At 51.2% G+C, this 140,312-nt stretch overlaps 3 protein-coding genes and 1 long non-coding RNA gene across 24 annotated transcripts in view; 1 reads left to right on the top strand and 3 right to left on the bottom strand.

The window, feature by feature from the left end:
* RGS9BP (regulator of G protein signaling 9 binding protein) overlaps positions 1-3,210 on the bottom strand; it is a 3,319-nt gene extending 109 nt beyond the window's left edge. Inside the window, exon 1 of the mRNA XM_017350636.3 lies at positions 1-3,210. This exon is cut by the window's left edge and continues 109 nt beyond it. Within this exon, the coding sequence (XP_017206125.1) occupies positions 2,162-2,875 (714 nt within the window). The 5' untranslated portion in view covers positions 2,876-3,210 and the 3' untranslated portion in view covers positions 1-2,161.
* A 597-nt stretch (positions 3,211-3,807) lies between these two features.
* ANKRD27 (ankyrin repeat domain 27) lies at positions 3,808-57,994 on the top strand. Of its 20 annotated transcripts, XM_070063554.1 has the most exons (30): positions 3,850-3,964; positions 11,082-11,154; positions 16,326-16,457; positions 23,352-23,462; positions 25,000-25,156; positions 26,138-26,292; positions 27,093-27,152; positions 27,241-27,294; positions 27,387-27,452; positions 27,543-27,619; positions 28,221-28,342; positions 29,221-29,299; positions 29,807-29,939; positions 33,244-33,336; positions 35,780-35,907; positions 36,020-36,102; positions 37,277-37,392; positions 38,078-38,170; positions 40,524-40,721; positions 42,427-42,486; positions 42,587-42,706; positions 43,623-43,667; positions 45,300-45,422; positions 48,434-48,631; positions 49,305-49,424; positions 51,034-51,195; positions 52,947-53,058; positions 55,330-55,399; positions 55,566-55,638; positions 56,754-57,994. In XM_070063554.1, exons 2-30 carry the CDS (start codon positions 11,146-11,148, stop codon positions 56,976-56,978), a joined length of 3,174 nt encoding a protein of 1,057 aa, XP_069919655.1. In that variant the 5' UTR covers positions 3,850-3,964; positions 11,082-11,145; the 3' UTR covers positions 56,979-57,994. The 20 variants fall into 20 exon arrangements, 19 of the variants coding, with proteins under 19 accessions (XP_069919671.1, XP_069919658.1, XP_069919670.1 ...); XM_070063570.1 differs by lacking the exon at positions 11,082-11,154 and having other exon boundaries at positions 3,808-3,964; positions 56,587-57,994; XM_070063557.1 differs by lacking the exon at positions 11,082-11,154 and having other exon boundaries at positions 3,808-3,964.
* A 1,493-nt stretch (positions 57,995-59,487) lies between these two features.
* PDCD5 (programmed cell death 5) lies at positions 59,488-64,886 on the bottom strand. Its single transcript, XM_002721138.5, has 6 exons — positions 64,602-64,886; positions 63,780-63,817; positions 61,537-61,598; positions 60,681-60,772; positions 59,943-60,014; positions 59,488-59,644 (listed from the first exon to the last, which is right to left on the bottom strand). The coding sequence occupies exons 1-6, from the start codon at positions 64,665-64,667 to the stop codon at positions 59,597-59,599; spliced, it is 378 nt and encodes a 125-aa protein (XP_002721184.1). The 5' UTR covers positions 64,668-64,886; the 3' UTR covers positions 59,488-59,596.
* A 43,335-nt stretch (positions 64,887-108,221) lies between these two features.
* LOC138846665 (uncharacterized) lies at positions 108,222-110,195 on the bottom strand. 2 transcript variants are annotated; one of them, XR_011384201.1, is made up of 3 exons: positions 110,058-110,195; positions 109,735-109,919; positions 108,222-109,417 (listed from the first exon to the last, which is right to left on the bottom strand). It is a non-coding gene; the product is annotated as an uncharacterized lncRNA (long non-coding RNA). The 2 variants fall into 2 exon arrangements; XR_011384200.1 differs by having other exon boundaries at positions 110,029-110,195.
* Between the last annotated feature and the right edge of the window lie 30,117 nt (positions 110,196-140,312).

Consider the following 140,312-nt stretch of genomic DNA (forward strand, 5'->3'; position numbering starts at 1 on the left):
CAGATCTGCCAAGGGGGTGCCAAGAGCGACAGGAGAGAAACCCGTCTGTCCCAGGTGGATTATGCAACACTGATGGACTGAGTCCTTAATAAATTCTGTGGGACAATTTTTCTTCATGAACCAAAACACCTGACAAGAACGGGTTACAGTCTTAGGAACAACAGAACACCTTTCGGGCTATGCCTTTGGGCCTATTTCCCAATACTGGGTCACAGAATATCCCAACCTGTTACCTAAGAGAGACCCTGGGGAAGGATGAACAGACTGCTGGTTGTGTTGTGCGTGGGAACAGGAGTTCAGGAGGTTTCTGTGTCTCTCCAAAGGCATTCGGGGCTTGCAGGTGCCTAGGACCTGGCAGTGTGGCCCCTGTTCAGATCCCCCACCCTCAAACTGGGCGAGGCAGGAAGAGCTTCTTATTTTAGTTATTGCTATAAAATATTTAGTCTGCTTAAGACCTCATGAGTCTTTTAAAAGCCTGATCAGAGATGCATGAAAACAACCCGAGCTTTTCTTGTTTGAAGTCCTGGAGTCTGTAAGCTGAGCAGGCGTGGGGTGGGATGGGGTGGCGGTGGGGAGAGGTGCTCAGGCTGGGGCACCCAGACAGCACCCCTGCTGCCACTGGCCTTGGCCCTGCCACCCTTGTGAAAAACTGCCAGTTCCCCCTTTTAATCCCTTTCCTCACACCTGGGTTAAATAATAAAATAATAATAATCCTTATCAGTTTTCAGCCAAACCAAAGTCTCTGGGTTTTATTCCAAATCACGGGCATCCGTGTTCTCTGTCCCACTTCCCCCCAGCTGTAAAATGGCAGTGCTGCTCTGGCTACTCCCCACCTGAGGCTTTCCACGTTGCCTCATTCATTAATCCAAAGAAGTAGGGACACTTAACTATTCTGTCGTCTGTGCCTGTGGTCCCAGTGTATGCTCTCACTTCTGACTTCCAGAAGGTAGATTGTAAACAGGGCATTCATATATTTAATAACACGAGTACACTGGTATTTGTAAAGGTGCTGTGTTTGACTCATTGGCACGATTAATGCGTGGCCCAATGTCTTTTATTAAAAACACCTTTGACAGTAAGTGAGATGGCTCTGCCCTTGTCTTGATATGACTATTCATAAAAAGCTTCTTAAATTCCCAGTAAAGCTGCTACATTCTCAGTCCCAGAGCTGAGTGGCTCAAAACCTCTGTGGGCCAGTAATGCCACATGACCCCCTGCGGGGGTGGGGGGTGGGCAGGGAGCTGAGCAGCTCCCTGCAAAGCTGGCTCTCCTGCTGGCCAGCAAGCAAATTCCGGGAGATAGACAGGATTAAGTGCTTCAAAGAGGATTCCCCAGGGCCCCTCCGAAGGAGGATCAAACACACGGGGCGAGCCGTGGAACAAAAAAAACCAAGCCCCTGCGAAGGAGAAAGTGCGTTTTAAACACGCGTGGGCTTTGCCAAAGCCTCTGATCCCGGGCTGGCTGGTGGGGGGGGGGGGGCGAGCTCGCTCCTGCACGCACGTGTAACGCAGTGGGTCTTGGGCTGCTTGGTTTCCAGGAACAAACATCTTCCACCTGCTTTGAGTGCATAACGGATAAGCTCTTGCCAAGAAGCGCAATAGCGCGCGGTTAGAGGAAGCACTTTGCGCAAACTCCTACTGCTTGCACTCTCCGAAGTTTAGGCCCCAAAGGATTAAGGTAATAATAACAACAACAAAATCTCATGGCGATTTGTTTCTTGTCCGGGCAACACAGCCACCACTCTCACGGAGCAAAACAGCTCCCTCCCCCGCCAAGCTTCCCTCCATCTCAGCGCCTTCCCCAAACTGTCCCTCGCGGAGCGTGGGACACGCTGGCAGGGCGGGGGGCACCGAACCTGGGCACCGCGTAAAGACGCCCAGCGGCACTCGTATTAACCCATTAACTCGGAAGGATCTGGGACGGCGACTGGCGACCGTTTCTATTAATAGGGTCTAAATCTCCCGCAGACTTTAATGCTCTGGCGGCCCGCGCCAAGTTAACTCCTCCCAGGCCATGTCGCACCCAGGCAGACGCGTGCTTGAAACGCGCGTGTACACACGCACACTCGGGTCTCACAACCTCTCCCCTTGATCAGGCGGGACCCCCGGCCCTTCCGTAGTCGTGTCTCCAGGGAGAACGCGGGGCAGCAGACTGGTGTGGGTCAGCTCAGCTTCGCCACGCACACGGCCAGGGCGACGGCTGCTAGCAGCACTGCGCTGAATAGGGTGGCAGCCAGGGCCTTGCTCGGGTCGCAGGGTCCGGAGCGCTCCTCCACTGACATGCCGCCGGCCGAAGAAGCGCCGGCGCTGGCGCCGGACAGGAGCTCAGCGCCCGCCGCCTGCCGGGCCTGCACTGTCCAGCGGGGCACGTTGACTTTCATCTCCATGTCTTGGATCATCTCGCCCACCTGAAGGACCTCGCGCTCCAGCTCCTGCAGGTCGGCGACGTCGAAGTCGTGCTCCGCCTCGTGCCGCAGGCTGCGGGCGCTCAGGGCGCGCGCCGCCACAGCCGACGCGGCGCCCGCCACCCCGGTGCGCACCAGCGGTCGTCGCGGCGCGTTCAGCGGGAAGGCGGAGCCCAGCGCCAGCGCGCGCTGCATGTCGGCTTCCAGCAGGTCCAGGCAGCCGGAGAAGGCCACCCAGAGGCGCTCGAACTCGGCGCGCTCCTCGGCGGCCAGGCTCTTGTCGCGCAGCGCGCCCGTCAGCCGCGCGCCGGTGGCCACGGCCAGCTCGTGCGCCTTCTGCCGCGTCTTCTGCAATTCCTCGCGCAGGTTCTGCGAGTCCGCCGAGCCGCCGACGGTCAGTACCAGGTGGTGGTAGCACGCGGTCGTCCTGTTGAGCGCATCCAGCAGCGCCTTGCACTCCTCCCGCGCCATGGCGCCGCGCACGCCCCTCGCTGCCTCACACCCTCAGCGCCGCAGGACGCCGCCAGCCCCGATGCCAGCCTTGGGCCGGGCGGCCAGAGCGCTCCTCATGGCCCGTTCCCCGCGCGCTATTGTCGTCACCCACTCGGACCCGCGACGTGCGCCCCGTCAGCTGCCGCGCGCCGTCTCGGGCATCCTCTCCAGACGCGCACAGGGTCACGCGCGGGGTCTCCGCAGGGCTTTCGCCTGCACCGTGGCCGCCCGCGACGCCAGGGCTGCAGCCCCCATGTTCGTCGGCCCCAGCCCCGAGGCTAGCGGGCCGCTGAGCCGCGCGCCTCTCCGGAGCCGTGGCCAAGGACCCGCCCACCCCGCCGGGCACCTCCACCCTCGAACCCAGGGCGGGCGGGGCCTCGCGGGGGCGGTCACGTGGGGCCGCCCATCTGTCTCTCCGCCGCATGCATTGGAGTCCTGCCAAGGGAACGATCGGCACATCCGACCTGGCCCCATTCTAGGGATGAGGAAGCCGAGGCCCTCGCGCGCAGTCCCAGCCAACGAGGGTATCCGAACACGGGAACACTGACTCCTGGACCCCGCGGGCAACTGGGAGAAGTGTGCTCAGTAGGACTGGGCTCCTCCGTTGTCCAGGGGGGAGCAGAGAGGGGCGCCCTGCAGTCCCGCCCCTTCCCAGCCGGGCTCCCCTGTCGGTAGCCGTCCAACTCCCTTTAGGCGACCGAGCTCGGACCCCATCTCTAGGGCCAACCTGGCTCTCGGCCCCGCCCCTCCGGGTCTGGACACGCGCAGTTGGTGGCGCTGGGAGGGGCCAGCCGGAGTAGGAAGCGCGGCGAACGGCTTGAGCCCCGCCCCCGGGGGGCCGGGCTCAGTGATTGCTCTGCGCTCACGTCACTCTGGACAGAGTCGGCCGCTCATTGGGCTGGCCTGGGCCCCTGGGGGCGAGGCTCCGCCCGACGGTGGAGTAAGGGGGTGGGCTGTGGAGCTGAGCGGCCGCGCCAGGGTGGTGGGCGCAGAGGTGCGGGCCGGGTACCCAGGAGCTGCCGCCCGCAGTCCCGAGATGGGCTGGCAGTGAAACTATGTAGCTTTTAAGTAAGTGTCCTCCCCGTGCCTCCCTTCTCTTGGGACTGCCGCGCTCGGGGCCTGGAGGCCGGGCGGGGCCCCGGAGCGCGGAGGGGGAGGGGTTCTCGCCTTTCCGCGCGGCCGGCGCCCCAGGCCCCTCGCAGTGTGGGCCGCCCCACCCGCCCTGTGTTCCCCTCTGCCGGTCCCGGCCGCCGTGGAGCGCGCTCTGCTCACCCTGCCCCTCGTGTGCAGCAGGATGGGGGCCGGCGTCGTGAATGCGCCCTCTGACCCCCGCGGCTCTGGGACTGGCTGGCGGAGGAGCGGGTGCGGAGCCCCGGTGCTCCGGCGTGGGGTCTGTGGGCGTGGCTCGCGCTCGAAGCCGCCGGGGTTTCCTGGGGTGCGTTGCGGACCCTGGCGCGGGGCTGTGGTGGTCGCTGAGGTGAGGAAGGTGCCGGCGGGGGGGGGGGGGGCTCTCTGCTTGCCTGCGGCGGCGGCGGCGGGTGGGGATGGTCCCCCCGGTGCCCAGCGGCAGAGAGTAATGCAGGGATGCTCCTATGCACCCAGAGGTGCCCTGGACTCGGTCTGTTCGGTTTTCTCGTTGACAAGGAACTCTCAAGCCAGGCAGCGCCCCTCTGGGCTGCCCTCAGATGGCACTGGGCGAGGCCCCTGGTGGTCCGACCCCAGTGAGGGTTCAGGACGCCTGGGGAGCGGGGAGTGGCAGCCCTGGGAGGGGGCTGCGCTGTGAGGATGCACGCAGACTGGGACTTTATAAGTTTATGGGTTTTACAGGGGAGAGGACCCTAGGGCTCGCTCTCCCTTAGTGGTTTGTGCCTTAACCAGTTTATCCGGTGGTGTGAGGCCATTCTTTGGGAGGGAGGGTCTCAGCCACGCCCAGGTTGCCCACAGGGCACTTTGAAGGGGAGCTTTGGGGTTTGGGGGGCAGCGGGAGGTAAGGCTGTGGAGTGGATGGAGGCGAGACGTGAGAGCCACAATGCCAAAGGGTTTGGCCGTGGGGGAGTGCGGGGTTGGGGAACCCTTTGGAGACATCAGTGTTGGGAAGATCACTTTGTTGTGTGGCTGGCTGGGCAGGTGCCATCTGAGCGAGAGGACACAGAGCCCTACAGCCTTGGAGGAGGAGAAGGAGGGGAGAGCAGGAGCAGGTGCTTCTGAGTGGCGCTAGTGGCAGGGAAGCATTTGGGGCTCGGAAGTTGCGTAGATGTATATCCCCAAGGGACACTTGCTATGCACTTGCAGCCCTGACTTGTCACCCTAAATAGTCCTGTCTGGCAGCATTCCTGGGAGAGCAGGCAGCCCTGTCTGCCTGGGCCCTGTGTTCAAGGTCTCAGTTGGACTGCACTGCCCCAGCGAAGGCAGCTGCTGGGTCTTGTTCTTGATGTTTCTGTGACCTCTGCTCTGTTGGAGCTGTCCCTGTTTTATCGGTCGCCAGCATTAGGCTGGTGTCCAGCAGCTCTGGCCTCTCACAGAGAAGCAAAGGAATGTGACCACGTAATGACACATACCAGACCTAACAAGGATGCAATCCAGAAGAATCCAGACCGGATTTGTCCTGGGGCTGATTCTAAATCCAAGAGATGGCTGAGAACTGAGCTTGGAGCTCCTGCCTTGTGTGTGAGATACATGTCGGAGGGATGGGTGATGGGATGGCATTCTGTGGGAGAGTTGTGTTCCTCCACACTGCCCTGTTCCATCTGTGGCCACACTGCTTCCCATACTGGGGCTCCCTCGACCCTGCATATTCCAGCTTTCACTGTGTTGGGCCAGATCTGAACACCCTATTTGTTTTGTGCTTTTTGGGTTTGTGCCTGCTTGGCTACCGTCTTGGGCTAGTCTCTTAATTATGCTAGACACGAGCAGCAGTGGATTTCCTGCCTCGGCGAGATAGCATCTCTGTCTAGGAGACTGAGCTTCCTCTTAACACCCCACTGTCATTTTGTACAAGTGGGTGAGCAGCTACTGTGGGCCCAAATCCAAATGTAGGGCTGGGTTTTTTGAGAAAAATATGGCCAAGATCCACAGATGTGACAGGCTAGAAGGACTAACAGCATATGTTACATCGCCAAGTGCTTCCCCACTGGCATCGAAGAGAAGTGAACGTAAAGTTTTCCTTATTTTTCCCCCCTCCCCTTCTGAATCACAAATTAAACCATTTGGAGAATATTGCCCATCCTTGGGCGGGGCCTAAAAGGGTGGGAGCAGCCGCAGCGGTGAGAATTGAGCAGGGAGTGCGTCTCTGGTGGGCTCAGTCCCCCATGATGGATTCTGCTGAGGCAGGCCATGCACTATGACCACATAGTTCCTGATACTCAGGCCTCCGTGGGCCCCCAGGACAGTTGGAGACCGCAAAGCCACAAGTGTGCACACCATCTCCTGAAATGCCCAGTAGTAACTTGAGGGCTCGTGGCTCCCCGTTCACAGAGTTACTCGCGTTCAGGGGCGACTGGGGTCTCTGCGTGTACAGGGTTTTCTTTATTACCCTGTCATCTGAGCCCAGGCAGGGATGGGATTTTCTTTTTCCAGGAGTTTTTTTTTTTTTTTTTGACAGGCAGAGTGGACAGTGAGAGAGAGAGAGAGACAGACAGACAGACAGACAGACAGAGAGAAAGGTCTTCCTTTGCCGTTGGTTCACCCTCCAATGGCCACCGCAGCCAGCGCGCTGCAGCCGGTGCACCGCGCTGATCTGAAGGCAGGAGCCAGGTGCTTCTCCTGGTCTCCCATGGGGTGCAGGGCCCAAGCATTTGGGCCATCCTCCACTGCACTCCCTGGCCACAGCAGAGAGCTGGCCTGGAAGAGGGGCAACCTGGACAGAATCCGGCGCCCCGACCTGGATTAGAACCCGGTGTGCTGGCGCCGCAAGGCGGAGGATTAGCCTAGTGAGCCGCGGCACTGGCTTTCCAGGAGTTTTGTAAGCATATTCACTTATCTCTTGGGTTTTATAACCCAAGGATTTTGACAAGGAAACTTATCAGGGAATTAAGTTATTTTTAAGTATTACCCCCCTGTAAGAATTCAGCTCTGGTGCTGTGCACCAGAGCATGTGTGACTGTTACATTCTGTTAACACTAGACAGGAAGGATTGACAACTGTCCTGGACAGAGCTCATTGAATCCCTCCTCCTGGACAAGGGTTCAGTCGTTGGCAACCAAGAGGCCCTGCTATCCACGAGCAAGCGGGTGGCTCGGGACTAGACCCAGCAGGCTATGTGCTTGCTGAGAGCCTTGGGTGTTTGCATGGTTGGAGAATGTGGCTGTTGGAAGTGGCGTTCAGGGCCCTTCATGTCTGGTTCGACACCTGCGTGCCCACCCTGCTTGGATTCTTAGTACATCCCTGGGGGGCCGATGCTGTGGCCCAGTGGGTTAAGCCACTGTCTGCAATGCCAGCATTCCATATGGGCACTGGTTCAAGTCCTGGCTGCTCCAGACTGAAGAACTAGCTCCCTGCTGATGCACACGGGAAAGCAATGGAGGATGGCCCAGGTCTTTGGACCCCTGCACCCACGTGGGAGACCTGGGTGAAGCTCCTGGCTTCAGCCTAGCCCAGCCCAGCCCCAATTGTGGCCATCTGGGGAATGAACCAGTGGATGGAAGATATTCTCTCACCCTCCCTCCCTCCCTCTCTCTCTCTCTCTCTCTCTCTGTAGTTCAAATAAAAGGAAAAAAAAAAAAAAAGTGTATCCCTGGACTCATCTTCTCCTGTAGTCAGGGAGTTTGCCCTGGGGCCTTTGTGCCCACATGGAAGGGGCTCCTGCCTCCTGAGCCGTGAGCTGTGCCCCTTCCCTGCCGGACATGCCTCCCCCAGCCCCCCCTCCCCCCCGTGCCGCCACCCTCTGTCTCTGATCTTCACCTCCAGATGAGCTCGTGAGTTGCTCGGTGAAAGCCTGCCCTTGGCCCCTCGTCTGGGAGGTGGTGGTGTCGGCGCTCTGCCAGCCGCCTGTCTGCGGGGCAGCGGTGCCCTTTCCCAGCTACAGCCTCACCACACCGCACATCCTGTTTCTCCTGTGGTTTTTGACCAAAGCATCTGTGCTTCTGTGTTGTGCCACAAAGAAACGACTGTGTCGGGAACCGAGAAGAACTTTGTTTTCTTGCGGCTCTGAGCAAAGTTGCATTGTCCAGTTGTTCTGTTGGGGACTCATAAAAAGAGCTTCTGCTTTCTGGTAACAACTGAATTCAGATACCTGAACCATTGCAGAGCTGACCTTGGCGCCCGCAGAGGGAGGGATTTTATGCAGCATTTTTCACGCTCAGTCCTTCCTCCCAAGAGGATTTGTAGGAAGCTTGGGGGTCTCTTGCGTGTGTTCTACAGGACGGGCGGGCATAGTGGGTAAAGGGATGAGTTTAAGAATGAATTGTGGTGTCTGTGTAACCTGAGGCAGACAGCGGGCCCTCAGTGTCTTCGTCTGCAACAAGGGGCTGAGTTACTGTGAGTAGGATGAGGGTGTATAGCACTTGTCAGGAGCTCGGAACAAGGGTTCTCCTCGATGGTGGCTGTTTTTGTCATTGTTCCTGAGGGTTAGAATTTGTAATGCAGTTACTTACACTGCATATGTCCTGGTGTTTTCTCAAGGAGACATTATGGGACTTATTACGTATGAGACGGTCACTCAGGTTTTCATCCATTTTTATTCCAATTTACTGTATTGGGGATCAATTTGCTTGGTGTTCTTTAATGCTAATTTTCTTTTATTAGAGAGAGAAACAGACAAAGAGAGATCCTCTATCCCCTGGTTTCCTATCCAAGTGCCCATAATAGCCAGGGTTGGGCCAGGCTGAAGGAGCCCAGAGCTTTATCCAGGTCTCCCGTGTGGGTGGCAGGGGTCCCCATACTAGAGCCATCACCTGCTGCCTCCCAGGACACACCTTCATGGGAAACTGGATCAGAAGTGGGAGAGCTGGGACCCTAATCAGGCACTCCCACGTGGGATATGGACTTCCCAAGCTGTGACCCAAGTTGCTGTGCCAAACGCCTTCTAATTTCTCTTTTTTAATGAAGAAAGAAGGCCTCAGGCTCAAGTTCAAAACCTTTGGAAGGGAATAGTATCTCACTAGGGTTTAAGTAGCATCAATTGTTTCTATAATTTTATTCATTTAAAAAATGTTTATTTTCCTCTACTTAAAAGGCACAGCAATGAGGGTGGGGGTGTGGATAGGGGAGATATCTCCCACCTGCTGGCTCACTTCCTGTCTGTGATAGGCAGAGCTGGGCCAGGCTGAAGCCTGTAGGCTGGAACTCCATCTGGGCCCCGCATGGGTGGCAGGGGCCCGTGTACTAGAACCATCATCTGCAGTCTCCCAGGAGGCTTTAGCAGGAAGTTGGATTAGCAGCAGACTGGCTGGGACTCAGACTGGCACTGTGATGTGGGTTATGGGCATCCCACGCAGTGGCCGAACCTGCTGCACCACAACACCCGCCCGTTTTTACAATTTTAAATGTTAAGATTTTCCTCTCTTTATCAGAAGTCATACTGTTACCCTGTTTAAAGTAGTCATAAGGTTTCTTTGTTAACATTAAAAAAAAAAAAAGACAGTGGCTATTTAAAGGAAAAGATCAGAGACTAACAACAGAACCTCTGTGTATAAGTGCGCAGGTCGGCCGGCGCTGTGGCTCATTAGGCTAATCCTCCGCCTTGCGGCGCCGGCACACCGGGTTCTAGTCCTGGTCAGGGTGCCGGATTCTGTCCCGGTGGCCCCTCTTCCAGGCCAGCTCTTTGCTGTGGCCTGGGAGTGCAGTGGAGGATGGCCCAAGTGCTTGGGCCCTGCACCCCATGGGAGACCAGGAGAAGCACCTGGCTCCTGCCATCAGATCAGCATGGTGCGCCAGCCACGGCAGCCATAGGAGGGTGAACCAATGGCAAAGGAAGACCTTTCTCTCTGTCTCTCTCTCTCTGACTGTCCATTCTGCCTGTCAAAAAAAAAAAAAAAAAAAGTGCACAGGTCATTCATTGCTCAGAGGTGCCTGGCCAGCAGGGCTGGCAGGCAGGGCCAATACAGAGCCTATGGACTGCTTACCAAGCTCTATGCCCTGGCACGGGACTGCATCCGCGGGGAAGATGGGTTTCCTTTTTCTGATTCTCATGAAGGCACCATGTGGGTAGCAGTAATTGGTGGTGCATTGCTATGCAGTATGGCAGAAGCAGTGACTCTCAAGGGAATCCTGATAACTGGGACTGGTGTTCTCCATTGCACAGGCTGAGATGGAGGCCCAGAGGGGTGCAGTGCCATGGTTAGGGCTGTCATCGTTGTCTTCTTTCTTTTATAAAGATTTATTTTATTGAAAGAGTTTACAGAGAGAGAGAGAGAGAGAGGTGTCAGTCTTCTGCTGGTTCACTCCCCTAATGGCCACAACAGCCGGAGCTGAGCCAGACTGAAGCTAGGATCCAGGAGCTTCTTCCAGGTCTCCCACGTGGATGCAGGGGCCCAATCACTTGGGTCATCTTCCACTGCTTTCCCAGGCACATTAGCAGGGAGTTGGATAGGAAGGGGAGCAGCCAGGAATTGACCCAGTGCCCATATGGAATGCTGGCCCTGCAGGCAGCGGTTTAACCTGCTGTGCCACAGCAGCAGCCCCTGTCATCTTTTCTCTGCCTGTTTTGGAGACTTTCTGATAGACTGGTAAAACCACACTGCTCTGTGGTCAGGAGAGCAGACCAGGGGCCGTGGATGATCAGTTGTGGAATGTTTTTACAGTGTACAAAACACCTGTTCACATTAATTAGCTACAGGTAATAATTTGCAGAGAGCAACTTTTTTTTAAAAGATGTATTTATTTGAAAGGCAGCATAACAGAAAGAGATATGTATCTTCCGTCCACTGGTTCACTCCCCAAACGGCCACAGTGGCTGGGGCTGGGGCTGGGCCAGGCTGAAGCCAGGGGGTTGGGACTCCACCTGGGTCTCCCATGTGAGTAGCCAGGGCCCAAGGACTTGAGCCGTCTTCCACTGCCTTCCCAGGCTTGTTAGCCGGGAGCTGGATCAGAAATGGAGCAACCAGGACTCAGACAGGCACTCCCATATGAGATGCTGGTGTTGTGAGCAGGGTCCTCACCTGCTGCCCACAATGTTGGCCCCAGCAGCATCCTGAAAACCGCGTGTTTCCTCAGGTGCGGTGAACTCTGACTTGTGGTCCTCTCGCAGGTATTCACAGACCTTTCAATTGCAGACAACATCGAGGCAAACTCTGGCTTCAGAAGGCATTCTGATGGTGGTGGTAGGTGCCTTCCACACTGATTACTTTATTTGTAAAGTGCAGCTCTGATATAACTCCATTTTGCTTTTGCTTTCAAAGCAATACCCACAGAAACTGATTCCATTTTTAAAACCTCATACACGGGGCCAGCACCGTGGCATAGTAGGTTAATCCTCCACCTGTGGCGCTGGCATCCCATATGGGCATGAGTTCTACTGGCTGCTCCACTTCCAATCCAGCTCTCTGCTATGGTCTGGGAAAGCAGTAGAAGATGGCCCAAGTACTTGGGCCCCTGCCTCTGTGTGGGAGACCTGGAAGAAGCTCCTGGCTCTGGCTTCGGATCGGCGCAGCTCCAGCCATTGTGGCCATTTGGGGAGTGAACCAGAGGATGGAAGACTTTTCTCTCTCTCTCTCTCTCTTTTTTTTTTTTTTTTTTTTTTTTTTTTGACAGGCAGAGTGGACAGTGAGAGAGAGAGAGAGAGAGAAAGGTCTTCCTTTGCCGTTGGTTCACCCTCCAATGCGGCCGGCGCACTGCGCTGATCCGATGGCAGGAGCCAGGTACTTCTCCTGGTCTCCCATGGGGTGCAGGGCCCAAGCACTTGGGCCATCCTCCACTGCACTCCCTGGCCACAGCAGAGAGCTGGCCTGGAAGAGGGGCAACCAGGACAGAATCCGGCGCCCCGACCGGGACTAGAACCCGGTGTGCCGGCGCCACAAGGCGGAGGATTAGCCTATTGATCCACGGTGCCGGCCGACTTTTCTCTCTCTGTCTCTCCCTCTCACCATCTGTAACTCTACCTCGCAAATAAATAAGTAAATAAATAAATCTTTTTAAAAAAACCTCATACACAACAGAAGCAAAATTAATACAGAATACATAAATAAAAGATGGGATTGATCTGTATGGGAAACTTGAATTGCAGGACCTGGAAGAAGACATACCTGAAGAAACATATCATGTTTATGGATAATAAGATTTCTTGTTACAGATATATTGACACTCCAGTCCATAAATTCAGTGCAATTCCAGTGAAAATCCCAACAAGATATTTTCTGGAGTTGACAATCTGATTCTAATTCATTGTAAAGAACTAGGAATAATCTGACAATTTTTTTAAAAGATTAAAATGAATTGAGGAGTGCTTTGGAGCCGAGTTTAGCCTAATGGTTAGGATGTCTGTGTCTCATATCCCAGTACCTGGATTCAGTTCCTGGCCCTGGCTCCCAACTCCACCTTCCTGGACGCAGCCATGGGAGGCAGTGGTGACAGCTCTAGTGATTGCGTCCACCCACACGGGAGATCTGGATTAAATTCCTGGCTTCCAGCTTCAAGAACTGGCTGTTGTGGGCATCCAAGTGAACCATGGATGGAAGTTCTGTGTTTGTCTCTCTGTCTCTCTCTGCCTTACAAATAAGTAAAAAAGAAAAAAGAAGTGCTGTGAATGTAAAATACCAACCTTGGAGACTTGGTAGGAATAAACAAGAATGTAAACTGTAATTTAGAAGTGGTGATCACAGGCTGAAATATAACTTGGATATATTAATAGAAATTATTAAAATCAATGTCATCTTTTTAAAGTCATTAGAAAATTTAAAACCATATATATATATATAGTTGTATGCAAGGTGTGTATAATTATGTTCTCACATACTCTCATGGGACAGGGCTGACCTAGACCACCGAAACAGCAGAGCCCCAAACAGGCCAAACATACATGGGAACTTGGAGTGTGACAAAGGTAGCACTGCATGAGCAACCAGTGTGAAAGGGGTAGAATGTTCAGAACACGAGGATGGGACAGCATTACTGATAATGTGGCAAAATATATATATATATATAGATGCTCCATTTACTGAATATGCAAAAATGAATTCCAGATGGGCTGGAGATCCAAACGTGAAAAGCTTTAAGATTTTTAGCAGTTAGAGTCTGTTGCTGGCTTTGGAGTTGGAAAGGATGTGGCTTCAGGTTGCTGTTACTACATAAACAGCCCCAAACTCAGAGGTGTAAAACTGCCACAATTTATCATTTCTCCTGGTATGTGGATTGCCCTGGTGGCTCTGCAGGCCTCACCTGGCCTTACTAATGTGGCTGGTGGTCTGCTGACAATCTGGCTGTGCTCCTGGGCTACCTCCAGCCTCTTGTGTCATGTGGACTTTGTCCAGCATGGTGGTGTCCGGTGCTGACACACCGGGAGTGGAGTCTGCAAGGCCTCGTGAGGCTGACAGTATCAGTTCTCTCTCTCTCTTTTTTTTTTTTTTTTTTTTTAAAGATTTATTTATTTATTTGAAAGAGTTACACAGAGAGAGGAGAGGCAGAGAGAGAGAGGTCTTCCATCCACTGGTTCACTCCCCATTTGGCCACAACGGCTGGAGCTGTGCTAATCCGAAACCAGGAGCCAGGAGCCAGGAGCCAGGAGCTTCTTCTGGATCTCCCATGCGGGTGCAGGGTCCCAAGGACTTGGGCCATCTTCTACTGCTTTTCCAGGCCATAGCAGAGAGCTGGATGGGAAGTGAAGCAGCCGGGTCTCGAACCGGCACCCATATGGGATGCCAGCACTTCACGCCAAGGTGTTAACCTGCTGCACCACAGCGCCGGCCCCAGTATCAGTTCTCTTGGTTGAAGCAGCTCTCTTGCCTCAGATTCAGGGGGCTGGGGAAGAGACCCCACTTTCTGATGGGATTGGTGAAGTCACTTTGCAAAGAGGTAAGGGAGCTGAGGCGGAGAGGAGAGGGGAAGGCTCGGTTTTCCAAGATCCAAAAAGCAAAGATTGACAAATCTAACTACGCTAAATCCTAAAGCATCTATTTCTGAAAGCACCCGTTTGGAAAAATGAAACAAATGATAGACTGGGAGAGGATATTTGCAACGTGTTTCAGTATCCAGAAGTATGAAACCATCAATCATAGGGGAAGGGCCAACCACCCAGAAGAAAAGCAGGCAAAAGACATAATTAGGCAATTTGTAAAAGATAAAGAAATGATGTTCAGCTTCATTTAATTTTCATTCCTCTGACTTCGTTATCAGAGAAAAGGAATTCAACACAGCGAGACAGTACTTGGTTGCTTGCAGACGGCCTTAGTCCATCCAGGCTGCTACAGCAAGTGCCGTAGACTGGGCGGCTTGTAAGCCACAGAGGTGACGCCCTGGCTGTTCTGGAGGCTGGGGAGGCCAGGGTGAGGCTGCTGCAGACCTGGTGTCTGGTTCAGAGACCTGGCGTCTTCCGTGCAGCCTCACAGGTGGAAGGAGCTCTCTCGGGGTCTCATGTCTTTCTTATTTTTTAACTTCCATTTTATTTGAAAAGTTGAGAAAGACAGAGATCTTCTGTCTGCTGGTTCACTCCCTGAATGCCTGCACTAGCTAAGACTGGACCCAGCTGAAGCCAGGAGCCCTGACTCGTATCTGAGTCTCCCCCATGGAGGGCAGTGGGGCAAGACTGGAGCCCCCACCTGGTGCCTTTCAGGATGCGTATTAACAGAAGGCTGAACGCCAGAGCAGCGGAGCAGGCACTCCCGTGTGGGATGCCAGCAAGCAGCCGTCAAGCACCGTTCCTCCCGGGGTGCTCATCCCATTCACGAGAGCTCTGCCATCATAACCCGCCACCCCCTGGAGGCCGTTACCTAGGAGGGACGCTTTCAGCACGTGCGTTCAGACCACAGCTTAGACCTATGGGAGTAAAACAGTCTGATGACACCAAGAAGTTCTGGTTAAGTGTGATGTGAAGAAAGCCGCATGCTCAGACACTCAGGCATAGAAAGGAGTCCAGCGTTGCCGGCATCTGCCATGGTTAGGAGCGAGCGCGCCCCTCGGCACTCTCCCGGGAGCGTGCTGCAGTACGTGTGCAGGGCTGTTCTTGCACCACTCCTCGTCTTACTGAAGAGGTGGGTGCGACTTAAACGTAGGATATGAGAGGAACTGTGACAGGTTCACTTATTAGATCGCAGTGCAGCAGGGACCAGCGAGTGAGTGAGAGCCGGGTGGCTCAGCAGCGGTGGAATTTGAAAAGGTGACGTCGACTGAGAAGGATGTGTTCCGGAATAATTAGTATGTGGTCGTAGTGTTTAGAGCTGAATTTTTATCCGGTTAAGGAGGAAATTTGCCACTATGGGAGTGCAGTGGGGTGGGTGGGTGGGTAGAAGGCAGCTGGCAGAGGAGTAGGGGGCTCTTAGAAGCCTCTGGGGACTTTTATCTGTTTCATAGCTGCCCTGTGCAGCTCATCTGTTTTGCCAGTTGCTTTGCGAGGAGTCTGGAGGGGTCTGTTCTAGCACCAAGGGTCTCAACAAAAGGGAGGAAATGGGGTGGTGATGGGGAAGAAGAGGAAAGGGGCGGGGGAGCAAGATGCCAGGTGCCCTTTAGATGCCTTCAGGTTAGTGGCTGCCTTTGAAAGGGGAGGGGGGAGAGCATGGGACCAGGGAGGGACACAGCTGGTGTGTGTGTGTGTGTGTGTGTCTGTTGATATGCTCTACTTTCTTTCTTTAGGGCCCAGTGTTAGAGACAGTGAGTTACACTGCCAGCTGAGACGTCTGCATCCCATGTCACCATGTCAGAGTGCCTGGGATGGAGCCCAGACTCTGCTCCAGTGAAGATTCCTGTTCTTTTATACCCTGGGCAGCAGTGGGTGATGGCTCAAGTACTTGGGCCCTTGCCACCCACTTGGGAGACCTGGATAGAGCTCTTGGCTTTGGCCTGGCCCAGCCCTGGCCGTTCTAGGCACTTGGGGAGTGAGCCCACAGATCAGTGAGCTCTGTCTCTCTATTGCTCTGCCTTTAAAATAAATAAATAAACTTTAAAAACAGAACTAATAAAATGCTGTGATTTGGTAATTCTGCATGGTAGGTTTGCATTAGTACTCAGTACTTTTTCATGCACTTCAAATACTTCATGAAACATACACGTGTGTCTTTAGCACGTCACGGGTTTGGTCATGGAGGATGTTGTGAATATGGCTGTGTATGCTTCAGCCATGAGTTGGAGCTTAACAAGAATTTCTGAACTTAATGTACACATCACTGAACCAATAAGTAGGTCATCCTGGCATTGGGGGGTTATGTCTGGTGATCCCTGGCGGCACGTTAGGTCTGGGGCAGAATAAGAGGTGTGAGAGATGTTGCTTGGAAGTTGCCAGGTGGAGACTTTCAAGTCTGAAGGTGGCTCATTTACTGCCTTTCCCCCCCCCCCCCCCCCGTCCCAGGAGACTCACTTTGCCCCACCTGCAGTCCATATGGCTCTGTATGATGAAGATCTCCTGAAAAATCCTTTCTACCTGGCTCTTCAGAAGTGGCGGCCCGACCTGTGCAGCAAGGTGGCCCAGGCCCACGGCATTGTAAGTACCCCGGTCCCAGGGGTGGTCCTCAGGTGTGGGTGATGCCAGAGATCTGGAGGACTGAGGGGAGGTTTGCAGGAAGCCCCCAGCCCATGTGTCGGTGAATGAGTGGCAAGGGGCCGCGGGAACTCCTCCAGGAGGCCTGCTGGGCCTACAGCCCAGGCGTCATCCGTTGCCAGGCCCTGTTGTGGGGTGCCCCGCAGGGCACTGCATTTCCCTGTCTCTCTTGTTTGTTGGCCCTGAGGGCCCCTGCAGAGCAGAGGCCATTTACCTCCTCTGAGTCCCTCAGGAGAAGGGAGCATGTGGACACATGGGTCCATAGTTTTGGAGGGTGGCGTTTCTCAAAGGGAAAGAACTTAGGCGAGAGAGGCCGCAGCCACAGAAGCCTCAGGGGGCAGCCAGGCTGCAGGCACGGGGGGAGCAGGGAGGAGGCACCAGCCTGTCTCTGGGCACCTGCTGCGTGTAGGGAGGGCAGGCCCCGTGTTGTGGGTCTTCCCGGCTCTCAGGTCGGCAGAGTTGGCGGGCGCCTTGTTTAGCCAGCACCTTGGGACACGGAGTCCTGGACGCATTTTGTCTCCTGCAGTGTCTGCTTGAGAAGTCTCCCGCCTTCTCTCTGGTTGTTGTTCACCTCTCGCGCTGTGGTGTGACTGCCCAGGGGCGTCAGGTGTCAAGGCCGTGTTCTGTGCAAGCAGAAGTCAGGTCAGCACAGGTTGCTGCAGGGTTTGGCTGCCCCTCTGGGAAACCAGAACTAGGTTTACTCGTAGCCTCTGCTCCCAGAAGCCTGGCGTGAAGTCCCCTCCAGTTTTCACGATTAAGTTTTGTGATTCATATCTTTGTGCCAAAATTGTGTTACTTTGGATTTTAGAAGTCATAGTGTTCATTGTAAATAACAATTGAGTATATACCTATTTCCAAAGAAGAAGACCTTGTCAAACCCACCAAAGACATTCATTGTCATCTGTTCATTGCACAGCAGTTATGAAACACTACGCCAGTTACACACTGTATGTGGGGCCACGAGATGACATCATCTGGTGGTATCACAGCCAGCTTAGTTTGTGCCTGTATGCTCTGCGATGTCCACACAGCGTGATATTGCCCAGCACGTCATTCCCGAGAGCGCACCCCTGCCACGGGGCAGTCATGGCTGTGTGTGAAGTCCTTCTCTCTGGCGCTGAGGGTTCAGCAAAGCTTGGGAAGAAGCAGCACAGCCTTCACCCTCACAGAGCTTAATTCTCGTGCGGGAGGTGGTCACCCGCTGGGGGGAGTCACACCATCCGCGGTGGTAGCCACGTCACAGAGAACGCGTACGGGCTGCGGGATCTTCCCACGCTTCCCGTCTTTGTTCTCTGGCATCTGTAGAAGTGCCATCTAGATACAAGCGTGTGTGCCTGCGCCGTGTGGCATCTTCCCAGAATGTCACTTCTCAGCAAGCTCTGTGTGTCTGGCACACCGGAGTCCTGCTGCTGGCGGTAGTACAGTTCCTGTCGCCCAGAGGATCCTTCCTTAGCTGCAAATCACGGGCCCCACTTGAGCTCAGTTTCAGTAAGGGCTTTGCAGTCTTGGTCGGCCTCCTTTGGGTACACTTTTTTTTTTTTTAAGATTTATTTATTTTACTTGAAAGGCAGAGTTCAGAGCGAGAGAGAGAGAGAATATCTTTGTCCACTGGTTCACTCCCCAAACGGCTGCAATGGCCAGAGCTTGCCCAGGCCGAAGCCAGGAACTTCTTCTGGGTCTCCCACGTGGGTGCAGGGACCCAAGCACTTGGGCCATCTTCTACCGCTTTTCCAGGCCATTAGCAGAGAGCTGAATCGGAAGTGGAGCAGCCAGGACTCAAACTTTTGCCACTATAGGATGCCGGTGCTGCAGGATGGGGCTTTAACTTGCTATGCCACGGTGCCGGCCCTGGGAGATTCTTAAGTTATGCCATCTTGTGTTGTGAACAGTACCCCAGGCTCTTACTCCAGTCTCCTGAGATCATGGGGGTCCACATTCAGTGATCCCAAATTCCTGGCCTTCCTCAGCCTTGTTCAGCGGCCTTGGGAGTCGGCGCGTCTACCCTCTCAGCAGCAGCTGGTAGTGGGAGGAGCTGCTCTGTTGTCACCTTCTGAGTGATGGGGCACTGGGCTGCCCCTGTCCAACCTGCAGTGGTACCCTAGCCACGTTTGTATTCCAGGGATCTCTAGAAGGGTGCTCGCCCTTTCTGACACTTCCAAGTGATTCACGTGGCCTCAGCAGGTGAATGCCATATTTCTCTCCTTGGCTATTGGGCCCTTTTCATCTTTTAGAAAGTTCTTTCTTTTTTTATTTTTTAATTAATTAATTTATTTGAAAGTCAGAGTTACACAGAGAGAGAAGGAGAGGGAGAGAGAGAGACAGAGAGAGAGAGAGAGAGAGAGAGAGAGAAAGGTCTTCATCTGCTGGTTCACTCCCCAGTTGGCCTCAACGGCCAGAGCTATGCCGATTTGAAGCCAGGAGCCAGGAGCTTCCTCCGGATCTCCCACATGGGTGCAGGGACCCAAGGACTTGGGCCATCTTCCACTGCTTCCCCAGGCCATTAGCAGAGAGCTGGATCAGAAGCAAAGCAGCTGGGACTTGAACTGGTCCCCATGTGGGATGCCGGCACTGCAGGTGGTGGCTTAACTTGCTATGCCACAGCGCCAGCCCCCTTTCTTTTTCTTCAAATGTTTATTTTTTTGGTAGAGAGAGGGGCAGCACTGCCATCCACTGTTTCATTCCTCAAATGCTCACAGCAGCTGGGTCTGTGCCAGGCCAAAGCTGGTCTCCCACATGGAGGTGGAGACCCAACCACTTGAGCCAGCACCGCTGCCTCCCCGGGTGTGCGTTGGCAGGAATCTGCAAAGGTGCTGGAACTGGAGCTCGAACCCAGGCCCTCTGACAAGGGATGGAGGAGTCCCAACGGCAGTGTAATCACTAGGCCAAGTGCCTACCACAGGCCATGTTTTTATTACCCTGGAATCTTCCTTGGGGTCCTTTTCTGAGCTCTAAAAAATGTGAAGCCAGGCGTGTGTAGTTGACCTCGCTGTAGTATGCTGTGTCCCCAAACAGAGTACCTGGATTTGAGTCCCAGCTCCAGTTTCCTGTTCACGTGCACCCTGGGAGGCGGAAGTGATGGCTCAGGTTGTTGGGTTCCTGCCACTCATGTGGGAGATCTTGATTGAGTTTCTGACTTCTCTCTTTGGCCTGGCCCAGTCCTGGTCAGTGCGGCCATTTGGGGGGCCACAACCAACCAGCAGATGGGAGCTGGCTCTGTATCTCAAATAATTAAAAATTAGAAAAAATTAAAAATGTGAAAGCACTACTTTTTTTTTTTTCTTTTTAGAGACTTATAGAGTAGAATTGCAGAGAGAGAGAGAGAGAGAGGCATTGGCTCACTCCCCAGATAGCCACAGCTGGGGCAGGGCCAGGCTGAGGCCAGGAGCCAGGAGCTTTTTCAAGGTCTCCCATGTGGCTGCCTTCCCAGGCAGATTAGCAGGGAGCTCGGTTGGAAGTGGAGCCGCTGGGACTTGAACCGGTGCCCCATGGGATGCCAGCGTCGTGGGTGATGGTTTAACCCCTTGTACCACAACACCGGTCCTGAAATCACCACTTTTAACAAGTGTCTGTCCTGCAGGAGTAACTGCCCCTCACTTTCTCCTGTGGCCACGCTGATGGCCCCTCATCCTCTTTCCATCTGCAATAGCTGCGGATGGCAGCTGAGGCTGCAGCTTGACTGCTGCTGGGACCTTGCACTGACTTCTCCCTAGCCCCCTTCCCCAGGGACGGCCTCGCTTTCCTGCAACTACCTGCTCTCTCTGCTTACACAGGGGGAGCTCCTATTCCGGGTCCCAGTCACAAAGGCTTGTGGCACCTTACACTGTAATAATAGTCACCCTGTTCTATTTTAAAGGATCTATTTATTTATTTGAAAATCAGAGCTACAGGGAGAGAGAGAGAGAGAGAGAGAGAGAGATCAGTTGATCGATCTTCCATCTACTTGTTCACTCCCCAGATGGCTATGCTGAGGCAGGCTGAAACCAGGAGCCAGAAGCTTCTTCCGAGTCTGCTCTGTAGGTGGCAGGGGCCCAAGTACTTGGGCCATCTGCATTGCCTTTCCCAGGCTGTTAGTGGGGAGCTGGATTGGAAGTGGAGCAGCCAGAACATGAACCGGCACCCATATGAGATGCCAGTGTTGCAGGGGGTGGCTTAACCCACTATGCCACAGCACCAGCCCCAGTCACCCTATTCTTATAACCAGCCTGCTAGTTATGCACGTGTGGCTTCCTCAGACTGGGCTAGGCAGGTGTGTATCCCTGGGGCTCTTGTCCATGGGCTGCAAGGGGAAAATCCTCCATGTTTCTGAGGTGTATACTGGGTGTGGGTCCATTTGGCTGTAAGAAAAGCAAATATTGAAAAAGGAGGTAAAGCTTAGTTCTTTTATTAATGTCTTTTAATTATCGGTTGAATAGGCTTTTGGAGGCTCCCTTGGAATCCAGCAGCATGTCTTCCAGGTTCCCAAAAGCTGACTTCCAAGCAGAGTATCTGTGTAGCCTGGCTGCCTGTCCCAGTTCTCACCATTTGTTTAGTGTAGATTCACCCAACAAACTTTCACTGAGCACCTGCTGCATGCTAGGTGGCTTGCTAGATTCCAAGGGGAACTTCTTCAGGGAACTCCAGAAACTGCAGTTAGGACAGACGTCCGTATCCTTTGTTTTGCTTTCCCACTTGGCTGAACATTTGGGAGGACAAGGTCCCGACTGCCCACCCTGGCTCCAGCCAGTCCCTCCTGGAGTGTGGGCTGCTGTCCTTGCAGCTGGACAAGGCAGATGGTGGGAGGAAGAGGGCCGGCCGCAGCCTCTCCCTCCATCAGGTGCACCTCTGCTTGCTGTGTGGTGTGGTCACATTGCAGAACTCCAGCGATGTCTATTGTGATGGCTTTTCTTATTTTTTTTCTTTCTTTTTATTTATTTATTTTTAGATGTATTTATTTTATTCAAAAGGTAGAGTTAGAGAGAGAGAAGGAGAGACAGAGATCTTCCATTTGCTGGTTCACTCCCCATATGGTTGCAACAGCCAGAGCTGGGCCGATCTGAAGCCAGGAGCCAGCAGCTTCTGGGTTTCTCACATGGCTGCAGGGGCCCAAGACTTGGACCATCTCCCATTGCTTTCCCAGGCCATAGCAGAGCTGGATTGGAAGAGGAGCAGCTGGGACTTGAACTGGTGCCCATGTGGGATGCTGGTGCTGCAGGCCGAGGCTTAACCTACTAGGCTACAATGCCAACCCTGTGACAGTTTTTCAAGCATAGGGATTGCATTGGAGGGCCTGACCCTTGGAACTTCCTACTCCATCATTTTCTCTGGTGTTCCTGTAAACTGAAAGATTTTTAATATTAACTCTTTGGATCATTAAGTCTTGGCTCCGGGAGGGGACTTACATTTCTTGCCTCCTGCTGGGGTCAGCTGCTTCACTGGTAGCCAGTGAATTTTGGCAAGCCAGGTTATTCCTCTTCCGTGACAGCCTGAGGAGCACTGGTTTAATCCTGGTGATTGTGTTCTGCTTTGGGAGCTCCATGGGACATAGGAAAAGACTACCTGTGATGCCGTGGGGTTGTGTGCCGGGCGCTGCACTGAGTGTGTCTCTGATCCTGCCTCACACTCCTCTCAGTACTCCTATGTGCAGCCACTGTCCCTGCGTCACACAAATGGGAACCAAGGGACAGTGACCGGCCACGGCTGAGAAGTGTGCAACCAGGAGAGGCGCCCAGGCCATCTGCTCCCAGCACTTCACTCTGGCTGCCTTAGGCGGTGGACCTCTGGGGGGTGTTCCTGCGGGGGCATCCATTGAGGCACACACATTCTGAGAGAATCCTTGTAAGATGAGCCCTGGGTGGGCACGTGACCTGGCAGTTAAACCACTGGTTAGGATGCCTGTGTCCCACATCAGAGTACCTGGGTCAGGTCCCAGCTCTGTCCTGATCCCAGCTTTCTGCTAAAGCAGATCCTGGGAGGCAGTGGCGACGGCTCCAGTGTTTGGATTCCTGCCACTCGTATGAGAAGCCTGCACTGAGTTCGCAGCTCCTGGCTTCGGCCTCCTGGCCATTGCAGGCATTTGGGGAGTGAACCCCAAATGAGAGTGCTCTGGCATGTGCCTGTGCTCTCTGTGTCTGTCTCCCTCTGTCTCTTAAATAAAGAAAAAGTCCCTGAGCCAGAGCTCTGTGCATGGCTGGTGGTTGGCCAGGGCAGAGTGCATCCCTGGCGGCCAGACCCCATTCTGTGGCTGTGCTGTGCTGAGGAGCTGTGTGCTCTGAGCAGTGTTTGGTTTTGCACATTTTGGATGGAACCTGCCGCACAGCCCAAGTCTGGTACCTTGAGGGTCTCTGGTGGAGGCGGCAGCCTGCGCTAGGGGCCCTGGTCTCTGGCCTCTGTTACGTCCTTGTGAACTGTGATCATGGCAAGGCTGAAAACAGAAAAAACGTAGAGAGATCAGAAAGAAGCTGTCTCAGTGTGAAGTGTTTCTGGTTCGGGTAGTGGGATTATGTGTGACTGCTCCATTTCCCTCTTCTGGACTCCCCAACTCCTCTCTTCTTCTGGTCCTGGGAACCGCACTGTTTTCCAAAGGGGGGTCCTGGGGTCTGGGAGGAACCCAGCGTGCCCCAGGTCTGAAGATGGGACAGGGTTATGCCCGTCCTTGCCTTGTGTGGGGAGTGTCTGCTTCCCGCACAGCGACTCAGGAGCTTAGCCTCGGCAGCTGTGGGCATTTGGCAAGAGATGCCGGGTGGCTCTGGGCCTGCGTGTCCCCCGGGCGCCCCGGCTGGAGTGTCGTTGGCACAGCCGGTTCTGCAGAAGCTATGAGTGGCCCCCATGTCTAGCGCTCACTCCGTTGATTTCTTCCAGGTGCTGGTACCCTGCAAAGGAAGCCTGACGAGCAGTGTTCAGTCCACTTGTCAGTTTGAGTCCTACGTGTTGATTCCGGTGGATGAGCGTTTTCAGACCTTAAATGGAAAGGTATTCATGCCTGGAGGGGCCAGCCCATGTCGCTCCCCCAGTGTATGGGTGGGCGGTTAGGAAGGAGGGGCGGGAACCATGTTCCCCAGCCTTTCATGTCTGCTCCATTACATGTGACTTGTGATGCACACATACACACGTACATGCACACACACACACACACACACAGAGCAGCCTGCGGAGTGGCTGGAGGGACTCCTGCCTTTGAAGAAAGAAACAGGGGTCCAGCCTCTGCCCTGGCCTGGGGAGGGCCGGCGTCTCCCCCAGCCCAGGGACCTCTCCCCCGCACACCTGTGGCAGGGTGAGCTCTTGCCATGCCTGGGAGAGCTTGTTGGCCTTTTTGTTTTCTTACACAACATGAGCCTCAGGAATGATCATCTTCGTTTTGACAAACTCTGTTTCCACATAATTTTTAGTCTGCGGAAAGTGGCAATAGAGTGCCGAGGGGCCGGAGCCTGGTTGGCGCTGGCTGTTTCGCTGCCTTGGTCCCCTCCTCTCCACATACACCCACGCGCTTCTCTCCCCCTCATTGTTTCCCGAGTGGGGTGCAGTCATCCCGTCCCTGTTGTGTGAATTGAGTGCGGCCGTCAGGCACAGAGAACCGGCCCACCTTCTAAGGGTCTGTCTCTCACAACACTGGCGTTCTGGCCTGTTCTACACCCCTTCCCCCACTGGGTGGGGGTTTGTCTGATGAGAGTCGGTCGTGCACTTTGGGGGGTGCCACGGAAGGGGTGTGGTGTCTCTCTCAGTGTCACTGTTAACAGGGATGGTGAGTTGTCTTGGTCATTGTTAACTTTGGGGTATCCATTTAAACTTTTTTTTTTCTTTAATGGAGTCACGTAGGTTCTGAGAGAGGGATGTTTTGTTTGCAATCAGGCTTGGCCTTGTTCCCCCACAACCCTCACACTATTGAGGGAGCCGGGCTGCACTGCCCTCCTCGCTGGGGCTGGTGCTGTGGTTTGGGCCCTTGGGCCCGTGGCTCAGCAGCTGAGGCCATTTGACTTGGTGGTGAGGACCAGGAGGGTGGGGTTCCCAAGAGGTCTGCTGGTGGCAGGCGGGGTCAGCAGCCCTGTGGCTCCCCAGGCGTGATATTGTTCTGCTAAGGATCTGCTTACCACCAGCCATTGGTCGCTGGTGAGTTAGTTCTCTCTGGATACCCAGTCTACAGAGTGTGTCTGGGCTGCCGCAGCCAGGGCACCCGAGCCATGGCCAGAGTGAGCTGGGCGTGGGCAGCAGGGGTGTGGGGAGGCTGGCCACAGGGCACAGGCATCACCTTGATGCCTCATTCAGACAGGAGAGCCTTCTTGGATTTTTCCCCCAAGGGCACAGGATTTTTTCTAGTCCAGAAATAGCCTAGTGCTTTTTCCATTGCAACATTTGAGTCTCCCAGAGAACAAAGTGGGAGAGTGTTTGTGCCCCAAGCAAAGCCAAATTGGGACGAAGGCAGGCAGGCTCTAGCTAAGGTGGTGGCCTGGGAGACGCTCAGTGGTCCCCCCCCCCCCCAGCTGCTGGTGCACTGACAGCTTTCTTGTTGCAGGATGTCTTCATACAAGGGAACAGGATCAAATTAGGGGCGGGCTTTGCCTCTCTGCTCTCGGTGCCCATTCTCTTTGAAGAAACTTTCTACAACGAGAAGGAAGAGAGTTTCAGCATCTTGTGTATAGCCCATCCTTTGGAAAAGAGAGCGAGCTCAGGTAGGAGACCTGTGTTGGCTGAACTGTTTCCTGACACAAGAGGTTAAAAGTTACAAGTCGCAGAGAACCCTCAGGAGCCTGCTAGAAACCTGCCTACTGCTTCCAGTGCTCAGTCATCCTGAGCTGAGGGGGCCTGGGCGGGGGCTGCCGAGGTTGGATATTGCCCAGTTCCAAGGGGCACCATTCACGTATGCCTCAGTACACCTGTGGTACCTGTGATGTGACGGCGCAAAGGGACAGCCTTGGCTTTGTCTCTGGGTCTCAGCTGTCACAGTGTGATCACCCACCCCACCCCACAGCTGTGCCTCTTTTGGGGTCCATTATTATTTTTTATTTATTTATTTATTTTTTGACAGGCAGAGTGGATAGTGAGAGAGAGAGACAGAGAGAAAGGTCTTCCTTTTTGCTGTTGGTTCACCCTCCAATGGCCGCCATGGCCGGCGCACCGCGCTGATCTGATGGCAGGAGCCAGGTGCTTCTCCTGGTCTCCCATGGGGTGCAGGGCCCAAGGACTTGGGCCATCCTCCACTGCACTCCCTGGCCACAGCACAGAGCTGGCCTAGAAGAGGGGCAACCGGGACAGAATCCAGCGCCCCGACCAGGACTAGAACCCGGTGTGCCGGCGCCGCTAGGTGGAGGATTAGCCTGTTGAGCTGCGGCGCTGGTCAGGGGGTCCATGATTTTTACAGAGTAGTAATTCTCCAGGTCACACCTGGTGTGCGCAGTGCACTCAAATTCTTACCTGAGCCTTGCCTGTCACACACTCAGGCCCAGATGCACGGCGCCTGTCCCAGGGAGAGGCCTGGAGCAGACCTTGCCCCCTGAGTCCCAGGCTGTCCTGCAACCAAACTGTTTTCTGACAGTACCCCACAATCAGGATGCTGCCCTCTCCACCCTCGCGCCCTGGCCCCCGTGGGAGCGGGACGAGGCTGGGGCGCTCCCCTCCTCCCGGCCCGGCCTGACCGTCCGTCTCTCTTTCAGAGGAGCCTCCAGTGCCCTCAGATCCCTTCTCCCTGAAGACCATTGAGGACGTCAGAGAGTTCTTGGGAAGACACTCTGAGAAGTTTGACAGGAACATCGCCTCTTTCCACCGGGCGTGCCGGGAGTGCGAGAGGAAGAGCCTCCGTCACCACATAGTCAGTAGCCGGGTCGTGCTGTGCCGGGTGGGCCTGCCACAGGCCGCGGCAGGTCCCGGCACCCTCTCTGCTTACTCTGAGCCTGCCCTGGGTGCTGCCCCCACTGCTGGGAGTTTTGCTTTAAATGTTTTTCTCTGATGGCAACCATAGCCTAAGGCACTGCAGAGCACTTGAAAACCGTGGAGAAGTATAAAAATGCGTAGTGTTACCATCTGTGTGTTCATCCCCGAGGGGAGTTTCTGCCAGCTTCTAATGCTTAATATACCGGCCGGCGCCGCGGCTCACTAGGCTAATCCTCCGCCTAGCGGCGCCGGCACACCGGGTTCTAGTCCCGGTCGGGGCGCCGGATTCTGTCCCGGTTGCTCCTCTTCCAGGCCAGCCCTCTGCTGTGGCCAGGGAGTGCAGTGGAGGATGGCCCAGGTGCTTGGGCCCTGCACCCCATGGGAGACCAGGAAAAGCACCTGGCTCCTGGCTCCTGCCATCGGATCAGCGCGGTGCGCCGGCCGCAGCGCGCCGGCCGCGGCGGCCATTGGAGGGTGAACCAACGGCAAAGGAAGACCTTTCTCTCTGTCTCTCTCTCTCACTGTCCACTCTGCCTGTCAAAAAATAAAAATAAAAAAAAAAAAATATACCTTAAAAAAAAAAAAAAAAGTGGAGAAGTCCTCTCGTATCTGACTTGATAAAGCTTGCCTTAGCCCCGGAAGCTGGTCACGCGGGAAGCGCAGTGTGGGTGACGCTGAGGTTTGTGTGCCGTGGCCTCGGACGGTAAGGGCGGTGCCCTCCTCTGCTTTGTTGCACAGGACTCGGTGAACGCGCTCTACACCAAATGCCTACAGCAGCTCCTGCGGGACTCCCACCTGGTGAGCGAGCGGAGGACCTCCTTCCCAGAGCCGGTGGCACTTGCCCACGCCAGGCCCCGACCTCTAACTGTGCTTCTCTTGTCTCTAGAAAATGCTTGCCAAGCAGGAGGCCCAGATGAACCTGATGAAGCAGGCAGTGGAGGTGAGGAGGGGGAGGGCGGCAGCAACCGGGGGCCCCCTGATCCCCTCCCCCTGCGCCTGACGCCCCTGACCCGGGCTCTGCTGTTTTCCCAGATGTACGTCCACCATGAGATTTATGATCTGATCTTTAAGTACGTGGGGACCGTGGAGGCGAGCGAGGTAGGTGCCGAGTCACCTTCGTGCAGGGTGGAAGCTCCCTCCCCTGCTTACCGATAAGAAAGTTGAAGCCACATTGAAATCTGTTGTTAGGATGCTGCCTTTAACAAAATCACAAGAAGCCTTCAAGATCTTCAGCAGAAAGACATAGGTGTGAAGCCCGAGTTCAGGTAAGGGTGTGCTTGGGGCCCGGGGCACTGTCTGTGTCCTCATGGCACACCAGTGGGAGCCGGCCGGTGCTGTGGAGCAGTGTGGTCACTCACGACCAAAGAAGGCAGCCCACAGTGAGGGGCCCAGCAACTGCCCCTGCACCCGTGGGCCAGCGTGCCAGCCGCGAGGGAGCTAAAGGGCAGGGAGTTTTGAGCAGCCGGTCTGCATGTGGCAGGATGTGGCTCCTCACCTGCCCGTCAGAGGGAACCCCGCCACGCGGGCACATTTAAGTTTCCTTGGGGCACACAAATTTCTAAAGTACCCGAGTCCCTCTGGAGCTAAGGATTTTTTTTCCACCCCACAATTCTGCCACCTAAGCAGCCTGAATGGGTTTTAAAGCTGTCTTGTCGTGCCTTGGGTCACATTACTTCTCGGTACCTGTTTTTGTTCTTCATTACCACGTCTGTTGTGAGAAGTACATGAACCCGAGGTCTGTTGTTGGGTCAGGGAGGGAGGGCCCTCCCCCTCCCCTCCCCCTCCCCCTCCCCTCCCCCTCCCCCTTCCCTCCCCCTCCCCCTCCCGCCGCCCTCTGACGTTGTCACTTTCCAAATGATCTTACAGCTTCAACATCCCTCGTGCCAAGAGAGAGCTGGCCCAGCTGAACAGATGCACCTCCCCTCACCAGAAGCTGCTCTGCTTGCGCAGGGTGGTGCAGCTCATCACAAAGTCTCCCAGCCAGAGAGGTTGGTGCTGGGGCGGGGGTCTCGCAGGGGACGAGTGCCTGTGTGCAAGTCAGCACTTAGGGCTCCTGCAGACGGGGCCGTGTTGAGTGCATTGCGGTGCGGGTATCCCAGCGTCTGTTCTGAAGAGCAGGTGCTTCGTGACGGGTGGGGGAGCCAGGCCAGGCGTGATCAGGGCAAGGAGAAGGCTCAGAAAGGAGCCACGCCGGTGACACATACAGGGGGAAGGTCGTCAGGTTGTCCCCTCCAGTCTTTCTAGTATAACAAGTAAAGCAAAACAAGCTGAGAAGAAATTCATGAGGAGAAGGCAGGTCTGTGGTGTGGATGGAGGATAATGCTCATGATGTGAGGGAAGTGCACAGGTGTGTGAGTGGCAGGGGGTGTGCAGGGGATGATGAGTGAGTGTGTGTGAGACTGCGTGATGGTGAGTTCCTGGCCTGTCCCCGCAAGGGTGCACAGGAAGCCACTGGGTGGCTTCCACTGGGGGAGCGTTTCCACTTCCCTCTTTTGTATTTGCATTTTTAAACCTGGGAATGGATTATTTAAACTTTCAAACTGAAAAAAAAAAAAAAATAGAGTGATGCTTCATGTAGACGTTAGACTCCACACAGTGACCTCGAGACGCGAGAGGCTTTGGCGATGGCTCTGCCCCCCGCCTCCCTGGCCGCCCATAACTGCCCAGTCTGCATGGAGTGACCTTCTTTCACACATGTTCCAAAGATGTGGGTGTTCCTGTGAGGGAGGTGGTGCAGTTCATTGCTGCCTGCTGTGTAGGCTGATTGGAGTGTGGTTTTGTGGTTTGGGTGTTCGTGGGGAGCTGGTGCACTTGCCGGTCCACTGGAGTCTCAGGATGACTCTGAACTTGTGTTTCCCCCTTGCAGTTAACTTGGAGACCATGTGTGCTGACGACCTGCTGTCCGTCCTGTTATATTTGCTTGTGAAAACAGACATCCCTAACTGGTAACGATTTCTGTCGAAATGCTCTTTTGAAATGGCAGCACTGGGCCGTGCAGCCTCAGTGCAGCCTGGGAAGAGCCTCCTTGACTGTGTGCGTCCTAGGGGCCTCCCTCCCTTCCTCCTGCAGGGATGGCTGTCCTTCCCCTCACACACGGGGGAACTGAGGCCCAGAGGGCGTCCCTTTCTCATCCCAGGTGGTGCACCTGGCTGGGGCTGAGCGGGAGGTTAATTCCAGTTTTTTTTCTGACCCAGAGCCCGTTCTCTTTCCACAGGAACCCACAGCTTGCCTGACAGCGACAAGCTTTCTAGACACTAACCTATTCTGGGGAAGTAACACGTGGTTTCACTCATTTTCCTAATTGCACACACTCTCCATAGAGCTGGAGGAGAAGGCACCCTGGGTGGACTGACTGACCGCAGGTGTTCGATCAGTTGCCCACGCCAGTAGCGCTGTTTATGCGGAAGTGTCCGTTGGTATCCAACAGTGAAACCGTCTTCTTCTTTTGTCAGGATGGCGAATCTGAGTTACATCAAAAACTTCCGGTTTAGCAGCTCAGCAAAGGATGAGCTGGGCTACTGCCTGACGTCGGTGGAGGCAGCGATCGAGTACATCCGGCGAGGCAGCCTCTCCGCCAAGCCGCCTGTGAGCCGCCCCCCTGCGCTGTCCCCGGGATAAGGTTCCGGGCTGCGGGGCTCCCGAGTGGTCTCCCCAGAGCGAGGCCCACCCTCAGCTGCGTGGAGGCTGTGAGGCTTGAAGGCCACGCAGCAAACTGAGCAGTGAGCTCCCGGTCGATCGCTGTCCCTGGGATTCACGCCCTAACGCCCTGCTTCCTCGAGCCCTGGAAGCCGGAGTGGAGATCTGGCTTTCTCGGTGATGGTCGGTCAGAGTGACCGATTACCCACGCGTGCAGGTTTAGGACTCAGTGGCTGTGTTACTGTGTCCTTGGCTGTCTGGTTGGTGAGCTTTGGCCAAGAGGAGGAGATAGTGCTTTTAGGGGCTTGTGGGATCTTAAAGCAAGATTACATTGCTGGCCTCTTTCCCTACACACCAGCCAGCAGCACCTGCTGGCGCTCACAGAAATCAGAGTGGAAGTCGGCAAGGTGACGAGTCCTGAGACTGGACCATAGGTTTGCCCTTATTTTCTGATGCAGCTGAAGCACCTCGACAGTGGTGTGGCTGTCTGGACGGGAGCGCTCGGGTGAAAGCAGGGCCCTCACTGCTCACTCATTATGAACCTTCACGTTTTCCAGTCTTGTCCCCATCCGTGTCTGTTTTACATAACTGAAAGTGTAATATGTACTGTCTTTCCCTGAAAGAAGAGCTTTGTTTGTTTGTTTGTTTGTTTGTTTTACTGATTAAAACACTAGTGTTTGCTTATAAATAGCATTTGCAATTCGTAAAGTTGCAGTGAATGTGACAACAGCCACATACACTCAGTGGCTAGGGATGACTTGGCATTAGCATTTTGGTATGTCCACACAGTTGCATTTTTTGTGTGTGTGTGTGACATGCAGAGTGGACAGTGAGAGAGAGAGAGAGGGAGACAGTTGCATTTTTAACCAAAATTTGGGGTCAGCCTGCCTGTGTTGGCACATAACCTGACAGGATTACAGGGCTTCATGACGGGTGAAGATCTGCTCTCGGCTGGGGTCTGATTTGATCCCTGAGTCACATGGAACTCAGCGTGGTCCATCCCATCTCTGGTGTACGTGGCCGTGGCTCTGCTGCTTTGTGTATTTGTGGATGTGGCGAGAGATCACGTAACGTTCTAGGATGTGTGCAGGCGTGGCTCTGCGTGACACCTGTGTGCAGAATCATGTCCACAGCTGGGCAATAGGGTTCTTAGTGTGAATTGTTTTCTGTGAGGTTCTGAGGACCTGTGCCGCTCTCGGGGGAGTTGTCCATGGCTGCCCTGCCCCTGGGTTGTTCCTTCCAATGGGTCTGAGAATTCCCCCTCTTCCTGGCTCCTCAGCCCCACAGAGGAATCGGCCTCATGCTCCTTGTTGGCGACACCTGGAGGGAGGTGCCCACCCCCATGCCCTTGGCATGGCCATCCTGCTTGCTTGCATTCTGTGGCACTCAGGCAGGTGGGGCCATGTGCACAGATTCCCATGAACATTTTGAAGACACCTCGTGAGCATGGACTTCAAAATGATGCAGCAAAATGAACTCACCTTCTAATTCCGTTTTGCCATGGGCTTCCCGACGGATCCTTGCATCGGAAGCACCGTGTGACACCAGTGCCCTTGCTCGCTCCTCCTGTGCCCCCCTTCTGGGTGTCTCTGGTTCTTGGCCCTCTGGTGTATCCTGTAAGGAAGCCTCTAGGGATGGTGTTCCACTGGGGTAGGCAAGGGAGAAACAAGAGACCTCTCTTGTCTGCGGTGTCTGACCCTTCCCTACCTTCCTGCTTGGAGATTGAGTCTGTTAGGCGCCGGGACAAGTTGTGCATCACCGTGGTGGTCGATGTAGTCCCTGCCTAGTGTGTTGAGGAGGCAGGCCTGGGACAAGCTCCCGGCCCGTCGTGGCCAGAGTGCATCTTGTGGGCCCCCGGGTCTGTGGTGACACCTGCATGTTCTTTCGTCTGTGATAATGGCTGTTGTCCCAGTTGCACACAGGCTTGTCTCAGGTGGGGAAGTCCCATTTAGGAGTGCGTGAAGCCAGTGCTGGGTGTAGGTGCTGCTTCCTGGAGGAGTGTGCACAGAGGGCCAGGGTTCTGGAAAGTTATTAGGGGCTAAATGTTAGTAAATCAATTTAGGCTTCACTCTTGACTCTCTGTGCACTGAAGTTTCACACTTGAGATGACCACGAACCCTCCTTTCATCCGTGCCGCCGCGATGGCTCCAGGTGGGGGTCAGTTCGACTCCTACTCTGGGTGGGGAGTGCAGGGAGGCCTTGCCTGCCTTCCCGCTGCTGCCCCTTCCCAGCTGGGTGCTGACAGATGCCCGGCCCTCCTCATCGCTTGGTCTTCGCTGGAGACTCGGCCAGGGAAGACCTGCCTGCCCTTGACGGGGCTGCCCCGAGCCGAGGCAGGAGCGTCTCTGAGGTGCTCCGGCCCTAAGCCGCTAAGGTGTAAGCCACTGCGTCAAGCAGATTGAGAGCTTTATATAGTGCAGGGCAGCGGGGGTGGAAATGGCTCTCACTCTGACGTCGTGGCGCTCTTGTAGGGCCAGCCAGGGGCAGTGGCCCCAGGAATGGTTCTGTCCTCAGCCCGACCTCTAAGTCAGGGCTCAGGGGCTGTGTGAACAGGGGTGCCCCACAGTGTCTGCAGGGTTTGGTGAGTTCCTCTGAGAGCAGCAGCCGGAAAGAAATCCCCTTTACCTCCCACCAGGAATCTTTCTCAGAAAGTTACTTTGTCATTCAGTGATTTAGTGGAGGTGCTCAAGTGAGCATTGCGGTATCTTGCTAGAAGTTACTTCAAGTGAGGATTAGACTTTGGTAACGTGGACAGCTGAATGTATCAAGAGGGGTGAGTCCTGGAACAGGAAGATTTGACAACAGGATTTGAATCTCCTGGTGTGGCATTCCCCCAGTGTCTTCTGGGACCTGGGCGTGTGTCATCTGCTCTTGGATGGAGTCTCTGGGCTGTACTCACTATGGCGCTGGTTGGCACTGGGAAGGAGGCACCAGCCTGCCCCATGGCTCTCCTTGTGTGCAGGGCCACGCAGGTGTTAGGGCAGAGGCTTGAGAAGGGAGGCGGCCAGGACTTCCAGTTTCCACCTGCAGGGTGATGGCCTGAGCCTGCTGCATCCCACACACCCCGGGGATCATCTCCAGGGCTGCCACTTCCAGAGAGCCCTGAGCCCGCCCGAGGTGGTCTGTGCATGCCAGGTGTGGGGGAGAGCGGCAGCCATCCTGGTCCCGGCTGAGTGCCAGGGATCCTTGCTGAGGTACGAGGCTGGCGCGTGTGCCCTGACGTCTCACGCCCCCTGCCTGGGCTTTCCTGCAGGAGTCGGAGGGATTTGGTGACAGACTGTTCCTTAAGCAGAGAATGAGCTTACTGTCGCAGATGACTTCCACTCCCATCGACTGCCTGTTCAAGGTGAGACCCCAGGGTGACTGTGTGAACGCCGGCGTTCGTTTTGGGCCAAGGGTGGGTGCCGGGAATGCCGAGGTTTTAAATTTGGAATCAGCATGTTTTCCCACTTCCCACGATGTCCACTGTGCTGGGCAGTGCACTGAGGACTCAGGGCTTGGCGCCTTTTCCTGGGCTGGCGCCCCTCTCCAGGTTTGGTGAAGTTTGCTCCGGTGGCCCTGGCCAAGGAGCTGCAGGCTGCAAATGTCTGTGTGCGTGTGTGCTGCGCACTCGGGGCCTGATTCCTTGGTGAGTTGGTTACCTGTCAGTGGAGACAGCTCAGGTACTCACTGACCAGCTTGGGCCATCCCACGTACTGCAGGCGGCCACTCTCCCTTCGGAGAGCTAAGGGGCCTCCTTGGGAGGGAGGCCAGAGTCTGGCTCACGGCTTACAGCTGCACTCCCCCTTGGTGACGGCTAATTACCTAATTACCGTGCAGGCGACAGGGACAGGCAGCGCTGGAGCCGAATGCCAGCCCCAGGCTGGACGCAGCACTTGGGTGGTGAGGGCAGATCTCCTTGCAGAGCCTACTGATACTGCCAGGCTTTGTGGAGCCCGGGTGGGCTCCATGGAGGGAGCACCTCCAGGAGTCACAGGGCCTGAGCTCTGCTGGATTCTCAGTTAATGAGGGCTCCTGCTGATCACAGCTGTTCTCTTTTCCGGATGCTGAGGCTATTAGAATAAAAGAAGGGAGCTGGCACGTGGCCTGGCTCTGCCTCGCAGGCATGCCTGCAACCCGTGTTAGTGCCTGAGTTCCGGTCTTGGCCCTACTCCTGATACCAGCTTCCTGTTGATGCACACCCCAGAGACAGCAGTGATGCTCTGGGAGCTGGGTCCTTGCCACCCACATGAGAGGCCCGGATTGAGTTCCTGGCTGTTGTGGGTACTTGGCGGGTGCACTAGCAGATGAGATTCTCTCTCCCTCTCTTCTCTTGCAAATAAAATAAAGACAGAGGCAGATGCTGTGGCATAGTAGGTTAAACCTCCGCCTGCAGTGCCGGCATCCTCTATGGGCACCTGTGTGGGTCCCGGCTGCCCCACTTCTGGTCTGGCTCCTGGCTTTGGGTCGGCCCGGCTCTGGCCTTTGCGGCTGTCTGGGGAGTGAAGCAGCAGGTGGACGACCTCTCTCCGTGTCTCTCCCTCTTTCTGTCTGTAACTCTGACTCTCAAATAAATAAATAACTTTTTTTTTTTCATTTTTGACAGGAAGAGTGGACAGTGAGAGAGAGAGAGAGAGAGAGAGAGAGAGACAGAGAGAAAGGTCTTCCTTTTGCCGTTGGTTTCACCCCAAAATGGCTGCCGCGGCTGGTGTGCTGCGGCTGGCGCATCATGCTGATCTGAAGCCAGGAGCCAGGTGCTTCTCCTGGTCTCCCATGGGGTGCAGGGCCCAAGCACTTGGGCCATCTTCCACTGCACTCCCGGGCCACAGCAGAGAGCTGGCCTGGAAGAGGGGCAACCGGGACAGAATCCGGCGCCCCGACCGGGGCTAGAACCTGGTGTGCCAGCACTGCAGGCGGAGGATTAGCCTATTGAGCCGTGGCGCTGGCAATAAATAACTCTTTAAAAAAAAAAGACATAAGAATTTTAGGGGTAGGTGTTGTCTCTCCATATTTCCTTCTCTGTAACTCTGCCTTTCATACAAATAAAATAAATTTTTAAAAATGAAATAAAAATTTTAAACAATAGATAATGAAAAAAAAAAGGTGTAAGAGGACTAGGCCTTGAGATGTCACAGCCCATGCTGAAGTTCAGAGATACGTTCCCTGCACCCTATTCCTACGGCTTTGCATGGTTTTTTTTTTTTTTTTTTTTTTTTTTTTTTTTTTTTTTTTTTTTTTTTTTTTCCCTTTTGAAAGGCACAGAGAGAGAGGGAGAGAGAGCTGCTGTCACTGGTTCCTAGTTCACTCTGCAGATGCCTGCAACAGCCAGGAGTGGGCCAGGCCAAAGCCAGGAAACTCCATCAGGTCTGCTGTGTGTGTGCTGAGAACCCAAACACTTGAGCCGTTAGCACTGCCCCGCAGGGTGGGCATCGGCAGAAAGCTGGAGCTGGGTGCCGGGCTGAGGATGGAACCCTGCCCTCCAGTATGGGCCGTGGCCTCCTAAACAGTGGCTTCACTGCCAGGCCAAGTGCCTGCCCCTGGTTTTTTTATTTATGTTTTAAATTATGGGAGATTGCTGACGTTTGTGAAACAAGCAGCCTGCCGTGCAGCCGTCCCCAGCCTGGCTTCACCTGGTCCCCACCTTCTTATCCCGTTCACCTGGATTGCTTCGCAGCAGGCCTCCGAGAGCTGATCGCGTCGTAAATAAAAACACAGATGCGTGTTCCTACGAGGACTCTGAAGAGAGTCACGCGTTCATAACGCGCTGACACGTCCTGCGTACGGACGGTGCTTTGGGTTTCATTTTCTAGCACATTGCATCAGGCGACCAGAAGGAAGTGGAAAGGCTCCTGAGCCAGGAAGACCACGACCGAGACGCCGCCCAGACCATGTGCCACCCGCTGTGCTTTTGCGACGACTGCGAGAAGCTCGTGTCCGGGTAAGGGCGAGCCACGGGGCCCTGCGGCGTGAGCGCACTCATCCCCGCCCCGGCGAGTGGCATGGCCAGGCTGTGCTGGGGGTGGTCCCTCCATGTCTCCACTCTGTTTCAGGAGGCTGAACGATCCCTCCATTGTCACTCCGTTCTCCAGAGATGACAGGGGCCACACGCCCCTGCACGTGGCCGCCCTCTGTGGTACGTGGTCTCTGGGGTCGTCAGGCACAGTGGATGGTGCCTGGTTGATGGGGGGAGGTGCGGTGAAGCGGGTGAAGTGGGCCCACTCCTCAAGGGCTGGAAAGAGAAGAATGGCAGATTTTGTTTTTTTAAGATTTATTTATTTATTCGAAAGTCAGAGTTACACAGAGAAGGAGAGGCAAAGAGAGAGAGGTCTTCCATCTGCTGTTCACTATTCAATTGGCCAAAACAGCCGGAGCTGTGCTGATCCAAAGCCAGGAGCCAGGAGCTTCTTCCAGGTCTCCCACACAGGTACAGGGGCAGGCACTTGGCCTGGCAGTGAAGCCTCCCAAATGGTGGCTTCACTGCCAGGCCGTTGGTTCACCCTCCAATGGCCACCGCGGCCGGCGTACTGCGGCCGGTGCACCGCGCTGATCCGAAGGCAGGAGCCAGGTGCTTCTCCTGGTCTCCCATGCGGGTGCAGGGCCCAAGCACTTGGGCCATCCTCCACTGCACTCCCTGGCCACAGCAGAGAGCTGGCCTGGAAGAGGGGCAACCGGGACAGAATCCGGCGCCCCGACCGGGACTAGAACCTGGTGTGCCGGCGCCACAAGGCAGAGGATTAGCCTAGTGAGCCGCGGCGCCGGCCTACACAGCACTTTTACTGTTTTTGAAAATTGCACCTTCAAGGTAGAAAACACGAATTCCTCCAGTGTCACCAGCCACCCTCCTCTCTCTAAGAAAGAAGTTTGATTTCCAAGTGTCAGGAATCCCTGTGCACTGATGTATGCAGTAGGTGACCTGTGTGGGCTCGCACTGTTCTGAACTGGGCAGTTTTCCACTCGGGGACCTACAGAGACATTTCTCCTCATCAGTATTTTCTTAAATGGCCGCATAATGCTCCACCCTGTGAATCAGCCAACCCCAGAATCTTCTGTGATGCCTGTGGCTCTTTGCCGTTTCTTTTATTTCGGAGAGCTGGGCCCGAGCCAGGTCCCCTGCCAGGGCCACCCAAATGTTCCAGGTGTGCGCAGCCCGGCGTGACGCCTGCTGTGGTTCATCTCCGCAGAACAGACAGCTCCTGGGGTGTTTCATGCCAGGGAACGAGGGGTGGAACAGCGTGGTTTGTTTCGCAGCTGGGGGCTGGGCTGCCCGGGCGCCTTCCTTCTTCCTTGTGAATCCTTGTGCTCTGCAGGGCAGGCCTCCCTCATCGACCTCCTGGTTTCCAAGGGCGCCGCGGTCAATGCCACAGACTACCACGGCGCGACGCCGCTGCACCTGGCGTGTCAGAAGGGCTGTCAGAGCGTGACGGTGAGTGGGCTGGCCGGGCGCCCCTCCCACGCCGTGCCGCCTCTGTTGGAGGCTCTGCCACAGCAGTGCCCTGGGAGCTGCGAGCCACAGCTGCCTCCCAGAGTCCATCGCACGGGGTCGTTAGGTTCACGTTTGAGACCTCCTGATCATCTAAGAGAGGAAAAGTCCCTCGTGGGTTTTCTCCTTTTCTCTCCACTCTTGAGAGATGGGGAGGATGGAGTCACAGGCTAAGCATCCCCTATCCTAAATCCTGGCGCTGGACGGATACTGGATTTCAGGTTTTTCTGAGTGCTGGAATATTTGCATACACACGGTGGCATAGCTGGGGGCAGGGGCCCACCTCTAAACACAAAACTCGTGTATGTTTTCTATGCGCCTCACTCACAGGCTGAAGGCAATCGTTTGCAGTGGTTCTGGTGCTGGCCATGTTTTGACGGCAACTTTAGGTCAAGTGTGGCATTTCCCACTTGTGGCACCTTGGTAGCACTCGAGGTTTCCTACGTGGGGCATCTGAGTGTTGGATTTTGGGGTTGGGGCTGCTTAAGCTGTGTAAGGGGATGAGGTTGGAGAAGGGAATGAGTGATGCCTCCTCGTGAGACTCGTGGCCATGCCTCCCGGCGCAGCTGTGTGTGCCGTGTGCGTGTTTGCCGCGGGGGCTCACCCTCCCTCTTCTCTCCTTGGGAAGCTGCTGCTGTTGCACTACAAGGCCAGCGCCGACACCCAGGACAACAACGGCAACACCCCTCTCCACCTGGCCTGCACCTACGGCCACGAGGACGTGAGTGGCACTTGCTGGTCCCCAGTTGTTGTCCCCCCACCCCACCCCCACTCGTGGAGAAATGTGGATTTCTGATTAGTTTAATGGTGGTTTTTTGTTTTTGTTTATCTTGTTTTGGTTAATTTATTTAAGATTTGTTTATTTATTTGAAGGGCAGAGTTAGAGAGAGAGAGAAACACACAGAGAGAGGTCTTCCACCCACTGGTTCACTCCCCAAATGGCCACAACACTTGAAGCTGGGCCTGATCCGAAGTCAGGAGCCAGAAGCTTCTTCTAGGTCTCCCACGTGGGTACAGGGGCCCAAAGCACTTGGGCCACCTTCTGCTGCTTTCCCAGGCACATGAGCAGGGAGCTGAGTCGGAAGTGGGGCAGCTGGGACTTGACTGCACTCATACGGGATGCTGGTACCATAGGTGATGGCTTTACTCACTGTGCCACAGCACCAGCCCCTATTTATTTATTTGAGAGGTAAAAAGAGGGATGGAGGGAGGGAGGGCAAGCGAGAGAGAGAGAGAGAGAGAGCACGTGTGTGTGAGGGTGCACACTCCCATCCACCAGTTCATTCCTAAAATGCCTGCAGTGGAGCTGGGAACTGGATCCAGGTCTCCCAGGTGGGTGGCAAGGAGCCAGGACCTGCACTGTCTCCCAGGTTGCTCATCAGCAGGGATCTAGAGCCAGAGTGTGGTCAAGACACAGATTCAGGCACCTTGAGGACATGGGTGTCCCGACTGGCGGCTTAACCTCCAGGGCAGGTGTCTGCCCCCAGTGCTGCATTTCTGTTTTGATAATTATTGGAACACTGGGGAGGTAATTTGTGAAAGCTGAAAACATTTTAAAATGTATTATAGCTGCTTGTATTGAAGTAACAAATCTGAAACTTAATTGCTCAGTAACTGGTCTTGAAATTAAATCATTTCTATTCATTGCTGCCACCATCTGGTTCTTACCTTTGTACGTGTTCATTTCTCTTCACTGACTGTTTCTTTCTTTCTTTCTTTCTTTATTTTTATGACAGGCAGAGTGGACAGTGAGAAAGAGAGACAGAGAGAAAGGTCTTCCTTTTGCCATTGGTTCACCCTCCAATGGCTGCCGCGGCCAGTGCACTGCAGCCGGCGCACTGTGCTGATCCGAAGCCAGGAGCCAGGTGCTTCTCCTGGTCTCCCATGGAGTGCAGAGCCCAAGTACTTGGGCCATCCTCCACTGTACTCCCGGGCCACAGCAGAGAGCTGGCCTGGAAGAGGGGCAACCAGGACAGAATCCGGCGCCCCGACCGGGACTAGAACCCGGTGTGCCGGCGCCGCAAGGCGGAGGATTAGCCTGTTGAGCCGCGGCGCCGGCCCACTGACTGTTTCACTATGTGTGTGTGACTTTTCCTACCTGCTCTCCATGCCGCTTCTCTCCATAGGTGCTTACACAGCTTCATACACACAGATTTACACCTAGGCTGGGTAGGTGGTCGATGTACAAAAATGGGCTCATACCCTACGCTTGTCCTAACCTGGGACCACATTGTGGGAATGCTCCAGGTGAGCCAGTGTGGATCCAGCCCCTTCTTTAATAGCTGCGCAGTGATCTATCATGGGTGCTGTGCCAGGCTCTCCCAAGACGACCCCAGGGTCAGTGATTGGCTGGGAGGACTCACGAGACCAGGCATCGCTGCGCCCACAGTTATGGGTTATTAAAGTGGAAGGCTGCAGAGCAGAAGCCTCCAAGGGAAAAGGCCCATGGAGCACGTCAAGGAAACTGGGCGAGCTCCCAGCAGTCCCTGGCCGTGGAGTCACCAGGATGTGTGTGCTGCCTCCCTGCAGAGTGCGTTGTGCCTCACGTGGGAAGCATGGCCTCCCAGGGGCGCACCTTAGAGACCCGGGCCCACGCTTCTGCTGAGGCTTGTCATGGAAGCACCCTGTGCCCAGCGTGTGCCCGAGTGCCTGCTCCCAAAAGGCGAGCACTCATTCGACCTCAGCCGCCTGCCATGCAGAGCTGTGGAGGCCCAGTGAGGGAACTGTGGGAACAGTCCCCAAACCCAAGTGCCCAGGGCCATTGCAGGCCAGGGGACAGTCCTGCACGCGGGCCCTCTAGGGGATGGTGGCCTCAGGCTGCTCTGGCAACCGGCTGCGCACGGAGACGTCATTTTTGTTTTTTCACTATTTCTCATTGAGTGGCACTTGGATCCTCTTTAAAAATAGTAGTCAGGTAGTGTGGCCCTCTTGAGTCCCAAGTATGTCTCGCTATACACTGCTTGGGGGTGGCGCCTTGGCCGACCTGGGAAATGGACTGAGGGCAAGGAGACAGCGCAGACATGGCCGAGGGCTGGCAGGTTCTTAAGTGGGCCCATGTCCCGGTTTCTCTGCAGTGTGTGAAGGCTTTGGTCTACTATGACGCGCAGTCACGCAGACTAGACATCGGCAACGAGAAGGGAGACACCCCCCTGCACATAGCCGCACGCTGGGGCTACCAAGGCATCATAGAGACACTGCTGCAAAATGGAGCCCCCACCGACGCCCAGAACAGACTGCGAGAGACGCCGCTCACCTGTGCCTTAAACTCCAAGGTAGCTCTTCCCTCTCCGGCCACAGCATGACCTTGCCAAAATGAATGTTGTCAGACTGGCCTTGTGGGACAAACGGCATCCGTGCTTGAGGGTGGAGCTTGGTCGCCACCGTCTCAGCTGCATCTGGGAGCTCACTGCTAATGGGTTTTACTTATTTATATTGTCTGCAGCCTCAGAGTGCCAGTGATCTCCCAGCACACGGGGTGGGTAGCGAGGGGACAGTGGCTCCACACGAGGAAGGAGGCTGTGGGCATGGGGACTGAAGGCAGAGTGTGCCAGAGCCCTGTGTTCCCAGCGCTTCTTGGGCGCCACGAGCTTTGTTCTCATTCAATTCTGAACGTCATTGCGTGTAGCTTTCTCTCACAAGTGATCTGTCACCTCTCCCTGGGTGTAATTTCTGGAAACACAGTTCTGCAACCTGAAGGGCAAGGGCAGGGGCAGGGGAGCGGCTCTGGTGGGTGCAGGGCCCCTGAGAGATGCAGGCTTCCCCACCCCCCGCCACTGCCACAGGCACCCCAGCATCACATCAGCGATTCTGTCTAAAGCAGGTCTCTAACTCCTCCTGTTCACGGGCCTGACTCTCTGCCTTATAGATTTTTTAAAAAGCTTTATTTTATTTATTTGAAAGGCAGGGCAACAGAGAGATCTTCCATCTGCTAGTTTTGCTCCCCCCCCCCCCCCCCACCAGTGGCTGCAACAGCTGGAGCTAAGCCAGATTGAGGCTAGGAGTCTGAAACTCTACCTTTGTCTCCTATGTAGGTGGCAGGAGACCAAGCCCTTGGGCCATCTTCCGCTGCCTTCCCAGGTGCATCAGCAAGGAGCTAGGGCACAAGCAGACCACCTGGGACTCAAACCAGCACTCCAGCAGGGGGTGCTGCATCACGGGCTGCGGCTTAACCCTCTGCACTAAGATGCTGGGCCCAGTGTTTCACTTTTGCTGCATCACTTTGATGATTCCAGCTCTCTGCTAGGGAGTTATTTCAGCTTGGTCACCATCTAAATCTGGGAACGTTACAGTTTCTTTCTCAAAAAAAAAAAAAAAAACACTATATTGAGATGTGACTGATCTAGAAAAAGTTGTGCATATTTAATTTATGCAACTGGATGAGTTTAGAGTCAAGTTTGTTCCCATGAAACCATCCCCGCTGTCTATGCACACCCAACACCCTGTCTCCTGTGCTCCTTGTCTACCCTGTGTGTGCGTGGGGGGTGACAGCACTTAGCAAAAGGCCCACAGGAGCACTTTCTGAACAGTCCCATCCTTCCCCTGCACCCAGGGGTCCCGGCCACATTGCCCCGAACCCCCGGGCTGAGCCTGGCCACCCTGGCCTGGGACAGAGCTGGCTCCAGCCAGAGACCCTTCCACAGAGACCCCTGCAGAGGGAAGGTGCAGGACCCTTGGCTCGGCCCTGAGTAGACCCGTGGGTTCAGAAAGCTCACACTCATGTATGTGGACAGGCCTGGGTGCCATGGAGGCCCCGTCTGTGCCTGGGCTTCTCCTGTCCTCGGAGCCCTGGAGGAGCCCTTCGCCGTCCTGAGTGGGTTCCCGCCCACTGGGGTCTTGGTTTCTCCGCGGGGTTGTAGCTGCCCCACAGGACGTCATGCTCTTGCTGTGCGGCTGTTGAGGATGGGGTGGGGAGTAGGTGGTGCTGCTTGCTGCTGCCCTTCCCATTCGGGGCTTCTCGTGTCCCCTTTGTCCACCTAGATTCTGGCCATCCTGGAAGCCCGTCAGCCATCCTTCGACAGGCGGCAGAAGTCCGCTGAGGTGAGTGAGCTCCCTGGGGACCGAGGACCTCTCCGCTGCTCCTCGAGCGTGTGGGTCACTCCTCATCCCCCCCCCCCCCACCCGTCTGGCTCCGCTGCAGGGCCCTGAGCAGTCGCCTCCACGCTCCGGGGACTCCATCAGCCAGGGCTCCTCCAGCTCCAGCTTCTCGTCGGCATCAGCGAGCTCCAGGCAGGAGGAGGCCAAGAAGGACTACAGAGAGGTGAGGCTTCCCCCTGGAAGGCAGAGGACGCTGTGCGGCCCCGCTGTCACGGCGGCCAGTTCAAGGGCTGCCTGGTCGGCTGCCCCCCAGTTGCTGGGGCAGCTGCGTCTCTGACTGCTCTGTACTCGTGCTGCCTTCCATGGTCTGTTCCCTGAGCAGCTCTTGGCTGGGTGTGGCGTGCGTGTGTTTCAGAGGGGGCTGGGGGGTGGGGCGCAGGAATCTTCTGTGGGTCCCCGACTTCAGATCCGTAAGAGTGTGTTCTCTGCCCTCCACCTTCCACCCCCACAGCATTCCAGTCAGTAACCGTTAGTAACTCTCACTTCTTGCAAAGTCTGTGCCAGCCAGCATTGACTTGCAAGCACACACTGCGTTTTGTAAAAGCCTCATTTAACTTAGAGTCTGTCTGAGTGTCAGCCCAGTAGACCGGTCACTGGGCAGTGTGGCCACACCACGCGGGGTTGGTTCTCACGGGTCGACCCCAGTGTCTCTCTCCTTGGACCCCTGAGCCATGGCCTGCTCTCAGAGGGCCCGATCAATGCAGCACCACAGCAAGGCAGGCCAGGGGACATGGCCTGCCGTGATGGGGACCTGAAACCTTCATGGGATGGGAGGGGTGGCCGCCCGCGTGGCACTGTCCCCTGGATCACGAGTGCTGAGTTGACCCCTTCATCGTCCCACGTGAGTAATGCTCACGCATCCTAGATCTCAAGTGACAGCCAGTCCTCTGCATGCTAGCAGCCTCCTGGGATGTGCCGGCTGGGCAGGTGTAGGAATGTTGGAAAGACGCTAAATGAGACACTTAAACGCCACAAACGAAGAGACTCATGAGAGCTGCTAGGGTTGCAGAGGGTTTGTACTTCCATTAGTATTTCATTACTAAAATCACGTTTCTAACATTCCGCTTCCTTTACTCAAGGTAGAAAAACTTCTAAGAGCGGTAGCTGATGGCGATCTGGAAATGGTGAGTTTTGAGACGTGCGCTCGGGTTCCCGCAGCTGCCCCCTTGTGGCGCCTCTGAGGAGCGCGTGCTGCTGGGGACTGGCAGGAGGGTCGTGAGCATGGTCCCAGTGCTTTGGCCGTTCTTGTGGCAGGAGTGTGGTGAGAGGTTGGCAGGAATGCCAGCCAAGTGCAGGGGCTCAGAGCCAGACCCTCGAGCCGGGGAGCAAGGCAGGTGGCCTGGTGTTGAGAGCAGGCAGGGCTCTGGGGAGACAGAAGGTGGTGGAGGCAAGGGCAGAGACCACCAGTGTTGGCGTGGTCCTGCAGCAGCTGTGGGCAGGTCCGAGTGACTGGATGAGAGGAGTTGGCACCTGGAGAGGGTGTCGCGGCTTGAGGGACTGCATCTGTCCGAACCATCACTGCTGGGTGGTGGGCACACCTGGTAGGCTTAAGTGGGCAGGGAGGCAGCCCGCGTGAGGTTCCTGTGCATGGTTTCCCAGGCTGGTTCTGGCTTCTGATGGAGGAGCCCTGAGTCAGTTGTATGAAGAGGGAGCTGTCCAGCAATGATGGGGTTTGCACAGAAATCACTGGGATATCAGGAATCTGAATGTCATTGTCACTGCATTGCCCAGAGGCCCCTGTTGGTCCATCAGGTCGACCCGTGGTTCCTGGGGCTAGGGGAAGTCAGGCTGATGCTGGGTTGCTGCTCATGAGACCGGCCCCAGGAGGACCCAGTGTTCTTTGGGGGCTTCCCCGGTGGAAGCCTTGGCACCGCATGCGTGGGGAAGCAATGGCTGTCCTGTGCCCTGGTGTCTGCACTTCCTCCTGCCGGGGACCAGCAGGCAGGGAGCTGAGGCCGCTCACAAAGGCACCAGGTAGAGACCAACTGCCCAGTGCCTGGGGTCCACACCTAAACCACAGGTGCCACCTGCCCATCGCTCCCCAGCCCACCTGTCCTCTGTGCTCCGTGGCCCTGCTCTGCAGGGAGTGCCCCGGGGAGGAGGATTTGTCGTCTGGGCTGTCCCCAGCACCCTGCGTCACGCCTGGCTGCTCAGCACTTAGAGCCAGGTCTAGACACGTGTTTTGTTTTTGTTTCTCAAATTGCGTGTTCTAAAAACTAGTCTTTGCTAGGACACACATTTGGGCTGTTTGGAGTTCTTTTCAATGTTCCCGTGCACGGCTGGTGCGTTACAGTGGAAGGAGCCCCAGCGTGGAGTCGGGGAGCCTGTGTGTGCTTAGCCGGGCACCCTCAGAGCAGCTGTTGGCCATTTGGTGTGCTTCTGTCAGCTGAGAGGGCAGAGGCTGGCACAAGCGTCCGAGCAGGTCCCACAGGAGGCCCGGGGTGTTGGCTGTCACTGCGGCCGCCCTGCCTGCCCTTTGTAAGGTAGAAGAAAGTTCCCTCTGATGTCAGCTGTGACAGTGGCCGCCTCGGCTCTCTGGGTCCCCACTAGGAGGACCTAGAAGGGCCTGAGCTCAGCCGCACCTGGCATCCACAGGGTAGCAGACGCCGTGTAAATGGCTCCGTGGCTGAGGAAGGAATGAAGGAAGGAGAGTGTGTGCCTGTGTGTGCGTGTGCGTGCGTGTGTGTGTGTGTAAGACACTGTGGCCTGCCCGGGGTGAATGCTAAGTTCCTGTTTCTCCCCGCTCTGAACCCCAGGTGCGCTACCTTTTGGAGTGGACAGAGGAGGACCTGGATGAGGCGGAGGGTGCCGGCAGCGCCGCGGATCTTGAATTCTGCCACCCGCTGTGCCAGTGCCCCAAGTGTGCTCCTGCTCAGAAGGTAAGGTTTGGCTTCGCGCCTGCTGCTGCTGGTGGTGGGGGGCGGGGCACGTTCATCTCTCCCTCGGGAAAGCTCTGGGCTTCTCAGCCGCATCCTCCCTGCGTGCCTGTTAACAGGCAGCCTGTGAGCTGCCATGGGGATTCCTTGTTAGCCCAGGCTGGAGAGAAGCCACCACGAGTATGGATCCAGCTGTGGAAGCTACTTGTACATTTCCCAGTTAAGTCCTTGATCCAATTTGAGGTAACTTCTGTCAAGGTGTGAGATTCCGGTTGAGCTTTATCTTGCCTGTTTCTTCTGGCCACTGGTGCCCACTTGATGCAGCGGTGCTTGTCGGAAAGGCTGTCCCTCCCCCCGCTGACCCGCCAGGGGCCTCAGTGGACCCTGGATTGCGTGGGTCTGTCTTCAGGCTCTGCGTCCCCCCACCGCTACGTCCTGCCTGTCTTCATTCCTGTCACTGGAGAGGCAGCTTTGACCCGCGGAGGGTGGCTGACTCCTCCCAAGTCATTCCTCTCTGCCAGGACAGTGTGAGCTGTTCCCACGCCTGTGCCTTGTCATACATACTTTATTATTATTGACTACGCTGGTTAGTTCATTTAGGGGCGCGACAGAGGGAGCTCCAGGCGCTGGCCACCCCTCAGAAATCCACATCAGCCGGGCTGAAGCCCGCAGCCGGGCATGCAATCCAGGTCTCTCCCACATGGGCGGTAGGAGCCCAGTGCCTCCAAGGGTCTGGGTTAGCAGGAAGCTGGAGTCAGGAGCTGCCCATCCCAGGTACTCTGCTGTGGGATGCAGGGATCTCAGCCACGAAATGCCTGCTCCTTCCATTTAAGTTTTAGAGTAACTTTGTGTCTGTCTGAAGAAACACTTGCTGGGATTTTCGTGGGAATTACATTAAAACTATGGATCTGGTGCTGCCGATGTGATGTAGCAGGTTAAGCCAGCGTCTGCAACGCCGGCACCAGCATCCAATATGAGCATTGGTACAAGTCCCGACTGCCCCACTTGCAATCCAGCTTCTTGCTAATGTGCCTGGGAAGGCAGTGGAAGATGGCCCAAGGATTTGGGCCACTGCCACTCACACAGGAGACCCAAATGGAGTTCTAGGCTCCTGGCTTTTTCAGCCTGGCTAATCCAAGCTGTTGTGGCCATTTAGGGAGTGAACCAGCAAATAGAAAATACCTCTCTCTCTTTCTCTCTCTGTCACCTCCCAGCTCTCCCCGAACCCCATTTCTCCCTGTCATTTTGCCTTTCAAATAAATAAATCTTCAAACAAACTCTAGATCAATTTGGGTAGAAATAACTTCTTTGTATATTGTCTTTAGTGAAGTATTTCACTGTCCAAGTATTTCAGTCCTCTCTGGTGTCTTTCATCAACATTTTGTGGTTTTTAGCATACAGAGTCTATGTTTTGTTAAGTATTTCATTTTCTTTTGAGCAGCTGTAAATTGTGTGATGTATACAGTATGTCCTTGTGTGTTAGCTGTCTCACTATGGATGCAGATGTCCCAATCTAGGAAAATGAATTTAACCTTCCCAAACGGATAGACTGGTATTTTCCTTGAATTGCAAAATAATGCTACCTTGCTAAAAAAAAAAAAAAAAAAGCTTTGCTACGGAGCCAGTGCTGTGGCTTTGTGGGTCACTCCGCTGCTTGGTGATGCTGCCTTCCTGTCGGTGCCGGTTGAGTTCCGGTTACTCTGCCTCCGATCCAGCTCCTGGCTAATGTAACAGGGGGAGGCAACAGATGATGACTGGATTACTTGAGTACCTGCCAGCCATGTGGGAGGCCCAGGGGGAGCTCCTGGCATCTGCCTTTCCCCTGGCCCAGCCCTGACTGTTTTGGGTGTTTGGGGAGTGAACCAGCGGATGGAAAATATCTCTGCTGTGTTTCCTTTCTTTCTCTGTCACTCTGCCTTTCAAATAAGTAGCTAAATCTTTTTAAAAAATGAATTAGTTCAGGGCTGGCTCTGTGGTGTAGCGGGTAAACGCCAGCATCCCATTTGGGCACCGTTTCGCGGCCCGGCTGCTCCTATTCAAATCCAGCTCTCTGCTGTGGTCTGGGAGGGCAGTGGAGGATGGACCAAGTGCTTGGGCCCATGCACCCCCGTGGGAGACCTGGAAGAAGCTCCTGGCTTCGGATCACCCCAGCTCCAGTTGTTGTGGCCATTTGGGGAGTGAACCAGTGGATGGAGGACCTTTCTGTCTCTCCCTCTGTTTATAGCTCTATCTCAAATGAATGTCTTTAAAAAATTTTAAAAATGAATTAGTTCATGTTTTATAGACTTTTATGTAAATGAGATCATATTTTACACACACACACACGCACACACACACTTGTGTTGACTTAAGCATTATGCCAAATGCCTGCCCCTTATTTTTTATTTTTATAATTTTTATTTATTTGAGAGGCAGAGAGACAGAAAAAAAACAGACAGAGCTCGCGTCTGCTGGCTTACTCCCCAAGTGCCTGCAGCTGCAGGCTGAGGTCAGGAGCTGGGAACTCAACCCAGTTCTTCCTTGTGGGTGGCAGGGACCCACCTGCTTCAGCCACAGAACGCTGCCTCCCAGCGTCTGCCCTGGGGGAAGCTCGGCTAAGGAGCCGGGTCCAGGGATTGGCCCAGGCACTCTGACTTGGGTCAGCTGACCAAAGGCCCGTCCCTGGGGAGGCACGTCGACTTTTGTATTTGCTGTGAGGTAAGGACTGACATAGAGTGTTTCCATCTATGGATGTCCAGTCATTTCAGGACCATTTATGGACCAGACTTGGTTTCCAGGGAATTGTCCAGCATGCTGGTGCAGCCTGGAGGGGGCTGGCTTTGCTGCACGTGGAAGCCCGTCATTGGCTGTGATGAACCTTTCTAAAATAGGGGTTCACCTGGGCGCAGTGAGTCTGGGTCCCACCGGGCTCTCCAGTTTTGCACAGGGAGCTGTTGGACAGATGAGTTCGGTTCCTTCGGCCTGACTTCCTGAATACTGATGACATTTCTGTTTCTGTCTTGTGCCCCCTCTAGAAGCTGGCAAAGGTTCCCGCCAGTGGGCTTGGTGTGAACGTGACCAACCAGGACGGCTGCTCCCCGCTGCACATCGCCGCCCTGCACGGTCGGGCGGACCTCGTGCCCCTTCTGTTGAAGCACGGTGCCTGTGTCGGCGCCAGCACCGCGAGCCAGGCCGCCCCCCTGCACCTGGCCTGCCAGAAGGGCCACTTCCAGGCATGGGCTCTGCCCCCGGGGGGTGGCTGGCCCAGGGCATGGGCACACTTCCTCCCCCAGCACCTGGCACGGCCCTCCACCTGCGGTGGAGAGATCGGTGCTCCCTGGGAGAGCCAGCTCCTTTCCTGTGTTGTCATTCACCTCTGACCCCAGCGAGAGCTGGCTCCTGTGCTTGGGGTTAGTCATCAAGGGCCCTACCCAGAGTCCTCTACTCCTTCTGCCAGTTTAGTACAGTCGGGGCACCATAGAAGGAGCCACGAAATAATTTTTGAATGATGAACTTTTAGAAAATGGTCTTTGTGTGTATGCCTTCATTTTCCTCTGTCAGAGTTTTGAAGAGAGGGACTATCATTCAGGCCTCCCATCTCATAAACACCCAGCACAGCGCTTGGAGCATCAGCTTCCTAATCTGTGAAATGGGTCCTATTCCCACCTCTGCAGAGCGTGGGTGCGGAGCTGAAATGAAAGCTTGAGTGCCTGTCGGAGCCCTCGCCCGCATTCACCCTCGGCCTGCAGCCGCCTCCTTTCCCGCAGGCGAGGCCCCATGCAGAGCCTTCCCCGAAAGCCTGGAGAAACGTCAGCAGGGTCCCAAGTTAGAGGAGTTCCCCCACCCAGCCCCCACCCCCGGCTGCCGCGTGTTCCCGTTGGAGTTGAGACTTCTTGTCCGGTCCAGGTGGTGAAGTATCTGTTGGATTCTCACGCGAAACCCAACACGAAGGACGGGAGTGGGAACACGCCCCTCATCTATGCCTCTTCCGGCGGCCATCACGACGTCGCGGCGCTGCTGCTGCAGGTAAGGGTCCCCCCCAGCCCTGCCGGCCGAGGCTCCTGCCAGTGCCAGGGGCGCCGAGCGGGGACGGGGCTCGTGAACACGATCCGCCCGCCGTTCTCCGATGGGCCTGGGCTGGCGCCTCAGCGTCGGCACTGCTCCATCGGGGACACAGACACTGCTGTGGCTGAAGGCCTGGGCCTCACCTCGTTTCCTCTGGGGGTGCTGTGACCTGAAGTGTGGGTTGCCAGTGCTCCTTTGTCTCCCTCTTCCTTTTTATTTGCAAGGCAGAGTTAGATACACACACACAGAGAGAGAGATTGAGAGAGAGAGAGAGAGAAAGAGCGAGCGCTTCCGTCCATTGGTTCACTACCCGGATGGCTGCAGTGGCTGGGCCTGGGCCAGGCCAAAGCCAGGAGCCTGGAGCTTCATCCAGGCTCTCACATGGGTGGCAGGATGCAAGCGCCTAGGCCATTAGCAGGGAGCTGGATGAGAAGAGGAGCAACCGGGACACAAATTAGCGTCACAAGTGGTGGCTTTACCCTTACACCACAGCTCCAGCTCCCCCCCCTTTTTTTTTTAAAGATTTATTTATTGGGGCTGGCGGGTTAACACCCTGGCCTGAAGCGCCAGCATCTCATAGCTGCTGGTTCGAGACCTGACTTCTCTACTTCCTGTCCAGCTCTCTGCTATGGCCTGGGAAAGCAGTAGAAGATGGCCCAAGTCCTTGGGCCCCTGTACGCGCATGGGAGACCCGGAGGAGGCTCCTGGCTCCTGGCTTTGGGTTGGTGCAGCTCCGGCCGTTGTGGCCAATTGGGGAGTGAACCATTTGATGGAAGACCTCTCTCTTTCTCTGCCTTTCCTCTCTCTGTGTAACTCTGACTTTCAAGTAAAATAAATAAGTCTTTAAAAAAAAGTTTATTTATTTTATTTGAAAGGCAGAGTTACAGAGGGGGAGAGAAAGAGAAAGAGAGATCTTCCATCTGTTGGTTCACTTCCCACATGGCCACAACAGCAAAGGTTGGGCCAGGCCAAACCCAGGAGCCAGGAACTCCATCCAGGTCTCCCACATGGGTGGCAGGAACCCAGCACATGGCCCATTTTCCGCTGCTTTCCCAGGCCCATTAGTAGACAGCTGGATTGGAAGTGGAGCATCTGGGACTCGAACGGGCGCTCATACAGGATGCTGGTGTCACAGGCTTAACCTGCAGTGCCACAGCGCTGGCCCTGTCCTGGTTCTTGATAAAACGGTGTTGACTTTAGAACAAAGAATTTAAAGAAGCAGGGGAAAACCAACCTGTCCCAATCTATGTTACTCAAAGGCAGCTCATCTCGGTGGCCTTCAAACATGCGTGTCATTTAGCCCAGTCTGTTCGGCTGTTTTCCATGTACTGTCCTGTTTATCCAAGCCTTGGCTTTGTGGGGCTGCAGGTGCCCCGTGGGCGTCAGCTGTCCTCGCTTCTGCCGTGTTCTGCATTAGCCCCGGGTGCCGCAGGCCGTGCCTTTGTGCCTGAGCCTGTCTTCCCAGGGTCACTCTCCCCGCGACACCTGAAGCGACTAGGAGATGCTCCCCGCCGGGCCCCGCGTGCCCCTTCCCCAGCGCGCGTGCTGACGTGAGCCCTCCCTCCCCCAGCACGGGGCCGCCATCAACGCCTGCAACTACAAGGGCAACACGGCACTGCACGAGGCGGTGATGGGGAGGCACGTGTTTGTGGTGGAGCTGCTGCTGCTGCACGGGGCGTCGGTGCACATCATGAACAAGAGGCAGCGCACGGCCGTGGACTGTGCTGAACGCGTGAGTGCGAGCGCTGCCGAGCCGGGGACTCCCGCCCTCAGGGGCCTCCGAGTCCCTGTGCCGAAGCCTGTGGGCAGGCCTAGGTCCCGAGGCCCCGGGAGCTGGGACCCATCCTTTTGGGGTGGTGTTCCAAGGCCCGTCCCCTGCTGCCACCTGGCTGGCACACTTCCATGTGTCAAGTACTTGAGGGGAAGTAGCAAGTTAGCCTCTGCTGCAGTCCCTCTGTCTTAGCCGCAGCCCAGGGAGGGCGTGTTAGTGTGTGGGCGTCGCTGGTTCTGCAGAACTGTGACTCCAGCGTCCTGCCCTCTCCAGTGCTGTGGGTGGTGGCCGAGGACTGGGCAGAAGGGGGCTCTTTGCTTTTCCAGTTCTCACTCTGAAAATTTTTTTTTAAAGATTTATTTTTATTTGTTTATTTTTTTGACAGGCAGAGTTAGACAGTGAGAGAGAGAGAGAAGAGAAAGGTCTTCCTTCTGTTGGTTCACCCCCCAAATGGCTGCTACAGCCGACACACTGTGCCAGTCTGAAGCCAGGAGCTAGGTGCTTCTTCCTGGTCTCCCATGCGGGTGCAGGGCCCAAGGACATGGGCCATCCTCCACTGCCTTCCCGGGCCACAGCAGAGAGCTGGACTGGAAGAGGGGCAACCAGGACAGAACCGGCACCCCAACCAGGACTAGAACCCGGAGTGCCGGCACAGCAGGCAGAGGATTAGCCTAGTGAGCCACAGCACTGGCCCAGATTTATTTATTTATTTATTTTTGACAGGTAGAGTTAGACAGTGAGAGAGAGAGAGAGACAGAGAGAAAGGTCTTCCTTCTGTTGGTTCACTCCCCAAATGGCCGCTACCGCTGGGGCTGTGCTGATCCGAAGCCAGAAGCCAGGTGCTTCTCCCTGGTCTCCCATGTGGGTACAGGGGCCCAAGCACCTGGGCCATCCTCCACTGTCCTCCAGGGCCACAGCAGAGAGCTGGACTGGAAGAGGAGCAACCAGGACAGAATCCGGTGCCCATATGTTTTGCTGGTGCCACAGGCGAAGGATTAACCAAGTGAGCCATGGCACTGGCCCTATTTATTTATTTAAGAGAGTTAGAGAGAGAGAGAGGTCTTCCATCAGATGGTTCACTCCCCAATTGGCTGCAACAGTTGGAGCTGCACTGATCCAAAGCCAGGAACCAGGAGCCTCTTCCCAGTCTCCCATGCGGGTGCAGGGGCCCAAGGACTTGGGCCATCTTCTACTGCTTACCCAGGCCATAGCAGAGAACTGGATCGGAAGTGGAGCAGCTGGGTCTCGAACCGGCGCCCATATGGGATGCCAGCGCTTCAGGCCAGGGCGTTAACCTGCTGCGCCACAGCACCATCCCCTCTCACTCTGAATTTTAATCTCGTTTGCTGACACGGTTGAGATGTTAAAGTCTCCATAAATCCAACCCACTTATTTCCAGGGATGTTTCCTAACAGAATTTGAAATATTTCAAACCCTGTTTAAATTCTTTCTCAGATGATGATGAGGGTGGGCATTGAGGACTCCACTCCCTGGCGGGCCCTCGGAGGCCTCCGGATAGCCATACAGTACCAGGCGCTGGTGCGGTCGGCAGGGGCAGAGCTGGGCTCCCAGGCCGGCAGCTTTCAGCACTGGGGCCTGTCGGTTTTGTCTGCACTTGCTTCTGAGCCCTTCCTGCCCAGCCACAGCAGGGCTGACCTGGGGCTCCCCAACAAGGACAGACTGTCACGGTCACCTCTCCTTTCAAATTGTAGAATTCCAAGATAATGGAGTTACTTCAGGTCGTCCCGAGCTGCGTCGCCTCGCTAGAGGCTGCTGGCGAGCCAGACAGCAAGGAGTGTGTTACTGTGAAGATCAGGAAAAAATGTGAGCGCTCACCTTCGTCCTGGCACCTCAGCCTGGGTTATCTGGAAATGCATGGGTACTTGCTGGCTCCCACTGCACTGTAACCGTAAATGTAGTTATGATCCGGACTCTGGTGGGGGATACGTGGACCAAAGAGATCCGTGTTCTGAAGTAAGTGGTGAGCATTTCTTAGTTTTTAAAGGGTTTATTGTATTTATTTGAAAGGCAAAGTTAGAGAAGGAAATAGAGAGGTCTTCCACCTACAGGTTCACTCCCCAAATGGCCGCAACAGCCAGAGCTGAGCCCGTCAGAAGCCAGGAGCCAGGAGCTTCTTCCAGGTCTCCCACATGGGTGCAGGGGCTCAAGCACTCGGGCCATCTTCCACTGCTTTCCCAGACCATAGCAGAGAGCTCTATTGGAAATGGAGCAGCCGAGACTCACACGGGCAGCCGTATGGGATTCCGGTGTCACGGGCAGTGGCTTTACCCACTACACCACAGCCCCGACCCCAGGCTTCCCTTGGTACGGGTTTTCTGGTCTATCATAATGACATTTCTGAGGAAGCAGGACAGGAGGGCACAGCATCACCTCCAGGGCTCAGCTGGAAGCCAGGGGCAACCTCTGACACTATCTTTCATGCCTCATATTCCATGCCAGGTGTCCAAGCCATTTCCTGGACATGTAGGGAAAAATGCTACTTTTAAATTTCTTTTTGTTTTTAATTTGCAGGCATTCAGAGGTTGATGATAATTAGAACAACAGTGTTGGGACTATTTTCCATGTGCTGATTCACTTCCCAAATGCCTGTAAGAACCAGGGCTGGGCCAAGCTAAAATCAGGAGCCTGGAACTCGGTCTGGTCTCCCACATGGGTTGGAGGGACCCAAGTATTTATGCCACCGCCTGCTGCTTCCCAGGGTGCACATTGGCAAGGAAGGTGGACCTCAGAGCAGGCCTCCAACATGGGATGTGTGCATCTTTTTTTTTTTTTTTGACAGGCAGAGTGGACAGTGAGAGAGAGAGAGAGACAGAGAGAAAGGTCTTCCTTTGCTGTTGGTTCACCCACCAATGGCCGCCACGGCCGGCGCGCTGCGGCCGGCGCACTACGCTGATCCGATGGCAGGAGCCAGGTGCTTCTCCTGGTCTCCCATGGGGTGCAGGGCCCAAGCACTTGGGCCATCCTCCACTGCACTCCCTGGCCACAGCAGAGAGCTGGCCTGGAAGAGGGGCAACCGGGACAGGATCCGGTGCCCCGACCGGGACTAGAACCCAGTGTGCCGGCACCGCAAGGCAGAGGATTAGCCTAGTGAACCGCGGCACCGGCACTGGGATGTGTGCATCTTAAAAATTTTTGTGGTTTTGGCTTTTTTTTTTGTTTTGTTTAGAAGGTATCCTTGTTCCATCTCTTCTTTTTAAAATCACAACCCTGTGACTGTCTCACCATAATTGGCCATATGTAGTGAATGTAGGAAGTATCTGTGAGTTAAGGATGTATTTTCTTGTGGGGGGGGGGCTCACACAGCAATAAACAGGTGTTTGCTAATATGTTCCTTTAAGTAAGCAACAATTTTCTGAATTTCATTAGAACAGAAAAATGGAAAGTTTATTCACACTGCAAATTTTTAAAAATATATTTAGGGGTTGTCACTGTGGTGTAGCAGGTGGAGCCGCCTCCTGCAGTGCTGGCATCCCATATGGACACCAGTTCGTGTCCTGGCTGCTCCACTTCTGATCCAGCTCCCTGCTATGGCCTGGGAAAGCAGTGGAAGATGGCCCAGGTCCTTGGGTCCCTGCACCCGCGTGGGAGACTGGGAGGCTGCTCTTGGCTCCTGGCTCTGAATCGGTACAGCTCTGGCTGTTGAGGCCAATTGGGGAGTGGGCCAGCAGGTGGAAGACCTCTCTCTGCCTCTGCCTCTCTAACTCTGCCTTTCGAACACTTAAATAAAGCTTAAAGAAAGAGATACATTTATTTATTCTAATGGCAGATTATAGAGAGAATGAGAAAGAGATTCCATCTTGTGGTTCACTCCCCAAATGGCCACAGTGGCCGGAGCTTGGCCTGCCTGGAGCCAGGAGTTTCTTCTGGGTCTCCCATGTGAGTGCAGGGCCCAAGCACTTGGTCCATCCTCTGCTGCTTTCCCAGGCACATTAGCAGGGAGCTGGATCAGAAGTGGAGCAGCTGGGACTTGAACTGGTGTCCACATGGATGCTGGCACTGCAGGCAGTAGCTTTCCCCACTGTGCCACAGCACCGAGCCATATACTGCAATTTTAATTTATCCTTTTCTCTACAGGGAACTCAAAAATGTACGAGCTCCCCAATGAACCTTTCACAAGAGAGTTTTGCTTTGTGGGTCAGTTCAAGTGAGTATCCGGAGCTGCCTCCACTTTACAGTGGCTTTACAATCCCTTCTGATTGGCCGTGGACACATATGCAGTCATCTAATGCTGCCACCTTGTGGCCAGAGTGTTCACACCACCATCCCAAACATCTCTGTTGGGTTAATACTTAGTTTATTTTGGGTTTCAGGGGAAGGACTTCAAGGGAGATTATGGCAAGAGGTAGAAGTGTTCCTAATTTTACTGAAGGTTCTTTGCGTGAGGTGAGTTACTGAACCCTGTCTGATAATCCTATTATTATTATTATTTTTTTTTTTGACAGGCACAGTGGACAGTGAGAGAGAGAGACAGAGAAAGGTCTTCCTTTTCCATTGGTTCATCCCCCAATGGCCGCTGTGGCCGGCGCACCGAGCTGATCTGTAGCCAGGAGCCAGATGCTTCTTCTGGTCTCCCATGTGGGTGCAGGGCCCAAGCACTTGGGCCATCCTCCACTGCACTCCCTGGCCACAGCAGAGAGCTGGACAGGAAGAGGAGCGACCGGGACAGAATACGGCGCCCCAACCGGGACTAGAACTCGGTGTGCCGGTGCCGCAGGCAGAGGATTAGCCTATTGAGCCGCGGCACCGGCCATGATAATCCTATTTTTTAAAACCTGGCTTTTCCAAAAGTAATCCATGGTAAACACACGTCCCCTTGATAGTCATCTTCATTTCCTTATCCCACACAAGGGTTAGCAGCTACAGAAAATACAGTCTTGAGTAGAACAGTCCAGACTACAGACATCATTGGCTGTTATATTTAATACCTTTCCAGGTGGAGACACACAGGTGCGAGGGGCCAGGGTGAGGCACGCGCGGGCTGCTGCAGTGCGTGTGGGGTAGTGGGATCCTTGCAGCCGCCCTGTGCTGTGAGCTCGAAGGGAAGGGATGAGTAGCGAGCACCCCCGAGCACGGGGTAATGCTGCATGGGGAGGCTCTCTGTGGCCATCTTTCTGTCGCATCATGTTGTAGATGGAAGGCTGGTACACAGTCCAGGGGCCAGTGAGGTGACTTGCCAGCAAAAAGTTTCCCTCCTTGCTGGTGAGACATAGAATTTACAGCTGTGGCAGATGCTTGTTGGGACAAACACATAAAAAATTCAAACTTGTTTCAGAGAAATCAGTGGTTCTTCTCAACATGGCGAATTTTGATCTCATATTTAATGTCCCACAGCTTAGCTGACAGGCCTGCAGATTGGTGGGAGGCCCAGCGTCTGTCAGCACGGGGATGTCAGAACTGGGATGATCCCACCCAGGACGGAGCACCCTGCCACAGTGAGCGCACAGCGGTGCTGACGAAAGGACGGTGCAGACATCGGTTGACTTGTACCTTTTCTTTAGCCAGAGAGGCAAGGAGACACCCTGAGACAGAGTAACATCCTGCCGGAGCCGAGCCGGCCTCAGACCGCGGACGGGGGAAGCAGCGAGCCGCCTGGGCTCAGACAGACTGCTCCAGCAAAGGCAGGCAGCAGGCGGCTGCAGCGCAGACACACAGTCGAGGGCCCTGACACCGCTGGCCACCCTGCCACGCCCCAAGAGGCCAGTAATTCCCAGTCCCAGCAGTAATCAGGGGTTGTTAAATCTGTGGCCAAGTGAGTATACCAGGTGCTGGGCACGAGCTCAGCCTGGTGCTAACGCTAGCACCCTCAAATAACTGGCTTGAAGAGAGGATTTTCTGGGGCGAAGGAAAGGAGACAAGACCCTTCAACTGCCCTCTTCAAGGCTAATGACCGCATGTGATCAAGAATGGACAGAAATTCCAGTGTTCATGGCCAGATCCTCAAGTCCGGGTGTGGGTCTCAGTGCCTGAGCAGGACCACCTCCTGCTGTCAGGGGCTACGCCTCTGGGATGTGTATGAACCAGTATGAACCAGCAAACCGCAAGCTAAGACAATTCCCCGACTTGGGGTGAGCTGAAGAGAAGCAGTTTAGGTTTCATGGTACCATGGGGGCCAGGCAGAAATGTCACATCTGAATGCACAAACAGGGCCTGGAAAACGTTCCTTTGTAAAAGCAAGACTTGAACCCAAAGATGCCTAAATGCCATTGTGATGTTCATTGTAGCGACATCTTACAACCAGCCTACACCATGAATATGGAAGAAGCTGGGTATAATTTTCTTCCCGCAGCACTGCACACGCGTACTCGCAGAAGTGTTTCCAGGAATGTCTTTCTTTTGAGAACCTCCCTTAAATGTCACACCCGACAGATGGTTACTAGAGTCGATTTGGCACATCTTTTCTTAGTCTTCTGATTCAAATCCAAACAGCACAAACCAGGTCAAAGTTACTTTAGGTTAGAATTTATGGCCACTTATTCCTTTTTATAAATTTCTATAGATTACACTGTTATTTTTTTATGTTACTGGTCTAGAGCTGCAAACATGGGTTTGTCCTGAGTACCTCCTCAGATAACTTTGTAATAAGGAAACGGTTTTGTGCATGTTCTTGGAAATACTTGTGTATGTATAGAAAGGAGCGGTGATTATTTTTCTACAAAGTAATTTATGATTTCTAATTTTCTAATGTGCCTTGGAAATGTGCCAAATGATGGAAAAGAAATAGTAAACTTTATGATTCTGAGTGTGTCATGGTATACTTTTCTAATGCGCTGTAGAACTGTTCGTAAGTGCCTTTCAAAGATTTAACCATTTAAAAACCCATTGCTGTCAGTAGCTGCAAGCAGCTTATAACAAAGTTGCTAAAAATCATCTAATGTCCCCCCAGCATTTTTACATGAGACCTAAAGCAAAATCAGCCTGTAATTGGAATTTTTAAAACTCCTGACCAAATTTTAAAAATTTTTTAGAATTTATTTGAAAGGCAGAGATACCCACACTTAGAAATCTCTCATCTGCTGGTTTGCTCCCCAAATGCCCACAACAGCCAGAGCTGGGCCAATCCAAAGCCAGGAGCCTAGAACTCCATCCATCTCCCATGTGGATATCAAGGACCCAAGTACTTCTACCGTGTCTCAGAGTATGCATTAGCATGCGTCTAGAACTGGGAGCAGAGCCAGGACACAGACCCAGGCACTCTAATAGCCACCTCTTAACTGCTGTGCCAAGTATGTGTGCCCCTCTTCCTGCACCCCTCCTTCCAAATTTTGACTCTGATAATCCTGTGTTCCTTTAAAAAACGTTCTTGATGGTTCTACTCATTGGTTTATTGAGGAATGGTTGCACTTGTTCCAGCACTGACTTTCTTCAACTGTAGTTACAAATTCAATACAGTAAATCTCAAATACAGCTCTGCTGGCTAAATCAGAGATGAGGACTATGAACCACATTTCCCATCACAGTTCTGATACTAATCCCATCCATCTTACTCACGTTATGAACATATTCGTGGGTTGTCTCACAAGATGAAGATGTCCAAAAGATTGCACTGAACAGTTTAGTTGATCCTTTACAAGTTAAATTTATGAGTAAGTGGAAACACAAAATAAGCAGTAACATATATGTGAAGCCTTCCGCAACCTTATCAGTTAAGAACTCAGAACACTTCTACCAAAACATTTTAACTGTTGAACTGTCTCAACTGAATTTTAAAAGTCATTTCTCTTACAAACGTGTTTCTTATTGTTAAGTACTACCAGTTATGTCCTACTGAATTTGATTATTTTTATTAGTGGAACTATTATTTAGTTGTGTTGGATGGAAATGATACTTGTTAGACAATTTAATCTCAATGCCTCAAAAAGCAGGTTATGAAGGATTAAAACCAGGAGTTTCCTCACATCAAATGTAAGTACTGCAGGAAGAGAAATGACTTGCTTGCTTTCAGAACCTAGTCTTGGAAATACTAGCTGTGGTCAGATGTTAAAGCTGATTCAGTTCCATCCGTGGGTCTTAATTCCGCCATGTAACAGGTCACTGCTATTTTCTTCTCGCTGAAGAGTGCTGGAGCAGCTTCTGTCTGCTAAGGACATTTCCCTACCTAATCCTTAGTCACAACTCTGAAGGATAAATCCATGCTGCTACACATTGAAAGCTTTTGATGGTGTAGGGGGAAGAGTCAAAGTGCAGATCTCCTGGTCCCTTGGCTATGGTACTAAAACAACTTGCCTGAATGGCTTTATTTTGCATAACAAGTTTATTTTTTAAAAGGCATATAGACAATAAACAAGGTAAACATGTTATCAGATCTGTTGCATTAAGTTCCAGTTTCTGAACAGTTTTTTAGTTAATAATCGTCATCTTCATCAGAGTCCATTACTTTTCTTCTGTTGAACTGGGGGAAGATGAAATGAGTGTCATAACATGTCTAATAAATCATAGCTCAGATTCCTGAGAAGAAAAACATCCACTTTCTTTAGCAAGACACTTCTGTGTGCCTTAAAACCACTCAGTGACCTACAAGGGTGCGGCTGGGAGACAAAAGCCTTCCACCCCCTTCAATATATTCCGCCTTTTTTCCAAAACTTCCCAGTGTTACAAGACGAAAGTGTCTACGGGCTGAGAGATTCTGATAGGGCGGATGTGCATCCAACACTAACATTTCTTTTGCCACGTGCATTTGGGAAACTTACTTTAACTGTTGTTTTCTTTTCTGTTTGTTGGCTTACTTTTTCAAGGATTTCTATTAAACCTTGTTCTGATACCTAGGATAACCAGAAGGAAAAACAGGACTTCTTTAAACAAAGAATTTACCATTTCAAAGTAAAAAAATATGAAGAACATCTTCATCATCATCAACAGAAGTACCAATCATGTTCACTACACTGCTGTGTTGTCTGGGGTACAAACAGACCACCTCTGCCCTGAGAAGCTTAGATGCCATCTTGAAGGAATAATCTCAAAATCCACCCACCGTCTCCCACACGTGTGGCTCTTGGTGTGAGGGGCTCAGGGGAAAGGGCTGATCCTGCTAGGCTGAGGGCAGCAGAGGGTTTGGGAGTGCAGGAGGGCTTCACAGAATACATGCAGCGTGCACGGCGTTATAGCGACACATAGAGTGACTGAGGGGTTCTGCCGAACAAGCCTGACTTTCCCCACACTGGCAAATGTTCGCCAGCATTACTGATAAACCTGGTTCCAGTGCAGGAGCAACGGTTTAACCTAGTACCGACACCAAGGTTCCACAGCAGTGTCAGGGATGAAGAGAAGCTAAGGATTTTAGGAAAGGCAATTATTTAGGATTTACGGTGGGTATGATGATTCTCTCCTTTAAAAATTTCTTTATGGAATGACTCAGCAAGAATTCTATCATCTGATGAATATGAAATTGACCTTTTGAAGCCATGTTTTGATAAAACAGGATAACATACCTTCCCACTCAGTTGTCCATATCTTGCCATCTGTATAAGGTAATTTTCTACTGCTTTAGTTTTTTCAGGCTTTACAAGTGCTAAGTTACTTACTGAAAAAAAAAAAAAATACATATGCAAAAGGTGTCAAAATTAAATGCACTTATATTGTACCTTTAAACTATGTGCTGACATTTCCAGAGCACTGCACAAGCCCCTGAGTGTGTCTGAACCAGTGAAGCTGACAGTGTTGTGACCCCTCTCAGAACCTGAGAGAACTGAAGGTCAGGCCTGTCAATCGCAAAGTCACATGGAGATAGCGGTGGGCCTGCAGTTAAACCTGGTAAACTAAGTTCTCAGCCTCCAGAAGTGTAAGTCTGCCCTCTGAGAGGCAACTTGTCTATCAGTGTGTAGTAGTGATGACGATACACCTACAGCTGTCTCTTCAAAACTCAAACTGGACTTCAAGGTGCAAGATGAGAACCAGCTTAGTCTGAATGGCTCATTTTATTCTTTCTGGTTTTTATTAAGAACACCCCAAACACAGACTGTAATTGAGAATATAATGCACCTCTAGGTTCCAACACCCCGTCAATAGGAGCAACTTTCTGATTGCTACTCTTTAAGAAGTGTTTCCTATAAATTTTACCTAACATGCACTTGGAGGATATTTCCTTGGTTAAGAGAACTGAGCAGGTAATTTGAACAGTTAAATACATTTCTATAGGTTTACAGATTTTACACTTTTTACAAAAATCTATTGCATGTTTTTTAGGTTAAACGCGTACTTAATCTAGATACGGCAGTAACTGCATGCGCATCTCCCAATTAAACTGACAAGCCAACGTTATGGAAACAGGAAGCTGAAGATGCTTACACCTGGCCCGGGCTGACTGATCCAGAACTTGGGCTAAGATACTGTTTCTCATCTCTGCTTCCCTACAACAGAAACATAGGTCAAACAAAATTAGAACTAAGCTCTCAGCATTTCTGCTGAACAGACAGAACAGTAACTCATGCAGTGTTTCCCAAGCAGACATCTACGGTATACACGGACTGCTACGGTGCGTGCTCTGCCCTCAACCAACCTTACGACATACGGGTGCACGCCGACCAGGCTGCAAGGTAAGTGCTACATTTTCCTAACTCAGGATGGAGCTTCAGTTCAACCACCATTACCAGTGATTTTTGAAGTGCACAGCGTGTGACAGATGCTAGAAACGTGTGGTGGTCCCCCACACCCCTGGCCTACAATGCTGGCTTCCAAAAATAAATATTTAAACAAGAGGGAGGGCTGGTGTTATGGAGTTAATGGATTAAGCCACCGCCTGTGACACCAGCTTCCCACCTGGGTACCAATTCAAGTTCCAGCTGCTCCACTTCTGATCCAGCAGCTCCCTGCTAATGCACCTGGACAGGCAGCGGAGACGGCCCACGTCCCTGGGCTCCTGCACTCAGCTGGCAGTCACAGATGAAGCTCCTGGCTTCTGGTTTCAGCCTAGCCCAGCCCTGGTCGTTGTGGCCAAAACTTGGGAAATGCACCAGTGGATGGAAGCTCTCTCCCTCTCTCTCTGACTTCCAAAAATAAATTAAAAAAATTTTAAAAAGACACTATGGAAAGGATGCCGGCATTTGGAAGGATGCTGATGCCAGGGAGGCTATGTGAAGCAGGCACAGGCAACTGACCATCCAGACCCCATCCTGTACTTCAGGACTCTAGCTTGTTTCTTAGATGAGGAGGGGGAGTAAAATGGTTACTCTGCACTGTCCTTGCTTCTTCCCACTACCCAAGTACCAGACTGCCCACCCCCCCCCCCCCCCAATAAAGCCCTTCCAGGAACTTAATACACAGAACAGAGATGCTCTGGCTGAATCAGAGGGAGGGCTGGGGCCCTTCATTCATGAAGCATGGTTTAGAGCTCCTGTGTGCTTGAGCCCTGCCACTAACTACTAGTACTGGACCTCACCGAAGGGAAGGCACCAGCAGTTGTTAAGACAGACACCTGGGGAATCAAGTAGCAACATCCTCAGTACAAGGTAAACAAGAAATAACCCAATCATGCGGAAAAGGACAACAAGGAAGCTTGTATCATCTGGCCCGAGGGGAGGCAGGGAAAAAGGGCCTCTGAGAATCTCAACTCCAAGCTCTGCTCTTGCAGAACTGTTGTTTGAACCGCACCCCCAGGTTGGTAGTTTGGATTTAAGAAGTCTCCGAAATGTGCCCCAGCGATGGCAGTCGCAAAAGTAAATCCTCTCTGGGGAAATCCAGGACAAAATTAACTGATTATAAAATGCACCCCATATTCAGATGCTAACTTGTAAGAAAACAAAGACAAAAAGTACACCTTAGAAGGGATGAAAGCCACGTCGTTTTGGTTTCTCTGTACTGCCCGCTCACTACAGGGCTTCTCCTGACTGCTTCCCTCTGCCTTGTCAGTTTCTACAGAGCCCTGAGCCTGACACAAACCCAGTGCTCAGCAAGGGTCTGCTGAATGAGTGAAGGCACCAGGAGGTGGCGGGACAGGAGGAGGGGGAGAGGGGGAGCCGACCACAGAGTTTGTTTTCCAAGATGAAGACATTCTAGGGAGCTGTTGCACAGGACAGGGAGGGCCACTCAACAGCACACTCAGAAATGGCAGAAATGATACATTTTATGTTACTTGTTTTTTACCACAATTTCTAAACAGGTCACAAGCTGGGGTCTTTAGATATTTAGTCATGGACCCGCACCTGTGTGAAGTGCGTGCTCCTGGCTGGGGTGAAACAGCAGCGAGACGCCTGTAATGGTGGTATTCACTGCCGGACCACCAGCGGGGGAGCACTTGGACCCCGCTGCGCTCCACTCCCGGAGCGCTCCCACTATTTTACTCGTTTTCAGATGATCCCGGTTAGGCATAAAACAACAAAAACCACTGACTGCAATCCAAGTTTTTAAGGGGGGCTCCATACATGTTTATTTCATTAACCAGTTACTAATGAAGCTACCCTGGTGGTCATTTATGGGAAAAGCACTATCCCAGGAAGCTGCACACACCTGTTAAATACCGCGTGCACACACACACACACACGCGCGCGCGCGGCAGAACCACGCTCCCAACAGTGCAGAGTGCCAGTTCATACCTGTGCTTTGCTTCCTGTTGCGCTGCATCGCCGGGATCCTGAAAAAATAATTTCACCTTTCAATTGACTAACTGCACAGAAAGGGGAAAAAAAAAAAAAAAACACCAAAACTAGGAACGACCTAGTGTTTCCGCCCCGTGCAGTGCTGGCGACGGTTCACCAAATAATGCTACACGGGGCTTCGCAGAACGAGTTCCCCCTCGTGTGTCGGGCTTCGAAAATCATAATCCAATGGAATATTTGAGAATCCAAACCACGCTGAGGAAGGGGCTTCCTGTACCCCCGAACCGTACCTTTCCGCGTCACTCTGGGGAACACCTGCGCCCCGGGGTCAGGACGCCGAGGACCCCCCCCCCCGCCACGAAGGGCTTCCCGGCCACCCCGGCCAGCCACGGCGCCCCTCGCCCCTCCGCCCGGAGTCCGGGTCAGGGGGCTTCGCGTCCAAGGTCCGGTGGCCCCCGCCTCCCTCCGGGCGGACCCTCTCCAGGGCTCAGGCCTGCTGGGTTCTCTAAGAGCGGATTCCTGCTCGGCCAGCACCGCTGAGGGCACCTGCTGACTAACGCCCGGCCGGCCGGGACCCCAGACCCAGGCAGGCCCGCAGGCGGTCGCCGCCGCCAGCCCCCCACGCGACGCGGACAGGGACTGAGGCGGGCGACGGAGCCCTCCTTCCACGAGGCAGCCGGGGGGCAGCAGCCGGGGCCCCGGACCGCGGGGCACAACCCGGCCGCGGCGCCGGGAGCCTCCGCCTGAGGCCGCGCCCTCCACTCCGGGCGAGGGCGGCGCCCCGCAGGGGCCGGGCTGGGCGAGGGCGGGCGCGCTCACCCCGTGCTTCGCCTGCAGCTCCGCCAGCCTCTGCTTCCTCAGCGCCTCCAGCTCCTCGTCCGCCATGCTGTGTCCGTAGGAGGCACGAGAAGCCTCGGCTAGTCTCCCGCTCACTCTGAAGGAGCTCCGGCAGCCCGTCAGCGCGAGCGCGGCCTTCAGCACTGCGCAGGCGCACGCAGCGCCCTAGGCATCACCAATCCAGCCCGGAGCCAGACACTCACCGCCCCCCCCAGCCGCCGCTAGGGCGCCAGGGAGAGGCCTGATCCCGCGATCGATTCTTGGCGCAGATGGAGGCTGGGGGCGGGGCCGCGGGCAGAAGCTTGGGGCGGAGACTTCGCCTTGGGGGAGAAAGTGAAATGAACACTAAGGCGTCCACTAGGATAACAGTGACAGGTACACTTAGTTGGCCTGTAATGGGCCAGCCGTCCATTGTCGCAGGTTACAGAGGCGCCACCAAGGCGCTCTGAGGGGCCCCGCGGGGTGATGGGAGTGTCCTGACGCTGGGCTGTAGCCATCGTTACCCGGCACCGACGTAACGCGGAACCACGTGGCCTACGGGGCGGCGGGAGCGCGGGGAGGTCGAAGCCCGGCGCTCGCCCACCCCGGAAGTGGGAGCGGGGCTGCGGGCGTGAGCCTCGCCCCCGCGCCCCGCCAATTCCAAGGTGGGTGGGGGGCCTCGCCTCGCTTTTTTAAAAATTGCGGCCAATTCTCCATTGGTCAGTGGCGTTAAGTACACCAACGCGAAGTTGGTCACCATCTGTGCCCCTGACTGCCGCCATGGCGCATTCCCGTTCTGGGGGTGCCTCTTGCGGGTACCCTGAGTCCGTGAACCCACTCAGAGCTTACTCTCTTGGGCTGGCCTCTTTTCCCGGGTGTAATGCCTTCACGCATTATCCACGGGGCAGCACGCGGCAGAACCTTGCAGAACCCCACAGGCCACCACGCTGGGTTTATCCGCCCGTCCTGCCAGCGGGCACTCGGCGGGCTCGCCCGCGCAGGGTCCTGCCTGCACCTCTCGGACGTGCGCCTGGGGGAGGAATTGCTGGACAGTCCAGTCATTCAGGGCTTCGGAGCTGAGCGATGGCCGTGCCATCTTCCACTGTGGCTGCACTGTTTTACATTCTCGGAGATTCTCACCAGCTGTTGTCATTTTCTGTTATTTATTTGTTGGAGGGACACAGACCAACAGCTGCTGGTTCCCTCCCCGTGTCCACCACAGTGCCGGAGAGCACGGGTCTCCTGAGTGGGTGGCCAAGACTGGACGACTCCGGCTGCCTATCACCTGCCAGGAGGCTGGGCTAGGGAGTGCAGCCAGGACCAAGCCCAAGTACCGCAGTATGGGGCGCAGGGATGCTTTTTTATAGCAGCTGGCCTCGTGGGTAACATGATTTGTGCATCTGATTTGCATTTCCCTAATAGTAATGTTGAGCATCTTTTCATGTGCTTGTTGGCCACGTGGGTATCTTCTTTAGCAGGTATACTTTAGTGCTTGGCCCGTTTTTAAATTGGCTTTTTTTTCCTCCTAGAGTTGTAGGAATTCATTATATAATAAACACCAATTCCGTATCGGATAAATGATTTTGAAAAATTTTCTCCAATGGATTGACCTGTTATTGTGTTTTTTTTGATGCACAAAAGTTTCATTTTTATGAAATTCGTCTGTTTTTTTCTTTTGTTGCCTGTGATTTGGGTGTCATGGCCAAGAATAATGCAGTGTCATGAAGCTTTTCTCATAGGTCTTCTAGAAGTTCTGCAGTTTTAGCTCTTGTGCCCAGGTCTTTGGTCTGTTCTGAGTTTTTGTATTTGATGTTTGGTAAGGGTACAGCTTCTTTTTTTTTCTTATATCCAGTTTTCTAGCAGCATGTATATTGATAAGATTGTCCATTTCCCATTGAGTGCTCTTTAAAAAAAAAAAAAAAAAAAAAAAAAAAAAAAAAAAGATTCATTGGGGCCAGCGCTGTGGCACAGCGGGTTAACAACCTGGCCTGAAGCGTCGGCATCCCGAATGGGCACTGGTTTGAGTCCTGGCTGCTCCTCTTCTGATCCAGCTCTCTGCTATTGCCTGGGAAAGCAGTAGAAGATGGCCCAAGTCCTTGGACCCCTGAACCCCCATGGGAGACCTGGAGGAGGATCCTGGCTCCTGGCTTCGGATCGGCGTTGTGACCATCTGGGGAGTGAACCAGTGGATGGAAGACCTCTCTCTCTGTGTCTCTACCTCTCTCTGCAACTCTGTCTTTAAAATAAATAGAATAAATCTTTTTTTTAAAAAAAAAGATTGATTTATTTGAAAGGCAGAGTTACAGAGAGGCAGAGGCGGGGGGGGGTGATATTGAATTTTCTAAATACACAAAATTTTCTAAAAATACAACACACAATGTCTTCCCATTTATTTATGTCTAAAATAATTCTTGCAATAATGTTTTGTATTTTTGTTATTTATATCTTTCGCCTCCTTGGTTAATTACTAAGTATTTTATCCTTTTTTTTTTTTTTTTTTTTTTGACAGGCAGAGTGGACAGTGAGAGAGAGACAGAGAGAAAGGTCTTCCTTTTGCTGTTGGTTCACCCTCCAATGGCCGCCGCAGCTGGCGCACCACACTGATCCGAAGGCAGGAGCCAGGTGCTTCTCCTGGTCTCCCATGGGGTGCAGGGCCCAAGCACTTGGGCCATCTTCCACTGCACTCCCTGGCCACAGCAGAGAGCTGGCCTGGAAGAGGGGCAACCGGGACAGAATCCGGCGCCCCGACCGGGACTAGAACCCGGTGTGCTGGCACCGCAGGCAGAGGATTAGCCTAGTGAGCTGCGGCGCTGGCCTGGACTGGAAGAACTGGCTCTCTGACGTGATATTCTGGCATTTCAAGTGACTGCTTAATCTGCTGCACCACAGTACTGGCCCCAACAGGATGCTATTTTTATCTTCTGAATGCTTTTTAATTTGTAAAATGTACTATTCTATCAAACACTAAAGAACCATTCAAAAGATTTTTACTGCAGTGTTGTGCTTCTATAGATTTCTTCTTGTCTTTATTATGGTTTTGTGCTCTTGTTTGCCATGTAACAGTTCATAGTGGATACACACTTTACTTTTAAAAGAGTTACTTATTTATTTGAAAGGTAGAGTGACACAGAGAAAGAGACAAAGAGTGAAAGAGATCTCCCATCCAATGGTGCACTCCCCAAATGGCTGCTATTTATACTTCTTGTATAATACCCCATTTGAACTAGTTAAAGCAAAATTGTTCTGACACTTGTTACCATGGTAAGGAAGACTTTACACTATTGCCAATTCAGGCTCTACTCCGAATATGAGTACAAGTGGGGATGTATAGCCAAGGAGACATCAAGGGTAGGAGGATTTCAGGCTGAGGCCTTAGACATTAGCAACCGTGGATGACAAACTTGATCAGATACCAAGGATGATCGATGCCAAGGGTAAGGCGATGACACAACAGGAGAGAGTCCCTGCATCCCAGCTCTCTCACTTTCTCACGGACTTTGCTTCTGCAATTATCTCTCTTTCATCTGCATGTCAGTGTTTCTGTCTCTACTGGGTCACTGCCGTCAGCCCAGAAATACTCCATAATATCTTGCTTATTTTTTCTTAAAGATTTCTTTTGTTTATTTGAAAGGCAGAGTTACAGAGGTAGGGGAGGCAAGGAGAGATCTTCCATCCGCTGGTTTACTACCCAAATAGCGACAATGGCTGAAGCCAGGAGACTGGACCTCCATCTGGATCTCCTGCTTGGGCAGCAGGGACTGCTTTCCAGACGCATTAGCAGGGAGCTGAAACGGAAGTGGATCAGCCGGGAGGTGGGCATACCAAGTGGTGGCTGAACTTGCTGTGCCACAAGGCCCACCCCATATCTTCCTTCTTCAAAAACAACAGGAAAAACCCAACCTAACCTTATACCATATGTGAAAGTTAGCTTTTAGAAGAAGATGTCGAGGAAAAGCTTCATGACAACTGCATTTGGTAGTGACTTCCTAATTATGACACCAAAAGCACAGTCATCAAAAACAGATTGAACTTCTTCAAAATTAAAACCTAAAAAAAATTTAAAATTGCATCAAAACATACAACAGAATGAAAGGGCAGCCTCTGGAGTGGGAGAACATATCTGCAAGTCATCTGAGAAGGGACTGATAGCTTGAGTATATAAACAAATCATATATGACTCAACCACAAAAAAGCTTTCTTCCCCATTTGTCTGTTTTCCAGTGGAGTAGGCAGCCACAGTGCCCAGCCGGATGGGCACAACCCCAAAGGCCCACTTGAACAGGCACTGGCCGTGGCGTGTGGCCACATGGTTCAAGCAGCAGGTGCACAGATTTATAGACACAAGACTTGGCCAATCCCATCCCGCTGTATCACCCCGCATTGTGCATCAGTGACCCATCAGGCCCACGGGGTGGTGCCCCACTGTGAAGTTCCACACCAAGGTGTGGGCCGACCATGGTGGGTATCCACGGAAAGATCCACGGAACGGTGGCCTGGATCTTTGGATACTCCGTGGATCTGAGGAGGCAGACAAAGCCACCGAGTCTCTGCAGGCCCCTTGTGCAGCGGCTGAAGGAGTACAGCTCACGTTCATCCTGGGCCCCCAGGAAGGGGAACAGCACTGATGAAGAACTCAGATCACCCCCCCCCACCAGCCAACAGGACCAGGGATGCCCGCCTGGAATGTCTGCAAGAAGGAGAAAGCCAGAGTCATCACCGAGGAGTAGAGCTGCAAGGTGTTTGTCTTTGCATGGCCTGTGCCAGTGCTCAGCTGTTTGGCATTCTGGCAAAAAGGGCCAAGGAAGCTGCAGAACGAGACACTGAAAAGAAAACATGCATTGTCGAGGACATGTAATACATTTGCACTCAAGCTGGGGAAGGGAAAGAAAACAACCTAATTTGAAAATGGACCTCACCGGCGCCGCGGCTCACTAGGCTAATCCTCCGCCTTGCAGCGCTGGCACCCCGGGTTCTAGTCCCGGTCGGGGCGCCGGATTCTGACCTGTTGCCCCTCTTCCAGGCCAGCTCTCTGCTGTGGCCTGGGAGTGCAGTGGAGGATGGCCCAAGTGCTTGGGCCCTGCACCCGCATGGGAGACCAGGAGAAGCACCTGGCTCCTGGCTTTGGATCAGCACGATGCGCCGGCCGTAGCGTGCCGGCCATGGCGGCCATTGGAGGGTGCACCAACGGCAAAAAGGAAACCTTTCTCTCTGTCTCTCTCTCACTGTCCACTCTGCCTATCAAAAAAAAAAAATGGACCCAGGCCTTGAGTACACATTTCTCTAAAGATATAAAAATGGCCAACAAGCGTGTCAAAAGGTGCTCAACATCACTAATCCCTGGGGAAATGCAAGTGAAAACTATAGTGAGATACCACCTCGCTCCCAGCACAGTGGCACAGTAAGCCAAGCTACAGCTTGCAAACAGACATCTTCTATTAGAGTACCAGTTTGAGTCCCAGCTGCTCCACTTCTGGTCCAGCTCCCTGCTGACGTACTTGGGAAAGCAGCAGATGATGGCCCAAGTGCTTGGGTCCCTGACACCCACATGGGAGACCCGGATGGAGTTCCTGCCTTCTTGCTTTGGCCTGGCTTATGCCTGGATGTTGGAGCCATTTGGGGAGTGAACCAATGGATGGAAGATCTCTCTCTTTCTGTCTCTCTGTAACTCTGCCTTTCAAATAAAAAATCTTAAAAAGAGAGCAGCATCCATGTATTCTTGTGAAACAAACCAATCAGAAACAGATGAGTATTGTGTGAGTCCCCTGTATGGGGTCACTTCATGTCATGACTTCAGCTTTCAGTGCAACCATATGCAGAGATAGAGCCCTTAAAGAGATGGCTAAATGGAGTCAGAAAAGTGTGGCCCTAATCCCATGTGACCCGTGTGCTTAAAAGAAGGGGAAGAGACCCCAGGGACACATGCACACAGAGAAAAGGCCCCAAGGTAACTCAGAGGGGGTGTGGCCATCTGCAAGCGGAGACTAGAAGCTTCAGAAGAAGCAAAACAGCCAACTTGCTCTTGGATGTCCAGCCTCAGTCCTGTTGTGTGAGGCCCCAGCTGGGGCTGCTCGTTCTGCTACACCAGAGTGCACTCACACTGCATTGTGAGGTCTCAGTCAGCAACGATCGGCTTACATCAGGAGACTTCAAAAAGTTTGTGGGAATGGAGTTAAAAGGTAAAGATTAAAAAAAAAGAACTGATTTGGGTTTTAGTGCAGAATTTAAGACGCTGCTTAGGATGCCTATATCCCGTGTTGGAGTGCCTGCATGCAGGTTCCAGCTCTGCTTCTGTCACACACCCTGGGAGGCCGCCTGTGATGGCTCAAGTACTTGGGTCCCTGCCACCCACATGACAGACCTGGCTGGAGTTCCAGGCTCCTGACTGGCTTGGCTCAACCCTAGGTGGTATGGGCATTTGGGAAGTAGGGGATATTTCTGTCTGTCTGCCTCTCAAGTATAAATAAATAAATGCACCCTCATAACCATACACCTTGACGCCTCTCTTTTTGTTCCACTCCACATCCAACTCACCTGAATATCCTGTTGTCTTTCTTTTCAAAATACCTCCAGGATCCGACCCCTCGCTGCCTTTTCTTCCACATAGCCTTGGCCAAGCCGTTTTCTTCTCTCATCTCGATGACGGGTGCTTTCCTAGCTGGGTGAGCAAGTGAGTATACGCTATGAGTGTTGAAGAAATGAATGATTTCAGTCTAAGTGTGTTTTACCAAGCACACTACGGAAATGTCGTTGAACTTTTTCCCATGCAGGCTGCGGGTGAGAATAAGTGACCACATAAGTGTCGCTACTCCTCTGTCTCTCAGTATCTAATTTCTACAGTAAAGCATCTCCAGGAGGCACACACACACACACACACACGTGCACATGCGCACATGGTGTCTCTGCCTAATTGAAAGTGTGGCGCCGGCGCTGCGGCTCACTAGGCTAATCCTCCGCCTAGCGGCGCCGGCACACCAGGTTCTAGTCCCGGTTGCCCCTCTTCCAGGCCAGCTCTCTGCTGTGGCCAGGGAGTGCAGTGGAGGATGGCCCAGGTGCTTGGGCCCTGCACCCCATGGGAGACCAGGAAAAGCACCTGGCTCCTGCCTTCGGATCAGCGCGGTGCACCAGCCGCAGCAGCCATTGGAGGGTGAACCAACGGCAAAGGAAGACCTTTCTCTCTGTCTCTCTCTCTCTCACTGTCCACTCTGCCTGTCCAAAAAAAAAAAAAAAAAAGTGTGGCCATTAGAACTTTGAGAGAAACCAGAGACTGATCATGCCAAGAACAAGATTGCCAGAGAATGTTTCACTTAGGATGGTGGATGGTGGAGCGGTGCAAGGGTGGCCTGCCTGCCTTCCTTCCTTCCTTCCTTCCTTCCTTCCTTCCTTCCTTCTTTCCTTTTTAATATTTATTTATTTGAAAGAGTTGCAGCGAGAGAGGGAGAGACACAGACACACACACACACACATGCATACACACACAGAGAGACAGAGACAGAGAGATTGAGATCTTCAATCTGCTGGTTCACTCCCCAAATGGCCCAATGCCTGGAGGGTGGGCCAGATTGAAGTCAGGAACCTGGAACTCCATCTGGGTCTTCCATATGGGTAGTAAGGGCCCAAGTACTTTGGCCATCTTCTGTTGCTTTCCCAGGCACATCAGCAGGGAGCTGGATTGGCAGCGGAGCAGCCGGGACTCAGACAGGGACCATTATGGGATGCCGGTGTTGCAGACTGCAACTTAACCTGCTGTAGCACAGTGCTGGCCGCAGCTCTAGTTTCAAAGAACATGGTGACTGCTCTGCACCCCTGAGCCTTTGCACTCCCCAAACACCAGGCCATCTCCTGGGGTTGGAGTCTATGACCTCTCACCTCTAGCATGGGCCGGAGTGGAAGGCATTATTTTTTGGTTTGGCCCAAAGGGATGCCTCAGAGTTGTGGCATTGCAATGTTTCTGCTCTCAGCTGGGCTACCTTAACATGTCCATTGCTGAACCGAAGCTGTCGTCCAGGTGGAGCTGGTGGTGGGAGGTGGAGCGGGCCATGGCCAGGTTTGAGAAGCATTGCCTGTGGATGTGGGGAAGTGAGAGACCTTCTTGGGGTGCAGTCTCTCTGGCACCCCACATGTCAGCTGCTGGGAGTCCATGACAAGGCAAACAGATCCCCAAAAACTGGCAAAATGCTCCACAGAGTTCTGAAATGCAGCCCTCATGGAAGAGAAGGAGGGGAGAGGGAGGGAAGGAGAGAGGGAGGAAGAGAAGGGGCCGTGGAGGTGCCACTTGGCCTCTCTGCTGCCACGTATTTAGTCTGAACACAGGAGATGCGGACAGAAGCCTCTGTGTCCGTCCATTTTCCTTTGCTATAACAACACGCCTGAGGCTGGGTCATCTGTCGAGAGAAGATGTTTATTTAGCTCAGAGTTTTGGAAGCTGGGTGGCCCCATCAGCTCAGCCTCATGTGAGGCAGATTGCAACAGGGCAGGAACAGATGTGAGAGTGATCACACAGTGAGGCAGGAGTCCCGACAGCCAGGAGGGGCTGGTCTTGCTGAGACGCCTTCTTGCTGGAACTCCCTGGGGTCCCTGAGAACTCTGATCATCTCACCTCTTCAAAGCCCCATCATCCCCCGACACTGAGGACCAGGCTTCAAACACACGAGCCCTTGGGGGACAAGCCACAAAGCGGTTCACAACGACCGTTCCTCTGTGTTTTCTGTCACTTCCACTTTTTGATGCTTGTAGCAGCACAGATGGTGCCCGAACCCCACAGGGCAGCGCCGGCAGAACAAAGGTGGGTTTTCTGCCGTGTTCAGCCCCGACTTTCTCTTCCCAGGGCAGGCCACCTTCTCCACTCAGGTGTCCAGGGAGCCCCAAGTGCGTGGAGTCCTGGTGTCTCCTGCCAGCAGCAGAGGGAGCCCACACTCTACCAAAAGGCATCGCGTTGCTCATTAGAATACAAAGCAGAAAAATACCGTAATTGTTGTCCTATGCCACACAGAATGTCCTTACAGATGAGGCTTTAATCTCCCCCGTGCATCTCCGCTGCTGTCAATTCACGGTCCATTATGACGCCATATGCCTGGATTCACTTGGAGAACGCCACAGTGATCATGGCCCTGAGCCTGAGCTTCGGAGCTGTTTGTACACACGCTGAATTGCATATTGTGATCTCATATACTTAAAGCTTGTGGCTTAATAAGTTTTCTTGTATCTGTGTATTGGGCATGATACTGCAGCCAATCAATTGTTGTGTTGCAAAAATGTGCTGCTGCTGAATTCAGCTGTTACGTGACCCAAGAGGCAGAAGGAGGGTTTGGATGGTTAAGAACACCTGGAGGCACAGAAGAGAGTGGGGTGGGATTGTCTGTCGAGCAGGTGCTGACTTGCCTCTTGTCTGTTTCCAAGTAATAGATATTGATGCTGCTTTGCTCAGAGCAACCGGATTTCATATGCAGTTGCATGCAGTATGCAGAGCGGCTATTTTTCAGAGTCCGTTCACTGCTAAAGCGAGGTATGATGTCAGGATCGCAGGCCCCGGATTAGTCTTGTCACTAAGACACGCCGCGATTGTCCCTCACAATGCTCCTTCTGGGGGAAGAGAGAAACATCGGCCTTTCCCCCAGAGCACCCCCACTTTTCCTTCCCAAATCCTCAGGCGGGAAAACCTCAGCTCCATTTTCCTGACCTTCAGACCAGCCATCGTCTCTGCCCTGCGGGAAAGGGGTCCAACAAAAAACACCTAGAAAAGAGTTTCTCATCGAAAACCAGTTACAGAATCCTTGGAAGCAGCTCAGCTCAAGATTTCATGGCCACCAGCTGGGGTGACAGCTTCCTTCTCACTGTGACATCTCCATGCCAGAGGGCAAGAGCGGAGCTGAATTACCTGTCAGGACTTCCCTCTGGTAAACTAGAAAGTTAACAGGGCAGGACATTCCCGTGATCTCCCAACCTCCTTTATTTTTGGAGCTCCTGCTACTTAAAATGTCATACAGAAATGCATCCCATCCCACATCAAATATAATGTACAAGTGCACAATAAATGACAGCAAAGGGCTTGGGTACTGACTGGCCCGTGTTCTGTATCGGCGGGTTCTGCAGCTCCAGACACAGCCAACTGCACATCAGAAATATTTGTTGCAAGGTTGGACTCTGTCACTGGCATCCCGTATCAGAATGCTGGTTCAAATCCTGGCTGCTCTGCTTCTAATCCAGCTTCCTGCTAAAGCGCCTGGGAAAGCAGCAGTGGATGGCCCGAGTGCTTGGCTTGTGTACGTGATACAGATGAGTATATCCTGCATGTACATAAATACAGGCCCAGCAGACTGTGAACAGTCTGGCGGGAAAATGAATGCCTCTGGGGGCAGCTGGCTATTTCCAAGCCCTCTGAACGCTCATCTCCGTTCGGATGGAGCACGTGGATTCGTGACTGTCCCCTTACCCGGCTGACTTTGGCTTTCAGACTTGGATTTGCTTGCTGGTGTGTGGCCACGCTATGCCCCCATAGGGCACAAGGGCTGGGAGCTGAGGTGCTTCTCTTGGGTAATTTGTCTAAGAGTCAGATAAAAGAGGGTGTTTTAGTGCAAATCACACTCTTGCTTTACTCCAGCTGAATACTGCAAAGGCTGTGATCACGGATTATGGTTTTAGCAGACAAGTGATCCTTGGGATGTCTTCGGGGGGTGAGAGACAAAGGTGCACTTGCTCCAGGACCAGGGACCTGGAGTTGCAGCCGTGTGTCAACCGTGGCACGGGCTGGTGCTTAGGGGGCTTTTGTGACTTCCTTCTCTGGACTCAAGAGAAGTTCACAGTAAACTGACTGTACTGTGGTTCCCAGGGCATTTTCTCAACAACTAGAATTCACTGCGGTCTTCATCCATGTGTCAGTGGATTGTCCTCCATTTTACATTTTTTAAGATCAACTTTATTGAGGTATAATTTATACACAATCAAATTCTCACACTTTAATATGTAGTTTGATGAGTTTTAACAAATGTTGATGAAACCATCACTGCAATCAAAATACACGTAATTTCTTTTCTTTTTTTAGAAGGCTTATTTATTTGAAAGGCAGGGAGACAGGGAGAGGGAGGGAGAGATAGAGATAGATAAAGATAGAGATAGATAGAGATAGAGATCTATCTGCTGGTTCACTCCCTAAATGGCTTCAATGGCTGGCACTGGGCCAGACCAAAGCCAGGAGCTGGAAACTCCGTTTGGATCTCCCATGTGTATGGCAGGGGCCCATGCACTTGGGCCATCATCTGCTGCTTTCCCAGGTGCATTAGCAGAGAGCAGGCTCAGAAGTACAGCATCCAGGTCTCGAGTCAGCACTCTGATACAGTACGCTGCCATTGCAAGCAGCAGCTTAAACCACAGATCAATTCTGTCATCCCAAATATTCCCTTGCCCTAGTAGTTTGCTGGTGTGTATTTATCAGCAGGCTCTTTGGAAAAAGTGCTAGATATTTAACATTCATTTAATTAATGTATTAATAATTCGACATTTAAAAATATTGTAAATTTTATTGATAAAAAAGGATGTGTGTTATGTACTTTATAAAATGTATGATATTCTGGCCGGCACGGCGGCTCAATAGGCTAATTCTCTGCCTGCAGCGCCGGCACACCGGATTCTAGTCCCGGTCGGGGCACCGGATTCTGTCCCGGCTGCTCCTCTTCCAGTCCAGCTCTCTGCTGTGGCCCAAGTGCTTGGGCCCTGCACCCGCATGGGAGACCAGGAGAAGCACCTGGCTCCTGGCTTCGGATCAGCGCTGTGCGCCGGCCCCAGCAGCCATTGGGGGGTGAACCAACGGAAAAGACCTTTCTCTCTGTCTCTCTCTCTCACTGACCACTCTGCCTGTCAAAAAAAAAATTGTATGATATTCTTGATTCTAAATTCCATATAGCCAATTGGTTGTCACAAGTTTTTGTTTTAAGATTTATTTATTTATTTGAAAGTCAGAGTTAACACACACACAGAGAAGGAGAGGCAGAGAGAGAGAGGTCTTCCATCCGCTGGCTCACTCCCCAATTGGCTGCAACGGCTAGAGCTGCACCTATCTGAAGCCAGGAGCCAGGAGCTTCTTCTGGGTCTCCCACGCAGGTGCAGGGACCCAAGGACTTGGGCTATCTTCTACTGCTTTCCCAGGCCATAGCAGAGAGCTGGATTGGAAGTGGAGCGGCCGGGACTTGAACCGGCACCTATATGGGATGCTGACACTGCTGGTAGCACCTTTACCCACTATGCCACAGTGTCAGCCCCATCACAAGTTGTTTTCATTGATTTTTGCTAGTGTTGTATCTATGACCAATCAATTCCAATGATGCAATTAATCAGTGCAGTTCTGGCTGGCATTGTGATTGCTGTTTTCATTTACTTAGAGTTAAAAGTGAAACAAAGACATATTTTAGAATATCACTTGTTTGTCAGTGGCACAAGCAACAACTTTGCTGAATCAGATAATAGTTGATTATTTAAAATTTTTAAATTTATTTTTATTTATTTGCAAGGCAGAGCAATGAAGAGATTGATAGAGAGAGTAGGAGATCTTCCATTCACTGTTTCATTCCCCAGATGCCTTCAGCAACTGAGGCTGGACCAGGCTGAAGGCAGGAGCCAAGAACTCAATCTTGGTCTCCTACATGGATGGCAGAGACCCAAGCATTTGAGAAATCATCATCGCTGCCTCCCAGGGTGTGCATTAGCAGGAAGCAGTATTAGCAGAATCAGAAGCAGAGGTGGGTCTGTAACCCAGGCACGCTGATATGGGATGTGGATATCCCAAGCAATGGTTTAACCCACTGTACAACACCCACCTGCAGACAATAGCTTTTTTTTTTTTTTTTTTGACAGGCAGAGTGGACAGTGAGAGAGAGAGACAGAGAGAAAGGTCTTCCTTTGCCGTTAGTTCACCCCTCAATGGCCGCTGCAGCCGGCGCGCTGCGGTGCGGCGCACCACACTGATCCAAAGCCAGGAGCCAGGTGCTTCTCCTGGTCTCCCATGTGGGTGCAGGGCCCAGGCACTTGGGCCATCCTCCACTGCACTCCCGGGCCACAGCAGAGAGCTGAACTGGAAGAGGAGCAACCGGGACAGAACCGGCGCCCCGACCGGGACTAGAACCCAGGATGCTGGCGCCGCAGGCGGAGGATTAGCCTATTGAGCCGCAGCGCCAGCCCAACAATAGCTTTTAAACAGCAAAAGATTCAGTTTTTGTGCTACTCACAGCTATAAACACTATTCCCTTTTGAGCTTAATTGACTTACCACCATTTTTTCCCCACCACTTTCTTAGATGTGGACAAAAATAAGTAAATAAATAAATACATAAAGGCCTGATTTGTTATGAGTACCAATTTCCAATACATCCACTGTGGCCAATTTCAAGCTGCAACGTGATGTCACCCAATGTGGAGCTGGGAAGAGATGTGGGCCATTAGATAGCCTTTCTGCCATACTGATGCAATAGCTATAAATAGCCTCACAAGCACGGATACTCGTAAAATATTATAAATTCACCGGGATGTAAAGATTGGGGTATTTGTTGCCTTTATTTTAATATAACTTATTTAATATAACTTATTTAGTTTACTTTTTAATTGTGGATATATTCAACAGCCAGCTCACCAAATTCCTGGGATTTAGCAGTTGGTTCTCATGAGCCAGTAGGAGCTGGCTCCAGGGCACCAGTACTTAAGCACCTGCCCGGTCTGTCCCAGCGTCGGGTAGCCGCTCACCTGAGTCTATCACTGTACACTATATTGCGAGTTCTTGAATCTGACGGAAATAGACGCATACAGTATACATTCTTATTTTTAATTTGAAATTTAACTGATACATGAAAACAGTACATGTTTAAGGGGTACCGTGTGATGTTTGCAATACATGGTGTAATCTCCCAATCAGGGTAGTAGGATGAATCCCTGTGTCATGGACATATTTTGCTTGGCATAATGTTTTCACGATGTTGTGTGATTTCATAGCTGTTCTTTTCACTACATTCACTTATTGATGGGCATTTGGGTTGTTTACGACTGTGGTCTGTCACAGGTAAAGGTGTGATGTACATTTGCAACAAGTCCCTGTGTTGGATGTGTTTTCATTTCTCTTGGGGCAACACCCAGGAATGAAATTGCGAGGTCATTTTATAAATGTATTTTTAACTTTATAAGAAGTTGCAAAATTGTCTTCCAAAGTGGTTGTACCATTCTGTATGCCTACGTAGTTTGGGAGCTCCAGTTGGTTTGTCTTCACAAACACCTCGTAAGATGTTAAACCACCTGCGTAGGTGACTCACCGTGCCTCCAGGTTGCATTTCCCTGATGACCAATCACGTTGAGTGCCTTTCCATGTTCTTACAGACCATGTGAATATTTCTGTTGTGAAGTGTCTAAGTCTTTTCTGCACTTTTGAAAACTGAGTTGTGGAAACAACCCAAATGTCTATCATCTGATGAACACATACATAAAGGGTGCCATATCTGCCCGTTTCCAGGAATAGTATCTGGTGACTAGAGAAATGGAGTCCTACAGCATGGATAGCATGGGGGCAGCTTAAAAGCATTTTGCTGAGAGGAGCCAGACACAGAAGGCCATGTATTGTATGATTGCATTTATATGAAATGTCCAGAATAGGCAAATATATAGAGGCAGAAAATAAATTAGTGGTTGCCTAGGGCTTGGAGAATTGGAGCAGGTTGAGGGTAATGGCTAAAGAAATAGGTTTTCTTTTGGGGGTAATGAAAATGTTCCAGAATTTATCATGGTGATGGATGTACAACTTTGTGAATATGCTAAAAGCCATTGAATTGTACATTTTCAGTGGGTGGACTGGATAGCACATGAATTAGATCTCAGTAAATCTGTTAAATATGTGAGTTCTTTATCATCTTCTTATTGATTTGTAGAAGCTTTTATGTATTCTAGATACAAGTAATTTCAGTAATTTTTGAAAAGCAGAACTTTTAGTTTTGATAGAGTCAAATTTATCAATTTTTTAAAATTTTAATGTTTTAAAATTTATTTATTTTGTTTTATAGAAAGATGGAGATGAAGATGGAAATACAGAGAGTAAGACAGAAAGAGATGTCTCCCATCTGCTGGTTCACCCTCCAAATGTCTGCAACATCTAGGACTGGGCGGGGCCAAAGCTAGGAGCTTGGAACTCAATCCAGGCCTCCCACATGGGTGACGAGAACTCAGCGGGGTGAGCCATCATCTACTCCCAGGGTGCCCACCAGCAGGAACCTGGGATGAGGAGTGGAGCCAAGACTCGAGCCCAAGCTCTAGTATGTGGGTGTTCTAAGCAGTGTCTCAACCACTATGCTAAAGGCCCATGGCTTTAGTGCTTTGTATGTTTGAGAACTCCTCTAAGGGCCAGCCATGTGATGTAGGTGGGTGAAGTCATGACCTGTGATGCCATGGCATCCTGTATGGGTGCTGGTATGTTTCCCAGCTTCCCTACTTCTTTTTTTTTTAATTTTTTATTTATTTAAAAGAGTTACAGAGAGAGGTAAAGACAGACAGAGAGAAAGGTCTTCCATCTGCTGGGTCACTCCTGAAACAGCTGCAATGGCTGGAGCCATGTCAATGCAAAGCCAGGAGCCAGGAGCTTCTTCTGGGTCTTCCACATGGGTGCAGGTGTCCAAGGACTTGAGCCATCCTCTGCTGCTTTTTCAGGCACAGCCGGGACTTGAACCAGTGCCCATATGGGATGCTGGCACTGCAGACCGGGGCTTTAACCACAGGGACGGCCCCTGCCCTACTTCTGATCCAGCTCTCTGCTAATGTGCCTAGGAAGGCAGCGGAAGATGGCCAGAGGGGTTGGCCCCTGCCATCCTGGTAGGAGAACCGGCTTCAGCCTGGTTGGACCAGGCCTTTGCAGCCATTTGAAAAGTAAACTAGTGGATGGACGATCCCTCTCGCACTCTCTCTCCTTCTCTCTCTGAAGCTCAGTCTTTCAAATAAACAAATGAAATTAAAAAAAAATCCTCTGTACCTTCCCAAGGCCACAAAGACTTTTCCTATGTTTCTTCTAGGAATTTCACAGTTTCTGCTTTTGCATTTAGGTCTCTGATGCATTTCAAGTTAATGTTTCTGTGCACTGTGAGGTTAGGATCAAGGTACATTTTTGTGCATATGGATACCAAGTTGTACCAACATCATTTGTTGAAAAGACTGTCCCTTCCTCCTTTCAAATCTGTTGGTGCCTTTGTCAGGCATCACTTAACCATATATGTGTGGGTCAGCTTGTGGACCCCTGTTTTGTTCTATTTATCTCTATATTGATCTTGCTGCCAAGACTGCCGCTTACGGTGAATCTTGAAATCAGGAATCTTGAATCAGTCCTCCGTCTTTGTTCTTTTTTTCAGAACCACTGTGGTCATTCTAGATCCTTTGAATTTCCAAATACGTGTTAGAATCAATTTCTACATAATGCCTACTGGTGGTTCAGAAGGCCGTGACTCTGAATCTGTGAGTCTTCCCGTCCATTGAAGTGGTGTATATCTCCATTTATTCAGGGATGGAGAACGCCCAGTACATGAAATCATTTGGTATAGCCTTGCAGGATTCTATATTCAATAAATCTGTAGCAGGCTGGGGCCGGTGCTGTGGCACAGCGGGTTAATGCCCTGGCCTGAAGCGCTGACATCCCATATGGGTGCTGGTTTGAGACCCGGCTGCTCCACTTCCGATCCAGCTCTCTGCTATGGCCTGGGAAAGCAGTAGAAGATGGCCCAAGTCCTTGGGCCCCTGCATCCAGATGGGAGACCCGGAAGAAGCCCCTGGCCTGGCTCCTGGCTTCAGATTGGCACAGCTCTGGCCGTCGAGGCCAATTAGGGAGTGAACCAACAGATGGAAGACCTCTCTCTCTCTCTCTCTCTCTCTCTGCCTCTTCTTTCTCTGTGTAACTCTGACTTTCAAATAAACAAATAAATCTTTAGCAAATAAACAATAACAATAAATAAACAATAAACAATAATAACAAATAAATCTGTAGCAGGCTAATTTTTCAGCTAATAATTTTGTGTGGCCTGTAAATGGTGTTCTAGATATCCAAATGGCCCTTGCGGGAGAAGGGTTCCTCACCTCTGATTTGGATCTTCTTTAGTTTCTCTCAGTTTTTGTGGTCTTAGTTGTCTGGCATATATTAATTAAATCTATTCCTAAGTATTTCATACTTTTTGGTCTGATTTATGTCAGTACAAATTATCCTTGATGATATTTAAAATGCTATCTTAATAATTTGTTTCCAATTATTTGTTGCTAATTTTTTTTTTTTTTTTTGGAAAGCGTCAAAGAAATAGAACTTTATTAGAATAGGACTTAGGAAACTATAAGGATTTAAATAGGTAGAAATTGGACTAGGAGGTTTACAACTACAAAACAGGCATAGGCAATAGGCCCTTACTGTTTTTTTGTTTTTTGGTTTTTTTTTTGGCATTTTATTTTATTTTTTTTTAATCTTTTATTTAATGCATATAAATTTCCAAAGTACGACTCATGTGTTACAATGGCTTCCCCCCCATACCGTCCCTCCCACCCACAACCCTCCCCTTTCCCACTCCCTCTCCCCTTCCATTCACATCAAGATTCATTTTCGATTATCTTAATATACAGAAGATCAGCTTAGTATACCTTAAGTAAGTATTTCAACAGTTTGCTCCCACACAGAAACATAAAGTGAAAAATAATAGATGATTTTTTTTAAATGATGATGAAATCAGATCAGACCTATTGTCATGTTTAATCCCAGTGAGAGTCAAGTTGGGAATTGATAATTTCTTTCTTTCTTTCTTTTTTTTTTTTACAGAAGATCAGTTTAGTGTACATTAAGTAAAGATTTCAGTCGTTTGCACCCCCATAGAAACACAAAGTGAAATATACTGTTTGAGTACTCGTTATAGCATTAAGCCTCAGTGTACAGCACGTTAAGGACAGAGATCCTACATGAGGAGTAAGTGCACAGTGACTCCTGTTGTTGACTTTACCAATTGACACTCCTGTTTATGGCATCAGTAATCTCCCTATTGTTGCTAATTTTTTTCTTACCCAGAAACCTTTTCTTTAAAGGTATACAAACTTCATGCATTTCATAAATACAAATTTAGGAACTTAGTGATTCTTCCCACCGTAACCACCCTCCCTCCCACACTCCCACCCCTCTTCCTTCTCTCTCTCCTTTTCCCATTCTGATTTTTCACTAAGATCTATTTTTAATTAGCTTTATGCACATATGACTAACTCTATGTTAAGTAAAGAGTTCAACAAATAGTATGAAAAAAGAAACTGTTCCTCTACAGTTGAGACAAGGGCTATTCAAAGTCATTGCATCTCGAAGTGTCAATTTCACCTCTATAGGTTACCTTTTAGATACTCTATTGGTTATCACAGATCAGGGAGAACATATGGTATTTGTTGTTTTGGGAGTGGCGTATTTCACTAAGTATGATATTTTCCAGTTTTATCCATTTTGTTGCAAACGACAGGATTTCACTTTTTTTAACCACTGGGTAGTATTCCATAGTGTACATATCTCATAATTTCTTTATCCAGTCTTCAGCTGATGGACATTTGGGTTGATTCCATATCTTAGCTATCGTGAATTGAACTGCATGTAGTATGTCTTGAAATCTGATATTGTTATGCCTCTGGCTGTGTTTTTGTTGTATAAGATTGCTTTAGCTATTTGGGGTCTCCTGTGTTTCCATATGAATTTCATTATCATTTTTTCTATATTTGAGAAGAATGTCCTTGGTTTTTTGATTGGTATTGCATTGAATCTGTAAATTGCTTTTGGTAGTGTGGACATTTTGATGATATTGATTCTTCCAATTCATAAACATGGAAGATTTTTCCATATTTTTGTGTCATCTTCTATTTCTTTCTTTAATGTTTTGTAATTTTCATTATAGAGATCTTTTTAAAAATATTTTATTTATTTGTTTGAGAGATAGAGTTACAGACAGGGAGAGGGAGAGAGAGAGGGAGAGGGAGAGGAAGAGGGAGAGGGAGAGGGAGAGAGAGAGGTGTCTTCCATCTGCTGGTTCACTCCCCAAATGGCCACAATGGCTGGAGCTGCACCAATCTGAAGTCAGGAGCCAGGAGCTTCTTTCAGGTCTCCCATGCAGGTGCAGGGGCCCAAGGATTTGGGCCATCTTCTACTGCTTTCCCAAGTCATAGCAGAAAGTTGGATTGGAAGAGGAGCAGCCAGGACTAGAACTGGTGCCCGTATGGGATGCTGGCACCGCAGGTGGAGGATTAACCTACTGTGCCACAGCGCCAACCCCAAGATGTCTTTTTTAACACATGTACTGAGCCATTTGCTGTCTGTCAAGGGTTGACATCATTGCAGAACTGGCATGGTTGCATATAAGCAAATAGGGATTACAGTTGAAGCATTCATAGGTAAGCAGATGACAGCCACATTTCATTCCCAGGACAGGTTCCTCTCTTCTTTTGACCTTGGGAAAGCCCCTACCACAACTTTAATGGTGTCAGTTAGAAAAAAAGTTTAATTAAAAGACTAAGGCCTCTGCCACAGATCCCCAGTGTCCCTCTAATTTGGGTGGTGTTTCCTTTGTAGTTTTCTCTGTAACTATTCCTTGAGTTGCGTTCTCTCCACTTTTTTTTTTTTTTTTTTTTTTTTTTTTTTTTTTTTTTGACAGGCAGAGTGGACAGTGAGAGAGAGAGAGACAGAGAGAAAGGTCTTCCTTTGCCATTGGTTCACCCTCCAATGGCCGCCGCGGCCAGCGTGCTGCGGCCGGCGCACCGCGCTGATCCGATGGCAGGAGCCAGGTGCTTCTCCTGGTCTCCCATGGGGTGCAGGGCCCAAGCACCTGGGCCATCCTCCACTGCACTCCCTGGCCACAGCAAAGAGCTGGCCTGGAAGAGGGGCAACCGGGACAGAATCCGGCGCCCAGACCGGGACTAGAACCTGGTGTGCCTGCGCCGCAAGGCGGAGGATTAGCCTATAGAGCCGCGGCGCTGGCCTTCTCTCCACTTTTTTTTAAAAACTATCTTCCCCTAGAATAGATCAGTAAGCTCTCTTCCTATTCCGCCATATTGGAATCATCTTGGTTCTAAAACAAGACATTGACTTCGGTAAGAAAACAGTAATCTTCACCTTTGTGTGTGTTTCACTAGGCACAACATCTGGTTTGTAGCGAAGTTCGTAAAGCATTGTGTTAAATTTTGTGTGTGTGCATGTGTAAGACAAATTCCTTGAATTCAAGAATTGTTATTTGGGAGCACACGTTTGGTTCAGTGGCTAAGACACCACTTAGGCTGCCCACATCCCATGTCAGAGTGCCTGAGTTTGGGTCCTGGCACCACTTCCGATTCCAGCTTCCTGCCTATGCACACCACGGTGTGTAGCAGGTGATGGGTGGGAGACCTAGATGGAATTCCTGACTCCTGGTTTTGGTTTTGCTCGACCTGGTTCCAGCTGTTCTGGACATTTGGAGAGTTAACCAGTGGATGGGATCTTTCTCTCTCTCTCTTTTTCTCTCTCTTCTTTCCCTTCCTCCCTCCCTTTCAAATAAAATAAATAGACATTTTAAAACAACACAGGTATTTATTTGTAAGACTTGTGATGAAGAGTTGATTTTCTAGCAAAGGGAGTCTTCTCTGTTTTCATGGCCTTATTTCCTGAAGAAAATCCAATTTGTTTCTCCCTTTATTTCTGAGCAGAGTGCATGTAAACGAAGCATTTTAATTAAAAAAAAAAAAACAGAATATTCTTCGATGGATCAGCGTACAGGGAATATGTATAGACTTTTCTGACAGGTTCAGAGTCTTATTCCAGAAACTCAGCCTGGCAGGACAGCCAGCTCTCAGGCGGTCTTCTCTGCCCGTGCCTGAGCTTGTCTGATGTTGCCCTATATGAACACATTATCTGGGGTCGACGCTGTGGTGCAGCAGGTTAACGCCCTGGTCTGAAGCGTGGGCATCCTATATGGACGCCGGTTCGAGACCCGGCTGCTCCACCTCTGAACCAGATCTATGCTGTGGCTTAGGAAAGCAGTAGAGGATGGCCCGAGTCCTTGGGCTCCTGCACCCACGTGGGAGACCCGGAAGTTGTTCCTGGCTCCTGGCTTCCCATCAGCAAAGCTCCGGCCATTGCAGCCAACTGAGGAGTGAACCAGGGGATGAAGATCTCTCTGTCTCTCTCTGCCTCTGCTCTGTGTAACTCTTTCAAATAAATACACCTTTTAAAAAAAAAAACGAACATATTATCTGCTAAGACCTGGCAGGAGAGAAACTTCACAGCCCACACCCTTATCCTAGAAGGTCCAGGATGGACCTGCCCCCTTGCTATGTCCCAGGACCCTGGCGAGCCCAGCAGCATACGCGGGGTCCTGGTGGTTCCCTGAGGGCGCGGCTGTGGCGCTGGGAAGGGAGCGAGTGAGCGCCTAGGGCTGCGCCGTGACTGCAGCTGCTGGCGCCAGGCGCCCGGGAGCCCTGGCCCCACGGCGCCGCCCGCGACCGCCCACAGCTGCGGTTCACCTGGCCACGGACACGCTCGAGGCGCGGAAACCGCGGAGGGCTTGCGCGGCACTTCCGTTCCCTCCCACCCGCAGCCCCGGCCGGAGCCCCCAGCCCGCGCCCCAAGCCGCTGCCGCGCCCCGCTCGGACCCGTGCGCGCTGCGCGTGGGCGTGCTTTCCGCGATCCGCCGCCTGCGAAGGCCGGGCAGGGAGGCCAGCTCGGGGAAGGCCCGCTCACTGCGGCGGGAGCCGCCTGCGCACCCAGCTCGGGAGCCCGCCGGGAGCGCGCCACCCCGCTGGCGTCCTGGGGAGGCGGTCCCGGGACCCGCGCGCGCAGGAACGGCGAGGACTCCCCCTTTGGCATCGGGGTTTACTTTTGTCCCACGAACCCCTCGTGCTCATGTTGCCCTGGGCCCTGGGCCCCTCGGCCTCCTCTAAACTTCCTGTCCCTTCCCCTGGGCTCTCCCTGCGCTCCCCAGGGAGAGGATGGGCGGGAGAGTAGAGCCCCTGCCGGGTCGGAGGGTCTGGGGTCTTCCCGCTCCGGAAGCCGCCGAGCGCTCAAGGGGCCTCCAGCTATTGGGGGGCGCAGGCTCGTCCGTAAGGAGACCCTGGTTTGGAGGAGTGGTGGGATGTAGTTGCTGTTGGTACTACTTTTCCCCTTCTTTATGTGAGAGGCAGAGACGGACAGAGAAGTATCTCCCATCTGCTGCTTCACTCCCCAGATGCTGGGCTGGGCCGAAGCGGGGGCGGGAGCCAGGGAGGGGCTCAACCCAGGTCTCCCACGCGTGTGGCCGGGCCCCAGGTACTAAAGAGCTGTCGTTTGCTGCCTCCCGGAAGCCGGTCAGGATCTGGTGACTTGGGACATCTTAACCTACAGGCAAACACCCAGCTCTGATTTGGTTTGTTGATAACCACATGAACATACTTTTCAGAAGGAAAAAGAAGAAAAAAATTATCCCTCTCCTCCCCCCCCCCCCCCCGCACATGTTTTAGAGGTAGTAGGTACTTGTCTGGAACGGAGTGACCACATTTCATTTCTTGGGGCATCGTGAAGTCCTGTGTCCCAGCCCTCAGCGTCTGCTCGGAGAAGGAAGTTTGGAATAACTTGATGAGTGCCTCTTCCTTACCTGGAAGATCAGCCGTTCTTAGTTCTTCAGGAGCTAAGAACAACATGGATAATGTGATACTGAACACATTCTCAAGGGCTAAGAACTGAACTCCCAGCTCCCAGGGGGGCACACAAGGGCCCAGGGCTGATGGAGCCGGCAAGTCTCTAATACCCTGGCTTCAGGGACCCAGCTGAGCCCAGCAGGAGAGGCTGGTTCTGGCTGAACCTGCAAGGGCCGGACCACAGCAGCCTTAATGTTCACAGGCAGCACCTGGGCGACAAAGGGCTAGGATTCACTGACTGGGCCGCCTTGGGAAGCTGGCGCACGTGTGAACCAATCACATACCAGAGGGGTGGAACCACAGAGGTTCACTTAGATTTGAGTCTCTCAACTCCTGGAGGCCCACAGAGCTCCAGGAGAAGAGGAGGGGGAACTGGGGTCTCCTGCCAACACAGCAGATTCCCCACTACAGTCTCTTCATGTGCTTATGCTTAGTTCAAAATTCCATGATTAATAATAAATAAAATTACTGTTTGTTAACTCTTGCATAAGCAGCTGTCCTAAAACTTAACGACTTCGTCAACAGTTTATGTCTTACAGTTTTTCAGTGGCTGAGTGGTTCTAGGCCTCTTCCACGTGGTGTCGCTAATGCGCTGTGTTCAGATGGTGGATCAAGGGGCCTGGGAGTTTCAAGATGGCCTCACATGAGGGTCAGGTGGTCAGTTTGGTTCCTTGGTGCCCCACTTGATCTCTCTTCCTCAGTGGGCTACACTGGCTCTCTTTTATTTTCTTAAAGATTTATTTGTTTATTTAACAGACAATTACAGAGAGAGGGAGAGAGAGCTTCCATCCCCTGGTTCACTCCCCAAATGGCCACAACAGCCAGAGCTGGGCCCATATAAAACCAGGAGCTTCTTCTGGGTCTCCCCAAGGGTGGCAGGGGCCCAAACACTTGGGCCATTCTGCTTTCCCAGGCCATAAGCTGAGAGCTGGATCAGAAGTGGAGCAGCCGGGACTTGAACCGGTGCCTATTTGGGATACCAGCACTGCAGGCACTGAGCCGGCCCCCTAAGAGGTAGTGTTGGGCTGATGTTGCAAGAGAGCAAAGCTGGAACCGTTAGATTCAGGAGCTTGTACAGTGTCACTCCTGCACCTTCAGTCTACCAAAGCAAGCCAGAGGGTAGCCCAAGTTCAGGACCTAGTAAACACTTTACCTTTTAGTAAAGTGTTGTGGCTTTGATGGTCAGTCTAAACAGCAGTTTTTTTCAGAGTTCAGCTACGGTTCCAACTGACAGGTCGCCATGTGCCTTGCTCTTACTGCCACCGATGTATAGCTGTTGACTTTTGTTCATTTCCAAACTGGCCAAAAGAGTGATTTTAGTTTACAGGTTATTGGATTAGCTTGTGTAACTGATCACTTTACTCTTTTGTTGCGTGGTGGTTATTTTGGAAATTACGTTCTCTGTAGCTTAGTGCAGGAGTGCCTTACATATGTCATGGGTATTTGACAAGATGGGAGTTTTTTCCTGCTGAAAGGTACAGACATTGGTAAATGTATCCGTTTATGTTACTCAGATGTTCTGTGTTTGCTTTCTCTACTTGTGCTGTGTACAGGTTTAGACTGGCCCTTAACCAAACTGCTTGGGAGCGGAAGTGTTTTGAATTGGGGAGTTTTTTGTGTTTTGGAATATTTGCATGTACATAATGAGATATCTTGAGGAGGGGGCCCGAGTCTTAATGCAAAATTTGTTGGTTTTGTGTGAACTTTGCAAGTGTATCCCAAAGGCAATTTTATATATTTTTAGTGCGACTGTATTTTTTTATAAAGAGCCATTTTTTAAAATTTATTTGACAGAGTTAGACAGTGAGAGAGAGACAGAGAGAAAGGTCTTTCTTCCGTTGGTTCACTCCCCCAAATGGCCACTATGGCCGGTGCTGCACCACTACGAAGCCAGGAGCCAGGTGCCTCTTCCTGGTCTCCCATGCAGGTGCAGGGGCCCAAGCACTTGGGCCATCCTCAACTGCCTTCCTGGGCCACAGAAGAAAGCTGGTGTGGAAGAGGAGCAACTGGGACTAGAACCCGGTGCCCATATGGGATACCGGCACTGCAGGCGGAGGATTAACCAAGTGAGCCATGGCGCCGGCCCTGCAGCTGTGTTTTGACTGTCACATGAGGTCAGGTTGGAATTGCCCACTGTGGCATCATGTCTGCACTTAAAGACTTTTGGGGTTTGGAGCATTTTCAAACTTTGGACTGAGAGCTGCCCACCCTAGTTGACAGTGCTTTCCTGCGGGGTCTTTGTAGCACTTAGAATTAAGAGTCGTTGTGTTGGGTGGGGGAGGGGGAGCTGAAATACATCTAGAAATGATGATTTTCATAAAAATCAGAAAAATAACTCTGGAATGAAAGAAAAGTGCACGAAAAACACAAACCTTCTGGGTCCTATACCCTTCAGAATGATCCTAACGGAAGCAACAGTGTTCGAGTTCAAAGAACTCCTTAGGAACAGGGAAGACAGCATGATGCGTTTCTTTGTTGGTGGTTGGACTTTCCTATTCGAGTTAAGGAAACGAAAGTAACAGGTCCAAGTGCTTGGGTCTCTGCCACCCACGTGGGAGATCGGGATGGAATTCCAGGCTCCTGGCTTCAGTAGGGGCGCCTGGGGAGCGACCAGAGGATGAAAGATATCCCTTCCTCTCTCTGTTACTGTGCCTTTCAAATAAATAAAATAAATCTTGATTCATTTTATTTGAAAGGGGAGAGAGAGAGAGACAGAGAGACAGAGATATTTTCCATTTGCTGGTTCGCTCCCCAAATGGCCTTTGAAGCCAGGAGTCTGGAACGCCATCTGGCTATCCCACATCAGTGGCAGGGACCCAAGCATGTGGGCCGCCTTCTGCTGCTTTCCCAGATTTATTAGGCAGGAGCTGGATTGCAATTAGAACAGCCAGAACTTGAAATGGCAATCACAGGTGATGGCTTGACCCAATGCACTGCAATGCTGGCCCCTTTCTTCTTTTTTGGGCTAGCATTTTTTTTCTTTTCAACTTTTATTTAATAAATATAAATTTCCAAAGTACAACCTTTGAATTATAGCAGCTCTTACCCCCATAACCTCCCTCCCACCCGCAACCATCCCATTTCCCACTCCCTCTCCCATCCCATCCCATTCTTCATCATGATTCACTTTCAATTATCTTTGTATACAGAAGATCAACTTAGTATATACTAAGTAAAGATTTCAACAGACTGCACCCACAAAGACACACAAAGTATAGAGTATTGTTTGAGTAGTAGTTTTACCATTAATTCTCATAGTACAACACATTAAGGGCAGAAGTCCTACATGGGGAGCAGGTGCACAGTGACTCCCGTTGTTGATTTAACAATTGACACTCTTATTTATGACGTCAGTAATCACCTGAGGCTCTTGTCACGAGCTGCCAAGCTATGGAAGCCTCTTGAGTTCACCAACTCCCATCTTATTTAGACAAGGCCTTAGTCAAAGTGGAGGTTCTCTCCTCCCTTCAGAGAAAGGTACCTCCTTCTTTGATGGCCTGTTCTTTCCACTGGGATCTCACTCACAGATCTTTCATTTAGGGTTTTTTTTTTTTTTTTCCACAATGTCTTGGCTTTCCATGCCTGCAAACTCTCATGGGCTTTTTAGCCAGATCCTAATGCCTTAAAGACTGATTCTGAGGCCAGAGTGCTGTTTAGGGATTTTGCCATTCTATGAGTCTGCTGTGTATCCTGCTTCCCATGAAGGATCTGGGCTAGCATTTGTAACAGCTCAGTAAATCCTTTATTTCAGAGATCCCTTGGTCCCAAGAGTTTTGGCTTAACAGCCCCTTCTTGTGGTCCTGGTACTATCAAAGATTATTAAAGAGGGGCTGGTGCTGTGGTATAGTGGATGAGGCCGCTACCTACAGTGTTGGCATCCCATATGGGCCCCAGTTCGAGTCCCGGCTGCTCCTCTTCCAATACAGCTCTCTGCTATGGCCTCGGAAAGCTGTAGAAGATGGCCCAAGTCCTTGGGCCCCTGCATCCACATGGGAGACACAAAGGAAGCTCCTGGCTCCTGGCTTCAGATGAGTGCAGCTCCAGCCATTGCGGCCACTTGAGGAGTGAACCAGTAGATGGAAGACTTTCTCTCTCTCACTCTCTCTTTCTCTCTCTCTCCCTCTCTCATTCTTGCTCTCACTCTGCCTCTCTGTAACTCTGCCTTTCAAATAAAATCTTTAAAAAAAAGATTATTAAAGAAAGGCTACTCATTCACATAGGTGTATTGAATGTTATTTAACCACACAGGCTCTGTGCAACTGAATCCATACATTATTTTTAGAACTTACAGTTGTTATCATCATCATCGCTGTCATTTTTAACACCACATAAAAGCGGTGTACATAGGAAAATGAGTATTCCCAGGAAAGCTGACTCCTTTTTGGTTGAGGCATTTTGCTTGTAGAGTTTCTGGTGGCTGCCGATGCAGCTTGGGAACTTTGACATGTAGTACCACGAAGGCTGATCTCGAATAGAAGAGTGCTGGGGGTGGCCAGAGTTTCATTTTCACAGGACAAACACCCCCTGGCTTGTTGTCTGTCTTACAGAGTCAGGTGCTGACTTCCGGGGTGTCCTGAGACTGTTCCCAAACCAAGAACTTTTTACTGAAACGCTGGAGTACAGCCTCAGATGTTGCAAACTGTCACCAGCTTTGTGCCTTTTGAAAATGTTTGATAATTCACAGGCAAATCTGGCACTTTTTCTTGCACAAGGATGCAAATATCAGACCACTTCAGAATTTAAGAACTGAGTCCCTGTGGGATATTTCTCGATGGCCAAGGTAATGGCTGGTTCAACAAATGGCCAAGCATTATCGTGAGGGGGATTCAAATGTGCAGTTCAGGGCAGCCCGCGCCACGAGGAGAAGGTCTTGAACTGCTGTGTGCATCTTGATCACTAATTAGAAAAAGATGTTTCAGCCCGGAAACGACTGAAATGTGTGAACTGAGGGGCATTAGTTATGGAAATTAAAATCAACGGCGTCAAGCTTTGCATTTCTGATTACATATTCGAACTATACAATTACAGTGTATAAAATCAATTTTTGCTGTAGTCATAAGTAGCAATTAGACATAGACTTTTAAAATTCAAATGATACTTGTATTAGATGAACTCTCCTTTCTCCCCACCCCCACCCCCCAACACCCCACCCCAGGGAAGACAACTGGATGGGAAACAGAGCCTCCAGCCCCTTTCTCTACAAGGCCTCCTGCAAGTGGCTCAGGTCGAACCCATTTCAGCTTGGGCTGAGAAGGGAGGTTGTCTCCCTTTAGGTGTTGTACCATTTAGATTTCAAGGTTTCAGTGCTTCCAAAGTTTTCCCAAGGACATCCCAAAGAAGGGCAGAAAGCAAATGGGAGAGAGAGAGTAGTTGGGAGGCAGCTAAAGAGCAAAGACCAGTTTTTAAATTTTGTTTGGGTTTGGTTTTAACCAGACTGAGTATAAGGGACCCTGGAGCAACAAAATCCCCAAGCACGCAGATTGTGGTCTCTAAATACCATTCTCTACTGAAAGAAACCAAGGTTTCTTGAAAAATGGTGGATTTCGTGTCTGATCCAAGAAATGTATAAACAGAGGCTGGAGCATCTTGTTCCCTAATGCCAAGACCTGCTGCAAGGTTGGCGGGAACATGTCAAAGAGATACCGGATCTAGGATAGAAGGCATTCTCAGTGGGCATAGCAATTTGAGCAAAAAGAATTGTGGCGGTGATAGATTATAATGCATTGAAAAAATACTTTGAGTCATAGCAATAGTGCACCTCACCACTCGTCCCCCCCACACACACATACAAAGGAATGACAATCAATAGGTAAATGTAGAATTGATACAACTAGAAAATCACCTTTTGCAAGAACTTCTTTTATAATTGCTTTCATGCAAATTTTTAAAAAGATTTATTGGTTTGAAAGGCAGAGTGATGAGGGAGAGAGAGAGAGATCTTCCACACACTGCCTCACTTCCCAAATAGTTGCAATGATTGGGGCTGGTCCTAGCTGAAGCCAGAAGCCTGGAGATCCAACTGGTCTCCTACATGGGCGGCAGCGGTACAAGTACTTGATCTCTCTTCTTCTATCTTCCCAAGCATGTTAGCAAGGAGCTGGATTGGAAGCAGAGCAACCGGGACTCCAACCAGCACGTCAATATGGACAGTTTAGTGCACCACACCACGAAAGTCGACCCATGGATAAATATCATCATAGATGCTAAACCACCAAGTGATGTGTCATTGGAACAGGATGTTCACAAAGTTTCAGAGCATCACCTTGTAAATCTTACCCATAATAAGAGAAAAGAGGATCTTTACGATGGAGACAAGGCAGACATCACCTTAACCAACTGATCAAACTTCATTACCAATAAGGGGGACCAACCGACACCATGCACCTGCTGATGCAGGGCACAGCAGCACTTGCTAGTACTATTGCTAAATACACGTAGCAGTCAACTGGAAAATTTTCCAGCAGTCAACTGGAACACTTATATTTAAGGATATTCTCAAAGCTGTAGCTCTGGAGTCACAAAGACATCAATGCCAACAAAGACCAAGGGAGGGTTAGTGTCAAAGAGACATAACTTGGGGCTGGCATTGTTGTGCAGCAGGTTAAGTCTCAGCTTACAATGCTGGCAAACAATCCAGCTCCCTGCTAAGGCTCCTGGAAAAACAGTGGAAGTTGGCCCAAGTGCTTGGGCCCCTACCACCAATGTGGGAGACCCGGATGGAGTTTCTGGATCCTGGCTTCCAGCTGGCCCAGTCCTGGCCATTGTGGCAATTTGGGGAGTGAGCCAGCAGGTGAAATGTCTCTGTCTCCCCCCACCATCCCTCTGTGTGTTTCTCTGCCTATCAAATAAATAAAATAAACCTAGAGAAAAAGAGAGAAAGAGATAACAGCTAGACACAAATATGGACTCATTGACTAGATTTTGGCTCACAAAAAAAATGAGTATAAAGGGCATCACTGGGAAAGTTTAAACACGGGCTGTTTATGAGTTAGTTGATAAACTTAAACATTCTTGTTGCAATAGTGTGTGTTGTGTAGGGGCTGTGTCTTTGTTATCCAGAGCGACCTGTGGAAGTATTTAGGGCCTATTGTCAAGATGCCTGCAACTAATGCTCAGGTCAGTTAGCTCAGGGAAGAGTGAAGATGCTTATGCATACAAGTGTGGAACCGTGCAGATACACTGGCAAGTGGTGAAGCTAGGAGAAGATGTAGGGCTATTCATCATATGATGATTTCAACTTTTCTGAAGGTTTAATAATAATTAAAATTAAGGGGCCAGAGGGAAACAAATCATTGTTACTATTTCTCCATATAAATGTATTAGATATGTTTTAAGTAAAAATAATTATGTTATGTGCAAATGAATTTTTAAAGGAATGTGTGTACGACTGTAATAGGACTTGCTTTTGGGAGCCTGTGGTGCAAGCATCCTATATGGGCACAGGTTCTTGTTCCAGCTGCTCCACTTCTAATCCAGCTCCCTGCAGATGTGCCTGGGAAAGCAGCAGAGGATGGACCAAGTGCTTAGACTCCTGCCACCCATATGGGAGACCAGGCTCCTGGCTTCAGCCTGGCCCAACCTTGACTGTTGCAGCCATTTGGGGAGTGAACTGGCAGATGGAGAATCTTTCTCTCTCTCTCTCTCACCTCTCTCTGTCTTTCCCTCTCTCTTTGTAGCTCTGCCTTTCAAACAAATAAGTAAGTCTTTAAAATATACAAGACTTGTTTTTATTAAATCAGTTAACTTGGGGGCACATTTGACTTTTGAACAGAAATATGTTCATATCATTGGAAAAAAGGTTTACAACGAAATATCATTCCACCCTGTGCCCATCTGCCTGCTCTGCTTCTCACCCATTTCATGCTCTGACATTGGTTTCTTGTGCTCTCCTCTAGATATCGTTTACATATGCAAAAACAAATAACAAAATATATTTTATTTTTCTTGCTTTGCTGCACATGATAGTACACTCTCTCTCCCTCTTGCCTTTTTCACTTAACAATGTTTTTTTTTTTTTTTTTTTTTTTTTTTTTTGACAGGCAGAGTGGACAGTGAGAGAGAGAGACAGAGAGAAAGGTCTTCCTTTGCCGTTGGTTCACCCTCCAATGGCCGCTGCGGCACCGCGCTGATCCGAAGGCAGGAGCCAGGCGCTTATCCTGGTCTCCCATGGGGTGCAGGGCCCGAGCACTTGGGCCATCCTCCACTGCACTCCCTGGCCACAGCAGAGAGCTGGCCTGGAAGAGGGGCAACCGGGACAGAATCCGGCGCCCCGACCGGGACTAGAACCCAGTGTGCTGGCGCCGCAAGGCGGAGGATTAGCCTATTGAGCTGCGCCGGCTTAACAATGTCTTAAAAATCTTTCCATACCAATACACAAAGAGCTTTCTTGTTTTTAGGCTTTACTATAGTCGCAGAACATTCCGCTGTGTGAAAACACCATCATTTACTTAACTCCTGACACATTTAAGATTGTTTACTCTGTTTTGCTGTTGCAAACGGCACTAGAGCGAACACCCTTGAACACCTTTTCACCTGGGAGTGTGGTGTGACTATCTGCAGAAGCAAGCAGTGACGAGTTGCCAAGACCCATCTTTGTCATTCTGACGGCTGACGCTCACTGGGCCTCCTTCGTGTGTTATTTCCACTTGCAGTGGAGAAAAGTGCTTTCCCACAGCCCTGTCAACAAACCTGTAGGTTTGCCGATTGGAGGAATATGTTATCTTGCACAATTTTAATCAGCTTTGCTGGAATGACTGAAGTTGTGCATCTTTCCGTGTGTTTAAGAACAATTTGTGGTTCCTTTTTAGTGAACTGCTTGTTCCCACCTTTTGTCCCTCTCTGATTTGACTGTATTTTACAGAAACCGGGGGTTTCACTAGGGAAGCAGAGTTGGCACCAATGTGTGGGATCAAAGTTCTGTCCGAAGTCTCTCACAGATGTAACCAGCAGGGCTGAACTGGGGGAAAACCCAGGAAGCAGGGTGTGTGGGTGGGAGTTGTGTGGTCAGCTGTGTCTTGTCCGGCACCCTTGCCCTGGGCTCAGCTGTTGGTTGGAGGAACCTGAATTAGGCAGTGAATCCCCAAGGAGACCTTCCAAGAGAAATGATTTCTGCTTCATTTCCGCCCTTTCTGAATCACACAAGTCTTCTTTCGGCCAACTCCAAACCAGGACCAAGCAGGAAGCCGGTTTCCCAGGGGCGGGGCTGACGAGTTGCAATCCAAGAGACCCGCCCCTTTGTCACTGGCACGCATCCGCTTCTCCTTCGCCCACATGTAAGTTCTACAGAAAGACAGCAGCAGGGTCAGGCTGTCCGGGCTTCAGGCGATGTGAGTCCTCCAGCTGAGCCGCAGTCCGCCCTTGTGGCTGTCTCAGTCGGTCTGCTGCTGCTGAGGGCTGGGTACTTCATCAAGGGAACAGGTCTGTTGAACTCACGGCTCTGGAGAGTCAAGAGCATGATCCTAGCATGTGCTGGTCTCTGGTGAGAACCTTCTGGTTCTGTCACAACGTGGCAGACATCACGAGAAATCACGTGGTGAGACAGGATGCCAGAGAGATCCAAGCCCCCGCCTCACTCTTGCAGGAACTACTTCAGGTTCCATGAGAACTGCATTAGTCTTTCTGATGGCTGTGCCACTAACGACCTAATCACCTTCCATAGGTGAATAGGTGAGTCCTCTTAAAGGTTCCACCGCCTCCCAACACCGCCACACTGGGGCCAAGCTCCCAGCACGTGGACCCACTGGGGGACAAACTACCGAAGACGCCCTGTGGCTTACACACTGGGACATGCACGAAGCCCTGTCACGTCAGCACGCTGTATGTTAGCTTAGAGGGGCATGGGACAAGGAAAATACTGTATGTACTGCACATGGATATGTTCATTTCAAAGCAAGGAAAACATACTCCACCGCCTACTGCCCGTAAAAATCTCTTCTTACCACTAGTCACATGGTCTTTTTTTTTTTTTTTCAAAGAAAGCTTTTATAGGGGCTGGTGCTGTGGTGCAGCGGGTTAACACCCTGGCCTGAAACGCCGGAATCCCATATGGGAGCCAGTTTGGGACCCGGCTGCTCCTCTTCCAATCCAGCTCTCTGCTATGGCCTGGGAAAGCAGAAGATGGCCCAAGTCCTTGGGCCCCTGCACCCACGTGGGAGACCCTGAAGACGCTCCTGGCTCTTGGCATAGCTCTGGCCATTGCGGCCAATTGGGGAGTGAACCATCAGATGGAAGACCTCTCTCTCTCTCTCTCTCTCTCTCTTTCTGTGTAGCTCTGACTTTCAAATAAATAAATGAATTTTTTTTTTTAAAAAAAAAAGGAAAGCTCTTATACAATGAATACAGATTTCATAGGTACAGCTTTAGGAATATAGCAGTTCTTCCCCCCATACCTGCCCTCTCACCCCCACTCCCGTCCCACCTCCTGCTCCCTCTCCCATCCCATTCTTCATTGACTTTATATCCAGCAGACCCACTCTATACTAAGTAAAGACTTCCACAGTTTGCCCCCACATCATGTGGTCTTTATGTGACCTGTCCCACTACCACTCCCTTTGCCTTCAGCTTCTGGCCTTGGGAAGTGACCCAGACCCTTCAGGATCAGAGGTCATCCCAGAACTGGATTGTGGTGTTTTTCGTTATTTATTTATTTTTAGGGTTTTTTTTTTTTTTTTTTTTTTTTTTTTTTTTTGTGCCTTCTATTTCTTTGACAGGCAGAGTGGACAGTGAGAGAGAGACAGAGAGAAAGGTCTTCCTTTTCTGTTGGTTCACCCTCTAATGGCTGCTGCGGCTGGCGCACCACACTGATCCAAAGCCAGGAGCCAGGTGCTTCTCCTGGTCTCCCATGGGGTGCAGGGCCCAAGCACCTGGGCCATCCTCCACTGCACTCCCGGGCCACAGCAGAGAGCTGGCCTGGAAGAGGGGCAACCGGGACTGAATCCAGCGCCCCAACCGGGACTAGAACCCGGTGTGCCAGCACGGAGGATTAGCCTAGTGAGCCACAGCGCTGGCCGATCCATTTGTCTTTCGACCTCTCTCTAGGAGCCTTCTGCAGGTGCCTCCAATTCATCAGGCCCCAAAGGCAGCTTTTCCTCCATCCCCAGCAAACACAACAGAAGACACATTGTAGATTCCATCTCCCCTCCTGGTTAATCTGAGTCCTGAAGATTCTGCCATCTCGAGTCAGCTCCTTCCCAGCTCTGCGCAGTCCGGGGACTCACCTGACAGCCTCCCCAGCCTTCTTACTTCCTGCCTGCCTTGCCCCCTGCGCCCCCACATTCACCATTTCTGAGTATCAACTCCTTTACTTTTGGCTCTCTTCTAAATCAGTTTCAAAATTCCAGAATGGCACTTATTTCAAGAGAGTTCTATTTCTCTCCCCCTTGCTTTCCTAGAGGATTTTTTAAAAACCTATTTTGTATACAAGGGGCCAGCACCGTGGTGCAGCAGGTCAAGCTGCCACTTGCCATGCTAGCATCCCCTACTGCAGCGCTGGCTCCAGTCCCTGCTGCTCTGCTTCCAACATAGCTTCTGGCTAATGTGCCTGAGAAGACAGCAGAACATGGCCCAAGGACTTGGGGCCCTGCCACCCACGTGAGAGACATGGGTGGAGTTCTGGGATCCCGGCTTTGGCCTGGCCCAGACCTGGCTGTTGTGGCCATTCAAAGAGTGAATCAGCAGATGGAAAATCTCTCTCTCTCTCTCTCGTGTTATAAGACTCTTCTGTAAGAATGCAGTTTTGCTGGCAGGACAATCTTGAGAAAAAAGAATGCTGTGTCCTTCCTAGCCGTCTGTTCTGGACATAGAAAATTAGAATACCAGGCTTCCTTAACCTTCACACTGGTAGTTTGTAGAACTTTATGAATTTAAAGGAAAATATCATTGATCGGGTCCGTCACAAGCCAGGTACACAATTCTAGCTTGAAAGAACATTGACTGGGGCCAGCGTTGTAGTGAGCGGGTTAAGCCACTACCTGCAAAATCGGCATCCGATATGAGCACTGGGTTGAGTCCTGGCTGTGCCACTTCTGATCCAGCTCCCTGCTAATAACCTGGGAGAGCAGCGGAGGATGGTCCAAGTGCTTGGGCCCCTGCACCCATGTGGGAGACCTGGATGGAGCTCAGGCTCCTGACCTTTTGGCCTGGCCCAGCCCCACCCATTGTGGCCATTTTGGGAGTGAATCAATAGATGGGAAGTTTCTCTCTCTTTCTCTCTCTCTCTCTCTCTCTCTCTGCTTTTCAAATAAATAAAAACAAATCTTAAGGAAAAAAGGCCATTGATGTCTATGTTGGTTTCTGAAGTACACTCTGTACCATTGATGAGCCTTACATTTGTGGAAACTGCTGCCCCACGACTGTCATTGGAGTTTCAAGCTCAACGTTTGGAAATTTTTGATGAGAAAATCCCATCATGAAATAATCTGACCCAATCACAGTCTGCCAGCCCTGGCATATGGGGTCCCGAGGAAGGCGTGTGTCAGGGTCCATCTGGGCTGGGGGACATGGCCTTCTAGGGCAGCCTCAACTTCCGGTCAGGCTTGGCAGCCTGGGGGGTACAGGGCCCCGCCCCAGCAGGTGGGCTGTGGGACTGAGACAAGAACACTGAGGGGCGCCAGAGGCAGACCAGGCCAGGGATCAGCCCTGGAGTTCAGTGTGGGAGTCCAGACAGGCAGGGGAGCCGGGCCAGCAGGTGGGGGAGAGCAGGGGAGAGGGAGGCACGAGGAGCCCATGCTGGGAGCTGGGAAGTTAGGAGGTGACGCTCAGAGCATGCTCGTGGGAGCTGAGTTGTACCTCAGTGTGTGGGAGTTCGTGGAAAGAAAGGGCAAGGGGGCGAGAGAGACAGACAGACTCGGTCAAGTGAGAGAAGAGCAGGGAGAGTTGACAAGAATGTCTACCAGGCCGAGCTTAACTGCACGGTCTATGCTTGTCCAGCCATCCTAAAGCAGTGTGTGCATACACAGAGTGCTTCAAACGTGCGTGGAGCAATGGAATTTTTTATTAAAGATTTATTTTATTTATTTGAAAGAATTACAGAGAGAGGTAGAGCTAGAGAAAGAGAGACAGAGGTCTTCCATTCCGCCGTTTCACTTCTCAAATGACCACAACAGCCAGAGCTGAGCCAGGAGTCAGGAGCTGCTTCTGGGTCTCCCACGTGCATGCAGGGGCCCAAGGACTTGGGCCATCTTCTACTGCTTTCCTAGGCCATAGCAGAGAGCTGGATCAGAAATGGAGCAGCTGGGACTCGAACCGGTGCCCATCTGGAATGCCGGCCTGCAGGCTGGGACTTTAACCCGCTGTGCCACAGCACCGACCCCATCAATGGTATTAAAAGCTGAATTTGGGTGCAAAAATTTTTTAAAATCCATGTATGATTTTGTTTCAAAATATACACATTTTCATGAACTTTTTCAAGACCCTTATTGTATGCATGGATTTCAAAATTTTTGCACCAAAATGTTATCTTTTGTTTCCATTACCATGAACCTTTTGAAACACCCTCATACATAATATATTATTCTATAACATACAAGTACTGTATATAATTTTTTTTCTTTTTCTGTCTTCCCAGGAAATAGCTAGCATTTACTGAAAGCCTCGTGTGCTCTCTGGGACGGATTTGTTGTGAATCCCACCAGTAGCCCTATTGTCCAGAACAGGAGGCAGAATCTGGAGAGGCTGAGCAGCCGCTTCTGCGAGGAGCTGAATCGCAGCCCCTGAGCCCGCGCTGTGGCTGACCTGTCCCACCTAGAGGAGGGACTCCTGTCCTGCTTCTGAGGACCACGAGGGAACGAACAGGCAAGTAGCGCAGGGGGCCGTCGGGTTCCCCGTTCCCAGTGCTGTCTGTGTTGTGAGCCTCGGAGATCTGGAAGGTGGTTGCTGTTGAGCAGGGGCGAGGTGGCCGGTACGTGGGTTACAGGCACTCTTTCCCCCAGGTTTACTGAGGCATTGTCGACATATGAAACTGTGCAAAGTTCAGAGTACAGGGCGATGATTTGATGCATATGGATTGTCTACACACGATTACCTCAGTCATGTTAGTCCACCTGTCACCTTAAATCGTTATCACTGCGAGTGGGCAGTGGTGAAAACTTTTCAGGTCTACCCTTTCAGCAGATTCCAAGTATGCGATACTTCACTCCTAACCATTGTCGCCAGCTTGCACGACGGACCTTCTGGCACGTCCATACTAAGCGTGTGCCCTTTGACCCATGTCTCCCCATTTCCGCCGCCCCCCCCCCCCCAACTCCTGGAGACCGCTCTTTCTGTGAATCCGGCTTGTTTGGACTTCACGTAGGGTGGGACCACGCTGTGATCATGCCTTCATGTGTGTGAGATCCGGCAGTGCCGTGCCTGGCGGTCACTTGGGGACCCTGGGCGTTTTCAGACCAAAGAGCTTGTGCACAGGGGTCAGCAGTGACCCAGTTTCAAGCATCCACTGGGGGTCTTGGGCCAAGTGCCCCATGGTTGGGGTGGGGGTGGGGATAATCGTATGTGCCTTTTCCTGAGGGATGTCTAAATCAGGTGCTGAGAAGTGGGTGTTGTGGTGCAGTGCATTAAGCCAGCACATGAGAATGCCCCCATCCCACACCAGAGTGCCCAGTTCGAGTCTCGGCTACTCCACTTCTGATCCAGCTTCTGCGAATTCATCCTGGAAGGCAGCAGGTGATGGTGCAAACACCTGGGACCCTGCCACCCCGTGAGAGACCCCGATGGAGTTCTGGGCTCCTGGTTTTGGCCTGGCGCAGTCTTGGCTCTTGCAGGCATTTGGGGGGTGAACCAGCGGATGGAAGAGATTTCTTTGTGTCTGTGTCACTCTGCCTTTCAAGTAGACGAAAAACAAACATTTTTAAAGAAAGAAAGAAATCGGGTACGGAATCCAGTGTAAGCCCGCTGGGGAGCTTCTGATTGAAGTCACTTCCTGTCTCCCAAGGACTCAGTTCTTGGAGGAAGCTGATGGCCATGCCTTTTCTCTCCAAACAGGGCACTCAAATTAAGAAACTGGACCGAAAATCACTAGAGAACTTCACAAGGCTTGGATGTCTCAGGATCGAAATGAGCATGCCTCTGTCCAAAGGGTATGAAAAAATGCATCTGAGTGTAATTATCCTATGATGTGATGCCAGGGGCAGGGACCTGCAGCCGGCTGCCTGTGGAGGTGGATTATTAATGAGGGAGGGCCGTGGACCATGAACTGACCCCATCCGTCAGAGCCTGGCTCGGCGCCGCTTACAGGAGCCTCTCTGATGAGCAACCCCGCGAAGGTCCAGCAGGGGTCGGGTGCCGCCGAAGGTTGACGTCCTTAGAGGAGAGCCACGCAGAGCGAGTGCCTGGAACCAACCCCGCACTCAGAGCTCAGATTCGGGGAGACGGGCTTGTGCCGTGAGTGGGTGAGTGGCGTGGCTGGCAGAACGCAGAGGGAGGAGGCTGGGAGCCGCTGATTGATCTGTCCCCGCCCCCTTGCCACGTCCCCCGTGCCCTGGGCTCCTCCGGGAAGCGAACCTGCTTCTAAGGGGGTGGGGTCACTTCTAATAGGGGATCAATAGGGCTTCAGGATAATTAAGTGCCTAATTGAGTGTTTAGATTCAGCTGGAGCAGTTTATGTGGACTCTTACCAGGCCCGCACAGCCTTCTAACTCCTATTTTGGGAAAGTGTTGTATATCTTAAATTTCTTTAAGATTCTTGGCTTTCTTTTGCACATTTATGGTACTGGGTAGGTTGCTGGGGCTGCACTATGCCAATCAACAAACAGTAGAAAAATAACAGGGAGGGGCCGGCACTGTGGCATAGTGGGTAAGGCCTGCTGCCTGCAGTGCCAGCATCCCATATGGGCGCTGGTTCAAGTCCCACTTCCGATCCAGCTCTCTGCTATGGCCTGGGAAAGCAGTAGAAGATGCCCCGAGTCATTGGGCCTCTGTACCCATGCGGGAGACCCAGAAGAAGCTCCTGGCTCCTGGCTTTGGATCGACACAGCTCTGGCTCCTGCGGCTATTTGATGAGTGAACCTGCAGATGGAAGACCTTTCTCTCTCTCTCTCTCTCTCTCTCTCTCTCTCTGCCTCTCAAATAAATAAATAAATCTTAAAAAAAAAAAGAAAAATAGCAGAGAAAGCTGCAAGGTCAACAAAGAGTTAAGAACTAGAGAAACTTCTTGGCCTCTTTCAGAGGAAACACTAGCATGTGTGGAAGGTTGGCTAAGGCATTCCTGCTAGAAAACCCTTGGCTACTGTAACAGAATACCACAAGCTGGCTGCCCTAACAACATAGGTTTGTTTCCTTCGGTTCTGGGGACTGGGAGGTCCCGGGTGGAGGTGCAGGCTGACCCAGTGCCCGTGAGAGTCTACTCCTCCTGCACAGCACCTTGCTGTCCTGCCTGTGGAGCTGCATCTGCCGCCCCCTTCATAAGGGTGCTAATCCCAATCCTGCAGGTTCATTCCGCCCTCCCGATCTCATCACCCCAGGGCCCACCTCCCAGCACCATCGCTGTGGGAGTTGGGGTTTCAATGTCTAAACTGGAGGGGACACGGACGTTCGGATCACAGCACAATTATGTGCTTTCTTACTATGGCTCTCTCATCAGGGCTGTTCTGTCACCCCTGGACAAATGTTTCTTCAGTGCCTACCTTTTGGTTCCCATCCATCCGGGTAAACGTTTATTAAGTGCCTGCTGTATGCATCATTCCAGCTCACAGTCTGGTTCTGGGTTCCAAATCTTGGCCCATATCCTCCCTGCCCCCACTCTTGTTTGAGTCTCCTCCCCCTCCCCCAAAGTGGCAAATCGGCCTGGCACTGCAAAGCAGCCAGACGTGGGAACTGGGGCGCCACACTGGGGCGAGAGGGGCTCAGGTCCATCTCAGGAGGTCCTTGTGGGAGTCAGTGCATTGCTCCCCTCTTGTGCATCGCCGGCCTCTCTGTTCCGTGGCATTCGGGAGCCGGAGTTCTGACTGCAGTGCAAACGTTCGCTCCAGAAACCTATTTAAAAGCCTTTAGCGGCCGGCGCTGTGGCTCAATAGGCTAATCCTCCACCTAGCGGCGCCGGCACACCAGGTTCTAGTCCCGGTCGGGGCGCTGGATTCTGTCCAGGTTGCCCCTCTTCCAGGCCAGCTCTCTGCTGTGGCCAAGGAGTGCAGTGGAGGATGGCCCAAGTGCTTGGACCCTGCACCCCATGGGAGACCAGGAGAAGCACCTGGCTCCTGCCATTGGATCAGCGCGGTGCTCTGGCCGCGGCGGCCATTGGAGGGTGAACCAACGGCAAAGGAAGACCTTTCTCTCTGTCTCTCTCTCACTGTCCACTCTGCCTGTCAAAAAAAAAAAAAAAAAAAAGCCCTTAGCAAGGGACAGTCTGCCCAAATGAGAGCTCTATTTTAAAACTGAACTCCTTATATTTAATTTAAAGAGACATCAAAATGTGTGCTCTCATCACTTGGACTGTACATCTCTATTCATCTGTCTTCAATACAGGACAGTACACGCGTACACACAGGCTGAGAAAATAGTATGGTGGAGCCCACACTTTAAGAATTATCAGCCTCAGGGCCGGTGCTGTGGGGTAGTGGGTAAGGCGGCCACCTGCAGTGCCAACATCCCAAATGGGCACCAGTTCGAGTCCTGGCTGCTCCACTTCTGACCCAGCTCTCTCTGCTGTGGCCTGGGAAAGCAGTAGAAGATGACCTAAGTGCTTGGGCCCCTGCACCCATGTGGGAAACCCAGAGGAACTTCCTGGCTCCTGGCTTTGGATTGGCCCAGCTCGAGCCGTTGTGGCAATTTGGGTAGTGAACCAGTGGATGGAAGGTCTCTCTCTCTCTCTAACTCTGCCTCTCAAATAAATAAATAAATCTTTAAAATATCAACCTCAAGCTAGTTGGTTTCATCCACACCTTTTTTTTTTTTTTTTTTTTTTTTTTTTTTTTTTTTTAAGATTGATACTCTATTTGAAAGAGTTACAGAGAAAAAGAGAGAGATCGTCCACCTGCTGGTTTACCACAGATGGCTGCAATAGCCAGGGCTAGGCCAGGCCAAAGCCAGGAGCCAGGAGTTTCTTTCAGGTCTGTCATGTGAGTGGCAGGGGCCATCGTCCATTGCTTTCCCAAGCCATTTGCAAGGAGCTAGATCAGAAGCAGAGCAGCTGGATCACGAACTGGCACCCATATGGGATGCCGGCGTCTCCGGTGGTGGGTTTACCCAGTACCACAACACTGCCCCCAACCCATTCTTCTTATCGGGTGATTTGGAAGCACTCCCAGATACCTTATCTACTCGTCTGTAATATTTCTGTGTATCTGTAATCACTGGGCTGTGGTGGGCCCCCTAGGGTCTCTGTGTTGGTAGCCTGGTTCCCGCGGTGGTGGTGCTGGGAGGTGCTATGGAGCCTTTAAGAGGTGGTGCCTAGTGGGAGCTAGTAGGTCACTGGGGGTCAGGATTGCTTCTCCTCGGCTTCCTGGATGGATCTTCAGGCACTGGCGCTTACAGGGTCTTCCACCATTGCCATCCACCCTGATGTGACCTAGCCAAGAGGACACTTACCCAGAGCGCAGCCAATGCCAGCAGCACGCCCTTGAACCTGCAAAACTGCAAGCTAGACAAACCCCTTTTTCTTCATAAGGGTGCATCAGGTGTTTTGTTCTAGCAATAAAAAGCTGATGAATACAAGGTTTCTAAAAAAATAAGGACTAATTAAAGAAAGCCATAGAGCATGATCGTATCCGTCCTTTTCTCCCTGAAATTCCTTAATTATCTCATCAGCAAGTGCCATTTCAGTTACATATTTTTCAAGTGCTGCTGTCACTCCCAGATAAAAGCCCGCGTGCTGTAACTCAACGAGGTCCCACGATGTTGTTCAAGCTGTACGTCCACCCCTTTTCCGGGTGCTGATCAAGTCTCCCTTCAGAGGGTCCATGGAGAGAGGTCCTGAGGCTGGCCTTGTCCCAAGAACAGGAGCATTCCACACCCTGGGGCTGGCCTGCAGGCCAGGCGGGCCTTCCCTCCCTGCTCCCAGGGTAAACAACTTCAGTGGAGTCCGGTGGGGAGCAGGTGGGAGCCTGACACAGCTGTGGCTCGCAGATCACCGGGACTTGCCTGCCCGGCTGTTCAGATCACAATCCCGGCTGTGCTGGTTAACTCCAGCTGCTGGTGGTCCCTGGTGTGTGTGTGTAAATGTCTCTCCCAGCTGCACTGTCGGGTGGTTTTCTTTGGGAGGAACGAACGCTATGTGTGAGCCCTCCTGGACTTGGGGCTCCCGTGCGGTGACACCACCTGTGAAAGTGATCAAGGACACATTTAGATCCTGTGAGATGATCTTCAGAGTAATTAACATGCCTGTATCTGCAGTCCTTTGACATCACAGCTGATGCCCCCATGTGAAGGGAGATTGAGGGGATCCCGCCTCACGCCCCCCCCCCCATCCTGTTTACGTCGGCCGTAGTGGTAATGGTTACCTTTGCAGCATTAAATAGCTGACATAGGCATCTGCCTCTTGTTTCTGGGATCTTCAGTAATATATGTATTTTAAGATTTACTTATTTATTTGAAAAAATTACAGAGAGAGATGGCCACAACAGCCAGGGCTGGGCCAGGCTGAAGCCAGAAGCTTCATCTGTGTCCCCCAGGTGGGTGGCAGGGGCCCAAACACTTGAGCCATCTTCTGCTTTTCCAAGATCATTAGCAGGGCACTGGGTTGGAAAAGGAGCAGCCAGGACACAAACCAGCTCCCATATGGGATGTTAGTGTTGCTGCCAGCAGCTTTACTGGCTACACCGCATCACCGGCCCCCACTTTTCAGGAATGTTTCTAAGCCTGGCACCATGCAGAGCGAAGGTACTGACCCTCTCTGACTTGCCTCCCCTCCGCCCCCTCTGCCGACATCTCCCCACTTCTTTCACACGTGCCTCCCACCCATTACTATGTTCAAGGAGAAAACATTCGCATTTCCCCCTGGTAACTGTGTGTGTCTTTCCTGATCTGCATGGAAGCGAATCCACAAAGCAGACCCCATGGCAGCACTGTGTGCTATCTATAGAAAAGCAAGTTTGCGATCATGTGAATACTTTTCACCAGAGTCCCTGGTGATTGACTGAGTGAACCCACGTGCCACTCCTCCCAGAATGAGTCATCGGTGGTGAATTTGTTACGCGTTTGGCAACACCTGAAGCACTGGTGGCCTGGGTTAGAAGTTCATGCCCGAGCCATTAGCAAGGCTCATTTCCTTCCCCTCTCGCTGGGTGCTGGTGTGTGAGCAGCAGCCTTCCAAGGGTTTGTGGGAGTGCGGGAGCCTCCCTTTGGCTGAGGTCTCACTTCTGTGTTTTCAGTCATCCGAGGGCAACCGCAGATTGACAGATGTTCCATGGAAATTTCCAGAAACCTACAGCTCACGAGGTTTAAATACCTTTATTACAGGGTATTCTTGTAATTATTCTGTTTGATATCACCGTTACTCTCTTCCTGTGCAGATCTTGTAAATTAAACTTTATCGTTGGTACGTATGAGGGTACTTGCACACATAAATTTTTTTTAAGATTCTTTAAATTTTATTTGAGAAGTAGAGTTACAGAGGGATGGAGAGACAGAGAGAAAGGTCTTTCATGCTCTGGTTCACTCTCCAAATGGCCAGAGCTGTGCCGATCCGAAGCCAGTAGCCAGGAGCTTCTTCCGGGTCTCTAATACGGGTGCAGGGGCCCAAGCACTTGGGCTACCTTCTGCTGCTTTCCCAGGCCATAAGCAGAGAACTGGATTGGAAGAGGAGCAGCTGGGACATGAACCTGCATGCATATGGGATGCCAGCACTGCAGGCAGAGGCTTAGTTTATGATGCCACAGCGCCAGCCCCTACATAATTTCTCTTTCCTTTTTTTTTTTTTTTTTTTGACAGGCAGAGTGGACAGTGAGAGAGAGAGACAGAGAGAAAGGTCTTCATTTGCCGTTGGGTCACCCTCCAACAGCCGCCGCGGCTGGCGCACTGCGGCTGGCGCACTGCACTGATCTGATGGCAGGAGCCAGGTGCTTCTCCTGGTCTCCCATGGGGTGCAGGGCCCAAGCACGTGGGCCATCCTCCACTGCACTCCCTGGCCACAGCAGAGAGCTGGCCTGGAAGAGGGGCAACCGGGACAGAATCCGGTGCCCCGACAGGGACTAGAACCCGGTGTGCTGGCGCCGCAAGGCGGAGGATTAGCCTAGTGAGCCGCGGTACCGGCCATAATTTCTTCATAGCATGCATTTTCCATGATCCTTCTGAAGAACTCATTCATCTACATAGATTTAAAATTTTTTTCACATAAAATAGACTTATGTTTTAATTCCATTTTCCATAAACTAAAAAAATGTTATTTGAGAGGCAGAGAGACAGACATACAAAGAGATAGACATGGAGAAAGAAAGCGTTTTCATCACACAGATTCACTCACCAAATGCCCGCAATAACCAGAGTCAGGGTAGGGTGCTGAAGCCAGGAGCTGGGAACTCAGTCCAGCTCCCTAGTGGGTGGCAGGGACCCAAGTACATGGGCCATTCTGCTGCCTTCCAGGGTGTGCATTGGCAGGAAGCTGGAATCGGGAGCCGGATCTGGGTACTGAGCCAAGTACTCCCTATGGGATGTAGGCGTCCTAATCACAAGGCCAAACGCCCCTTCCTCCACCAGGCAGGGTTTATTTTTGAATAATTCATTTATTTTTATTTGAAAGAGTGACAAAGAGAGTCATCTTCCATTTACTGGCTCACCAAATATCTGTAACAACTGGGCCTGGGGCTGGCTCAAGCCCGGAACCTGGAATGGCATCCAGGTCTGCCATGTGAGTGGCAGGGGCTCAGCCACCTGAGTCACTTCCACTGTTTTCCCAGGCGCATTAGCGGGAAGCTGGATCGAAAGTGGAGGAGCTGGGACTGGAACTGGCACTGCCGTATGGGATGCATCCCCGCTGCATCACCTCATCATCCCTTTATTGAAAAATGTTTATTTACTTGAAAAATAAAATAAAAAGCTTTATTTACTTGAAAAGCAGAGTGATACACAGAGACATGAAGAGGGAGAGATAGGGAGAGTGTGTATGTATATCTTCTATCTGTTGGTTCACTTAATCAGGGCTGGGCAGACGGAAACCAGGAACCTGGAACTCCACCTGGCTCTCCCACGTGAGTGCAGGCACCCAAGCACTTGAGCCATCTTCTGCCTCCTGGGGTGTGCATCAGCAGGAAGCTACATGGGAAGCAGGGTGGGGTTGGGTCTCAGGCACTTGGATATGGGCTGCAGGAGTGCCGTGCAGTGGCTTAATCCATGGCAGCACGAAGCCTAGTCCCCCCCCCACACCCCAGGATTTAAGCTTCAGAGCCCGCGTTCCGCACCTGACTGCCCTCCTCAGCCCGAGGCCTCAGCGCCAGTTGCGTGTATCCTTTCCCACAACCCCAGTGCTGGTGGAGGCCAGATGGCTCCCTGCCCTGCCCCTTCGGGCTCAGAGGGAGAGCAACTTGACAATGTCGCTGTCCCCGGGTTGGTTCCCACACCCCAGCGCACACCTCTGAGAAGTCTCTTCTCGGAGCTGCTTTCCCTTAAACCTGTTGTACTTCCAGCAGGGATGGTACCTCCTGTAGCAACATGTCTGGCAGGTACAGGGGCTCAGATTCTACCCAGTTCCGTCAGGTTCTCCAGTGCCCGCTGTCCGGACGGAGGTTGGAGACAGAAGAAGACAATCACTTGGAAGCTGCAGGTGATAAGAGAGAAAAAGCTCCTGGTTGGATATTTTAATTTAATATTGACTATCCCCATATTTTAAAAAAGCAAATTTGTGGTAATAATACTATAATCATTACCGCATTCATTTTGTCTTTTTATCTCTTACCACTTCATACCCATGTAGTAAAACAACCGAGTGAAGCCACAACTGACTCGGCTTCTGCAAAGCGAGTCGCAGATCTCCGAGTCCCTCTTAGACCATTTTTGAAGTGTTTTGAAAGCCAGGGGACGGCCGCCCTGTGGTTGGTCCTGGTGCTGCCAGCTTCCGCATCTCTGTTGGGTCCTAATTGTCACCATGGAGGAAAAGATTGTCCTCTGGAGTTTAAACAACCGGTCTGTGGCTGAGAAGCTGCCTTGGAGTTACCATGGCAACCCCTCTCCTCCTGCTGAGTTGTGTCAAAACGGAGGACTTGGCTTTGTGGGGCAGTGGTCACCATGGAAGTGTTCTCCTCACCACTTAGCACGGGGTGCTTTTCTCTGAGACCCCGGGGGTCTGCTCGCAACAGGGGGGTCCACCTTCTTGGACTGGGACCAGGAGTCTGGTCTCCTCTGTGAAACAAGGTTTGTCTTCCTTGCATAACTGAAGCACTCTGCAGGCTGCAGGTGGTTCCCGACCCCACAACGGCTCTTTCCACTCAGAAGGGGGACCCAGGACACCATAGGATAGAGACCTCCATGCCCCGGGCTAGACACTTGTTTCTCCCTCTGCCCGGAATCCCTCCTTCTGTGGTAGCAGTGCTGTGCTTTGGGGGGACTGACTCAGTAATGAGCCAAGGCTTGTTGCTGGGGCAACTGACCATCCACTGGCAGAGAATTTACTTCTCTGCCTTCATGTCACTCATAGAAGTCTGGGTGGATTACAAGTCCAAAAGTCAAAGCACTGTTCCAGTTATAGGAGGGGAATGTGGGAGCTGGAGTTTGTAATCTGCGTGATAGAAATCTGGAAGCAATAGAAGAAAAATTGAGGGGACCCCAAATTTTAAAGAAATTTTGTAGAAAAGATTTACATATTTGACGGGCAAAGGGAGACATGGAGATCTTCCATCTGCTGGTTCTCTCCCTCAAATGGCCTCAATGGCCAGGGCTGGGGTAGATCAAAGCCAGGAGCATGGAACTCCATTTAGGTCTCCCATGTGGTGGGTGCACTTGGGCCATCTGCTGCTGCTTTCCCAGGTACAGTAGCAGGGTGCTGGATCAGAAGTGGAGCAGTCAGGACTAGAATCGGCCCCTGTGTGGGATGCTAGTGGTGAAGGTAGTGGTTTAGCTTACTGTGCCACAACACTGGCCTCCAATTTTAATATATATATAATATGTATATGTATTATTCCATCAATAAAGTTAAACAATAACAACATTGACAATATATTTTTGGGGGCAGGCACTGTGGTGCGCTGGGTTAAGTCGCCACCTGCAGTGCCAGTAAACCACAGGGGCACAGGTTCAAGTCCCAGCTGCTCCCCTTTCCTTCTTTCCTTTCCAGATTTATTTACTTATTTGAGAGGTCGAATTACAGAGAGAGAGGGAAGGACAGAGAGAGGTCTTCCATCCACTGGTTCACATGCCAAATGGCTGCAGTGGCCGGAGCTGGGCCAATCTGGAGCCAGGCGCTTCTTCCGGGTCTCCCGCATGGGTGTCAGGAGCCCAAGAACTTGGGGCATCTTCCACTACTTTCCCAGGCCACAGCAGAGAGCTGGATCAGAAGAGGAACAGCCAGGTCTTGAACTAGCACCCATATGGGATGCTGGCCCCCTAGTTGCTCCACTCCCAATTCAGCTCCCTGCTAATGTGCCTGGGAAAGCAGTGGAACGTGGCCCAAGTCCTTGGGCCCCTGCCACCCATGAAGGATTCATGGATGAAGCTGCTGGCTTCTGACTTTCACCTAGCTGGTGTTGCCACTTGGGGCATAAACCAGTGGATGCGTGATCTCTGTCTCTTCCTCTCTTTCTGTAACTCTGCCTTTCAAATAAATAAATAAATATTGAAAAAGAAAAAATATATTTTTGATATGTAGCAAAGTGTTAATTACAGAATGTGTATAGGAATTTTTTAAAATTCATTTAATCAAATAAATAGTACAATAAAAAAGAGAAAAATATTCAAACTCTGGAAATTGAGCAGCAAATCCTTTTTCTCTTTTAGAAATTTATTTGTTTGAAAGTCACAGATAGAGAAGGGGAGTGGCTAAGACATCTTCTATCCTGCTGGTTCACTCCCCAAATGGCCACAACAGCCTGGGCTGGGCCCAGCTGAAGCCAGGAGCCAAGAACTCTGTCCAGGTCTCTCATATTGGCAGCAGGGACCCAAACCCTTGGGCCGTCTTCTGTTGCTTTCCCAGGGAGCTGGATCGGGAGTGGAGCAGCCAGGACACGAACCAGCGCCCTCATGGGATGCCGGCGTCGCAGGCAATGGCTAATTATTGGCTATGCCACAAAGCTGGTCCAGCAAATCTTTCTAAGTTCCCTTCCCATGAAAGAGGAAGTCCAGCCAGCAGTTACAGCACCCCTGGATGTGAGGACGTGGGCGTGGTGGAGCACCAGAGCCCATGGGAGATGCGGCCAAGGCCTGGCCTTGAGCAGGGGAGAAATGTTTTCACTGCCAGGAAAGGGGGTGAAAATGCACGCACCTAGTGTTCAGCAGAAAGCAGCAAGACCCACAAAGGTAAGCAAAAGCAGAGACAACAAAGGCGAGAAAAGCACTAGAGTGGAATTTGCTATCCTGGGAATGTGTCTCTTGAAAACACTTAAGGGCCGGCGCTGCGGCTCACTAGGCTAATCCTCTGCCTTGCGGCGCCGGCACACCGGGTTCTAGTCCTGGTCAGGGCGCCAGATTCTGTCCCAGTTGCCCCTCTTCCAGGCCAGCTCTCTGCTGTGGCCAGGGAGTGCAGTGGAGGATGGCCCAGGTGCTTGGGCCCTGCACCCCATGGGAGACCAGTAGAAGCACCTGGCTCCTGCCATCGGATCAGCGCGGTGCGCCGGCCGCAGCACGCCGGCTGCGGCCATTGGAGGGTGAACCAACGGCAAAGGAAGACCTTTTTCTCTGTCTCTCTCTCTCACTGTCCACTCTGCCTGTCAAAGAAAAAAAAAAGAAAAGAAAAGAAAAGAAAACACTTAAAATGCCTTCAACTACAGCAGTGCACATCACGAGAGAGAGCAACCCCTGGCGAATGGCACAGGTCCCGTAACCATGGCGACGAGCGAGGGGAGGGCGGGGCCCTTACAGCTCTGTGGAATAGCTCAGTCCACAGCAAGTCATCAGAGGTGCAGAAGCTACACCTTCCTCAGAGAACACCCAGCTGATCTCTTTTCCTCTGTGTGTAACTTTTAAATAATTGTTCTGATTCTCAAAACGGATCTTCCCTTCAACCCAGTCAGAGAGGGGTTTTGGAACTCAGGGCCTAGGGAGACTTGACTGAGTCTGGCGGGAAGCCAGGTGTGGAGGACTTCCTGGAATTAGGGTAAGTCCTTGCTGGGTTGGGGGACTGGCCAGTGGTTTGGGCACACCAGCTCTTTTGCGGGCTTCCGTCTCTACATCCTAAACTGTGTTCTGCAGTGTTGTGAAGTGAGTAAAAGCTACTGCCTGCAATGCCAGCATCCCGTATGAGGGCCGGTTTGAGTCCCAACTGCTCCACTTCCAATCCAGCTTCCAGCTGATGCACTTGGGAGAGCAGCACAGGATGGCCCAATTCCTTGGGTCCCATCCCTGCACCCATGTGGGAAACCCAGAAGAAGCTCCTGGTTCCTGACTTCAGCCTGGCCCAGCCCTAGCTTTTGCAGCAATTTGGGGAGTGAACCAGCAGATGGAAGATCTCTCTCTCTCTCTCCCCACTCCTCTAATGCTGCCTTTCAAAAGAAAAAAAAATTTAGAAAAATGCCAGTGGATCTGAGTTTACTATAAATGAACCAGTCGAGCTATCAATCATCTTGTATATTTGAGAGTCTTTTATGAGATTATAATCAGGTTTATTTTTAAGATGTCTTTATTTATGTATTTATTTATCCATCCTACATTGGACTGCCAGTTCGAGTCCTGGAACTTGCTGCTTCCAATCCAACTCCCTGCTAATGCACCTGGGAAGGGTGGATGATGGCTCAAGTGCTTGGGCCCCTGCCACCCATGTGGGATGCCAGGATCGAGTCCCAGGCTCCTGGTTCAGCCTGGTCCAGTCCTGGCTCTTGCAGTTATTTGGGGAGTGAACCAGTGGATGGAGGAGATATTCTTCCTCTCTAACTCTGTCTTTTGAGTAGCTGAAAATACATAAATCTTAACAACACACTGATTTATGGGGCAGATGTTTGGCCTAGCAGTTAAGATGTTGCTTAAGATGCCTGTATCTCAAATCAAAGTACTGTTACTGGCCAATGCTGCGGCTCACTAGGCTAATCCTCTGCCTGTGGCGCCGGCACCTTGGGTTCTAGTCCCAGTCAGGGCGCCAGATTCTGTCCCGGTTGCCCCTCTTCCAGGCCAGGTCTCTGCTGTGGCCTGGGAGTGCAGTGGAGGATGGCCCAATGTTCTTGGACCCTGCACCCCATGGGAGACCAGGATAAGTACCTGGCTCCTGCCATCGGATCAGCGCGGTGCTCTGGCTGCAGCGGCCATTGGAGGGTGAACCAACGGCAAAAGGAAGACCTTTCTCTCTGTCTCTCTCTCTCACTGTCCACTCTGCCTGTCAAAAAAAAAAAAAAAAAAAAAAAAAAGGTACTGTTACTGACTCCAGGTTCTTTGGCTCACTTGCCAATGGCAGTTACCAAGAGGTCAATGTTGTTGAAAACCGGTGCTTCTATAGGTTGGGAGGGTGTGGCAGTCTCTCTCTGCACACAGCCCTTCTGTCTGCACCCGGCCTGCAGGTCTGGCTCCTCCTCCTCAGCACATCACACTTCAGTGTCCATGTGGGTCAGTGGTCTGCACAGGAAGTGCACACGGTGCTTTGCTCACTACTGCCACCCCGCTGAAGGTCACATATTGGTCCTGTTAGGCTCTTCTGGGCAGTAGGGGGGCTTTTGCTGTTAGGGTCCAGATGCTCCTTGCTCCTGATTGGTTTGGAACTGGAAACAGATGCCTGGGAGGTCAGGAGGACTTTGATTTAGTAAGTCCTGCTTCTATCTTGTCTCAGTTCCTGGGTTGGATACCTGGTTTCAGTACCCTCTTCCCTCTTCCTGCCACTACAGACCCTGGAAAGCAGTAGGTGATGATGCAAGTCCTTGGGTCCCTGCCACCCATATAGGAAACACGAATTGAGTTCCCAGATCCAAGCTTCATCCCTGGTCCAGCACCAACATTTGTGAGCATTTGGGGAATGAACCAGCTGATGGGAACTCAGTCTCTCAAATAAAACAACACTGGCTTATTACTTCTCACATGGTGTCTTACTCAGTTTTCTGTTATTAAGATGGAATACTCAAGCTACTTATGAGGGGAAGACGTGCATTTTGGCTCAGAGTTTTAGAGGCTCACAGTCCAAGATTGGGTGGGTCCCACTGATTTGGCCAGCCAGTGAGGCTGGAGGATGGAAACGGGCAAGTGTGTGCAGAGGAAGGGTCACTGGTGAACCAGGAAACAGACAGGGAGCGTGCTCGTCACCCAGGTTGATGGGGTCTCTCCCTAAAAAGCCACCGTGATTTGACTGTGGAAGCTTCACCCTAACAACCTAATCCAATCTAATCACTTCTCAAAGGCCCTACCTTCAAGTACCATAATTAGATTGAATTTCCACCCTTAATCCATTTACTGTTAACTTTGGGTACCAAGCCTTAATAAGCACATGGACCTATGGGAGACACCTAAACTGATCCAAACCATAGCACAAAGCTTGTCTGGGCTCAGCTGGGAGGTTCTTCTGTTTGTCTTGTCTGGGGTAACTCACGTGAGGATAGTCATTGGGGAGCTTGTTCAAGATGGCTTCCTCACTAGCGGTGGGGTCTTGGTGCTGCCTGTTGGCTGGCCTCTCCCACTGCTTGTCTCTCATCAGGTGGAAGTCTAACCCCATCTTTCTCACCTAGTAGCAGAGACAATCCAAGAGGTGCAAGAGGAAGCTGTAAGGCTTCTCACTACCTCACCTCCCATGCACAAAGTGAGTTACAAAGCCAGCTTAGACTCAGATAGTCAGGAAATAGACCCCGCCACCTGTGGGAAGGAACCACAAAGACCACACTGCAAAGGGCTATGGACCCAGGGAGGCATGCTTTGCCGGGGGCTCTTTACCTGTTTCAGTCTAACACAAAACCAGAAATCAGTTGCTCATTGTAAGATTCAGCATGAAAGAGATGATTGACAGCTATGCTACCTGCTTAATTCAGACAGGGCACAACACATGGCAAGATTTTTATAAACAGTTGCTGTATTGAACCAGACTGGATGAATGGAGGCCCGAAGTGAGCGTTTCCTGTCTTGTAACCTTCATAACCTTACCTTGCGCGGAGTCAATGGACCAAGGGCCCTGGAAAAGATAGTTAAAGATCAAGTAAAACCCTCTTCAGAATTTTTCGTTCTACTTAATTTTAACAAATAGTATATATATCAGCTAATGAATATTTCAGTCATTCACGTATGAACCAAAAATGTAATTATGGATTTGATTTTACCGACGTTTGCTGCCTGCAGTAGTCAGTGATCACAAATCACATTAAATGAAAGGTGAACCCCATTATAGTATCTGGAAAATGGAGCTTAATAAGTTTTGTAATTATGGGGCAAATCTATGCAAATTGCAATTTTTATTAGGTAATTTTCCATCTTCATCTAGGCTCTAATAGTCTATTAGACTTGTGGCAGTTCAGTGCTTCTATTAAGGAAGTTCTTTAACTTCTTTTCTGTTTTGTTCCTTGTAATGAAGAAATTGCATTTTGGGTTAAAATGGTCACAGGCCTGATTTACTTATCTTTTTCAATCTTATTACAAATAAGAAGCTGAATCTTATGTTAATTATTCAGCTAAAACTCTGAGCTAATTTATGTTCATCCTCTATAAAAGGATTTTATGCCAAAAAAAGAAATCGTAACAACTGAGGCCTTGGTGTGCCATGGAATGCTGACCAAAAAGAAAGGATTTCTTGAGTTGAAAAAGTCTTCCAGGTCAGCGTGTGACCTGATGATTTTGAAGTTCTGCATCGCCTTACTGGAGAGTCAAAGCCGACACTCCCTTTTGCTGTACTGCTTTATGGTTATGGTAAGGTTTTGTGATAGATTTACCCCAATAAGTATGTTTAATAAATTACCGGGTTTTATATTTAATAAAAACTTCCATGATATTTTTAAAAATTTTACTTGAGAGGCAGAGAGAGAGCACACACAAACGAGAGCTCTTATCCCCTTGGTTCATCCCCCAAAACCCAACAGATGTGGTTGAGCCAGGCCAAAGCTGGGGACCAGGAGCCCAATCCAGGTTTCCTTCATTGGTGGCAGGACCTCAATTACTTGGGCCATCACCGCTGCCCGCCGGGATCCAGGTCAGGAGGAAGCTGGAGTCAGGAGCCGGGTGTTGAACGCTGGTGCTCTTTGTGGGACAGGGCTGTCTCAACTGGCCTCTTAACCACTGAGTTAAATGCCCATCTCGATCGGGTTTTCCGTCACGATTTGGTAAGAACTCTGCCCTGTGCCGCTAGGGATTAAGAAGGAGCCTTGTGGGAGATTTCTTTCTGGCTGCTCACCTGTTTCAGTACGCAGGATTGGAGTGGCTGGGGAAGGATGGAGCTTAATAAGTCGGTCAGAGAGAGACTCACAGCGTGAACCGGGCCCAGAAGATACGGAGAGCAGAATAATTCTTACTGTGAATAAGTCTCAGTGCAGCAGAACGCACCTCCCCAGGCACAGGGATGGGCACTCCTTTGGTTTAACTTTCAGCAGAAGGCTTTGTCCCAAGGGCTACCATCTCCACAGCGCTGAGTTTTCAGCGGTGGGAAAATCTGACCATCCCTTCCACAGACTTCTCTGTGTCTTCCACTTCTTGCCCTTGTAGATGGTGCAAATAACCTTCCTCCTCCTCCTCTTCTTCTTCTTCTTCCTCTTTTGAAGATTTATTTATTTATTTATTTATTTATTTATTTATTTTTTGACAGGCAGAGTGGGACAGTGAGAGAGAGAGACAGAGAGAAAGGTCTTCCTTTGCCGTTGGTTCACCCTCCAATGGCCGCCGCGGCCAGCGCACTGCGGCCGGCGCACCGCGCTGATCCGATGGCAGGAGCCAGGAGCCAGGTGCTTTTCCTGGTCTCCCATGGGGTGCAGGGCCCAAGCACTTGGGCCATCCTCCACTGCACTCCCTGGCCACAGCAGAGGGCTGGCCTGGAAGAGGGGCAACCGGGACAGAATCCGGCGCCCCGACCGGGACTAGAACCCGGTGTGCCGGCGCCGCAAGGCGGAGGATTAGCCTAGTGAGCCGCGGCGCCGGCCTGAAGATTTATTTATTTATTTGAAAGGCAGAGTTACAGAGAGGCAGAGGCAGGAAGGGGGAGAGAGAGAGAGAAAGAGAGAGAGAGGGAGAGAGGGAGAGAGAGAGGGAGATGGAGAGAGAGGATGAGAAGTCTTCCATCCTCTGGTTCACCCCCCAAATGACCACAATGGCCGGAGCACGCTTGCGTGCTCGCTCGCTCGCTCTCTCTCTCTCTCTCTCTCTCATTCTGAAGTTTGCTCATTGTGTCTTGGGCAAGCATCACCTTAATTCTTCCTGTCTGATGCTCTTTGGGCTTTCTCACCTGCAGACTTAGGTCTGTCTTCAGCCCTGGTCATTCTTCCTTCTCCCATCCCTCTCCCTTCCCGAAGGTTCGCTCTGCCCGGATCTTTAGCTGGACTACCCTGGACACGCCTGGATCTCACCTTCAAGGCGCCTGTACCTCACTTCCGCTTGCACCTCCATCTGCCCTGAGTAATTCCTCCCTCGTGTGTCCTTGGCACTGTCCATTCTGTTCCTTAGTCATCCATTCATTTCCAAGATTTGTATGTGTTCTTTCTGTAGGCCCATTTGTGTTCTGTGGGTTCCCAGGAACATGCCTTTTGTGCAGTGTGGGGGAGGGGATCCACCTGGGGGTTACCGTTGCAGTGCTGACCACCTAGGGGACACCCCAGGACCACCCTGCGGAGCTTGGAGGCCCCCTCCTTCCCCAGCACTCAGCTGCACCCCCCTACACAAGTCCACTCCTGGGTCTGTGTTCCACAGTGTGGGCCCACCTGCTTCCGAATTTCAGGGAGTCCTCATCTTGTTGCTCTCCAGCTCTGTCCTGGATGTAAAATGCAGGTTATATTTGTGTGATATGTGATTGGTGGTTGGAGGAGGCTGGATACACCTTCTTTCTGCAGCCTCTCTGTGAAGTTCTGAGAATGTTCGTCCACTCAAGGATATATATTTTTCAAGACCCTAAGATAGCCTTTGAGAAAAGATTCTTAAAGGTTACATGGCATTCTATTGCAAAAGGCATATGCCACTGTTTATTTAACACATCCCTTATACCAATACACATAATAACTACCATGTACAAGAGTCCTTCAAAAAATTTCATGGAAAATTGAATTTAAAAAATGTCTGTTTTGGTGCAAAATTTTGGAAATCCATCCATAGGAGAGAGTCTTCAGGAAGTTTACAGAAAATGCATATGATGAAACCACCGTGTTGATTTTCAATTTTTTTTCCTCGAAATCGAAGTTGGCATTTAGCCTCGCTGTTAAGGTGCCGGTGTTCATACTGGAGTATCTGGGTTTGCTCCCTCGCTCTGACTCCTGGTTGAGTTCCTGGCTCCCAGCCTTGGTCTCAGCTGTTGGCTGGTTGGTGCAAGCGTGTGGGGATACAAGCCTTGCAAATTAGTACGTAACTTGAAAAAACAAATTTGTCTTTCAATTCCATTTCCAGGAACTTTTTGAAGCTCCTTTGTACACAGTGACTGAGACCCGCTTTTGTCAACAGCTCTTGGCTGGCCTGGTCCTAGGATGTTACTCATGCACCCCCATTTCTAGTCCTCCCGGGGACAGCCACTGTCCACAGCTTTGATTCTCCTGGGTAAAAGTAAAAATTTTATGACGTGTGTATATCACTAAACAATGTGTGAGGATATTTCAAAAAGTTTGTGGGAAAATGGAATTAAAAGATAATGTGAATTTTCCACATATTTTTTGAAAACCCTTTATATCATTTAATTTCCCTTACTGAGTTTTACAAAAGGTGTGCCATCCTGTATATGATTCTCTGTGACCTGTTTTTTGTTTTTTTTTTTAAGATTTCTTTTTGTATTTGAAAGTCAAAGCTACAGAGAAAGAGAGAGAGGTCTTCCATCCGTTGGTTCACTCCCCAAATAGCCACAACGGCCAAGGCTGGGCCAGGCTAAAGCCAGGAGTCAGGAGCTCCATCCAGGTCTCCTATGTGGGTGGCAGGGGCCCAAGCATTTGGGTGGTTGTCCCCTGCCTTCCCAGGCACATTAGCAGGGAACTGGGTCAGAAGTGGAGCGACCAGAAGTAGAACCAGTGCTCATATGGGACGCTGGCATAGTAGGCAGTAGTTACCCTGCTGCGCCACAGTGCCGGCCCCATAAATCACATTCTTAGGAAGAATCTTGCGTCTGTCTCTCGGGGCTCGCGTCCTAGGTTTCCTCTCAGTCTCTGCTAATGGTAGGGACTTGCTCGGTCACAGGAAATGTGTGTGTTCACTTTGTCAAATTGCCACGCACTCTGCCAGAGTGGTTTGGCAGTTCCCACTTGGACTAGCAATGAGCCATTCCCACTGGCCCGCGAGCTCGCCAGCGCAGCCCCGGCTTCTTTGCAGTCAGTCCCGTGCATCAGCAGGCAGCTGGTTCGGGAGTGGCACCGGTGGCCTGGAATTCGTGCTCTGACACGGGCTGCAGGCTTAACCTGCTGCACAACACTGGCCCCTTCCAGGGACATCTTACGGAACCTGGATGATGTTTTGGGATGAACAAAAGTTCTTCATTTTAATGTGCAAATTTATAAATATTTTATTTTATGGATGATGGTTTCTATATCTCCTTTGAGAAATCCTTATCTACTCAAGATCATACATTAGGGGCCAGCGCTGTGGCACAGCAGGTAAAGCCACCGCCTGCAGTGCCGGCATCCCATATGGGTGCCAGTTTGAGTCTTGGCTGCTCCACTTCCGATCTAGCTCTCTGCTATGGCCTGGGAAAAAAGTGGAAGATGGCCCAAGTCCTTGGGCCCCTGCACCCATGTGGGAGACCTGGAAGAGGCTCCTGGCTTTGGATCAGCGCAGCTCCAGCTGTTGCAGCCATCTGGGGAGTGAACCAGTGGATGGAAGACCTCTCTCTCTCCCTCTCTCTCTCTCCTTCTCTCTCTCTGTGTAACTCTGATTTTCAAATAAATAAATAAATCTACATTTTCTTCTAGGCATTTTAAAAATTTTGTCTTTCAGATTTAAAACTTTTTAATCTTGAAGAATTTTACCAGTCAGGTAAAAGAGTTTCAGTTTCATCTTTTTCTCTATATATTGTCCCAAGAGTATTATTGGATGTTCCATCGTATGAGGCCAACTCTGTCACATGAGGTTTCCATGTTTGCTAATGTAACAGGTGAGAAAGTGTGTCTTGGTGCACATAATATACATTTCTCTTATGAATTTGCAAATAACTCTAAAACGTTATTTTATTTTAAAAGTATTTGAGAGATAGACACACTCACAAATGATGGGAAGGCGGGGGCAGGGCAGAGACGGGGAGAGCAAGAGTGCTCCTATCCACTGGTTCATTCCCCAGATACTTGCAGCGGCAGGAGCTGGGCCAGGACAAATCACTTAATCTGGGTCTCCCCCACGGGTAGCAGGGACTCAAGCGTTTGAGCCTCACAGGCTGTGTGTTAGCAGAAAGCTAGAATTGGGAGCAGAACAGCTGGGACTCAAAGCCAGGCACTGTAATATGGGATGCGGGCATCCCAACCAGTGTCCTCACCGGCAGGCCGAATGTCTGTCCCTTAAATGATATTTTCAAGTGATGAGGTGAGAAGCAGTGGGCAGGGAGGAGAGTTAGGGATCACTGAGACTCTGTTACATGCTGGCCCTCGGTGAGGTCCAGATCCACTGCTGCGTGTCATTCTCCTGATGGCCTCCTGTGAACAGGCATCGTTGCCATCTCCATGCATGGCTGGGGAACTGACCTCACTGACCTCACTGTTGCTGAGGAGTGGCTCTGGCAAGCTGGCTGGCCCTACAGGTGCATCCTTGGCAATGCCTTTAGTTCCTGGTGCACACGCCCCAGGCACTGTGGTCCAGTGTCACAGGCATCCTTCGTGCCTCCCAACCTGTTGCTGTGAGGACGTCAGTGGAGGGCTGGTTAGTCTATAGGACATTGGTCTCTGCTTATCACCTGCGTCCTCTGCTCCCATTTCATCTCCCAACCGTTCCCTATCAGCTCTATTAGCTGACATAATCTTGCTTTAAACATACACTGTGCTATGATCTTTCAAAAGAGCTCCTCCATCAACCATTGACCGTGGGAAGAAGTTGAATGGAAAATCTTTTGAGTTAGGCTGAGACAGCAGTGAACTGATCCTCAAGTGTTTGCAAAAACCCCCGAATAACCAGCAGGTCACTGGACAGGAGCAAAGTTGGAAGACGCACACCACCTGCTTTCCAGATGTCCTATAAAGTGGGGTGGGGGATGTCTGGCCCTGCCACTGCAACTGTGAGCAAGAATTGATGCAATACATCTACAGCAGGCTAATGTTTAGGCTAATAACTTTGTATGGGCTGTGGATGACGTTCTAAATAGCCAAGTGGCCCTTGGCCAAAGAAGGGTTCCCCACCCTTGCATAAACCTACAGTAATCGGGACAGCATGGTTTTGGCAAGAGAATAGACAGTCAGTCTAACAGAATAGGAAAACTAAAAATAGACCTACAGTTTAATCAACTCTTTTTTTAAACATACATATATTTAAAGATTTATTTATTTATTTTAGAGGCAGAGAGAGAAAATTTTTCATCAGCTGGTTCACTCCCTAAATGGCCACAACAGTCAGAGCTAGGCTGATCCAAAGCCAGGAGCTTCTTGGTCTCCCATGTGGGTGCAGGGGCCCAAGAACTTGGGCCATCTTCCACTGCTTTCCCAAGCCATAGCAGAGAGCTGGATCAATCAGAATTGGGACATGAACCAGTGCCACAGCGCGGGACCCTTAGTAGTAACTCTTAAAACTCAGTAATAAGAAAGAAAACAACTTCATTAAAAAACATGCAAAAAAAAAAAAAACCTGGACAGACTTCTAACCAAAGAAGAATCTAGAGATTTAAATAATCCCATGAAAAGATGCTCAGCATTTATCATTAGGGAAATGGGAATTACAGTAGTGTAAAAGTATATACCTCTCTTGGCCGGCGCCGCGGCTCACTAGGCTAATCCTCCGCTTTGCGGCAGCCCAGGTTCTAGTCCTGGTCGGGGCGCCGGAGTCTGTCCTGGTTGCCCCTCTTCCAGGCCAGCTCTCTGCTGTGGCCAGGGAGTGCAGTGGAGGATGGCCCAAGTGCTTGGGCCCTGCACCCCATGGGAGACCAGGATAAGTACCTGGCTCCTGCCATCGGATCAGCGCGGTGTACCGGCCGCAGCGCACCAGCTGCGGCGGTCATTGGAGGGTGAACCAACGGCAAAGGAAGCCCTTTCTCTCTGTCTCTCTCTCACTGTCCACTCTGCCTGTCAAAAAAAAAAAAAAAAAAAGTATATACCTCTCAGAATGGTGGGATCCAATACCAACTGTTGGCAAGATGAAGAGCCATAAGAACTCCTAAATTCATTGCTGGTTGGGATGCAGAATGGTACAACTGTTTTAGGAGCCTGATTTTTTTTTTTAAGGAAACTAAACCGATCATACCCCTGGGTATTTATAACCAGGTGACTGTCAGCTTGCGTCCATACTAAAGCCTGAACGTGAATATTTCTAGCAGGTTTTGAATCTTCATGATCATCAAACGCTGGACGCAACGATGCCCCTTAGTCAGTGAGTGGATAAACAAGATGGGGAGCAGCCGCACGACGGAATACCTTTTATTCGTCAGTAAGAAGGAGTGCACCATTGTACCACCCAGAGCTATGTTACTGCTAACTGAAAAACGCGGGTCTGAAAAGGTGACAGACCATATAATTGTGTTTGACCTGCTGGAGAGGATGAAACTGCAGACATAGTGAACAGACCAGGGTGACACGGAGGGGACTCTTCAGAGCAGGACAACGATGGCCAAGGTGGACACACAGCACTGTGCATTTATGAAAAGATACCAGGTGGGGCTTGCACACTTTCTTTTTTAAGGCAGAATCATAGAGAGGCAGAGAGAGAGAGAGAGAGAGAGAGAGAGAGAGCAAGAGAGAGAGAGAGAGAGAGAGAGAGAGAAGTCTTCCATCTGCTGGTTCACTTCCCAAATGACCACAATGGTCAGAGCTGAGCTGATCTGAAGCCAGAAGCTTCTTCCAGGTCTCCCACGTGGGTGCAGGAGCCCAAGGACTTGGGCCATCTCCTACTGCTTTCCCAGGCCATCGCAGAGAGCTGGATCGGAAGTGGAGCAGCAGGGACCCAAACCAGTGCCCATATGGGATACAGGCTGCGGCTTAACCCGCTACGCCACAGTGCCAACCCCACCAGCACGTTTTCTAGTTGGAGAAGCACAGATTTCCTGTAACCCACACACTTGGGTGCCGCACCTTCCTTTTGCTGCCCCAAGACCGAAGAAGGTGTTGTTTTGTCCCAGCTGCCTGCTGTGATATCCCTCTAAGCCCCACCACTCATGTCTGTCACAGCCGCATCAAGGCCTCGCTCACACCAAAGGGAATGGTCAGAGAACTGTGGAGAAGATCTGCGGGCTATATTCCCAAGTTAAGCTAGCCGGCTACTTTAGCTCCTCACCCCTCTCCTGTCTCAGCAGCTGGAGAAGTGAATTGATATTGTATAATACATACTGAGGCCAGCGCCGTGGCTCACTAGGCTATTCCTCCACCTTGCAGCGCCGGCACACCGGGTTCTAGTCCTGGTTGGGGCGCCGGATTCTGTCCCGGTTGCCCCTCTTCCAGGCCAGCTCTCTGCTGTGGCCAGGGAGTGCAGTGGAGGATGGTCCAAGTGCTTGGGCCCTGCACCCCATGGGAGACCAGGATAAGCACCTGGCTCCTGCCATCGGATCAGCGCGATGCGCCGGCCGCAGCACGCCAGCCGCGGCGGCCATTGGAGGGTGAACCAACGGCAAAAGGAAGCCCTTTCTCTCTGTCTCTCTCTCTCTCACTGTCCACTCTACCTGTCAAAAAAAAAAAAAAAAATACTGAACCACTAATCCTTAACTTCCCCAAGGGAAGAACTAAAACAGTGCTCGAGTTATCAAGAAAGAGAGGGTGATGGCATTATCTCATTCCCAGGCAGGCCTGGAGAGAGCCCCTCCCCCATTCAGTAAGGACTGGGAAGGATCCAACCTAGGAATTAGGCATAGATAAGACCAAAATGTGTGGGTGGGAAGTACAGATCAAATATATAAATGTTTAAATATTTTGCATATGGATATATGGTTTCTCCAACACATTAGTTGAAGATACTGTCTCTTCTCCAGGGTGTGTTTTTAGCTCCATTGTCAAAGACAAATTTGCTGCCCACCTAGTGGATTTCTGGGATCTTTATTCTGTTCCGTTGGCCTGTGTGCCTATTTTTATGCCGATATCATACTGTTTTAGTTAGAATAGCTCCATAGGAAGTCTTGAAATCTGGTACTGTGATGCCCCCAGCATTGTTCTTTCTGTTCAGGATAGCTTCAGCTAGCTGGATATCCATTTGCCAAAAGTTGAGACAAGATCCCTACCTCTCACCCTATAGAGAGTCAACTCAAAATGGATCAAACAAATGTAAGATGCAAAGCAATTGAAGAAAACGGGGGAATCACTTGTTGGCATAGGCAACAACTTTTTGGGTAAGACCCCAAAGCACAGGCAATAAAAGCTAAAACTGACAGATGATACCAAACAAAGACATATCTACACGGCAAAGGAAATGATGGAGTGAAGAGAATGAGAGAAAATATTTACAAGCTGTGCGTCTGAGAGAGGATTAGTAGCCAGAATATTTAAGGACCTCAAAATGCTGAACCCTCAAACAACAATCAACCCCGTTAAGAGATAGGCGAAAGGTCTGAATGGATATTTCTTAGAAGAAGAAATAGAAATGGCCAAAAATGCATGAAATGATGGTCAATGTCCCTGGCCAACAGGGAAATGCAAATCAAAACCACAGTGAGATATATTTGCATTGCAGTTAGAATGACTCTTGTGGAAAAGACGGTAAGTGCTGGCGGACATGCAGAGAAAAGGGGACCCCTTAGGCACCGCTGGCTGGGATTTCAATTAGCGAGGCCATTATGGAGAACAACGAGGAGGTTCCTCAGAAAACTGGGGTTTGAGTGCCACCTCCACTTCCAATCCAGCTTCCTCTAACATGCACTCTGGGAGACAGCAAGTGATGGCTCAAGTACTTGGGCCCCTGCCACCCATGTGCGAGGGCTGGGTGGAGTTCTGGGCTCCTGGGTTTGGCCTGGCCATGCCCTGGGTGTTGTGGTTATTTGTAGTGTGAACCAGCGGATGGAAGATCTCCCTGTCTCTCTCTGTTGGTTTGCCTTTCAAATAAGTAAATAACTAAAAACAAAGAAAACCCTAAACATAGATACCAGGTGACCCAAGGGTATACAGTTGAAGGAAATGAAATCAGCAAATGAAAGAAAAACTTGCACTCCCACATTCGTCACACCAGTCACAGTAGCCAAGACACAGCTTTAACAAGGTGTCCATCAGCGGGATGCGGATAGAGAAAATGCGGCATATATGCAATGGAACAGTATTCTCCCAGAGAGAGTGTAATAGACATGTGCAGCAAAGTGAGGGAAATGGAGACCACGATGTTGAGTTAAATAAGCCAGACAAATGCTGTGTGTCCCCTCTCATGCTGGATGTTAAGTATTTAAATCTAAAACAGTGATTACTAGAGGCCAGGAGGGGAGGGGAAATGGGGGAGGCTGGGTGATGGGAAAGGAAACTCAGTAGGGTGAACGGGATGGGCGCTGGTGTTTTGCAGTGCAGTGGGGCGACTTTGGCTCAGGAGGATGTCGCATATGTTGTATAAAGCACTGGCCAGGCTTGCGCCGTGGCTCACTTGGCTAATCCTCCGCCTGCGGCGCCAGCACACCGGGTTCTAGTCCCGGTCAGGGCACCGGATTCTGTCCCGGTTGCTCCTCTTCCAGTCCAGCTCTCTGCTGTGGCCTGGGAGTGCAGTGGAGGATGGCCCAAATGCTTGGGCCCTGCACCCCATGGGAGACCAGGAGGAAGCACCTGGCTCCTGGCTTTGGATTGGCACAGCACGCCGACCATAGCGGCCATTTGGGGGGGTGAACCAACGGAAGGAAGACCTTTCTCTCTGTCTCTCTCTCTCACTGTCTAACTCTGCCTGTAAAAAAAACAAAACAAAAAAAAATAGCACTGGCCCACAGGAGCTGGGAGGGAGGCTCCAAGCACCGGGACAAGATAAGGAGCTAGGCTGGTTGTCTGGTATGGTCTGCTTAAGCTGAGTGTACCTACTGAAATGCCGCCTTATAACCCCTTAAAATGTGCATGTATTACATGTTGATTTAAAATTTAAAAATAAATTTTAAAAAATAGGAATTTTTGTTTTTATTAGATTACTTGTATTTATTGACAAACAATAATTGTACATATTTACGGAGTTCAATGTAAATCAATATGTGCATACATTTTATTGATCAAATTAGGTTAATTAGCATGCATCACTTCATATATTCAAGATTTCTTTGTAGTGTGAACATTCAAAAGTATTTCTGGTAGCTGTTTAGAAAAATGCAGTATGTTATTGTTAGCTATTGTTACCCTACTGTGCGATAGAACACCAAAAGGATTATTGTTATAATAAGGAATTTTAATTCAATAAAAGTAAGCCCTTCTGAGGTTTAATTTATATATTTTTTGAGAAACTTAATTAACTTTGAAGAAGAACTCAAGAACGATACGTCTTTTGCGAGCACTCAGACATTACTATAGCTTCTGAGACATAACAAATATCCTCCACTTGGTACATTACAATGAGGTAAAACTTTGCAAACAAGTTTCGCTATTAACTCTCATAATACAACTCTTTGAGGACAGAGGTCCTTCATGGGGAGTTGGTACACAGTGACTCCTGTTGTTAATTTAGCAATAACACCCTTAGGTATGACTTCAGTGACCACTGAGGCTCTTGACAAAGCCTTTGGGATCCACAAAACTTTTGGGATCCATACCGCTTGCGATGGCCACATCCCAGATCGGGATGCCTGGAGGTCAGTCTTAGCTCTACTTTCAATCCCAGTTCCCTGCTAATGTGCATTCTGGGAGGCAGCAGTGATGCTGACATGCTCGGGTCCCTGTCACCCATGTGTGGGAGACCCAGATGGAGTGCCAGGCTCCTGGCTTCAGCCTAGCCCAGCCCTGGCTGTTGTGGGCACTAAGGGACTGAAGTGGAAGATGGAAGATCTCTCTCTGTCTTCCTTTGTCTTTTAAATAAATAAATGAATAAGAATTGGATCACGCAATCGAAGGAACATTAGATGAAGTTTCTCCAAAGTCTCATCAAAGAACATACCTATGAAGCAAGAGTTCAAACAAGAGACCCACGAGGTTAAAAAAAAAAAAAAAAAAAAGGAGCAGCCAACAGTGCGGAAGGGAAAAACTTGGCTTTTAGCAAATGAACTCACGGTAAACGCCTTCTGAAATGAACAGCCCCTTCAGCAGACCTCAGAATCCAACCTGTGCTGCTGCCACGGACGGGAGGTCTGAGGGGAGAACACGTTAGTGGCAGGGACAGAGGTAGAGGGCAGAGATGATGTGATGATGGCGATGGGAGCCAGCGGTAATGACAGGACACGCAGTGGGATTCCCCGAGGACAGACGGTTAAATGTAACAAAAACCCAACTCAGAGACGAGAAGTTGCAGGCCAGGAGTATTCTCTTACTGTAACAATTCTAAGGTATATAGAAAACCATCAGGCTCCTGCAAACTCTGTCAGCGTCTGGGCAGGGCAGGAAGATGTCAGCGCACCGTGGGACATTTCAGGCTGTCTCCCTGCTCTGCTTCAAAACTCAGGATGCCGAAAGGTAATGGGACAACTATCCGTGTAATGGCGACAGAACCCTGGGAACCCACAATGCTGCTAATAAACGTGTGCTTTACAGCAGAGGATGGCTCAAGTTCTTGGCCCCCCGCCACCCCGCTGGGAGACCCAGATGGAGTTCCTGGCCCCTGGCTTCCACTTGGCCCAGACCTGGCCATTTGGAAAGTGAACCAGAAGATGGAAGCTCTCCTCCTCTTTCTGTCTCACCTTCTCTGTGGCACTCTGCCTTTCAAGTATGTTAAATAAATAAAATCTTTTTAAAAATGTATGCTTTGCGGCCGGCACCGCGGCTCAATGGGCTAATCCTCCGCCTAGCGGCGCCGACACACCGGGTTCTAGTCCCGGTCGGGGTGCTGGATTTTGTTCCGGTTGCCCCTCTTCCAGGCCAGCTCTCTGCTGTGGCCAGGGAGTGCAGTGGAAGATGGCCCAGGTGCTTGGGCCCTGCACCCCATGGGAGACCAGGATAAGTACCTGGCTCCTGGCTTCGGATTAGCGCAGTGCACCGGCCGAAGCGCACCAGCTGCGGCGGCCATTGGAGGGTGAACCAACGGTGAAAGGAAAACCTTTGTCTCTCTCTCTCTCTCTCTCTCTCTCTCTCTCTCCCTCACTATCCACTCTGCCTGCCAAAACAAAAATGTATGCTTTAGTTGATGGAATACATATTAAAATAAGAATAAAAACAAGAACTCACCGGGGCCAGCACAGTAGGTAAAGCCACTGCCTGCAGTGCTGGCATCCCATATGGGCACCAATTTGAGTCCTGGCTGCTCCACTTCCCATCCAGTTCTCTGCTATGGCCTGGGAAACCGTAGAAGATGGCCCAAGTTCTTAGGCCCCTGTACCAGTGTTTGAGGCCTGGAAGAAGCTCCTGGCTTTGGATCAGCCTGGCTCCAGCAATTGTGGCCAACTGGGGAGTGAACCCATGGGTGAAAGACTTCTCTCTCTCTTTCTCCCTGCCTCTCTGTAACTCTGCCTTTTGGATAAATAGCTAAATCTTTAAAATAAATTTAAAAAAGAACTTATAAAGATGAAGAAAGAAGTATATGATTTGTCTTGGATGTAAAAAGCAAAATTATTAGGTCTAAATGGCTGGAAATGATGCCCATAAAACCAGAATTTATTCATTATGATGTTATTTTTAGGTCATGAAGTTTATTGCAGAAATGCAGTAGATCACAAGAACTCCACCCAGTGCCAGCAGAAATAAGGGAAGGAGAGAAAGAAAGGAAAATATAGTGGTTTCTTCACTGTTCACATAAGGGGAATCAATAGATACTATTTTATTTTTAAAGCTGGCAAACGTACTTTGACCTCTTCATACCAGCTCCTCACTTTGGATAATCATTAGAAGCGCCTTCTGTAGCCTCTGTATCATTTATCTGCCTATCTGTAACATAACTGAATCTCTGTCCTGTACTCAGCTGTGCCCATGACCTGGCTGGTTTTGAGGCAAGGATGTTGTCTCCTGCTGCGGTGCTCTCCCCACGTGTATTCCCTAGCTTCCCCTCATGCATTTCAAAGCTCTGTTATTTGGTGCATGATGGTACAAGATGGTTCTGTGGAGGCCCCCTTAATCATAGAAAGTAGTACTCTGACTCACTTAACACTTTCTGTCTGGAACTTACATACATGGTGATAACGTTGCTTCTCTTGCTCTTGTTTGTATCAGCCTTGTATATTTTGATGTATCCTTGTATTTAAAAAAAATTTTTTTTGACAGGCAGAGTGGACAGTGAGAGAGAGAGAGACAGAGAGAAAGGTCTTCCTTTGCCGTTGGTTCACCCTCCAATGGCCGCCGCGGCTGGCACGCTGCGGCTGGCGCACCGCGCTGATCCGATAGCAGGAGCCAGGTACTTATCCTGGTCTCCCATGGGGTGCAGGGCCCAAGCACTTGGGCCATCCTCCACTGCACTCCCGGGCCACAGCAGAGAGCTGGCCTGGAAGAGGGGCAACCGGGACAGAATCCGGCGCCCCAACCGGGACTCGAAAGTGGAGGATTAGCCTACTGAGCCACAGCGCCAGCCATATTTTAAATTTGGGTTGTTATTTTGATCATCACATATACACAGCATAGAGTTGGATTTAATTTTTCAATCCTATTTTAGAAGATGTCATTCTATAGATTTAAAAAGTTTTTTATTTACTTATTTTTGTTTTATTTGAAAGGGAGAGAGATCTTCCATAGGTTATTTATTCCATTTTCTTTTTAAAAAATTATTTAAATTATTTATTTGAAAGGCAGAGTTAAAGAAAAAAGAAGAGACAGGGACAGAGATATCTTCCACCCACTAGTTCACTCCCCAGATGGCTACCACAACTTGGGCTGAACCCAGGAGCTTCATCTGGGTCTCTCACATGGGTGGCAAGGGCTCAAACACTTAGGCTACCTTCTGCTGCTTTTCCTAGAGAGCTGGATTAGAAGTGCAGCAACCGGGACACAAACCAGCGCCCATACCGGGTGGCCGGTATTACAGGCAGTGATTTAATCTGCTACACCGCCATGCCAGCCCTGACTTATTCAATTTTCATTTATCATAGCAACCAGTAAGATCAGAGCAACCAATTAATAGGACAGACCAAGAAGCTCTTAAGTAGCCCTAAATATATAAGGTAGTTTATTTTATGAGAAAAGTAGCTTTTCAGAGCCATGTGGTGTTGAAAGACACATACGTTTATTTTTTATTTTTATTTTTTTATTTTTTTGACAGGCAGAGTGGACAGTGAGAGAGAGAGAGACAGAGAGAAAGGTTTTCCTTTTGCCATTGGTCCACCCTCCAATGGCCGACGCAGCCGGTGCGCTGCGGCTGGCACACCACACTGATCCGAAGCCAGGAGCCAGGTGCTTCTCCTGGTCTCCCATGGGGTGCAGGGCCCAAGCACTTGGGCCATCCTCCACTGCACTCCCTGGCCACAGCAGAGAGCTGGCCTGGAAGAGGGGCAACCGGGACAGAATCCGGCGCCCCGACCGGGACTAGAACCCGGTGTGCCAGCACCGCAAGGCAGAGAATTAGCCTATTGAGCCACGGCGCCGGCTGACACACATGTTTAAAAACATAGTTGGGGGAAGCAGGCATTGGTACAGCGGTGTGGGTGCCCTTTGGGATGCCTGCGTCCCATTTCAGAGTGACTGGCTTTCCGTCTCCGCTCTGCTTCAGATCTGGCTTCCTGCTGACACACACCCTGGGAGGAGTAGGTGATGGCTTAAGCGCTTGGGTCACTTCCACCCATATGAGAGAACCAGCTTGAGTTCTGGGCTCTTGGCTTTGGCCTGGCCTAGCCTCTGTCATATGGGCATTTGGGGAGTGAACAAGTGGGTGGAAGTTCTCTGTCTCTATTGCTCTGCCTTTGAGATATAAACAAATAAATAAAACCTTAAAAATTAAATGGAATCCTCATTTTTCTCCCTATACCAAAATAACCTCCAGATTAAAAAAGAAACCAGTGAAATGCAGGAACTGGTGACCAATGGTCAATAAATATAAAACGAGCATACACATTAAAGAAATTCCAGCTGAAGCAATGAGATTGACTTATCTTTCCCACCCAGAGGTCTTGGGCTTTAGACCTTTATTTGTATCTGGTCATCAACAATTAAAATACTGATTACAGCAAGTGTTGGTGAGGGTGGGGGAGCTGAGACCCTCACGTGTTAATCATGGACACAGCACATCAGGATCAGTAATATCAAGTAGTTTTTAAAAGCACGTTTCCAAATCATCAGTAATTTTTTAAAAGTAGAAACCAATTCTACTTTTTTTAAAAAAAGATTTATTTATTTGAAAGGCAGAGTTACAGAGAGGCAGAGGCAGAGAGAGAGAGAGAGAGAGTCTTCCATCCGCTGGCTCACTCCCCAGTTGGCCCCAATGGCCGAAGCCAGGAGCCAGGAGCTTCTTCCGGGTCTCCCGCATGGGTGCAGGGGCCCAAGGACTTGGACCATCTTCTACTGCTTTCCCAGGCTGTAGCAGAGAGCTGGATTGGAAGTGGAGCAGCTGGGACTCCAACCAGCGCCTATATGGGATGCCGGCACTGCAGGTGGTAACTTTACCTGCTATGCCACAGCGCCGGCCCCCACTCCAATTCTGCTTTTGTGATTGTCTTCTATTGACATGATTCAGTCAGGCTCAAGGAACAAGGAAGTTTGTTGAATATCTGCAGTCGCCAAAATTGGGTAAATCTGGAGGCATCGATAGGAGACAGGTTATGTCAGTTATGGCACAGCTACGGTGTTGATGCCCGCAGGATAGAACGCCCCTGGGAGAAGTGTCTTCCAGCCGTGGGGATCTCTAGGGAGGAGCAGAACTGGGATGGGGATGCTTCCACGCGCCTGCTCCTCACTGCACACTGGCTCTGTCTCCCCGCAGGACCACTTTCCGTGAACACGTTGGAGTACCCTCATACGGACAGTGCCTAGCAGCAGTACCGACAGATGGCAGACACTATATAATCGTTACACACAGTCAACACAATTGGAGTGGAAATACAGGCAGTGTCTGTGAGCCTTCCACTTTGTCCCTTTCAGAAGGGTGTGTTGATGGCAGTTAACCCCCACCTGTCCCTTCCTGGCCGGGCAGTAGCTTGGCTCTAGGTTTCCGGGTGTCTGGATGGAGACAGGGCCTCTTTGACCCACCGTAGAGATTCCTGCATTTCACCCAGGGGTCCCTGGCCGGCTGAGTGTGGAAATCCTCGGTGCTATTTGTCAATACTTAGGCTGCTCCTCTCATCCAGGCAAGCTGAAGGTTGCGCTTTCTGGGCGTCGGCCAATGCAGTGTGAGCAGAAGACACTGTATCGCTTGCACTGCAGCCAGTGGTGGGAGACCCTCAAAAGCTGCCTCTCCCTGATACAGAGTTCCGGCAAACCTGCTGGTTGCATAGCAAAGGAGGGGAAATTATTCTTCGCATTGTAAGCCACCAAGACTTTGAGGGTGTTTGTTATAGCCGTGAAATCGAGCCTATCCAGAAGAACAGAAATTGTGCAGGGAAAATGTCACTGCCGTGGAGTCACCTTGCGCTCTGTCTCCCTGTTTCAGGGCCAGAAGCCTTGCTGAAGACCAAAGTGGAATAAGCACGATGCTGCCTGCCAGCAGGTGGTTTACGATTGACTGGTGGATGTCATTTTTTTTATGCTAGAGATTTGCTTCCATTGGACCTGTAAGGGCTCCACTTAGCTATTATTAGAAAATAAATTGGAGTTGACGGCTCTGTAGTGACGGGAATATGAAAGTTGGCAACTTGGTGGCACTTTATTCTGAACCCATTTGGACAGCTCACACTCAGGTCTTACAGCAGAAGGCTTGTAGGAAAAAGATGCGCATGGGGACAGCAGGTATGACAAGTTTCAAATGCTGCTGGCAGAAATCCTTGGAGGGATCCCAGCCCTCTCACTGTCCACTGTGTGATGAGTGGTGAAAGGAGGCACCTGCTTCGTAACATCTGGTCCCCGTGACTTTGTTTGCTTAGAGACTGAAGAAGGGGCCCAAGGAGGTCAATGTTATTAAATCGTTGGGTGCAGATCAGGCCAAGTTCAAAGTCATCAATTTTTATAGTGACTTCTCTTAGCTGTCTCATCAAATGTCTGTTGTCTGCTGTGTTCCACCACCTTAAACGCCTCAGAGTTGCAAGTTGATCCTCTTATTCTGAGGTTTAGGCATTAATCCATTTCCTAAGAGCAGTGGAAAGGTGGGGGGGGGGATGGCGGTGGGGGCAGCACTGCAGATCTCTGTTTTCAGACAACTCTGCTGCACCGTGTGGGTAACGGGGGTGAGTGGGGGGTGAGGGTTGGAGCACAGGCATAGCTGCAGGTGGGTGGAGGCTGCTGTAGGCCCTAGGGGAGAGGCAATGCTGGCTTGCATCAGATTGTGTTCAAGAGGGAGAAGTGGACAGATACCAGGCATGCTGAGTAAGCAAAAACACCTTGTAGGTGCGTTGGCTACTGGGAGCAGGAGAAAGGATAGCAGTGACACAATTATGGGATTTAAAGAAAAATTATTATTTGGGGGCTGGTGTTGAGGTATAATGGGTTAAGCTGCCGCCAATGCCAGCATTCTAAATGGGCACTGGTTTGAGTCCCTGCTGCTCCACTTCTGATCCAGCTCCCTGGTAATGCACCTGGGAAAGCAGCAGAAGATGGACCCACTCATGGGGCCCCTGCACCCACGTGGGAGACCCAAAAGAAGCTATTGGCTCATCCTGGCTTCAGCCTGGCCCCTCTGTGGCCACTGTGGCCATAGTTAGGCCATCATCGGCAGCCTCCAAGGCACGTTAGCAGGAAGCTGGATCAGAGGCAAAGCAGCGTGGATTCAAGCCAGTGCTCCAACATCACAAGCGGTGGCCTAACCTGCTGTGCCACAACACCAGCCCCAGAGATGGGAGAGTTTTGATTGGTACAACGGACGGGGTGAGGTTGTCATTTGCTGAGCCAGACGCAGTAGGTTGAATCTCCCAAAAGATACGTCTATCCCGAACCTGCGAATGTGACCTTATTTGGAGAATAGGTTCTGTGTGGGTATAGTGAAGTTGAGGATATTGAGGTGAAATCATCCTGTGTTATCCGAGTTCTTGTAAAAGAAAGGCACAGGGAGATTTCAGACACGCGGGAGAAGAGACTGAAGTTTGCATCACAAACCAAGCACCAGTAGAGCCAGGCAAAGCTGAAGAGCAAAGACAGGATCGGCCCTGAAACCGAGCCCCCACAGGGACCTGGGCTTCTGCTCTCCAGACGTCTGAGGATAAATTTCTGTTGGTCTAAGCCATCAAGTTTGTGGCTGTTTGTTACAGTGACCCCAGGGAAGTAATACAGTAGGGAACACAGAAAAAATAAAAGTTTAGTGGTGGGAGTCACGGGATCTGTTTTGGACATGTTGAACTTGAAATGCCTTTGAGACATCGTGAAGAGGTGTGTGGTGGGCTGAGATGCACACAGATCGGGACTGGAGAAATTGGTTTGTGAGCCATGTGCATGTGGGTGGTCCCTGATACGTGTATTGAATACATGTATGTATATGTATATATACATGTTGAAATGTTCCCCAGGAATATGTACAATTTCCATGTGTTGAATGAAAACAACAAAAGTATATTTTTGAAAAGCTGCTTTGATGTGGGCTGACAAGTGATAGACTGTGGTGGAATGAGAAGGCCATGCCAAGATGGCCGCTGATGATGGAGACTGCCTGGCAACAGGCTGTAATTAGTTAGGGCATAAACCGCCTCTTGACCAGATTGGCTGCCTTGGCTATATAAGCTGCTGTACCAACTGAAATAAACAAGTCTGCGGGCTGCTCCCTCTGGCCTGCTTTCATCCGGCTCTGGGGGTCTGTGTAGTGACTCCACCTCTCTTACCCCACCACGTTCCTCCTCTCAGAACGAATCCACAACAACAATAAACAGCACTTTTTTTTTTTTTTTTTTGGCAGCCAGAGCATATTCGGACTATTTAATGGAGAAAAATAGAGTAATGTTGGAAGATGAAGACATGTGAGAGTTTACATCAGGCTTTTGCTGACTTGTTTCTGTGGGAAGAGGCCTGAGCCCACTGCAGAGCTGACGGGAAGGAGCCCACTGAACTGAGAGGAGGACTGTGCCCCAAAGGAGGGCTGATCACTTACCTGGGCTTCCTGGGAACAATCAAAACAGGACCAGAGGCACAGGGAGAGGGCGGCACAGGAGACACACGAATGAACGTTCTCAGGCCACGGCTTCTGTCTTTGTCAAACTGCAAGTGGAACGCGGCAGAGGCACTGCTGAGAACCTGTGCTCGTGGTTTCCGTCTGCAACCAACCTGTCCTCTTGAGTGGGGTCTGGAGCCTGGAAACTCACTTCTGCTACAACATGGCGGGGTAACGGGGTGCCACTGCTGCTATTTGGGCGATGTCCCAGGCAGTGGCCTCTGACCTTGGCGCCCTTGGGTGCACCTGCATGTTGAGGACAATGTGCTGCCAGGCTGAGCTGCCCGACAGAGAGGCTCTCGGGGCAAGGAAGCGAGGGCAGCCTCTACTAGCCCTCAAGGTCATTAACACTGCCAGCAGCCATGGGAGCAAGCCGGGAAGAGGCTTCTACCCAAGCTGAGCCTGCAAAAGGGACCTCAGACCCCGCAGACAGCTCACCTGAAACCTAACGAGAGGCCTGGGGCCACAGGCAGCCAGCGGCCCACGCCTGGATTCCTAAACATCAGAAAGTGTGTGATAGTGAGTACAGGTGTGTTTTCAGGCCCTAAGTTCTGGAGTACTGTGCTACCCGACAACAGATGAGTGGGGTCTGGAGTTACACTCCCTGATTGTAACTACTGAGAGTGTGGTTCTCAGGGAGGGTCTGGATGTTCAGAGCAGGGAGAGCATTGGAGGAACCATGTTAAAAGGAGCACCTCTCGCCGGCACCGTGGCTCACTAGGCTAATCCTCCGCCTTGCAGCGCCGGCACACCAGGTTCTAGTCCCGGTCTGGGCGCCGGATTCTGTCCCAGTTGCCCCTCTTCCAGGCCAGCTCTCTGCTGTGGCCAGGGAGTGCAGTGGAGGATGGCCCAAGTCCTTGGGCCCTGCACCTCATGGGAGACCAGGAGAAGCACCTGGCTCCTGCCATCGGATCAGCGCGGTGCGCCGGCCGCGGCAGCCATTGGAGGGTGAACCAACGGCAAAGGAAGACCTTTCTCTCTGTCTCTCTCTCTCACTGTCCACTCTGCCTGTCAAAAAAAAAAAAAAAAAAAAAAGAGGAGCACCTCTCTGCCTCTCTGAGCTTCGCCATCTCGGCTTTGTAGTAGAACGTAACCGCACTGTGCCGGTCCAAGGGACACGGTGCAGCCACACCCGCGCCTTTGCTCACGGGCAGCTTCACTCTATTGTTCTTTGATCAGCTGTGGGACACACAGCCCTCCTGGGCAGTCTTTGCCCGACATCTTCCAGGAAGCAAGTTCATCCAGCACATCTCCTGAGGGTCTAGTAAGGGCCAGTCCAGCCATTACCAAGTGTTTATTGTGTGTCTAGTTGGTGTCAGGTGCTCGAGACAGTGGGGACACAAGGCTCGTGTTCCAGTGGGGAACGTGGGACATCAGCAGGCAAGGTGGCAACGTTCGCTAGAAAGAACAGGAAACCAGGGTGAACAGAGGCGGGTGCTGTCTTGCCCAGGGAGGCCGGGGCAGCCCAATGACCATGGGTTCTGGAAGCAGAAGATAGAGCCAGGCGGAAGATAAAGTTGTCGCCTTTGAAACTCAATGCAGTCATGGGTGCTGGTAGACAACACAAAACTGAGTTAGGGTGACTAAAGCAGGTCTCTCTTGGAAGGCAATATTGGAACAGAGAGGTTGAATTGAGGAGAAGGCAGTGAGAGGTGGGGGGCAGGGGTTGCCATGAGCACCTGCTCTCGCAGTGGCCGCCAAAGCTCTGTGAAGTCTGAATTGCCTTTTTTTTTTTTTTTTTTTTTTTTTTTGCTGATGGCACAAAGTGTTGCAAAATAGGCAGGGAGTAGGGGAGGGCAGGGGCAGGTCTAGTTTAGCCGCATCCAGGGTAAACATTTTCTACCAGAGGGTAAAAGCAATCATTACACAAGCCAAAACTCCCTTTTAGGAAGTGTCAGAATTGTGCTGATAATAGCAATAAATATTTATTAGGTGCTCACTCCGTGCCCAGCGCCGTTCTGAGAGCTTTAAATTATTAACCAGTTTAATCCTTTCCAAAAGCCTATGGGTTAAGCCTATTGATTTAATCTATTTACAGGTCAGGAAGCTGAGACAGATAAAGTGCCCAAGGTCACACACCCGTGGTCAGTGGCAATGGTAGGGCAGAACCCTCACGCTGGCAGGGGAAGATACTAGAAACTCCTGTACATTGCCACTTGGGTTTCATGGAGTGAACTGTATGTGTGAAGGGAAAATTAATTTCACATATCTTAGTCCTAAGTACCATTAGATGTTTTGATAGCAAGATAGAAGGCAGCTTCAATGTACAGAGGACTCGCTAATTGTTTTTTGTGTGACAATCAAACTATCACGCAGCGAGTGGGCGTGTTAATCTACAACATCACAGGAATATCAGCGGGTTATGATTTATGTTGGATTCTCAGCTGCTAATATGCTCCGTCCTTTAAAACACTGTCAATCCAGACAAACCCAAGTAGGATCATGAAGAGCAGTTATTCTTTCTGTTTTATAGTGTTTTTATAAAGACCACAATACTCTGCATTTTATTATTATTTGATTTATCTGAAAGGCTTAGAGAAGACAGAGATGGAGAGAGCAAGCTTCCATCTGCTGGTTCACGCCCCAAATGCCCACCACAGCCAGGCAGGGCTGGGTCAGGCTAAAGCCAGGAGCCTGGAACTTAATCTGAGTCTTCCACGTGGTTGGCATGGACGCAGGCACTTGAGCCATTACTGCCACCGCCCAAGGTGTGTGCTAGCAGGAAGTTGGAATCGGAAGTGGAGCTTGGACCAAATCCAGGCGCTCTGATATGGGATGTGACTGTCTAAACGCGGTATCTTAGCCAGTGCACCACTAAGGGCCTGCCCCTGTATTTTATATTCTTTGTTAGTTTTAAGGTCTGTAAATTAACACTTTTCATTTAATTAACTTTAAAAAATTGACTTTTTGTAGAAGTGTTAAATTGACAGCAAAATTGAGAGGCAGGTATAGAGACTCCTCATTTACCCCCTGCCTACACGCGTGCACAGCCTCCCCCGTTGCCAACACCTCACACGAGAGTGGTGCCGTGGTTAAAATGTTGAGCCTCCACTGACACATCGTGGTCGCCACAAGCCCTCAGTTCACACGCGGGGTTCACCCTTGGTGCCGGGCAGTCTCTGAGTTTAGACAAAGGTGTGATGACGTGTGGCCGTCGTTATAGTAGGATTTTGCACTGCCCTAAAAGCTCTCTGCCCCCTGCCCTTGAGTCCTTCCCTCCCCTGCAGCAACCCTGATCTTTTTACTATCTCCGAGACAGCTTTTGCCGAAATGCCTACGGAGCACGGAGCTGGCACACTGGCTTTCCCCGCCTGGTAACTTAGACTTAAGATTAGATCCCCAGCGCGGTGTGCCGGCCGCAGCGCACCGGCCGCGGCGGCCATTGGAGGGTGAACCAACGGCAAAGGAAGACCTTTCTCTCTGTCTCTCTCTCTCACTGTCCACTCTGCCTGTCAAAAAAAAAAAAAAAAATTAGATCCCTCCATGTGTCTTCACCCCTCCAATGCTCAATTTTTAGTGCTGAATAATATTCCATTTTCTGGAGGTACGCTCGCGTATTTATTCCCACGGAAACATTGTTGTTGTTGTTATT

The sequence above is a fragment of the Oryctolagus cuniculus genome, chromosome 18 (assembly GCF_964237555.1).
Source record: "Oryctolagus cuniculus chromosome 18, mOryCun1.1, whole genome shotgun sequence".
Taxonomy (NCBI): domain Eukaryota; kingdom Metazoa; phylum Chordata; class Mammalia; order Lagomorpha; family Leporidae; genus Oryctolagus; species Oryctolagus cuniculus.

What these genes read in the sequence shown, in the direction of transcription:
- PDCD5 (XM_002721138.5), bottom strand. Translation starts at nt 64,667, where the DNA reads ATGGCGGACGAGGAGCTGGAGGCGCTGAGGAAGCAGAGGCTGGCGGAG. An exon ending in AGCTGCAGGCGAAGCACGGG is followed by an intron (nt 63,818 to 64,601) that starts GTGAGCGCGCCC and finishes TTATTTTTTCAG; the next exon opens with GATCCCGGCGATGCAGCGCA. An exon ending in ATGGACAACTGAGTGGGAAG is followed by an intron (nt 60,015 to 60,680) that starts GTATGTTATCCT and finishes TGGTTATCCTAG; the next exon opens with GTATCAGAACAAGGTTTAAT.
- ANKRD27 (XM_070063551.1), top strand. Translation starts at nt 4,191, where the DNA reads ATGGGGGCCGGCGTCGTGAATGCGCCCTCTGACCCCCGCGGCTCTGGG. An exon ending in GGGCTGTGGTGGTCGCTGAG is followed by an intron (nt 4,374 to 16,325) that starts GTGAGGAAGGTG and finishes CCCCCGTCCCAG; the next exon opens with GAGACTCACTTTGCCCCACC. An exon ending in CTGATGGCGATCTGGAAATG is followed by an intron (nt 43,668 to 45,299) that starts GTGAGTTTTGAG and finishes TCTGAACCCCAG; the next exon opens with GTGCGCTACCTTTTGGAGTG.